The sequence below is a fragment of the Cololabis saira genome, chromosome 6 (assembly GCF_033807715.1).
Source record: "Cololabis saira isolate AMF1-May2022 chromosome 6, fColSai1.1, whole genome shotgun sequence".
In the NCBI taxonomy this organism is placed as follows: domain Eukaryota; kingdom Metazoa; phylum Chordata; class Actinopteri; order Beloniformes; family Belonidae; genus Cololabis; species Cololabis saira.
In genome coordinates this window covers 3,575,010-3,690,299 of record NC_084592.1, presented here as the reverse complement: position 1 = coordinate 3,690,299, position 115,290 = coordinate 3,575,010, and the positions used below count along the sequence as shown (strand labels likewise).

At 43.3% G+C, this 115,290-nt stretch overlaps 3 protein-coding genes across 3 annotated transcripts; 2 read left to right on the top strand and 1 right to left on the bottom strand.

Moving 5' to 3' along the window:
* Positions 1–41,929: 41,929 nt before the first annotated feature.
* On the bottom strand, positions 41,930–45,598 carry LOC133446279 (uncharacterized protein K02A2.6-like). The gene has a single exon (XM_061724288.1). It carries the CDS (start codon positions 45,596–45,598, stop codon positions 41,930–41,932), a length of 3,669 nt encoding a protein of 1,222 aa, XP_061580272.1.
* Positions 45,599–53,503: 7,905 nt separating this feature from the next.
* On the top strand, positions 53,504–87,056 carry LOC133446320 (CD209 antigen-like protein C). Its single transcript, XM_061724332.1, has 7 exons — positions 53,504–53,560; positions 53,650–53,751; positions 54,035–54,127; positions 61,957–62,112; positions 66,924–67,066; positions 67,378–67,481; positions 86,253–87,056. Exons 1-7 carry the CDS (start codon positions 53,518–53,520, stop codon positions 86,386–86,388), a joined length of 777 nt encoding a protein of 258 aa, XP_061580316.1. The 5' UTR covers positions 53,504–53,517; the 3' UTR covers positions 86,389–87,056.
* A 10,644-nt stretch (positions 87,057–97,700) lies between these two features.
* LOC133446319 (C-type lectin domain family 4 member F-like) lies at positions 97,701–114,688 on the top strand. The gene is made up of 9 exons (XM_061724331.1): positions 97,701–97,828; positions 97,918–98,019; positions 98,307–98,399; positions 102,081–102,182; positions 102,470–102,562; positions 106,214–106,351; positions 110,174–110,316; positions 110,629–110,731; positions 114,186–114,688. Exons 1-8 carry the CDS (start codon positions 97,765–97,767, stop codon positions 110,728–110,730), a joined length of 837 nt encoding a protein of 278 aa, XP_061580315.1. The 5' UTR covers positions 97,701–97,764; the 3' UTR covers position 110,731; positions 114,186–114,688.
* The last annotated feature ends 602 nt before the right edge of the window (positions 114,689–115,290 follow it).

Genomic DNA, 115,290 nt, shown 5'->3' with positions numbered 1-115,290 from the left:
AGAGGGCTGTGGTTGGTTTGCTTAGTAGCAACGCATTTCCGGTTCCGGTTCCGGTTCGTGAAGCAGTAGTGAACTTTCAGCGCTCTTTTTTTCGTGTGTGTGTGATATTTTTTTTGGGGTTGTTTTGGTTTTTTGCACAATAGTTGTCCTTATCTCTTTGATTCACTGTGACCGGAAAAAGCGGAAGCTAAACAAAGTATCAACTAGTGCTCTGGGGGGGAACTGCACCACGGAGAAATGGAGTGACGGAGAAGTCTGAAGGATTCACAACGGCGTAGGCTCTGCGTTGGTTTAACGCAGAACCATAAATCAGGCTTACTGCGGTGCACCTTATATCATTACGGTAATTTCTGTTACTGTAGTCAGGGGGATTTCAGGTACTGTAGTCGCTCCTGCCGAAGTAACGGCGCTAAAAACGGCAGTAACGGCGGTTTCACAAAGGCACGAACAGCAAAGACACCGACTCGCGTAATCGCGACTGTAACAGACGGAGCCAGGACCATTGGATGCTGCTCTCGCCCAGCTGTTCCATTCCCACACAGAAGAAGAAGATTTCGAGGGATTCGGGGATGGGGAATGAACTGGAAAAGTTCCCATCCACGTTTGTTTTGGGAGTGAACAAAGTTTTCAGAAAGCTGGTTTTTATTTTGTTAATAAAGTTTGACTGAAGGTACTTCTTGTTTTTTCCCGATTCCCTGTAGCGCAGCTCCCTCAGGTAGATAGGTAACTCAACCCCAGACACTATAGTACGGTATCTTACCGTATATTCCGTGCACCTTTTAATGCAGTGCTCCTTATATATGTAGAGTTTTAAAATAGGCCATTTATTGAAGGTGCGCCTATGGTGCAGATGATACGGTAAGTAAAATAAAATAACACAGTGTGTGTGTGTGTGTGTGTGTGTGTGTGTGTGTGTGTGTGTGTGTGTGTGTGTGTGTGTGTGTGTGTGTGTGTGTGTGTGTGTGTGTGTGTGTGTGTGTGTGTGTGTGTGTGTGTGTGATGCTGAAATATGAAATAAAATCTAAAAAAGCATTGTTGGATCTTAATCTTCCAAAAACCAAAAGTGTTAAAATGTTGGTATTGCCAGGATTACCTTTTCGTGACCCTCTTGCCAATTCAAGTTATTTGTACTTCCTAAAGGATTTAAATAAACACAGAGCAATGTCCTCATCATGTTGAACTAGGGGGCAGGGGCGATTTTAGCATCAGGCTCAGCCTCCCCAAAGTTCATGGACCACAGAACCCCCTAGGGGGGTCCGGTCATGCCCCCCCGGAAGAAAAATGTGTAGATTTTAAGTAAAAATTGATCAATCTGGTGCACTTTGAGGTCAAAATGAAGAGACTAGATCTATGAAGACCTATACACATCAATATCTTCTTTACTGTTCTGTGGTTTTACAGCGATGAAAAAATAATTGTTTCCCTATATATATTCTGCATACAGGTTATGGTAGAATTTTGCTTGCATAAATAATACCAAAATCACTTCAGGGGAGACTCAAGTAAAGTTACATTTTGCTTTGTAGGCAAAACAAAAGTAAAATTAAACCAAATCAAATGGAACTTCCTAACTTATTGGCTGGAATAATATTCCGACAAGATAATAATATACTGTAAGCTAAAGCAGGAGTTTGCAGTCAACTAGTTGAAATTAATATGTGGCAGTATTTGTGGGGGTCAAAATCTATTTAGGGTGTACCTACTACCACAAATAGATCAGTGTATTGGAAACACTGACTATTCAATTGTGTGACTAGAAAGACACCAATAAATCTGAGAAAATGTACTTTAAGACTTAATTGTCTTGGAAACGAACATTTGAAAATCACATTGTATTATTTAGTTAGGCTACTTAAGGCCATTTCATCACACATTCATGCAAATTGTCTCTTGTTTGTGAATCAGCTTATATAGCAATCAATCATACACATTTTCTACAAATCTGACTGGTTAGAAGTTGGTAGGCTTCAAAATAGGGAAAGAAAGAAAGAAAGAAAGAAAGAAAGAAAGAAAGAAAGAAAGAAAGAAAGAAAGAAAGAAAGAAAGAAAGAAAGAAAGAAAGAAAGAAAGAAAGAAAGAAAGAAAGAAAGAAAGAAAGAAAGAAAGAAAGGAAAGCGTGCCAAGCTATAGCATATCGTCATCATCACATCAGACAGGCTGTGTAAAGCAGCCACTTGCGATTCTGAAGGGCTTAATTTCATTCAGAAAACAAGAGACCCGTTTGAAAATATGTTCTTCACTTATGCCCATATTGTTTCTCAAAAGACATCGCATCCATTTAGACCCGCTTTACTGCGAGCTAGCATGATGGCTGGCTGGCTGGCTGGGTGTGTCATGGTAGCCTTGCCTATAGTCACCTGTCTGGCAGGCACAGTGACAAGTTATTTTGTTTAGCTACTACAACGGTATGCGCTAATTTGCATATCAATATGCGCTAATTGAGTAACTAACGACTCTGACTGCTCAATGCTCACCTCACAGTTTCATCATGAGTGGGGACTGGGGAGAACGATTGTTGACTGTGAAGGGCTACTTCGTTGCTGCAGTGTGTGTGTGTGTGTGACTTGGGTTGCCCCCCGTCCCGTAAAATACGGAATTGTCCTTTATTGGAGAAAAAAATGTTGCGTCCCGTATTGAACTAATACGGGACGCGATTTGTCCCGTATTTTCATTAACGCCCCATACACACGTCTGTCACACACACACATCAACACTAAATTGATCAATAATAACAAAATAAAACACAGGAAACATTAAAGGTGACCTATTATGGCATTTAATGTATATTTTAAACAGGCCTTGAATGTTTAAAAACAATCTAAAGCTTGTTTTTTCTACATAAATCATAAATCCAGCCTGTGGGCCCTGTCACTAGTTTTACCGCTTCTAACCTCTTTTTCTGCGCCTCATTTTTAGGGAAGGGGGGGGTATGATAATGAGGCTCTGTGCTGATTGGCTCCCTGAATGACGGGTAGCAGGGGAGGAGCATAAACCTCGCTCTGCCAGAGCAGCCCGAGCCTGTAAATTATCACAACACTGAATTTTCACAAATGGAAACTTTATTGTTAAAAAAATAAAATATGAGTTTTATATGAATAACATTTATGCACTATTTAAGCCGGATCTGCCCGGCGGATGCTGAACGCTGGCCCGGAGCCACGCCGGGCGCCCGGGAGCAGCGCTGCTGAATCAGCGCGCATCACCGCGGCTTTAACGGGGGAATCTAACCGGTTCCGACCGGCCGGGACCGCAGGAACCGGCCTGGACTGGTAGCAGGGACTCCCGGGGACCGACCAGCGGGATTTCAGCCGGATCTGCCCGGCGAATGCTGCGCGACGGGCGCCGCAACCCACGGCGGGCGCACAGATCTGCTCCGGAGCGCATCCGCTCCGCATCGCCCGTTACCGGTGATCAAACCAACAGATTTGCCTGAAAATCTCGGATGGTGAAGATGGTCCAGCCTGGGACGGACCCCCTAGGACCCAGCTCCCAAACCACCCGGGAACCTGGATGATTTAACCTGGATCCGCGGATCCGCGGCGCCGCATCCGACTGGCTGAAGGAAGGACCGCTCCAGCAGCGGAGAGAGCTGGTTGTGGGCGTGGTTTCAGCAGCGGAGGCTGAACCTATGGAAATGAGCGCCTATGGTGACGTCACACTAGGCGCAGATTCAGAATGGCTCAAAAAAGGGTCACGTGACACTGGGGGATTCTGTAAGGCGGGGGGAACAGACCCTGCAGAAATTCATGGTATTTTGTCTCCCCTGTGCTGGCAGGGTGAGGGGAGACCACTTTATATATGTTAAAACAAGAAAAAACGTGTTTTTCATAATAGGTCCCCTTTAAGGCCAGCAAAATCTTTGTCGCGGGACAACAGGACCTGCTGCGTCTGTGCCCAGATCTTTATATGTTAATATTATATATGTGTGTGTGCCAGACAGCGGGGAGGACTCGGGCTTCACTTCCAGGTAGGAGTTGGGAATTGGGAATTAAAAGTTCCGTATTGAACCAATACGGACATATATTATGCCAGGCCCGGTTCTACGAGGGTGCATAAGCAAGCATTGCACCCTCAGTTTGTGTTTGCGTGCTCAGTTGAAAAGACGAAAAGAAAACTGACAATGCGCCCGCGTTAAGCCTGATTTATGGTTCTGCGTTAAATCGACGGCCGTAGCCTACGGCGATAGATACGCAGCGACGCGCACCGTACGTTCGCGTCCCCACGTATCCTACCCCGTAAACTCTGCGTTGGTGCAACGCGGAACCATAAATCAGCCAGTGTCCGTCACTCATCTGCGTCCAGCAGTTACCTGCACCAGCAAGACGCTGCTCTCTCATTATGGCTCACAGTTTGAAAACCCCAAATAAAAAATAAATTACAGAATATTTTATGAAATCAATAAACAATTCCATCATCAAAATTATAACAAATAAAGGTTCAAAATATCATGCTTTGCATGTAATAAGACTAGGTAATATATTAGTTTCACCTTTTAAGTTGAATTATTGAAATAGATTAACTTTAACACCATATTCTAGTTGAATTATTGAAATAGATTAACTTTTACACCATATTCTAGTTGAATTATTGAAATAAGTTAACTTTTACACCATATTCTTCACCTGAAGCAATATTCTGCACCTTGGCTGATGTGGACATACATAGCATAGGAGGCTATTTCAGCTGCTATATGGTTGGCTGTCTGTACAGTCATGCAAGTTCAATGCTATTGAAGAACAAGTTTTTTCATATAAAATAAACACATTTTTATGCAGTTTAGAAGTTTTGGGGCTTTTTTTTGGCTCCTGCGCTGCTGAAATTGGGGCGTCCTTTATTTCTATTTCTGAAAGGTGGCAACCCTATGGTGGACACATCTACATTTTTTCAATATTCTGATATAGTTACACATATAAGAACAGTTTTACACATATAATATATGACAGCAAATGAATAACTGATCTGTATTATAATACATTTAAATGCAGTATTACAAAGTGCTTAATACACTTAATACACAGATCTAAAGTCAATAAACAATCAACAAATCAACAAACAGCAGGAGAAACAAAAATAAATTCCACAGTCAAATTCCCTTCAAAGAAGTACGCATACGTGTACTGTTTGAATTATCTAAATGAAACTCACAGGATTTAATGACGTCAGCATCAACCGTGTTTGTGGTGAGTTTGAAGCTGATTGGACAAAGTATGGCAGAAATATGCCCAACGGTTGTGATTTAATTTTTTCTAAAAAATAGAGTGATAAAGTTCTTATTAGACCCTTTTTGTGTTCATGCAATGAATAGTCTTACAATAATATGCCTGCACTGCAATTGTCTGACCTATAGAGGGCGATGTTACACTGTGTACTGCAAGGGAATTAGACATTGCATTGTGGGTAGAATGAGATGACTGAGAAGGAATGAAGATGAATAAAGTTCTGTTCTGTACCTTACTACTGTGTGGTAAATGCCTGATACACCCACACAACAACCCTATGTTGCTATGTATGAAAATACTGCCTTTGTGAAAGGGATCTGATCCTTGAATCTCCCAGCATGGAATCATCATCAAACACACGGGCAGGGCTTCAAGGGGGACTGGGGGGGGGGGGGGGGGGGGGGGGGGGGGCGGTACTGTGGCACCACTTGGTTCATATTAGGTGTTGTGAGATTTTCACACTCACAGTTAAGATTAAAACAAAAATTGCAAGTGAATCTCCAAATGTATTTTGAGTAAAATCGTTTTCATTCATTGTCATGAATTTCACTGACTCACGCTGGTTAATTCAACCATTTATTAACTTCCAGACGAGCACATAAAAAATGGCTTCATTAGCTGCCGTGACTTAGCTTTCTAACACAGTATATATATTACACTTGGGGCGTAGTATTGGGGCGGCAGAGCTCAGGTGGTAGAGCGGGTCATCCAATGATCGGAAGGTCGGCGGTTCGAATCCTGCTCTGTCGCAGTTTGCTGTCGTAGTGTCCTTGGGCAAGACACCTTACCCACCTTGCCCCGTGTGAATGTGCTTGAATGTGTATGAATGTTGGTGGTGGTCGGAGGGGCCGTTAGGCGCGATATGGCAGCCACGCTTCCGTCAGTCTGCCCCAGGGCAGCTGTGGCTACAATGTAGCTACCACCACTGGAGAGAATGTGTATGGATGAATAATGATTTCTGTAAAGCGCTCTGGGTGCCTAGAAGGGCGCTATATAAATCCAAGTCATTATTATCATTATTACACAGAAACCCCTGCTTCATAACACAAAGCATAGACTGTAGTGACATCTAGTGGTAGATATAAAATACAGCTACAACTAAATCACATCACATCTCCCTCTTTTATTGAATTCTCCCAGGGGCCCATAATAAACAAATATGTCTATGTAGCTTAAAGCATCAAGTAAACTGAAGTAGTAAACAAACAAAGTAAAGTGAACTTCTAGTTATTAACTGCTGATCGTAGCGATGTCTTAAAACAAACATATATCAGAAACTGTTTCTTATTTTCCTTTTTTCCTTTTCTTTTTTTTTCTCTAACAACCCATCTGAACTCTGGTTGTCCTTTATGTAACTGTTACATCCTCCCCCCCCTGCTGGTCATAAGTGATAACAATCTGTGTGTTTCTTTCCCCACAGGTGAACTCAGTCAGGCTGATTGGGGGAGGCTTTAAAATGAGGAGGTTGGAGCCTGGTTCACTCTCTCTTCCACCATCCGTCAGCAGCAGCAACCTGTGTTGTTTGTTATAATTTCTACTTTAATTCTGATGGGTCCAGTTGTCATGTTTTTTCCGGTTTTGTTTCTGATCCGGTTTAGTTGGTTGTTTACTTGGTTAGGGTAGAGGGAAGAGCCCAGATCTGACGGCCCTTTGTGGGTTGGTCTGTGTCTCTTTCCCTTCCTTTGTTTCTTTTGCTGGCTCATCATCATTTGTTAGGAATGGTTGTTTTGTGGTTTGGAGTTCATTTTTGTTTGTTTATGAATAAACTCATTTTTTTATAACGCAACTACTTGACTTTTGGTAGTTATGTTCGACCTCTTTATTGAGCCTGTTAGGGGCCGTAACATAATTTGGGGGCTCGTCCAAACTTTCTGAAGACTTTTAAAGTTTTCAGTGTGGTTTATGTGGCATCCAGATTTGGTGGCTTGTGGCAGTAGGCCTGTGTTAAGCTGGATGTCTTAGGTAACTTGTGCTTTTGGGCGTTTGTACTGTGTGTTGCCTTTTGTGTGTTGGTAACTTTGTGTACACAGTTTTGTTGGTTTTTCGAAATGCTTGTGATTTGACTGCAACTTGTGATTTGGTGTGCAGTAATTTGTAAGTCAGTAGTTTGCTGTTTAAGGCTGGTTGCAGTAGTGTGTGTGGTTGTAGTTTTGCTCTCTTGAAGATGGAGTTTGAGTTGGAACAGTTTGTTGAATCTCCTACCTTAGAGGTGTTCCATCAGTGTACTAAGGATAGTCTGCTGTTAATTGCTGACCACTATGAGGTACCTGCTTCAAAACAATCTAGGAAACAAACTATCAAGGCGGAGTTATACACTGCCTTGATTGATAAAGGTGTTTTGCCGCAGTTACAGAAGGCTCCAAAGTCTCCTGAACGGTTTGGTCAGACTGATGAGGCAGTAAGACTTAAAGAACTGGATGTTGAGTTACAGCGTTTGGCTTTGAAAGAAAAGGAAATGATGTATGATATTGAAATGAAAAGGATTGAACAGCAGACGACAATTCGCATGCGTGAAATAGAGCTTGGTGTTTCTTCTCAGGGTTCTGCAAGGTCCACAGATTTTGATGTGAGTAAAAACATCTGCTTAGTCCCTCCTTTTGATGAAAAGGATGTTGACCAGTATTTCATCTTGTTTGAGCGGGTGGCTTCTGCACTGAAGTGGCCGAAAAATGTGTGGACGTTGTTGTTGCAGTGTGTCCTCAGTGGTAAAGCACAGAGTTTACGCATCACTCCCGACGGAAGACAGTAGGGATTTTGACGAAGTAAAAGCTGCTGTGCTTAGAGCGTACGAGCTGGTGCCAGAAGCGTACCGTCAAAAGTTTCGAAGGTTAAAAAAGCAGGATCTTCAAACTTATGTTGAATTTGCTGGGGAGAAGGAGGCTCTTTTTGATCGCTGGTGTACATCTAACGGGGTTGACAATTTTGAGCAACTTAAACAGTTGACATTAATGGAGGATTTTAAAAACTGTCTCCCAGAGAGAGTGTCAACTTACTTGAGTGAACACAAAGTGAGTGATGTTTTTAAAGCTGCTGTGTTGGTCGACGAGTATGTCCTTTCTCACAAGGCTGTTTTTGTGGATCGTCCTTTCAGTTATACTAATGGGCATTTTGACACCTTAAATGATAATGGGAGGGATGTTCCTTTGGCTGACTGGTCAGCGCGCCCGACCTTCGGCGGTGAGATCCCGGTTCGATTCCCTTCAAGATCTTCCCGTTTTGCTACAAATGATGAAGGCAGGGATAATGCTAAAAGTTTGGCTGGTGTGTCTCAGGGTGGCAGTTCAGATTCATTAGATGCTGATAAGGATTTGAAGGACAAGGATAATGTGATGTGTTTCTACTGTAAGAAAATGGGACATATTGTGGCAGGCTGTTTTGTTTTGAAAAGGCGAAATACAATATCGGTAGCTTTGGTAAATAAACTCGATAAAATCATAGACGAAACTGTGGTGGCTAAAAGGTCCAGTGAGCTGGCAGATTTTGCACCATTTGTCATGGCTGGGGTTGTTTCCTTGCCTGGTAACAGTTTTGGAGTTTCTGTGACGATGCTACGGGACACGGCTGCCTCCCGGTCTTTTATTCTGGAGGGAGTTTTGCCATTGAGTGATGACTCTGCTGTGGGTTCTGATGTTCCAGTGTTGGGGTTTGGCATGCAGGGCATAGACGTGCCTTTGCATAGGATCTGGGTTGAGTCAGATCTTTTTTCAGGGGAAGTGGTTGTGGGGGTGTGTTCTAGTTTCCCGATTAAGGGGGTTTCTTTTTTAATGGGGAACGATTTGGCTGGTGGAAAGGTTCTGGTTACACCTGAAGTGACGCCGATCCCGGTTAGGCAGTCTCCAGATGAGCTGGCTCAGAAGTTTCCCAAGGTTTTCACATCTTGTGCTCTTACTCGCTCTATGTATAAAGATGAGGAGGAAGATGTGGACTTAAGTGACAGTTTTCTTTGTGATCCTGGTGAGGCTCACTTGTGTGCTCCGGAGTCTGCGTTTGAGCAGACTAAAAGTCTGCTGTTGAATGCACCTGTCCTGGTGGCGCCCCAGTTTGATCAGCCTTTTAAGTTAGCGGTAGATGCGAGTGACACTGGGGTGGGCGCTGTTCTTTTGCAGGAGGGTGCTGATGGAGTAGAGCACCCAGTGTCTTATCTTTCAAAGATGCTTGATCGCCATCAGAAATGGTATTCGACCATTGAAAAAGAAGCATTGGCGCTTGTGATGGCGTTAGAACATTTTGAGGTTTATGTGGGCTCAACCAGTGTTCCTGTGGTGGTATATACGGATCATAATCCCCTCGTCTTTCTGCACAGAATGCGGAATAAAAATAGGCGTTTGATGAGCTGGAGTTTGAGACTGCAGGCCTTTAATGTGGAGGTCAAACATGTCCGTGGCAGGGATAATGTTTTGGCTGACGCATTGTCGCGTCTGTGACAATTTGTTTCCTGAACAATGTATTCTGAATGTTTTGGTAATTTTGTTAATTTTTTTTTGTTGTTTCTTTCAGAATGCATTGTTCAGTAACTTAGGGTGGGGGTGTTACATCCTCCCCCCCCTGCTGGTCATAAGTGATAACAATCTGTGTTTCTTTCCCCACAGGTGAACCCAGTCAGGCTGATTGGGGGAGGCTTTAAAATGAGGAGGTTGGAGCCTGGTTCACTCTCTCTTCCACCATCCGTCAGCAGCAGCAGCCTGTGTTGTTTGTTATAATTTCTACTTTAATTCTGATGGGTCCAGTTGTCATGTTTTTTCCGGTTTTGTTTCTGATCCGGTTTAGTTGGTTGTTTACTTGGTTAGGGTAGAGGGAAGAGCCCAGATCTGACGGCCCTTTGTGGGTTGGTCTGTGTCTCTTTCCCTTCCTTTGTTTCTTTTGCTGGCTCATCATTTGTTAGGAATGGTGGTTTTGTGGTTTGGAGTTCATTTTTGTTTGTTTATGAATAAACTCATTTTTTTTATAACGCAACTACTTGACTTTTGGTAGTTATGTTCGACCTCTTTATTGAGCCTGTTAGGGGCCGTAACAGTAACCAATGAAATATCCTTAACACGTCATATAAATACGACATGTAAAATCAACACAAAAGTCCTACTTTGGAACATAGTCCATGAACCTGACAGGAGTTTTAACTGTTCTCCCTGCCAATGTCCTCTTCGGAGTAGAACTCAGGCTGCGGGGTAATGTAGGCAGTACTCGAGTTGTAAAAAAACAATCAGGGGGGATGGTGGATTTTATCATATGTGGACAGATAATTTGTGCTGATTACAAATAATATAATATATTACAAATAATAGCAGTGACCAAAACACCTGCAGAAATACTGCAGGAATGACATAGCAGCAGTTAAATGCAGCCTTCTGTAAGCTTTAAATATCCACTGGGCTTACATCAAATACATCAAAACACAACAATAAAAAACACTTTTCTGAACTTATCAATATGACTCTGTCCTTCACAGGATAAGTAACATGGATCACTGCAAAAACTCACAATCTTAACAAGAATATTTGTCTTATTTCTAGTTAAAATTTCTCAATTTAGTAAAAAATAAATCTCATTACACTTAAAACAAGACTCATCACTGGAAAAAACAACAATTTTCACCAGTTTCAAGTAGATTTTCACTTGAAATAAGTAGAAAAATCTGCCAGTGGAACAAGATTTTTTTTGCTTATAATAAGAAGATGAATCCCACTGGCAGATTTTCCTACTTATTTCAAGTGAAAATTGACTTGAAACAGGTGAAAATTGTCAAATAAGTTATTTTTCTGGTGTTATTTTTCTGGTGATGACTCTAAATGTTGAAATAGCAGTAAAACCACATTCATTGATGAAATGACATAAGGGATGGAAAGGAGGGATGGCAGTTTTACAGGGGGGATGATTTGGACCGTTTTTATTTAGGGGGGATTCCATCCCCCCTCATTCCCCCTCAACTCGAGTACTGAATGTAGGGGATGTAGGAACTGGAGTGACATGGGCACCCGGAGGAGTAGGAGGGGAGCCCGTGTCACAGTGAGAGTCAAAGCTTCGGTCACCAGTCTCTTCTGGTACATCTTGCACCGATGACCCTGAAACTTCCTGGATATTTCTCCTGTTCCTGCGGGCAACCGTGCCCTGCTCAGTCTGCACGTAACAGGATCTGGGCTCCGGTGCTTTGGCAATGACTTTTGCAGGAGCTTTCCAGCTTTTCTCTCCATCCAGTTTGATGTTGACACTCGGACCTGGCTGTAGTGCAGATAAAGGTCGCGCCGAGTGCCGTCTGTTATAGAAGAATCGATATGCACTTTTGGTCTGCTGGTCCTTAAACCTGGCTTTCTCATAGTCAACAGGGCTGGGGTGCAGTTGTTTTGGTAAAATGGGGACTGTTGTCCGGATCTGTCGATTTATCATCAGTTGTGCAGGACTCAGACCTGTTGCAGTGTTTGGATGTTGCATCTAACACTACTGCTTTATAGAAACTGAAAAGCTGTCATTCTTGAAGCATTCCTCCAATTTCAGATCTTAGTTAATGTCAGCCCTTATTTACTTGTTACACACAATTTATTATGACATAATTTATTCACCGGATCTTCCTTCTTTTTTTCTAATTTAATTATTCCTGCTTTTGTAGTACAAATGACCAGATCACATGAATAATAATAAATAATCATCATATCCAATAACCAGAAATCCAAGGAGATAATTCAGAACCCCCCCCCCCCCATACAGTACAATCATAAATAAATAAATCATAAACAATACATTCCTCTATTGCTTAACCCCTTTGTAGTTTGTGTTTTCCCACGATAAAAGACCATTTAAAGTACTGGGAAAGCTGAAGTGAAAATGTCTCTGCCATGTTTTTTTTTTTTTTTTCTTAATGACCATTGATAAACTATTTTAGAAGAGATGAGGAAATGCAATTTCTGCCGCTGTGGTAATAATATTCTAGAATTTTGGCTCCCTCACCACTTCATGACTTCACTCCACTTCACTTTTTTTTTTTTAACTTTTTATTTAGTATTTTCAGCTTATACAGCAAACAGACAAACAACAACAAAAAAAAAAACAGACAAAAACATGGGGGCTCCTATATAGATGATGTTATGTCATGACAATGTCCAATCAGCTCAAGTGACCTGTTTAACTGAAAGCGTCCTCTATTCCTCCAATAAATGCATCCCATTTCGCCCATTTCCTGTGGACCTCAAACAGAAAGTAATCTTCTCCATAGCATATATTTCTTTAACTCTGTCCATCCATTGATTAAGACCTGGGGTCTCAGGTTTATACCAGTTCTTGGTGATTGTCTTTTTACAGGCCATTAGCAATATTTTGCACAGATACCAGTCTTCCTTCCTAATCACATCATCTGCCAAATCACAGAAATACAAAACTTTAACATCATTAGGAACCTTATATCCCAAAATCTTTCCCACAGCGATACATATATTTTCCCAGAAAATGTGGATTTTTGGACATAACCAGAAGATATGAGAGTGATCAGCGTTCAAGTTTCCACACTGCCTCCAGCACTGTTCCTGTGATTGAGAAAATTTGCTCTTAATATTTGGTGTGACAAAGTAGCGGATCAAATTTTTCCAACCAAATATTCTCCACTTCTTTGAACTTGTGGATGAATGCTGTGCACTCCACATTGAGCGCCAGTCCTCCTGCGACATTTCTATATTTAGTTCTTTCTCCCATTTTACTTTAATATATCCTGTGTCGTACCCGTTCTGTTTCTGAAGGCCCTGATATATTCTGGAAATAATTTTTTTACTCTTAATTTTATAGGCTTCAGTCAGAACATCTATCACTACATTACCTTCCTTAGTCAATGATGATTTTATTCTTCTGTCATAGTAGTCTCTTATTTGTAGGTATCTGAAAAATTCCTTATTTTCAAGTCCAAATTCCTTTTGTAATTCCCCAAAACTTTTAAAGGATCCACCGTGAGTTAGTGTACATATTGCGGTAATACCCATGTCCCACCATCGTCGGAAACCAACGTCACTGATTCCTGGCTTAAATTTGGGATCCAGAGCAGGCCAAATTAATAATTTGATGTCCCCCTCCATATTATATTCTTTCACCATCCTACTCCAAATATCCATTGTTTGTTTAATAATTTCGTTATTGCTTTGTCGAGAGATTTTATTTCCTATGTCTCCTAATGATGTTTGAATTTGGAAAGTATCTATCTTGGCCTCTATATCTTTCCATCTTGCCTGGTATAGTGGGCAGCATGTACAAACCAGGAACCTCCCTTGGGCTGCATAGAAGTATTGTTTCAGGTTGGGTAGGGACAATCCGCCCTCCTCCCTTTGCAATTGAAGTGTCTTATACCTGACCCTTGGTTTCTGTCCGGCCCAGATAAAACTAGATATAAGTTTGTCCCATTGTCTGAATTGTATCTCTGGAATCATTTGTGGGATGGATTGAAAAAGGTACAGCAATCTTGGTAATACGTTCATTTTTATTATCTCAATCCGTGTCTCAAAATCCATGTTGAAAGCTGAACACCGCCTGATATCTGTCTTTATATTGTCATTAATCTGATTATAATTTATTTCGAATTTTTTATTGAGGTTTTTTTGCCAGTATCACACCCAGATATTTGATCACTTTAGCATTCCATTTGATTTTGTATTTCTCTTTAATTGCTCGGCTTGGGGAATAATTTAGTTTGAGAATTTGTGTTTTTGCTATGTTTAATTTATAGCCTGAGTACTTACCAAAGTCCTCCAATATCGACATCAGTTTAGGAAAGGTTCTGTCTGGGTCTTGGAGAGTCACAATAACATCGTCTGCAAAAAGTCCTATAATATGTTCTTGTCCTCCTATTTGGATTCCTTTTAAATTGTCGCTCTGCCTGATCATTTGTGCCAATGGTTCAATAAATATTGCAAACAAGGTCGGGCTAAGGCAACATCCTTGCCGAGTCCCTCGTTGTAGAACAAATCTATCAGTTAGATGTCCATTAATTTTGATCCTCGCTGTAGGTTCTTGGTAAAGGCTTTGAATACAATGTATTGACTGTTTTTGGATCCCTAATCTCCCCATCACCTGGTATAAAAATCCCCAGTGTACACAGTCAAAAGCCTTCTCCGCATCAAGGCTCACTAATACTGCTCTCAGTCCCTGCTTTTGAATCTGGTCTATTATGTGAAGGGTACGCCTGACATTATCCTGAGTCTGTCTACCCACTATAAAACCAGATTGATCCTCATCAATCAAGTCAGACATAAAATTTTCAAATCTTTTAGAAATTATCGAAAGTAAAGATCTTGTAATCCACATTCAGGATTGAGATAGGTGTGTAGGATTCGCAGTATTCTTTGTTTTTCCCTTCTTTTGGTATAACGGAAATTATAGCCTCTTTCCAGGAGGGGGGCAGTTTTCCTTCAGTCAGAGTTTGATTAAAAGAACTCAGGAGTAGTGGAGATAATTCTTCCTTAAATACCTTATACCACTCGCTGGGAAATCCATCACTACCTGGTGTTTTGTTTGACTTTAATCTGCTAATTGCAGCATCTAGTTCCTTCATAGTGATGTTGGTAATTAACTTCTTGTTTTGCTCCTCTCCAATAGATGGTAAGTCCAATAAATCCAGAAAATCTTTCATTTCATTCTCTTCTTTTGTTACAGGTTGAGAATATACATTTTCATAATAGTCTTTAAATACCTTTTCTATTTCTTCAGGTTCAAACAATAGTTGTTTCGTTGTGGGGTCCCTAATTTTATTTATGGTATTAGAGGCTTGCTGCACCTTAAGCCGTCTTGCCAGATATTTAGTTGCTTTGGGTCCTGCTTCATAGTAGGTTTGTTTAATGAATTTCAGTTTTTTTTCAACCTCATTACTTAGAATAACATCTATCTGTCGTCTCATACTAATTATTTGTTGTAAAACTATTTACTATCATCTTTGTTGTCTTTATGCTGTTGTTCTAATATTTTTAATTGATTAGTCAACTTTTTATAATTTTCCTCTCTAATCTTTTTTTGGTAAACTGCCCTTGCTATTAACCTCCCTCTCATTACAGCTTTAACTGTGTCCCACAGTATAGTAAGATCCACTGGGCTGTCTTTGTTTTCTTCTATGCAGTTTTTAATATCTTTCTTAATTTCTTTTTGAAGTTCCTGGTTGTTCAGCATGCCCACATTTAGTCTCCATAGTGTATTTTTACTTCTCCTATTTAGGTGGATATTAAGGTAAATTATACTGTGATCAGACAAATCAGTTATCCCTATCTTGCATTCTTCTATTCGATATCTGTCTACTGTGTTCATAAAAAAATAATCTATTCTGGAATACACGGAGTGTGGAGCAGAATAATGTGTGTAGTCCCTGTCTAGCGGGTGGAGTTCCCTCCAAACATCAAACAGTCCTAGTTCAGTTAGAGAGGTATTGACAAGCTTTGATAGATGCGTCTTATTTCTCTTATTGTTAGTTGTGTCCAATTTAGCATTCAGAATCATGTTGAAATCCCCTGCACATATTAACATTCCTTCATTTTCCAAGGCTATGATTTCAAATACCAATTTAAGAAACTTTCTATCAGAATTGGGTGGCACATATACATTGACCAAAGTAACTATATTATTGTCCATCTTCCCTTTTACAAGTACATATCTCCCTTCTTTGTCTCTTATTTCTTTAATGACTTCAAAATTAATAGAGTTAGAAATCAATATGGCAACTCCTCTCCTTGGACCCTTCTTAAATGAACTGAAAAAGGCATTTTTAAATCCAAATTTCCTCAATTTATCGTGTTCCTGTTGAGATAAGTGTGTTTCTTGTAAATATATCACTTGGACTTTTTCTTTTCTCAGTTTTGCCATTACTTTTCCCCTTTTAATTGGGTTATTTAAGCCATTAACCTTTAAGGACGCTATTCTCACATTGTTACCCTGCATTACTGTCAACAACAAAGACATAAAAAAACGTCGGTAGCTCCCCTAACACTGCCAGAACAGCGGCATAAAACAAACAAAATGAAATGAACAGATGCGCTTCCAAAATGCGGAGGATCCCCTCGTCCTCCGGTAATCCTCTAGGTAGTGTAAACTCTAGTGTGTTAGAGTCAGTAGTCATAGTCATAGCCATTTTACCCCCCCCCCCCCATCCCCGGTCATCCCGTTGCTGCTTCCACCTGCCTACGTGGATGTCTGCTGTTGCTGCTTCCGCCTGCCTGCACCCCCCCCCCCCTCTGGTCATCCCGCTGCTGCTTCCACCTGCCTGCTGTGTGCTGCTGACGTCCCTGACTCCCCCAGTCTGGCCTTCGGCAGGAGGGTCCACCCTTATGAGCCTGGTCCTGCTCAAGGTTTCTTCCCTCCTAAAGGGGAGTTTTTCTTGCCACTGTTTGGCTTAAGGTTTTTCTCCCACTATGGGAGTTTTTACCTGCCATTGTTTATATAATAATTGCTCGGGGGTTTATGTTTATGTTTATGTTTATGTTTATGTTTATGTGTATGTTTATGTTCATGTTCTGGATCTCTGTAAAGCGTCTAGAGACAACATCTGTTGTATTAGACGCTATACAAATAAAATTGAATTGAAAAAATTTAATTAATCCGATCCTGTTGGTGGATCTAGGGAATGCCCTCTTATATAGAGAGGGGCCTAACTTAGTAATGACATTAAGTCCTACAGTAAGGGTTTGTGTCATACTAAATGAGTCCAACATTAACACTGAGAAAAAAAGAAAAAAAAATGTTACTCGGCCCCGATAGTCATTCCCTTTTTACTTTGGGGTAATATGTTAATCATATTTAGATGACCAAAAACAGGCTAAATCAAAACATTCCTACCGAATCTGCGTTGTGTGTTTTCTGTCTTTAATTAGAGGTTCTTTGAAACTCTTGGAGCTTTTCCTTAGCTCGTGTCGCAGCTACTGCGCTGCTCCCGCTCCGCGGGGCTCCCTCCCTGCGCTGCCACTCCATCGCTGTGCGGAGCCGCGTCTGCGGTCCGTCTGCAGGACCCGTCATCGGCGGCGGTGTCTTCTCCGCGAGTCTGCGCTTCTCCAATTCTTCCCGCACCTCCCTGGCATTATTGTAGGTTCGGGTTCCCGTCTCCCAGTGGATCCTCATCCTCGTGAACGGCGTCTGAAATTGGATCCCGTTTTCCTTCAAGATTCTTTTAGCAGCGTTGTATTCCTTTCTTTTCTGAACAACCTCGGTCGCGTAGTCGTGATCAAACGATAATATTCTGCTTCCGAGTTTTATTTTATTTTTCCACGCTTCCCTCAAAACTCTCTCTTTGGTGGTGTATTCCAGAAAGTTCACGATGACGGGTCTCGGCTGGGCTCCGTCTGCAGGCTTCTGCGCGAGTGACCGATGCGCTCTCTGAATTTGGAGGTTAAAATTGGAGCTCTGAAAACTCGTGTGAGAGAAATTGGAGCAGCCTCTCATCGTACTTGTTTCTGTTTTTAATGTGAATCCAGAGCCTTAGCCCTGTTCCCCCTTGAAATGTATTTTATCTGTCTGTGTCATTTCTATGCCTTGTAATTGTTGTTTTGTTGTGTGACTTGTGTCTGCAATTGTAACTTCTTTTATGCTGCTGTCTTGGCCAGGCTTCCCTTGGAAAAGAGGTCATTGTGTCTCAACGGGACAGACCTGGTTAAATAAAGGCAAAATAAAAAAAAAATAAATAAAAAAAAATCCTCCGGGAGCTGAAGTTCACGTTTGAACAGGTCTTGTAAAAATTTAGGCATCGAATCACCCTCTTCTCCCTCTGTAACTCCGTAGATACGGAGATTGTTTCTTCTCGATCTGGATTCCAAATCGGTAAGCTTGTCCTGGAGAGTTTTTTGTTCTGTTAACGAGATAACGAGAGCATCATTTGCTTCCTGAGCCCAGTGCTCCAGCTTTTCAATCCGTGATTCTGCCTCGTTGAGTCTGCCGCTCTGTAACTGCTGTTCAGTGGCGACTTTAGTGAGTTGTTGGTTTATATCCCGTTTAAAGGCTTCCAAGTCTTGTCTCATGTCTTTCCTCAATGTTTCTCCAAATTCACGGAAGGTAGCTTTCATTTCTGTTTTTAAGCCCCGTATCTCCTCGCTAACAGTTCCCAGACCAGCGCATCTCTCCGCCCCGCATCCAGCCATGCGCGCAGCCTCGTGGTCCCCATCCTCCTCCTCACGGTTAGCTAGCGATTTCTCCATTTCGTCTTTCGCCGTGTTTTCGGTCTGAGTGACTCGAGTTTTCCTTCCCATTCAATTCAATTCAATTCAATTCAATTCAATTTTATTTATATAGCGTCTAATACAACAGAGTTGTCTCTAGACGCTTTCCAGAGACCCATACCCAGAACATGACCCCCGAGCAGTTATTACATAAACAATGGCAGGTAAAAACTCCCCTAGTGGGAGAAAAACCTTAAGCCAAACAGTGGCAAGGAAAAACTCCCCTTTAGGAGGGAAGAAACCTTGAGCAGGACCAGGCTCGTAAGGGGGGACCCTCCTGCCGAGGGCCAGACTGGTGGGTCAGGGACGGCAACAGCACAGCAGGCAAGTGGAAGCAGCAACGGGATGACCGGGGGTGGGGACCGCAGGCCAGCATGCAGCTCCCGAAGCTCCGGCCCAATCATCAAGTCCCAGGTTGGGGTGCAGGGTCGGGGAAAGGTTGAAAAGGGGCAGGGCCAGGGAGAGGAGTCTTGAGGGACGAACCTTCTCCCCCGCCCAAAAGGGGCCGTTACCCTCCCCCCCTCACTCCCACACTGCAGGTTCCGGTGTCCGGCAAAGGATGCTGCAACATGGACAAAAGAGAGAAAAGGGAGGAGAAGGGGGGGCCAGCACAAGAAACTACAGGAGCGACTCTGACACACTAAAGTTTACACATTAAAGTTTTACATTCCAAGTTTTCCCCCTTTACATTACAGTCAGTGTGATTTCCAGCTCTATTTATTCGAGTTTTCGAGGGTCTTTACTCTTGACTATCGAGAGCTCCGATGCCACACAGCCTACCGCTCCATGTCCAAACCGGAAGCCGTCTCCACTTCACTTTTATGACGTGAGACTACAACAGTTTCATAATTTAATTCTGCCACAGCAGTGGTGATGCTCAGACCATTTTAGAACAAATCTGCAGCGAAACAATCAATGGAGGACCTTTATGTCAACATGGAAAATGAACAACCTGTCTTTTCTTCAACAATTCATACAGGTGCGGATGAACTGAGCAAAAGTAGTTCATTACTTGTCATTATTATGGTTGTTGAATTTGTTCTTTTTGCTGGTCTTTTCTTCATTCAGGTTCAAACTGCTCAAAAAGGACCATCACTTCAGGTGTTATTGCTGGTCTGGTGCTGTCAAGTTTCTTACTGCTGGTTGGACTCATCACCCTCGGTGTCTTCTGTAAGTTTAATGTTCATGTATTTAGTTACCACTAAACTGAATATGGGAAGAATAAAAGTTCTCCCCATGAATTATTTTCTGAATCAAATGTGTGAACAGATTTGAGGCACGTCATTTGAAAGAGAAATTTAACAGTTCAAACTGACATGATTGTTGTTGTTTTTTAATCATTCTCAGTTTAATTTTTTTTATACTTACTTTTCATTAAAAAATACAGTAAGGTACTTTTAAGAACTTTCAATTGAAGGAGATAGTGCTCAGTGAAACTAACTTGTATTTTTCAGACCATGACTCAAAAAGTGACGTCTCGAAACTCTCCAACATCAAAGACCTGCTGAACACCAACCTCACTGAAATGGCCAATGAACGGATCAAGTGTGAGTGTTTGCCCAAAATCCTGGAATCCATAAGAAAAAAGAAAAATGTATAATTAGAAACAAGGAATTATGAGAGTGACTAAAAACCACATTATTACATTGTATATTACATGGTGTTGCACTTTATGAAGGTGCTGAAAGATTTACAAAGTTAAATATCATCCAATGAAATCCAAATTATATTTAATTTCATTGCATAATCTCATGCATTAACTTTCATACAAGTCACAATCCATTTCTTTCCAACCAAGTAAAAATGTATGGATGATCAAAACTGACATAATAAAAAAAGCATATATATATATATATATATATATATATATATATATATATATATATATATATATATATATATATATATATATATATAAATAAAGATATAAAATAAATAAAGATATAAAGAGATATATATATATATATATATATATATATATATATATATACATATATATATATATACATATATATATATATATATATGTTGTTTTTCCTTGTACATACATTTGTTGTTTTTACATTCCCTCGTCTCCTCTTTTTACTTTACTTTTTACCCTTATCATTATGCAAGTGGGGAGGGCGGCCCTCCTTGGTCCAGCTCCTGTTACCCCTCAGATTCATTGAAGTCTAGTATAATGTTGCTATCATGCCTTTTTTTGTTCACACAAACAGCCCTTACTGAAGACTGAATATTGCCAGTTCCTCTTGTAAACATAGGGTGCTTTCACACCTGTGGCCCGTTTGTTTTGTTCCGTTTCAGGGGCTGAATCGATACAGTTGTTCCGTTTCTCGTTTGTGGAGTTTGTGTTTACAAGGCAAACGTCTGTACCGTTTCAAAGCTGATAACAAATGCCATGCGCGAACCAGCTGCTCTCTGATTGGTCAAATGAACGCGGAAGGAGTTTCCTCTTCCGCACCCCGGGAAAAACAACACGGCCCTTTCAGCGCAGCGGAGACCGCAGCCGTTGGCCTTGGCTGATTTATGGTTCCGCGTTACACCAACGCAGAGCCTACGGCGTAAAGTACGGCGTAGGCACTGCGTCGATTTAACGCGGATCCATAAATCAGGCTTATGCGCTCGGCGCAGAGCGGAGCCCGGCAGCGGACGAGAGGCCCCTGCCGCAGCCGGGTTTGCGCTGCTGTTCAATTCGGGCAGCGCAAACCCTGCCCGAATTGAACATTGTTTAATTTCAAACAATGTTTAATTTGTGCTGTGCTGGGACGACATCTCGGCATGTCCAATAGGAGAGAAGGTGGTGGAGGCTGCACCGACTCCTCTCCTTGCGCCGCGGTCGCACATACACAATGAATGGAGTTTTATCGGTTGCTGTGTGGATTATGTTCTCACTACAAATTAAAAAAATGAACCGTTTCAGGTCTCGATTGGAATCGGGCTGAGACCACCTCTCCTAGGTGATCTCGGAACGCTTGTGTTGTACCGTTTCAGAGCGCGACTGCTGTGTTCACATGTACCAAAACGTTCCGATCTTGAGGGGGAAACGTTCCCTGTATCGGAACAACTGCTTGAAACGGTACAGGTGTGAAACCACCCATAGATTCCCTCCCTTTCTTCTTCTGTAGCCCTTTTCCACTTCTCCTTTCCACTTCTCCTTTCTTTAACCAACTTCTGTATTTCTCTGTGCTGTATAGGCTGATTGTATCTGCTCCCATTCTTCATTCATGTATGCCAAACTTCCCTACACCATATGAATAAATCTCCCATCTTTCTCATCTTTCTTTGCTTTCTTTTGCTTTCCCTCTAAAACCTGATTTAAGGTTCTGCGTTAAACCAACGCAGAGCCTACGACGGTGCCGTGACGCCGTCATGAACCCTTCGGACTTCTCCGTCACTCTATTTCGCCGCGGTGCAGTACTTCCCCAGACCTTAGTCTAACTTCCGGCTTTTCCGGTCACAGTGAATCAAAGAGATAAGGACAACTATTGTGCAAAAAAACAAAACAACCCCAAAACAAAAAAAACGAAATGCGTTGCTACCAAGCAAACCAATCACAGCCCTCTCGGTCTGCGTTGGGTCTGCGTCACCTCGACGCATAGTTACATTTTTTGGGAGGTGCACGTCAGAGTACGGCGTAGGCTACGCAGAGACTCCCGCGTAGCCACGTACCCTACGGCGTAGGCTCTGCGTTGATTTAACGCAGAACCATAATTAGGGCCCGAGCACTGACAGTGCGAAGGCCCTATTTTATCTGTAGGAATTTTTTTTTTTACGAAATGAGGGCCTTTTTGCCCCCCTAAATGTGCTCCAAAAGTCACCAAATTTTGCACGCAAGCCAGGCCTGGTTTGCATTAATGGGCTTGGCCTAACGGCTCAACAGCGCCCCCTAGAAAACCTCAGTAGTTGATGTCTTTCAAGGAGCCAGAATGCCAGATTGCACACTGGCTGGAGAAGCTGGCGTCGTATGTCTTCAAAGTACAGAGCCGGAGCACATCATGCTAGTTGATGCCATGTTCCAGCACCCCTGTGGTCCCGACGGCTGCTGATACTGTGACAAAAGGGAAGGCCTGTGAGCCAGAGTTCTGTGTTGAGGAAAACAAGGTCCCAGACATCACAGAGAGGGCATCTGCAGACGAGCGCGAGTTGTCAACTAACATCTGTTTGGAGTTAGCCCTCTACAGGGACAGGCTAGCTCCATACAGAGGTGATGAACCACAGCAGCACCTGGACCCTCACCGAATTACCTAGGAAACATGATAGCCTCACCCCCAGACTGTTTCCCCTATTGATTCCCCACAATTTCCGCCCTTTCCTTACTGCTTTTGACACTGTAGATCATGGCATCTTACTGCACAAGTTAGAGCATGTTGTTGGGATTAAAGGGGCAGCTCTACGTTGGTTTAAATCATATCTATCTGACAGATTCCAGTTTATTCATGTACATGAAGTTTCTTCAGAACAGTCAAGGGTCTGTTATGGTGTTCCACAGGGTTCAGTGCTAGGGCCAATCTTGTTCAGTTTATACATGCAGCCATTGGGAAGTATAATTTACAATCAAGGCATACACTTTCATTGTTATGCTGATGATACGCAGCTCTATTTGTCTATGAAGCCGGATGAAACAGAACCGTTAGTTAAACTCCAGGCATGTCTTAGGGACATCAAGGACTGGCTGTCCAAAATTTTTGCTTCTAAATTCAGATAAAACAGAGGTTATCATTCTTGGTCCAGAGCATTTTAGGAAGGGATTAGATGGTGTTGTAATGGCTTCCAGTGCAATTGTGAGAAGCCCTGATGTTGTTTTCGATCAGGTTTTGTGGTTAAAACCATATATTAATCAGGATTGTAAAATAGCATTTTTCCATCTCCGTAATATCAAAAAGATTAGGAAAATCCTCTCGCAGAGTGATGCAGAAAAACAAGTTCATGCGTTTGTATCTTCTAGACTAGATTACTGTAATGTGTTACTAGCAGGATGTCCAAGTAATTTGCTGAATAGGCTCCAGCTGATCCAAAATGCAGCAGCGCGAGTGCTGACAGGAATCAGCAGGAGAGACCACATCTCTCCAGTGTTAGCGTCGCTTCATTGGCTCCCATTAAAATTCAGAATCCAATTCAAAATGTTATTACTTGCATATAAAGCCCAAAACGGCTTAGCTCCGCAAGACCTGATAGTGCCTTATGTTCCTGGCAGAGCTCTCTGTTCTCAGAGTGCAGGTTTACTCGTAGTTCCTATAGTATCCAAATGTAGATTTGGAGGGCGGGCGTTCTGCTATCAGGCACAGTTACTGTTGGAGCCAATATGGGTGTTTTTGGTTTCTTTTGGTTGTAAGTTAATTTTGGGTGTTATTTATTTACCAAGCCACAAGGGGGCAGCAAAACCCTTGTTAATGGGTCACGTCATGCAATTAGGTGATAAATAGACACAGGTGTGTGGGCGCAGCGTGTTTGGAACCACATGGAGAATAATGTTTCTTACCGCACGCAGCATGCAGCACGTATGTTAAACACTTTATTAAATATTATATAAACTGCAACAAAAACAACATCCCACAACAATAAAGAGAGAGAGAGAGAAGATCGGCGAAGCAACAACAAACAAACAAGGTGCGTGTAAAGAAGTATTCATCTAGGTTCCATTCACCACCGTGGCTAATTGGGTCACAACAGTTACTATGGAACCAACTTCCAATCTGGGTGAAGGAGGCTGACACCACCTCCACCTTTAAACCTAAACTTAAAACCTTTCTGTTTAGTAAAGCCTATAGTTAGTGTTTAGTAAACCTCTAGCTGGTGTTGGTAAATCTCTAGGTAGTGTAAACTCTAGTGTGTTAGAGTCAGTAGTCATAGTTGCAGCTATAGAACAAGACTATAATAGTTAGTCTCAAACAGCTTCGTGGCAGATATTCTGCTATAGGCCTATGCTGCAGGGGGGGGCATCGACATGATCCACCGGGCAGTGCCAATCACCCCTCCTTTTATCCTCTTCTTCTCTTCCTTTCCCATTTATTAATTATAAGTATCTCATAACCATCAATGTTCTCCATTGTTCTTGTAGTTTCTTGTGCTGGTCTGCCCCCCCACCCCTTTTTCTCTTTTGGGTATGTTTGCAGGAGCTGCATGCTGACCTGCAGTCCCACCCACTGCATCCCACTGCTGCTTCCACCTGTCTGTGTAGATGCCTGGTAGATGCCTGCTGGCCTGCTGGAATCCTGACTTGCAGCCCCTCCTTTTTACAACTTCTGTTGTAATAGACGCTATATAAATACAATTTAATTGAATTTAATTGAATTTACTAACTCTACTCTTTAGCAGCTTGTCCCAAGACTGCAGGTGTACCCCCCTGTGTTCACTCCAAGGTGGCCTCAGACATGGTGTGTGTGTGTGTGTGTGTGTGTGTGTGTGTGTGTGTGTGTGTGTGTGTGTGTGTGTGTGTGTGTGTGTGTGTGTGTGTGTGTGTGTGTGTGTGTGTGTGTGTGTGTGTGTGACAAAATACATTTGTTTCAGCTGGTACAGGTGGTAGAAGAGATCTTTTCTCTGGCCTGTGCAAAACCAGTACTTCTCTTTCTGGTCGAGCTGTTGGCAGCAGTGGCACACTGGTGTTGGTGGTTTCTCTGAGAGGTCTGTAACTCCTCCAACATGGCAGCAGCAGCTGTCTTCAGATGAATCCTGATGCTCGCTGGCAGATAAATGCTGCATTGGCCATTTCCAAAGCCTCTTCTGCGGTGAAATGCCGCTTCATTTTTGCCCCATCTCTATCTTCTTCTCTCCTCACCAATGAAACTACCCCTTATTTGGTTGTTAAGTTTTTCTTTTAACATACTCATTTTCACTCTCTCTCTCTCTCTATCTCTCTTTCTTTCACACATTCACGGACGCACTATTTAAAAAATACTAAAGCAATCAAATCAGTTTGTTACTATTCTTTAACACATCCAAGCCCCTAATCGCCACATACAAAAAAGGTAAATACATGAATAAAACATAAAAGAGTAAAAACAAAACATTTATTTCATGAATCTAATTACAAAGAATAGTCATGACAAAATTGCAAGGCTCAAGCTGTAACATGGTCAAAATGGTCAGTAATTGAAAAAACAAAAATGAATATATTTTCTGAGTGTTGCCAACGAGGCGAAGCTCAGAGGAAAATTGATATTTGCTTCTTATCAGAACTTTGGCTGCAACATCTTACAAACAAAGAATTTCAGTCGTCCAATCTTGAAGTAACAAATGCATGAATTAGTATTTATGCAGTAATCCAATATTAGGGGTGTGCAAACAAGGGTACCTCACGATTGGATTCGATTTCGATTATTGGAGCTTCGATTCTTCGATTCTTCGATTATAACGATTGTCGATTCGATTCGATTATTGGTGCCACGATTCTTCGATTATTGTGATTTTTAATGCTTTTTTCCATACAAGATTGATTTTGTCTTCATCTGTGGCTACATTTGTAAATAAATAGCCAATCAATTAACTCAGTTCCTCTAACAACACTCATTAAGTAAATAACAAGGTTTTTTGAACATTTGACATGTATTTTTCAAAGACACAAAATAATTTATTTTATGACTATGTAAACATTTGCTCTTTGACTTACTTAACTTTGACCAGGGAAAGCTGCACTTGCATGAGAGCCCCCTCTATTGGCGGAAAACACTGAAAACGGTCAAGCCCTGGATTTAATGAGTTCATTAATTCAAGTAAACAAGATATGTACTTCCATCAAATGTATTTAGTGTAAACATATCTTCCATATTTCAAGTGAACAATAAGAAATTCAGCAGCTTATTCAGTCTGGAATCTGGATAGGATAACTTCGCATCGCGATGCATCGACACATCGATGAATTGCACCCACCTCTATCCAATATACAATTTTTCTTAGTTTTACAATGTTACAAAAGTGAAAAAAGGCAAAAGTAGAAAAAGTAACATAAGAAGTTGCATAAAGCAAAAACTTGCTGTTCTCACACAGCAGCTACTGCTGTTCCTTTAAAGGTATTGTGACATGAAAAACAAATTTTTCTTGATTTTTTGTGTTTTGTTGGGTGTCTTGACATCAATTACACCCAAAAAACAACGAACTTTTAACATTCAGTGTATTGTGTGCTTTTTTCCGCATAACTATGCAAAAACGGCGCACCTGGTTTGGTGGCGGAATGTGACGTCACGCCCCGCTAAATCACCGCCTCCCCCCCACCCAGCTCCCTGCCTTCTCTCCTCTCCAGCGCACCATAAAGGCTGATTTATGGTTCCGCGTTACACCGACGCAGAGCCTACGGCGTAGGGTTACGCGGCGACGCGCACCGTACGCTGAACCCTACGGCGTAGGCTCTGCGTCGATTTAACGCGGAACCATAAATCAGGCTTAACACGGAGCTGTTTAGAGCCTCTTTTGTTCTCATCACCGGGAGGAAAACTGCTAAGAAGACCCGCGGCCACTGACTGGACTGAAGATAAGGGGACACTGCTGCTTGCATGCCTTTATTTTTATGATTGTTTGCTGTGGTTCGCCCTGCTGCTTTTCCGTGCATGCTTCGCCTGTCGCTCCCGGCTTAACTCTCCGACGCCGCTGTGAGCGTATGGTTGGGTTGGAGGAGGTTGGGAGGAGGAGCGGCGCAATGATTGACAGGAAAGGGGGAAAAGGAAGCGTTTTTCACGGCGCAAAAAAACACTGTCATAAAAAGCCAGGAATGGAGTACTAGAGTGAAGTTTTTCTTGTTACACTCTTTTAGACACATTTGAGGGATGTTGGCCAAGACTTTTAATAGTGTTAAAAGCATGTTAAAAATGATGTCACAATACCTTTAATACCAATACGATGTTTAAAACTGTAAAAAGAATGTTGTGATCAACTGTATCAAATGCAGCACTGAGATCTAACAAGACAAGAATTGGTACATTTTAATTTTTCTTTTTACATACCAAACATGACTCACTAGAAGCTTATAGTTCAGTTATTAGAACTGGACAGTGCGTCATCCTGTCACAGTACCTGGTATGATACTCAGGAGAAGTTAGGATCAGAAACCATTTTAGCTTAATCCCTCATTGGAGAGGTCACCACAGTGGATCATAGTCCGCACTTAAGAGAAGTTATGCTATGCACCAGGGTGGAAAGATCTAAAGATATATAAAAGCATGTCACATTACTCAGAGTTGCATTTTTGGTTGTTTCTGGAGTAAACACACACATTCAGATATAAAAGGTAAAAACAATAGCAAACAGGTTGTTGTTATTGGTGGTAAACATTGAATGGTCAAAACATCTCTTATTTTTTTCAGACTTAAATGATTTCTCAAAACTCAAAGACAATCTGACATTGCGTCTCCAAGCCAGTAAAGAGAAGCTTTCCTCCCTGACTGAAGAGAGGGACCTGCTGAAATCCAACCTCACTGAAATGACCAAAGAGCTGACCAAGTGTAAGTGTTTGCATAAACTGACTCTTTGAATCTGCTTTTAACATTTACTTTCCTGGACACAATGATTTCTTTGGCATACAAAGTGATTCACTGCAGTTATGAGATGATAACTTTATTATTAACCTACAAGATCCACAAGGTGCAACTTTACTGATTTCAACAGCCTTTGATTTGTAATATTGAAACAATTCAAAACATATGTCAGTGGAAACACAATATTTCAAGCTTTTTTGTTGCATTTGATCTGCTTTTTTTGGTTCAACAGATGTTTTAGTTTTTTTTATTTACATTACGTGTTCAGGACAGTAGATGATCCTGCCACAGTGCATAAAACACAAGACAAGTGTTGTGCCACACGTAGGGGGCGCTGTTCCAGTTATCAAGAGTTGTTAATAATTGTATTCAACAATTATTAATAATTAATAAAGTACACTATATATCAAATTGAATTATCAAAATGAATTAATCCTATCGGGGCACCACCTGGATTTCCAGGAAAAATTATAACTTACTTATAACAGCAGGAATCAGTCTCAAAATAGGGATTATTCCACCAGAATAACAGTAAGGGCTATTATTTCTGGTGAATAATGTTGAAGGCCATTACAAAGTTCGGCACTAGCTCTGTCAAACAGCCAATGTGACGAGATATGTGTAAAGAACACAAACAACTTCTCATTAAAATCAATCAGAATTGACTCACATCCAGGTGTCAAGCAGATGGTAAAAGCGACACCCCGAATAAATCCTGATGGCAACTACATTAAAAACATAAAACACTAACTATCAAGAAAAACAACAACAATAAAACGTTGCATGGAGCATGGAGGAAAAGGAATCGAAAACAATACACGTGATACAAAACTCCCGATCATCTGTGTTCCAAAACAACGTGGCTGCACGTAGCCGACAAGATATTTAAAGATGGCGGCGCCCTCGTCACCACGTGCAATCAGACGGGATGACAAACATGGCATTTAAACCGTGAATAACTGGCGAAAATGGCGTAACAGAATAAACAAACAACAATAATGGCGGTAGTTGCCGGCGTTACACAGTAATATGCGTGCAGTAACTTCATTAAACACAAATTTAGCTCTGAACCGCTCTAGATTAAACTGATCGCCCAAAACACCTCACGCCTTCTGGTCTCCGGATCTGGGGCTGCGGGCTCTGTCGGGGTTGATCAGTCCGAGGCGGCCTCGTTTCTCTCTCTGCTTCCAACTCTAGAAAGAAAGGGGACAGTTGCTGCAGCGGCGCCTCATGCCGGTTCACTGGTGCCTGACCACGGAGCCTCTACACGCTGCCTCGCTGCGCACAGGGCCGGTTCCGTCCGTCGGAATCGCGGCTCGTCCGTCTGTGTCGCCGGGCTGCGGGGGGGCTTCAAGGGTCCAAAGCTGGAGCTCCTAAGGCGGATTCTGGTCCACGCTGGCGATCGTCCCTGGAACACAGTTATCACATGCACGGTTCCTGGTGTAGGAGAGTGCTGGAAGAAAAAGAGGGGGTTTAAAGGCAGAGAGAGTCAAGAGCGCAGCGCTCTGGTATCGGATCTTATGCCCGGCCCGTTAATCCAGGTCCCGAATGGCTCAAAGCGGCCATTTTAAGAGGCATTTTAAAGCTGATTTCAGGCCGGGGTTGTGCCGGCTTTAAAGTCTAATTCACATATTCACCAAAATGTTCATAAACATTCATAAGAGTTCACATGATCACATGACGTAACACAAGAATGGACACAGTGATAACTCAAAACATGACACTGTCATGACACTAGTTTGGAGAGACAATAAGTATCATGAACACATCCCAAATTACTCAAAATCACTATATTGTTTTTTCTTTCTGGTGAAAACAATAGCAGGTAGCCCATTGTTGGTGGAGATAAGCATTATATGGGCACCTTAAAGCATCACACAGTATCTGATCTGCAATTTATTTTTTTCCCTTTTATTCCAGACAAAGCATGTCCTGCAGGATGGAGGACGTTCAGGAGTTCCTGTTACTTCCTCTCTACAGACCGTCAAACCTGGGATAAAGCCAGACAGGACTGCCGAGTCAAAGGAGCAGATCTGGTGGTGATCAATGACTCTGAGGAGCAGGTTTAGTTTTTTTTTTTCTTCTTTTTGTTTCTAATTTTTCACAGTTGGTTTGTGTTTGAAGTTTCAGTAACTTGTAATATATGCAAAATACAGTATATCTTATGTATTTTAATATTCAAAATTTTATCTAAGCTTACTTCAGTTATTGTATCATTTGATACAAATTTTGAGCTTCCCTGTAAATATTGGACTATAATTACTCAGGCAATTGAGTCACAATGTTTTGTGTCAAGAGTTAATGTAATTAGTGAGCTTTTTCTATGAACTTCTAAAACTGGTGAACTAATGTTTTTCTTCATGTTGACATTTAACAGAGCTTTCTCTCTACATTCGGCAATAAAGACAGTTGGATTGGCTTAAATGACAAGGGAGTGGAAGGGACCTGGAAGTGGGTTGATGGGAGTCCTCTGATTCTAGCGTAAGTGCTCACTTTGGTTCAGTTCTGACACTAACTCTTTAAATGCTGGTCTGTTGTGCTCTCTCTGTATGTGTTTTGGGAGAAATCTCAATTAGGTTCTAGGAGTGGTCGGCTGTACCAAAATGAATCACACACACACACCTTGCCTTTGCTATAAGATATGAATACATTTATTAGCAAAAAGCAAGCGTTTAAATAGAAGACATCCACAAAACTACCAGTTTGCTAGGATAATTTGTCAAGTTATCCCCCGCAAATAGCAGAACACACAAAATTACTCGTTTGCTAGGATAAAGTGTCAAGTTATCCCCGCAAATGGCAGAGCAATATTCCTCACACACAACTACAAAGGGTTTTTTAAGGCCTATCTTACCTCGACACAGGACTGGAGAGCCGGGGACAGTCCGGATAGAGTAAGCCAAGGAAAAAACCGCGCCGGGCGTCCTGCACTGACCCACGGCAGACTCTCATTCGAACTTCCGGCTACCGCGTCTTTATACCTTTCCCTCAGCACCTTGCAGAGGGGGGGGGGGGGGCCTATTCGCCCCCCCCCGTCCGCAAGCTCTCAAAATAAGTTTCGGCTCACACGGGACCGAAATCCCGTGCGAACCAGGCTCTTTCTCACAGAAAAACAAGCATTTGCTATGATGAGCAGCAGGTGCGTGGCTGACTAAAAACTAAAGCTGTGTTTTGGGAATCCAGGGCATTTTCAGGACACAAAATGTATTTTTTCTCCCTTCAGTATGCAACCTTTTCTGACCCCCCTCTGACCACCTCAGTGTCTGCTGTCTACATCTGCTTATATAGTCGTCCCTGCAGTGCACCAGTTAGCCATTCAATTTAATTTTATTTGTATAGCGGGGGGGGGGCGAAGGCAGGTGGAAGCAGCAGCGGGATGACCAGGGGGGGACCGCAGGCCAGCACGCAGCTCCTGAAGCTCCGGCCCGCAAACATACACAAAAGAGCACAAGAAACTACAGGAACGATGGACAAAAAGGATGGCTAAATACTTATAATAAATAAAAATGGAAAAGGAGAAGAGAAGGAAGGGAAGAGGAGAAGATAAGAAGGGTGAGAGGCACCGCCCAGTGGATCATGTCGCTGCCCCCCGGCTGCATATCTACCACGAAGCTATGTTTGAAACTAACTAGTCTTGTTCTATAGCTGCAGCTATGACTACTGACTCTAACACACTAGAGTTTACACTACCTAGAGATTTACCAACACCAGCTAGAAGTTTACTAAACACTAACTATAGGCTTTACTAAACAGAAATGTTTTCAGTTTGGTTTTAAAGGTGGAGGTGGTGTCAGCCTCCTTAATCCAGATTGGAAGTTGGTTCCATAGTAATGATGCCTGGTAGCAGAACCCCCGCCCTCCAAATCTACATTTGGATACTCTAGGAATTACGAGTAAACCTGCACTCTGAGAACGGAGAGCTCTGCCAGGAACATAAGGCACTATCAGGTCTTGCAAATAATGTGGAGTTAAGCCTTTTTGGGCTTTATACGCAAGTAATACAATTTTAAATTGGATTCTGAATTTTACGGGTAGCCAATGGAGCGACGCTAACACTGGAGAGACGTGGTCTCTCCTGCTGATTCCTGTCAGCACTCACGCTGCTGTATTTTGGATCAGCTGGAGCCTATTCAGAAAATTAGTTGGACATCCTGCTAATAACACATTACAGTAATCTAGTCTAGAAGATACAAATGCATGAACTAGTTTTTCTGCATCACTCTGTGAGAGGATTTTCCTAATCTTTGCGATATTACACAGATGGAAAAATGCTATTTTACAAACTTGATTAACATATGGTTTAAAGACAAATCCTGATCGAAAACAACACCAAGGTTTCTCACAGTTGCACTGGAAGCCATCGCAACACCATTTAGTCCCTTCCTAAGATGCTCTGGACCAAGAATGATAACCTCTGTTTTATCTGAATTTAGAAGCAAAACATTTCCGGACATCCAGTCCTTGATGTCCCTAAGACATGCCTGAAGTTTAACTAACGGTTCTGTTTCATCCGGCTTCATAGACAAGTAGAGCTGCGTATCATCAGCATAATAATGAAAGTGTATGCCGTGATTCTGGATTATACTTCCCAATGGCTGCATGTATAAACTGAACAAGATTGGCCCTAGCACTGAACCCTGCGGAACACCATAACAGACCCTCGACTGTATGATATTATAGCAGTATTTTTAATAACCTTAATGAGGAACATATGACTGGAAAAAAATGTCTTTTATTTAAAAGACACAAAATACAAAACAATGCTGTGCGTTTGCCCTATTGTTACAGTTTGTAATGCTGTTTAAGTTTTAAAGAGGAAGCCAGGCCAACCATTTCCACAAACTGAACTAAAAGTAAATGTCAGGTTTGCATTATGCATCTTCAGTTTCATACAAGTACAAATATTTTGCCACAAACTGAATAGTTTCTCTCATGTATGACTTGAATTTTTTCTTTTCCAGAAATGTAATAACTAACATTAAATAAATAAATAAAAGTAAATAAATAAACTATGAAAAGTCCCAAACTCAAAATGCAACATGACTGTTATTGATCTTGTGCCAGAGCTCAGAGCTTCACCTGCTCCAGCCTGAGGCCGTAAGGTGAACCCCGTTATCGTTTCATCCTCCCACCTTTGGGGACGACACAATCTTTACATCATAAAAAAGATTGATTCATGCTCAGCTTATAAGTAAAAGTTCAGAGCTCAAAACCCCCCAAGAGTCCCGTGATCAGGACTGCAAAACGGTAATAGTTTCTTCCGAGCGTAGTAAGATTTTGGTCCGCGGGTCGAGGCGCGGTCGTCACGTGATCCCGCTGCACCAATAGGATGTTACTAGTAAACACAATATATTAATATTAATAACCCAATATCGCGCTACAGTATGTCACCTCCACGACACATATCGTGACGTTTTTATATCGCAAAATTTCGTGGCACGATATATTGTTACACCCCTACCATACGTACATGTACATACGTATATGATTCGGTACCTTGAGATCAACCTTTTGCAGGGATAACTTTACAGATAACAGTTGTTCCCTGTATGACCATAACTGTCTCTCTCCTCACTGCAGTTTTCTACTACTCTTCTTTGCAATATTGGTTTTATTGGTTTGGGGGCTTTGACTTGGATTTGACTTTGACTTGACTCATACGGGATGAGGCCTGAACTTGGACTTGACCAATCCAAAACATTGATTCTTTCAGTTTTCAGCCACCCCAATGTAGCTTTGCTGGTGACAGCCACAAAATCATCAAGTTATGGGGTATTTATGCTAGAATTGTCCGTATTTGTCAAACGTGGAGTATAAAACTGACAGCTTAAAAAGTACCAAATAACTCCACTTTGGTTTCATTTCTCCAGAAGTCTTCTGGTCTGCTCTGAAGCAGTTTTGTGAACTTGTTGTACATAATAGGCTGTGTCCTGGCAACCCTTTCAAACTGTACTTGCCCAAATCCTTAATTACTGCTGTCATGGACTTGAACATTTAATGTGCTTGGTGAGTCCTGTACGCTCTGAGATGTCATGTTTATTTTTTCATATTCAAATGAGAATGGCACAGTGTGACTAGGGATGTCTACATAAACTTGTGCCAAATATTCCTTTAATCTATAAACAGTATGATTATTCTTTTATTTCCAGGATTTGGAGTGTTGGTGAACCTAATGGGGATGATGGGGGGGAAGAAGACTGTGCTCATATCAGAAATGATGGGATGGAATGGAATGATCTTTCATGTACAGACTCTCTATATTGGTTCTGTGAAAATCATCTGTGATCATTACTGGCCAGCAATGTCTATAGCCATCTTTTTTTCAGCTTCTAAAACTACTTTTAATCATTTTTAAATCATTTTAAAACTGCTTACTGCTTAAAACACAAATATGAAGCTGTTCTTTCACCTCTATTTTCAGATCAGTGTCCAAACTGCATTTTCTTGACCAAACATCTATACAGGCATTTTATACCATTTTATTTCATTCCGTGTCCCTCACTTTGCTTCACTAACTAATGCAAAAAGTGTTTTTTCTTTTTACATTTCCTCATTTTTCTTCACATGTTCTTCAATAAAAATAGTAACTTTGATCAACTATATTCCATTTTTGAAATCATTTTAAACCTTTTGTTAGTGTGTCCGAAACTACTGTCTACCATGTTGTTCTGAGGTAATTGATCATTTAACACATCGGCGGATGTAATTAGTAAAATGATCAACACCATTTTGTCTTATAGGAGTTGGGTCAACTACTGCAAATACATCAAATCCCTGCCTTATATTTCTCAATTTTCATCATATTGTGTTTGTAATTAGGTTGGTTCATGCTTAATGTGTCCACACTGTCATTTATTAATATTTTTTAAATAATCAGAAGTTAAAAATATATTTAATAAACAGAATACAGTCACCTTCATCCCTGAATGGCTTTGCTAGCTGAAGAGCCACCATGTGCTTGTGAAAAAGCCAAAATTAGCCATAAATGTCCACCATGTCATAGTCCACCCCGTCATCAATGTTTCCATGATGTGGGGGACCATGACATGGTGGACACATCTTCATTTCTTCAATATTCTGATATAGTTACACATATTAGAACAGTTTTACACATAATGAATGAATAGCAAATGAATAACTGATCTGTATTATAATACATTTAAATGCAGTATTACAAAGTTCTTAATACACTTAATACACAGATCTAAAGTCAATAAACAATTTAAAACAGCAGGAGAAACAAAAATAAATTCCACAGTCAAATTCCCTTCAAAGAAGTACGCATACGTGTACTGTTTGAATTATCTAAATGAAACTCACAGGATTTAATGACGTCAGCATCAACAGTGTTTGTGGTGAGTTTGAAGCTGATTGGACAAAGTATGGCAGAAATATGCCCAACGGTTGTGATTTCATTTTTTCTAAAATATAGAGTGATAAAGTTCTTATTAGACCCTTGTTGTGTTCATGCAATGAATAGTCTTACAATAATATGCCTGCACTGCAATATATCCCAGCATGGAATCATCATCAAACACACGGGCGGGGCTTCAAGGAGGACTGGGGGGGGTGGGCAGTACTGTGGCACCACTTGGTTCATATTAGGTGTGAGATTTTCACACTCACAGTTAAAGAGCATATTGCAGGTTAGAATTTTTTCAAAAATTATACCTGACCTTATGTGAAAATGACTATGTGAGAAGTTAATGTAGGATTTAATATGTTTTACAAAACATAAGGGCACTTATTCAGAGGAAAAAGTGGCTGATTTTAGCCAAGCTCCTACAAACGCTTTTTTTTTCGAACACCGCGTCATATGACGTCACACCAGGGAGACGTCTCCACAGCTCTGCCCCATCTGACTGCCCAGACCCCGTACACACGTAGCCGGGTATCTGCTTAACCGAAGATATATTCCTACGTTTGGACCTGTCATCCACATGAAAACGCAAATAAACGAATGTTTAAAAAAAACTCCGGGCAAAGTGAAGATTTTTGAAAACTCAGTTTATGTAGATGCGTGTAGACAGAGACAGAGAGCAGTTCTGCGTTTTTGAACGTCACATTATGCTCCAAAACAACAACAAATCTGCTCTGAGTCTGACGTCTAACGTGCGACCTTTGTTTACTACAGAACTACAGATGATCCACCATCTGTCCTTCAAGCTATTTATTAAATAAATGGTCTCTGCTCTTGACCACCGTTTACTGCGTTACACCGACGCAGAGCCTACGCCGTAGGGTGCGCGGCGACGCGGTTTAACACGGCAGCTCCGCGGCGGACACGGGGAAACTCCAGCTCGTTACCCAAGAAGGAGACGCGGATCCCGGGGAAGCGGCGCCGCAGAGGCGGCCCGGAGGCCGGATGACCAGATGATCTACAGGTTTGGAATGCTCGCAATGTGGTCGAAAATGCATATCTTCGGTTCTGTGTGGAAGGTTTTTTACCTGGCTATTTCGGATGCATTTAATCAGAAAAAAGAGAAGATAATAAGCCAGTTTTCTGTTTAGAAAGTACAAACGTAGACAGATTACAAGTACTCACCCGTTTTTAAAAGGAGTTATTTTCGGAGTTTTTCTTTCAGGAGCGCAGGGCGGGGGCTGCAGTGAATAAAGGCGGATTTATGGTTCCGCGTAAAATCGACGGCGTAGCCTACGGTGTAGGTTACGCGGTGCACGCAGCGTTCTGTGCGTCGCCGCGTAACCTACGCCGTAGGGTCTGCGTTGGTGTAACGTGGACCCATAAATCAGCCTTTTAAAAAGCGAGTTTCAGCTGTCAATCAAAAGAACGTGGGGGGCCTAACGGGTACGTAATTATAAGGCTGCGGCCCGTCATATTGGTGTTAATACACATTCACAACCTCTTCAGTGTCACAACTAACATTAAGATCCATTATTTTTCCTATTGTTGAATTCACCGCGCTCCCTCCCGACACGTCACTTCCGGTTCAGCTTTTTCAGATGCGGAAGTAAAATACTCTCACAAAAACAACTCTGGAGGTCACTGTAGTATATATTTATGCGTATTTCAATGAAAATTCAGTTCCAATTATTTTCCTACACATTGATTCACAGGGGTCTCCAACCTGCAATATGCTCTTTAAGATTAAAACAAAAATTGCAAGTGAATCTCCAAATGTATTTTGAGTAAAATCGTTGGTCATTGTCATGAATTTCACTGACTCACGCTGGTTAATTCAACCATTTATTAACTTCCAGACGAGCACATAAAAAATGGATTCATTAGTATGGAGGATTTTTTGTGCCAAAATACATCATTAATTAATTAAAATGGGAATGAAATATATCATTAATTCATTAAATGTGTCATTAATTAATTAAAATACAATTCATTTGAAGTAAAAGTATGTATTTATTATTTCAGCATTTAATTAATTAATGACACATTTAATTAATGATTTTGTGTTGCTGAATCATGAAATGTAAATGTAAAACTGTCAGTTTCACTCATCAAACTCAGTGGGCGGATTCCAAACACCTCATTGGTTCCCCTGCACATCAAGTCAAGATGGGAAAGTGCAGAAATAACTCCAACAACTTCGAGCAGTTCCTCTGCTTTACATGCTACATGCTCTGGGTCAGCAGGTCCTGCTTCCACATACTCTGCAAGGTCGAAGATATCGCTCACCAACTCTCTACAAAGTTCACGAAAATCCTCCAAACTCACAGCTGTCATGTTTAGAAAATCCAAAGCAGTGGATTCCACTAGATTTGCGTTAGCTCCGCCCACTGAGTTTGACGAGTGAAACTGACAGTTTTACATTTACATTTCATGATTCAGCAACACGAAATCATTAATTAAATGTGTCATTAATTAATTAAATGCTGAAACAATAAATATATGAAAAAATGAATTGTATTTTAATTAATTAATGACATATTTCATTATAATTTTAATTAATTAATGACACATTTAATTAATTAATGATATATTTCATTCCCAATTTAATTAATTAATGATGTATTTATTTATTTAATTTTGGCACAAAAAATCCTCCATACATTAGCTGCCGTGACTTAGTTTTCTAACGCAGTATATATATTACCCAGAAACCCCTGCTTCATAACACAAAGCATAGACTGTAGTGACATCTAGTGGTAGATATAAAATACAGCTACAACTAAATCACATCACATCTCCCTCTTTTATTGAATTCTCCCAGGGGCCTATAATAAACAAATATTTATATGTAGCTTAAAGCATCAAGTAAACTGAAGTAGTAAACAAACAAAGTAAAGTGAACTTCTAGTTATTAACTGCTGATCGTAGCGATGTCTTAAAGGTGACCTATTATGGCATTTAATGTATATTTTAAACAGGCCTTGAATGTCTTAAAAACAATCTAAAGCTTGTTTTTTCTACATAAATCATAAATCCAGCCTGTGGGCCCTGTCACTAGTTTTACCGCTTCTAACCTCTTTTTCTGCGCCTCATTTTTAGGGAAGGGGGGGGTATGATAATGAGGCTCTGTGCTGATTGGCTCCCTGAATGACGTGTAGCAGGGGAGGAGAATAAACCTCCTCCGCCAGAGCAGCCCGAGCCTGTAAATAAATCACAACACTGAATTTTCACAAATGGAAACTTTATTGTTAAAAAAATAAAATATGAGTTGTATATAAATAACATTTATGCACTATTTCAGCCGGATCTGCCCGGCGGATGCTGAACGCTGGCCCCGGAGCCACGCCGGGCGCCCGGCTGGAGCAGCGCGCATCACTGCGGCTTTAACCGGGGAATCTGACCGGTTCCGACCGGCCGGGACCGCAGGAACCGGCCTGGACTGGTAGCAGGGACTCCCGGGGACCGACCAGCGGAATTTCAGCCAGATCTGCCCGGCGGATGCTGCGCGACGGGCGCTGCAACCCCACGGCAGGCGCACAGATCCGCTCCGGAGCGCATCCTGTGTCAACGCCCGTTATCGGTGATCAAACCGACACATTTGCCTGAAAATCTCGGAGGGTGAAGCTGATCCAGCCTGGGACAGACCCCCGAGGACCCAGCTCCCAGACCACCCGGGAACCTGGATGATTTAACCTGGATCCGCTCCGCCGCGGCGCCGCGTCCGACTGGCTGAAGGAAGCACCGCTCCAGCTGGTGTAGAGAGCTGGTTGTGGGCGTGGTTTCAGCAGCAGAGGCTGAACCTATGGAAATCTGCTCCCGTCGTTACGTAACGACGGGAGCAGATTTTAATCGGCTCAAAAAAAACCACGTGACACTGGGGGACTCTGTCCGGCGGGGGTCAGACACCTTGCAGAAATTCATGGTATTTTGTCTCCCCTGTGAGGGGAGACCACTTTATATATGTTAAAACAAGAAAAAACTTGTTTTTCATAATAGGTCCCCTTTAAAACAAACATATCAGAAACTGTTTCTTATTTTCCTTTTTTCCTTTTCTTTTTTTTTTCTCTAACAACCCATCTGAACTCTGGTTGTCCTTTATGTAACCAATGAAATATCCTTAACACGTCATATAAATACGACATGTAAAATCAACACAAAAGTCCTACTTTGGAACATAGTCCTTGAACCTGACAGGAGTTGTAACTGTTCTCCCTGCCAATGTCCTCTTCGGAGTAGAACCCAGGCTGCGGGGTAATGTAGGGGATGTAGGAACTGGAGTGACATGGGCACCAGGAGGAGTAGGAGGGGAGCCCGCGTCACAGTGAGAGTCAAAGCTTCGGTCACCAGTCTCTTCTGGGGCATCTTGCACCGATGACTCTGGCACTTCCTGGATATGTCTCCTGTTCCTGCGGGCAACCGTGCCCTGCTCAGTCTGCACGTAATAGGATCTGGGCCAGGTTTTCCAGCTTTTCTCTCCATCCAGTTTGATGTAGACACTCAGACCTGGCTGTAGTGCAGATAAAGGTCGCGCCGAGTGCCGTCTGTTATAGAAGAATCGATATGCACTTTTGGTCTGCTGGTCCTTAAACCTGACTTTCTCATAGTCAACAGGGCTGGGCAGCAGTTGTTTTGGTAAAATGGGGACTGTTGTCTGGATCTGTCGATTTATCATCAGTTGTGCAGGACTCAGACCTGTTGCAGTGTTTGGGGTGGCTCGATAGCTCATCAAAGCCAGATGAGGATCCGGCTGCCTCAGGATCCGTTTAGCTGTGGCCACACCCCTCTCAGCTGCCCCATTTGCTTGTGGGTAATGAGGACTGGATGTTGTATGTCCAAAGTTCAATTCAATTCAATTTTATTTATATAGCATCTAACACAACATGTTGTCTCTAGACGCTTTCCAGAGATCCAGAACATGAACATGAACATAAACCCCCGAGCAATTATTACATAAACAATGGCAGGTAAAAACTCACATAGTGGGAGAAAAACCTTAAAGGTATTGTGACATCATTTTTAACATGCTTTTAACACTATTAAAAGTCTTGGCCAACATCCCTCAAATGTGTCTAAAAGAGTGTAACAAGAAAAACTTCACTCTAGTACTCTATTCCTGGCTTTTTATTACAGTGTTTTTTTGCCCCGTGAAAAACGCTTCCTTTTTCCCCTTTCCTGTCAATCATTGCCCCGCTCCTCCTCCAAACCTCCTCCAACCAACCGCTACATCTGCCGGCGTCTCCGCACACACGCGCGCACACGAATCACAAACACCGACACACAGCCCAGACAGGGCGACTACAGCCCGGTGATGAAGTCCAACCGGGACCAGAGGACCGGGACCGCAGCTCCCCGCCAGCAATACGCTCACAGCGGCGTCGGGGGAGCGACAGGCGAAGCATGCACGGAAAAGCAGCAGGGCGAAGCAGACAGTCCACAGCAAACAATCATAAAAATAAAGGCATGCAAGCAGCAGTGTCTCCTTATCTTAAGTCCAGTCAGTGGCCGCGGGTCTTCTTAGCAGTTTTCCTCCGGTGATGAGAACAGAAGAGGCTCTAAACCGCTCCGTGTTAAGCCTGATTTATGGTTCCGCGTTAAATCGACGCAGAGCCTACGCCGTAGGGTTCAGCGTACGGTGCGCGTCGCCGCGTAACCCTACGCCGTAGGCTCTGCGTCGGTGTAACGCGGAACCATAAATCAGCCTTTATGGTGTGCTGGAGAGGAGAGGAGGCAGGGATCTGGGTGGAGGGGGCGGTGATTTAGCGGGCCCTGACGTCACGGCCCGCCACCAAACCAGGTGCGCCGTTTTTGCACAGTTATGCGGAAAATCCCAGAAAGCACACAATACACTGAATGTTAAAAGTTCGTTGTTTTTTGGGTGTAATTGATGTCAAGACACCCAACAAAACACAAAAAATCAAGAAAAATGTGTTTTTCATGTCACAATACCTTTAAGCCCTTGTTTTTGGAAAAAGTTGTATGCTTCACTGAATTGTCTGAATTCCGCTGAGGTGAACTGGGTGCCATTGTCAGTCATTAGCTCTAATGGGATCCCCCACCTGACAAACATACTTTTCAGGCGAGAAATAACTTGTTGGCTGTTCATGGTAGGCAGGTGTGCAATCTCAATGTCACGTGAATAATAATCCACTACTACCAGGTATTGTTTACCGTTTTGTTCACAAATGTCTGCTTCAATTTTCTGCCACGGTCCATGAGGCAGTGGCGTCATAAGTGGTTCTTTCCTTTGAGTGGGTTTGTTCCTCAGACAGAACTCACAGGTTTTTACCATGTCATTGATGTCTTGTCCAATCCCTGGCCACCAAACAGACTTGCAGGCCCGCCCACGACACTTCGTCAGGCCCTGATGACCCTCATGTATCTGTGAGAGTACATTCTCCCGCTGTGGAAGGGGGATGACAATCCTGTCGTCATACAGAAGGAGTCCCTCAACTTCCGACATGAAACATCCAAGGAAAGATGACAAAGACCAAGGCAGGTTAATTCTTTATCTCAAATCAGGGAGAGCAAACATTCCAAACAGCAGTCCCAAAATGGCTGCTCACAGGGCCGGGTTCAGACAAAGGTCAACACCTATATAGGAAGAGAGAGAGGGAGTGCTGCCTCTAGTGGGCAGGTGAGGTTATGACATGAACACAAGACACAGAATATCACACCCTCCCATCCTTGATGAAGACAGTCTGAAACAGTGCCCTGTAGGAATCAAGTCCCTCAAGGCACATAGCGGTCTGGGGGACGAGACTCCCGGCCAGACCTCCTGAGCACTGGTGGGGCTGGTGGAGTGGCCGCTGGTGGGTCAGGTGGGGAGCACTCCACATTGGTACTTTGCTCATACCCAGAGGGATCGGTAGTTATGTCCATGGGTGGGGATGAAGAAGGACATGGAACTTGGGGAAACTCCATAGGAGCATCGGCGCGTGATAGGGTAGGTGATGGGGGAGGTGAACGATGGCGTACGTGGTCAACATGTCTTCTTACCCGCTGACCACTACCCAGCAGCACTGTGCATGACACTGGACCCGTCACCGACTCCACCATGCCAGGAATCCAGCTGGGCCCCGCACTGAAGTTCTTGGTGTAAACGGGAGCCCCCTCCTGGAGACTCCGGGCTCTGGCATGCTGATCATGCTGTTCCTTCTGCTTCCACTGCTTGTGTTGCACTCGAGACTGGAGGTCTGGGTGCAGAAGGTCCAGTGTAGACCTCAGCTTCCCATTCATCATCAGCTCTGCAGGAGATTTGCCCGTAGTAGACTGGGGGGTGATCCTGTAACTGAACAGAGCACGTGACAGCTTTGTCTCCACTGAACCGCCTGAGCTCTTCTTCAGGAGGGATTTTAGTGTTTGGACCGCCCTCTTGGCCAGGCCGTTAGAGGCCGGGTGCCAGGGGGCAGTGGTGACATGCTGGATACCATTCCGGACCATAAACTCCTGAAAGTCTCTACTTGTGTAGCAAGTCGCATTATCAGAGACCACCATCTCAGGCAGTCCAAATCTGCTGAAACAGTCTCTTAGACATTCAATGGTGGCAGCCGTGGTTGATGAGTGGAGAGGATAGGCCTCTATCCACTTAGAGTGAGCATCAATAATTACCAGGAACATACGTCCCATAAATGGACCCGCATAATCTATGTGTATCCGTCTCCATCGCTTGGCTGGCCACTCCCACGGATGCAGGGGAGCGTGAGTCGGCATTTTTCGGTTTACCTGACAGATGTTACAGCCCCTCACCAGCCCCTCGACATCCGCATCCAGCTGTGGCCACCAGACGTAGCTCCGTGCCAGGCCCTTCATTCTGGTGATACCGGGGTATGACTGGTGCAATTGCTGCAACACGGCTGGACGGCCCCTTGTAGGGATGACAACTCGGGCCCCCCAGAGGACACACCCCCCTTGGATACTGAGTTCATCTCGTCTCTGGTAATAGGGAGCAAAACAGGGATTAATTACCCCACTAGGCCAGCCCCGCCCGTCATACTCCCACACCCGGGCTAGAACAAGGTCCCGACTGGTCCACCTCTCCACTTGTCTGTCAGTCACTAGGGGGGTATCAAGGTGCTCTATCATCATCACCGTACCCCCATCCTCTGGATCCGCCCCCTCCTCCTCCCCGGAGGAAACAGGCAGACGGCTGAAAGCATCAGCATTTCCATGGTCCTTGCCTGCTTTGTAAACCATCACATAGTTATAGGCCCCCAACGTCACCGCCCACCTCTGGACACGGGGCGAAACCATTTGAGGCACCATTCTAGCCTCACTAAATAGACTGAGGAGGGGCTTATGGTCCGTAACTATGGTGAAATTACGGCCATACACATAGTTGTGGAACTTCTTCACTCCAAACATCACAGCCAGACCCTCCTTATCCAGCTGTGAATAGTTCCGTTCTGCAGCAGTCAATGTACGAGATACAAACCCCACAGGTCGCTCTGACCCATCTGGCATTCGGTGGGACAACACCGCCCCCACCCCGTAGGGCAAGGCATCGCACGCCAGGACCACCTCCTTCTTCGTGTCATAGTGCACCAGGACCTGGGAAGACTGAAGAAGAGTTTTAGACATCTCAAAAGCTTCCTGCTGGGTTGGGCCCCAACTCCACCGAACATCTTTCCTGAGTAGGGAGTGGAGAGGAGAAAGAAGGGAAGACAGATTAGGGAGGAAACGATGGTAATAATTCAGCAGTCCTAGATAGCTTTTCAGCTCTGAAACAGTCTTAGGTGTGGGGGCATCTTTTATGGCGGCCATTTTCTCTGTTACTGGGCGGAGCCCATTCCTGTCAATCATGTGCCCCAGATACATTACTTCATCCTGGAGGAAGGAGCATTTCTGTCGCTTTAGGCGCAGCCCATGGTCTTCAATCCTCTGTAGCACCTCCTCCAGGGTTTTCAGATGCTCTGTCTCTGTTGGACCACTCAGAAGAATATCATCCAAAAACACACTGCAGTGAGGGATTCCCCGGAGGATCCCCTCCATAATCCTCTGAAAAATAGCAGGACTAGATGATACACCAAAAGGCAACCGCTTATAGGTATATAGGCCTCTATGGGTGTTTATCGTGACATACTGCTGGGAGCTCTCATCTAACACCACCTGTAAATAAGCGTGGCTCATGTCAAGCTTAGGAAACTGTTCTCCTCCAGAGAGCTTGGCGAATATATCTTCCACTCTAGGAATGGGGTATTGCTCTACACTGGAGGCCTGATTAACAGTCACTTTATAGTCCCCACATATTCGGACCCCCCCACAAGGCTTGAGTATGGGCACTATAGGTGCAGCCCATTCTGAGTGAGTCACCGGTTCAATAATCTTATCTTCAAGAAGCCTATCCAATTCAGCTTCCACTAAGGGTCTGACAGCATAGGGGACTGACCTTGGTTTGAAGAACTTCGGCTTAGCCTCCGCATCCACATGGATAGTCGCTTTGATGCCCTTCAGAGTTCCAAGCTCGTCTTTGAACACTGCATCATGCTTCATCAGTACTTCCTCTAACCTGGTGGTGCCAGGTTTCGGGGGGTTGTTGGGTGCAGACTCCACCTGATGAAGGGAGTGGACCTCCATGGCTAATGCTTGGAGCCAACTCCGCCCTAGGAGATTGGGACCGGAGCCAGCCACCACGATAACTGGTAGCTCTCGAGAAACATTCTGGTGAGTTACAGTGACCCGGGCCATGCCTTTAACCTGAAGCCGCTCACCGGTGTAAGTCTTCAGCTTTATGGGGCAGGTGTCTAACTTGGGCATAATAGCTAGATTTCTCAGCTTAACATACTGCTTTTGACTGACAATGGTAACACTACAGCCCGTATCAACCTCAAAATGGACTTCTGTTCCATTGATAAACACTGACTGTAGGATAGGGGGCACCTTCTGATTGTTCTGTCCTACCATACATAAAGCATGCATGGAGGACATATCCTGCTCTGATTCAGAGCTACTACTACCCCCATCTCGCAATAGATGTGCTCTACGGGACCTCCCCCCCACTGCCTTGCCCTGGGGACCTGACTGACCTGGGGTGGGCTTTCCTTTGGATCTACAGGCCCGAATTAGATGCCCTTTTTTTCCACAGCCATGGCATGTCTCGGCTGCAAAACGACAGTCGGAGGGTGAGTGCCGCCCCTTGCACCTGAAGCATTGGGGCCCCGGAGCTGGTGAGACGTGAGCTCGCTGCTCCGAAACCTGGTAGACCGCTTCCCCAGGCTTGGCTCGGCCTGCTGCTCCAGCTTCCTCCCTCCACAGGGCCTGGATGTCCCGCACGTCCTTATCAGCCGTCTCTATGGACTGGGCGATCTCCCAGGCCTTTTTGAAGTCCAGCTCCCGGTGGTACAGCAGTTTCCTCTGAATACTGTCATCATTCACACCACAGACCAGCCGATCTCTCAACATCTGTAGTAAAGTGTCTCCATAATTACAGTCCCGTGCAAGCTTCCTGAGATCAGCCACATATTCTGCAATGGACTCCCCTGGACGGCGTGTCCGGGTATTAAACTTGAACCTTTGCACAATTTCACTGGGCTTAGGGTTGAAATGTTCCTTTAAGGTAGTGACCAAAAATGCAAAGTTTTTTTCTCCAGGTGTAGCCGGGCTCACCAAGCTCTTCAATAGACTGTATGTTGCCGGGCCACAACAACTGAGTAAAACGGCTTTCCTCTTACCAGCATCAGTGATCTCATTAGCTGTGAAGAAAAACTCCAAGACTTCACAATACTCTTCCCATGTTTGAGATTGGCTGTCAAATGGCCCGACGGTGCCTATAGTGGCCATACTCGCTTCTCTCCCGCTCCAAAGTTTATCCTCGTCGCCAATGAAACATCCAAGGAAAGATGACAAAGACCAAGGCAGGTTAATTCTTTATCTCAAATCAGGGAGAGCAAACATTCCAAACAGCAGTCCCAAAATGGCTGCTCACAGGGCCGGGTTCAGACAAAGGTCAACACCTATATAGGAAGAGAGAGAGAGAGTGCTGCCTCTAGTGGGCAGGTGAGGTTATGACATGAACACAAGACACAGAATATCACACGACAGATAAGCTCTGGTGACATGGAATTTGTGCAGAACGTGTGGTATTTGTGATAGTTCTGCGGGCCAGCCTGTGTGGGTGTAGCAAGTAACTATCTGAAGGTCAGCATCCTGGCTAGTAGCCTCTCTAATAATGTCCAATCTGTCACCTGTTATAGGTCTTGTTGTTATCACCGCCTGCACATATGCTTTTACATTGTGCTCCGTCTCTGACACAACACAGTCCTTACTAACTTCTGTAGGGTGGGCCATGACATTTATTTTATCCCATTCCTCTTAATAAAGGGGTGATCAAGAAACCACTAAGACACACTTAAAGCTTTTCTGCCTTTTTTCTCCCTATAGTCATTCATTTTGCAATTTTTTTAATCCTATAGAATCTTTTGATTCAGTTTCTGTGCACAGTCAGCACTATTGCTGAGGCTCTTCTCATCGGCTCCAAATCCAGCCTCACCAAGTCACAACTCTTTCCCGCTCTTCCCCCCATCATCGACCGCTTCACAGTACCCTTTTCCCCCCACGTCAAGAGCCTCGGCGTCATTCTGGACAGTACACTCTCATTTGCACCTCACATTCACAACATCACCCGGACTGCATTTTTCCACCTCCGCAACATCTCCAGACTCCGTCCAGCACCGTCCCAATCCAGCACCGAAATCCTGGTCCACTCATTCATCACATCCCGTATCGATTACTGCAACGCCCTCCTCACTGGCCTCCCAACCAAACTCACCAACAAACTGCAACTCATTCAGAACTCGGCCGCCCGGATCATCACCCGCACCAAGTCATCTGATCACATCACCCCCGTTCTTATCCAACTCCACTGGCTCCCAGTCCAATACCGCATCATCTACAAAAACCTCCTCCTCACCTACAAACCCCTCCACAACCTAGCTCCCACCTACCTCTGTGACCTATTGCAAGAATACATTCCCTCCTGCACCCTCCGCTCAACCTCTGCTGGACTTCTTAACATTCTCACTCCACACCTTAGCAGCATGGGTGCCCGAGCTTTCAGCTGCTCGGCACCCAGACTCTGGAACTCCCTCCCCCCACACATAAAACAAATACACTCCATCACCACATTCAAAACTCAACTCAAAACTCACCTGTTCAAACTTTCCCCAGTCACTCTGACCGGACATTGTGCAATACATCTCACCAGTTTGTTTATTTAGTGTTTTATTTACTTTTTATTTTTTATGCTGTCTATTGCTGCTTTTACGGATTTTTTATTGTATTTTAAACTTATAAAATGTATTTTTAACTGTATTTCTTGTTTTAATCCTGTAAGGTGAAAATGAATTATTATTATTAATATTGTAGCTGAGGTTGTGTCTGTGTGTGGAACACCTGTGTCATCTCAGCTGCAGTAATCTACGGGAGGGATAACAAGCTATTCATAAAATTAAACATTTGTTTGTTGTCTATTATGACTTGAAAGAAAGTCAGGTCATCCAAAAAGTAGTACAAATAGTTTCCCTCTTTTTATTTATTTAGCTAGTTTATTTATTTGCTCTTCATCCCTTATGTGATATGTTCTTTAAACAATCATATATAATACTTATAATGGCTATTACTACTTACTATATAAATAAATAATTATTCATTCAACTTTGAAAAAGTCAATATCCTAAACAATCAATCAAACCACAATAGTTTACTAATTTATGCTCTGACATCTTCTGCTAGAAGCTCAAACATGATGGATGATCACATTGTGCCCACCAGGGGTCACAACGCCGCCGTGTATTTAATAGCTGTTCCGGTTTTGGAGGCTCTCTCGGGTCTGCCTGCTTTGATGAAAGCAATGCTCATATCTTGTGTTCAAGACCTGTGTGAAGAATAAGTACATAATCAAATAATTGAAAAATAAGTAGTTAAAATAATAAGAAATACCTAGATAACAATAAACTAAACCACATTAATAAAATAAATAAAATTCAGTTATAAGCTAAACTAAAAAAGGAAGGTCAACAGTCTCTAGTAGGCTTTTCCACAGGTGAAGTTTTTAGTAGGCTGTTCCCAGTGGCGGCTGGTGATAAAATTTTTTGGGGGGGCACACTGGCGAGTGGAGATTACAACATAACTAAAAACAGTACTCGAATTGTAAAAAAAGATCAGGGGGGATGGTGGATTTTATCATATGGGGACAGATAATTTGTGCTGATTACAAATAATATAATATATTACAAATAATAGCAGTGACCAAAACACCTGCAGAAATACTGCAGGAATGACATAGCAGCAGTTAAATGCAGCCTTCTGTAAGCTTTAAATATCCACTGGGCTTACATCAAATACATCAAAACACAACAATAAAAAACACTTTTCTGAACTTATCAATATGACTCTGTCCTTCACAGGATAAGTAACATGGATCACTGCAAAAACTCACAATCTTAACAAGAATATTTGTCTTATTTCTAGTTAAAATGTCTCATTTTAGTAAAAAAAATTACACTTAAAACAAGACTCATCACTGGAAAAAAATACAATTTTCACCTGTTTCAAGTAGATTTACAAATGAAATAAGTAGAAAAATCTGCCAGTGGAACAAGATTTTTTTGCTTGTAATGAGAAGATAAATCTTGTCCCACTGGCAGATTTTCCTACTTATTTCAAGTGAAAATTTACTTGAAACAGGTGAAAATTGTCAAATAAGTTATTTTTCTGGTGATGACTCTAAATGTTGAAATAGCAGTAAAACCACATTCATTGATGAAATGACATAAGGGATGGAAAGGAGGGATGGCAGTTTTACAGGGGGGATGATTTGGACTGTTTTTATTTCAGGGGGGGATGCCATCCCCCATCATCCCCCCTCATCCCCCCTCAACTCCAGTACTGACTATAAACTCTACTTGAACATACATTCTGCTCTCCTCTCCTTCAGGCCAGCAAATGTTTCAATGACTTTCTGATTGAAATCTGTCATTTCACAAACAAGTCTGTTTTCCATGGAGAGCATGGCCGGTGCATTCAGCCTCTTCTGGTCCTGGTGTTTCTGAGAAAGGTTTTCACTCTTTTCAAGGTTGAGAAGCCTCTCAGCTTCAGCTGTGCTCATGGGTGATGAGCATCTTTAAAAGAGTGACAGTTTCTGGAAAGACCTCCGCAAGATTGTTCTGTTTTTAGGTCTGGTTGGTCCGGTCCAAGCTCCTTAAGGCTGATTTATGGTTCCGCGTTACACCAACGCAGAGCCTACGGCGTAGGTTCTTCGTCGATTTAACGCAGAACCATAATTTAGGCTTTAATCAGCTTCTTTTCCTCCGGCGAACGCCTCGTGAAATTATTATTTTGTAATGAAACAACTGAATGTAGTTTTTCTGCTGCCATTGTCTCCTGTCTTGTGGTTGTGACTCCGTTTGTAGCAGTGACAGATACAGTCGTGCGTCTACACTGTCAGGGGTGTGACTTTGATTGACAGCTCATGAATCACTAAGATTGGATGAAGAATGACAGAAAACACGCTGATTGTCCACGGGCGCAGAGAGCTGGAGAGTCCTTGAGTAACCAATTAGAGACCAGCAGTCACATGGAAGTCACATGGAAGAAAAGTTTAAGAACATACAATACACACTCATTTGGCCGGCGCCCCTCGCCATTGAAACCTCTGTATTTCAGTCTGCACAAAAAACAACTCTGAATAAACCCAGTATGGGATGGAAAAGCTTGAAAAATTAAGTCAGACACATTTCATGAGTGCACAGATGTGAGGAGGATCTGGCCGGAATAACGTGATCCTTCCACGCGCTAGGTCTGGCCAGAGAAACCCCACCCTGTCTGGTGAAAAGAAGCTGCTCATTCCTCAGGTTAAGGAGGAGACCTGAGCTCAGTGCAGGAACTCCCGGGGTTGGTAGAGGGGGAAATGCCCAGGACTGGCACTGGGTGATAAAAATGGGAAAAAATCAGGGATAAAAAATATTAAAAAAAAAAAAAAAAGAATCCAACAAACAGAAGCCCAAAGAGATCATTCAGAAATTAATGCCTATTAAAGCCTTATATAAAATTACCAGTCAAACAAAAAAAAATGTGTAAATGCGTAGATAGATAAAGCATAAACAATGCATTCCCCCATTGCTAGACAACCTATTTTCATTCTCCCCTAAATAACTTTATGATTACCACTCTTTTATTATAATTTATTTTCTTTAAAAGTGTCTCCACCTTCACAGATCTAGAAAATCCTTTACTATTCTTGCTTGAATCTGAAAAAAACACTGTTAACACAGAAATCCTCAAACGGTGCCTCACTCTCACTCTCTAAGGATTTCTGTGCAGAGTAAGCAATTCACTCAAAGTCACTTCTGAATGTATTTCCCCTTAATAATAAGGTTATGAATTCTTAAGAAAGCTGAAGTGAAAATGCATGTTTTTTTAATAGTTTAAGAAGAAATGAGGAAATGGAATTTAAGATGTAGACATTTTTGTATGGTGTTTCTATCTGAGACTTCTGGCTTCTTAATTCTTCAGAAGTATAAGATGAAACTGCAGCAACGGTATCATTTACAGTACATGGATTTGTTGCACCCGGCGGCAAATTGGGACTCAGCCATTATGTGTCATATAAGTTTTATGGTAGGTTAGACTTTAGATTTTTTTAAGCCACATTTTAATGTTCAGTAATTGGCATTATTAAAATTAAACAAATTAATATTGGTCGCTATTTTAACAAGAAACACATGCGTTCTACTGGCGATGCACTGTATTTTCCATATGTACAGACTTCTTTTGTATAAAAAAAAAATCCAATCTTACCAATGCCTTTCCTGAGCTTTCCTAGGCCTTCCTCCTCCCTCATGCAGAACTAAGATTTGTTGCAGCTCCTCAACTGGCCGATAGAGGGTGCCTGCAGAAACAAATCAATCTCCATTCAGTCCCTTGTTAAAGTGTCAAACTTTAGAGCAGAAATAGCCATATTTACAGCCTGATTAAAAAAAAAACAACCTCATTCCCAGTGTTGTGATCGAACTGATCACCCCGGGTTTGTTGATTGAGCTGGAAAAGTTAAAGAAAGACACAAGACTGGCATATAATTAAAACAAAACCTCTGCAGAGGGAGATCCAGCCTGAACAGGCTCTGCAGCCGTCCTGCTAGATCTGGCCGCTCTGTGTGTGAGGCTGGTTTATTACTTTTAGAGAAGGGGGGGGAGGGGGGTGGTGGCCCAAATTTTAGTGCTGGGGCCCACCTTATCTCGTGCCTGGTACAGAATGGTCAGAAGTCAGAAGAATGCACCTTAGTTTCAACACACAGACATATTTAATTAATCAGCACATGCAGTTTACATATTCAGTGTGGTTTTGAATTATTTTATCCAACACCAGCCCCATCAGTTGGTTTCAAAGATTAAAAGAGAGGGCCTCCATCTCACACACATCACACCACTCACAATGGAACCAGAGGTTTAGCGACGCATAATTTTCAGCACACACCTAATTTAATAATTCCTCTCCTTTTCTATGCTCCATTGTGTGAATTTAAATGCTTTATTTATTTTGTTATTTAGGGCCCGAGCACTTACAGTGCGAAGGCCCTATTGTATCTGTAGGAATTTTTCTTTTTCTTTTTCTTTTTCTTTTTCTTCTGACGAAAGGAGGGCCTTTTTTCCCCCTAAACGTGCCCAAAAAGTCACCAAATTTTGCATGCAAGTCAGGCCTGGCGAAAAATTTGATATTTAATGGTTTGCATTAATGGGCGTGGCAAAATGGCTCAACAGCGCCCCCTAGAAAACTTTGTGCCTCAAGCCCCACAATACGGTTTGACGTACATGCACGGAAATCGGTACACACCTGTATCATGGCACAACTTAAAGAAAAGTCTCTTGGAGCCATGGCCGAAAACGAACAGGAAGTCGGCTATTTTGAATTAGTTGTGTCATTTTGACGAAATTTATGCCATTCTTTCGGCAGTTAATACGTCCCGAACCGTAACGTGCACCCAGGTGTGTTATACATCAAAATGTGCATATCCATCCTCCGACACCACGCATTACTTTTCTCTTTCAAAAGTGTTACCTGTCCTGAGCGGCCCGTCTGCCTCCCAGGCTTGGCCTTTGCGTCTGCGGGGCCTTGTCCTGATTGGTATGTAAATGGTGTGGAAGAATAGGAGATGTCACTTTTCGGTGTACTGGGCTTGCGGGCTGCACCGTCTCCTCCTGTCTTAAAGAGTTCCCAGTACATATAAAATATGTAACAGAGTGGAGAGATAGTCTCGATACGATAGAGAACGTTTGGTTACTTTGTAACCTTGGTTCTCTGAGTGAGAGACTATCTCTCCAGCTCTTCAGGCCGCTCGGAGACATGTTTCGATCAAACTATCACTGTTTACACGCCAGCACAGGTGCTTTATAGGTAAACCTGAGGGCATGGCCGGGCAAGCCGGTGTGTCTTAAAGAAATATCCACGTACCTTGACAGCAGGGGGATCAATCCCCGTACATATGGAATATGTAACGGAGTGGAGAGATAGTCTCTCACTCAGAGAACCAAGGTTACAAAGTAACCAAACGTTCACAGTTCATAGTGCTTTTCATTCAAACCTTGTTATTTTTCCAGCCTCATGTGTTAATTTTTCTTGATATTGCTTAGGATGGCTACATCTATCACTACTGCTTTATAGAAACTGAAAAGCTGTAATTCTTGAAGGGTTCCTCCAATTTCAGATCTTAGTTAATGTCAGCTCTTATACACACAATTTTATTATGACACATCATTTCTTCACCGGATCTTCCTTCTTTTTTTCTAATTTAATTTAATTTAATTTCTTTCTGCTTTTGTACTACAAATGACCAGATCACATGAATTATAATAAATAATCTTCATCATATCCAATAACCATAAATCCAAGGAGATAATTCAGAACCCCCCCCATACAGTACAATCATAATTAAATAAATCATAAACAATACATTCCTCTATTGATAAACCATAGAGAACCTTTTATCATTCCCCCTAAATAACTGTATTGTTACCACATTGATTTTTTTGTAGTTTGTGTTTTCCCACGATAAAAGACCAAGTACTGGGAAAGCTGAAGTGAAAATGTTTTTTTTTTGTTTTGTTTTTTTTAATGACCATTGATAAACTATTTTAGAAGAGATGAGGAAATGCAATTTCTGCCGCTGTGGTAATCATATTTGAGAATTTTGGCTTCACTCCACTTCACTTTTATGACACGAGACTACAACAGTTTCGTAATTTAATTGTACCACAGCAGTGGTGATGCTCAGACCATTTTAGAACAAATCTGCTGCGAAACAGTCAATGGAGGACATTTATGTCAACATGGAAAATGAAAAACCTATCTTTTCTTCAACAATTCATACAGGTGCGGATGAACTGAGCAAAAGTAGTTTATTACTTGTCATTATTATGGATGTTTAATTTGTTCTTTTCGCTGGTCTTTTCTTCATTCAGGTTCAAACTGCTCAAAAAGGACCATCACTTCAGGTGTTATTGCTGGTCTGGTGCTGTCAAGTTTCTTACTGCTGGTTGGACTCATCACCCTCGGCGTTTTCTGTAAGTTTAATGTTCATGTATTTAGTTACCACTAAACTGAATATTGGAAGAATAAAAGTTCTCCCCATGAATTCTTTTATGAATCAAAAGTGTGAACAGATTTGAGGCACGTCATATGAAAGAGAAATTTAACAGTTCAAACTGACATGATTGTTGTTGTTTTTTAATCATTCTCAGTTTCATTTTGTTATACTTACTTTTCATTAAAAAATACAGTAAGGTACTTTTAAAAACTTTCAATTGAAAGAGATAGTGCTCAGTGAAACTAACTTGTATTTTTCAGACCGTGACTCAAAAAGTGACTTCTCAAAACTCTCCAACATCAAAGACCTGCTGAACACCAACCTCACTGAAATGGCCAATGAACGGATCAAGTGTGAGTGTTTGCCCAAAATCCTGGAATCCATAAGAAAATAGAAAAATGTATAATTAGAAACAAGGAATTATGACAGTGACTAAAAACCACATTATTTCATAGTATATTACATGGTGTTGCACTTTATGAAGGTGCTGAAAAATTTACAAAGTTAAATATCATCCAATGAAATCCAAATTATATTTAATTTCATTGCATAATCCCATGCATTAATTTTAATACAAGTCACAATCCATTTCTTTCCAACCAAGTAAAAATGATCAAAACTGACATAATAAAAATATCATATATATATATATATATATATATATATATATATATATATATATATATATATATATATATATATATATATATATATATATATGTTGTTTTTCCTTGTACATACATTTGTTGTTTTTACATTCCCTCGTCTCCTCTTTTTACTTTACTTTTTACCGTATGCTCTGCTTCATTATGCAAGTGGGGAGGGCGGCCCTCCTTGGTCCAGCTCCTGTTACCCCTCACATTCATTGAAGTCTAGTATAATGTTGCTATCATGCCTTTTTTTGTTCACACAAACAGCCCTTACTGAAGACTGAATATTACCAGTTCCTCTCGTAAACATAGATTCCCTCCCTCTCTTCTTCTGTAGCCTTTTTCCACTTCTCCTTTCCACTGCTCTTTTCTTTCTCCTTTCTTTAACCAACTTCTGTATTTCTCTGTGCTGTCTAGGCTGACCTGATTGTATCTGCTCCCCTTCTTCATTCATGTATGCCAAACTTCCATACACCATATGAATAAATCTCCCATCTTTCTCATCTTTCTTTGCTTTCTTTTGCTTTCCCTCTAAAACCTGATTTAAGGTTCCGCGTTAAACCAACGCAGAGCCTACGACGTTGCCGTGACGCGGTCATGAACCCTTCGGACTTCTCCGTCACTCCATTTTGCCGCGGTGCAGTACCCCCCCAGACCTTAGTCTAACTTCCAGTTTTTCCGGTCACAGTGAATCAAAGAGATAAGGACAACTATTGTGCAAAAAAACAAAACAAGCCCAAAACAAAAAAAACGAAATGCGTTGCTACAAAATAAACCAATCACAGCCCTCTCGGTCTGCGTTGGGTCTGCGTCGCCTCCACGCATAGTTACATTTTTTGGGAGGTGCACGTCAGGCTACGGCGTAGGCTACGCAGAGACTCCTGCCTTTTTTCCCCCTAAACGTGCCCCAAAAGTCCCCTAAACGTCCCCCCAAAATTTTGCACGCAAGCCAGGCCTGGTTTTATTAATGAATTAATGTTCGTGTCAACAGCGCCCCCTAGAAAACTTTGTGCCTCAAGCCCCACAATACGGTTTGATGTACATACACGAAAATCGGTACACACCTGTATCATGTCGCAACTTAAAGAAAAGTCTCTTGGCGCCATGGCCGAAACCGAACAGGAAGTCGGCCATTTTGAATTAATCGTGTAATTTTGGCGCAATTTATGCCATTTCTTCGGCCGTTTCTTCGCCCGAACCGTAACGTGCACCTAGGTGTGTTATACATCAAAATGTGCGTCTCCATCCTGCAACGATGCGCATTACTTTTCTCAGTCAAAAGCGTTACCGTGGCGACGATAGACGCCAAAAAGCGCGCCCCCCCTTCATCTGATTGGTCCATATTTCATAGTTCCTACTTTCTGCCATAACTTTTGAATGGTTTGACATAAAGACTCGTTGGTGGTGTCATCGGACTCGGTTTTAAGTCCTTGAACATAATTGGCGAAAATTATCCCTGCCCCTTCTTCTGATTGGTCAATATTTGATAGCCCCTATTTTCTACCATAACTTTTGAATGGTTTGACATAGAGAGTCGTGGGTGGTGTCATCTGACTCGGTTTTGAGTACTTGACCTTCATTGGCATGAATTAGCCCCACCCCTTCTTCTGATTGGTCGATATATGATAGTTCCTAATTTCTGCCATAACTTTTGAATGGTTTGATATAGAGAGTCGTGGGTGGTGTCATCCTCTAAATGTCCAGGCCTGAAGAATCTACATGCAAGTCATACAAGCGCTTACACTGCAGCACGCCTGAACGTACACACAAGGGTGCGAGGGCCCGTTCATCGCTGCTTGCAGCTTTAATTTAGCCTTAAGCCTGCTTAAAATGATCAACAAGTCTTTGCTAACTGTTTCTCATTCTTTACTATAATTTGAAGTAGGCCATCTTACTCTAGCTTTTTGATCCATTTTTCTCTCTCTGACCAGCGTGCTGCCCTCACCTTCATTCTTTCTTGCGTCCTCCTCCTCAGTGACAGTAATACTGTCTATCTGTCACTAGACTTCATCAAACTGAATCTACTGACTTCTTAAGAACTACTGCTCAATGTGGCCACTCTTTCTTGCTAAACACTTCTTCTTTCCCTGATGCATTCTAAGGCCTTTGATTGATGATACTTTCTACCAGCCACAAGGACAAGCCTGACGTATCTTATTCTCTATGATACTACCTTTAACCTCTGCTACATCTCTCTCCTTATGTTGAACCCTATTCTGTCTAATTCCAACCCTGGATAATAAGGCCATTTCCTTATCCTTCACTTAATTACATTTCTAGATTTCTAGATTTAGATTTGTTATCATGTCATCCTTGTGTGAGTCATGTTCTACCCTTGCTCTCGCTGACTCTTGGGGTTTTACTCCTATTAGACTTGCATCGTATTTCTGGTTGTAGCAAAGCTGCTGGGCCTCACTATCACCACCGTGGGTTGCTAGCCGATGCTAGCACCTTTGGGGTCTTTCCAACCTGCCAGCTGTCTACTTGTGTGGACTGCCTTTCACTGTTCATACTGACCACTCAGCATTTCAGTAGTTGATGTCTTTCAAGGAGCCAGAATGGCAGATTGCACTCTGGCTGGAGAAGCTGGCGTCGTATGTCTTCAAAGTACAGAGCCGGAGCACATCATGCTAGTTGATGCCATGTTCCAGCACCTCTGTGGTCCCGACGGCTGCTGATACTGTTACAAAAGGGAAGGCCTGTGAGCCAGAGCTCTGTGTTGAGGAAAATCGAGGTCCCAGACATCACAGAGAGGGCATCTGCAGACCTGCGCGAGTTGTCAACTCACATCTGTTTGGAGCTAGCCCTCTACAGGGACAGGCTAGCTTCATACAGAGGTGATGCACAACCACAGCAGCACCCTGGACCCTCACCATATTCCCTAGGAATCATGATAGCCTCACCCACAGACTGCTTCCCCTATTGATTCCCCACAATTTTCCCACTTTCCTTATTGCTTTTGACACTGTAGATCATTGCATCTTCCTGCACAGGTTAGAGCATGTTGTTGGGATTAAACGGACAGCTCTACGTTGGTTTAAATCATATCTATCTGACAGGTTCCAGTTTTTTCATGTACTGGGGCCTCATCTATAAAGCTTGCTTGCGCAGAAAAAGCGCCTGAAAGTTGCGGAAGCCACCTTCTACGCAAAGCCTCGGATCTAAAAAGAAAAAACTAACCGAAAAATCTGCTTATCTTTACGGCAACTCGGACCCTCCCGTAAGAATTTACTTAAGACACGGGGAACTGGCAACGCAGGCTGTGAGGTGGTGAAATGAAGCCAGATTCATGTCATACTCTTAATAATGTCATCACACATCACAACATATGTCAGACTTAAAATAATAAAATAAAATAGCGCTGATCGTGTTCCTCTGTGTGTGAAGCTCAGTCAGTCAGGACTGTCAGAGCTGCAGCCTCTTCTTCACCCGCTTTAGGACAGAAATGAGGGGCTGCGTTTAGGGAGCCCCACGGAGCCCCTAAAGGGACTCAGATTTTTTTTCATATATATGAGTGTTACGCGCGCGTGAAACCTTTACGTGCAGGTGTATGGTGCCTAAATTAGGGTCCCACGTTAAAACGACGCAGAGCCTACGGCGTAGGGTACGCGGCGACGCGCACCTACGCCGTAGGCTCTGCGTCGATTTAACGCAGAACCATAAACCCGCCCTGAGCAGCTCTGAGGGGAGACGGGAGAGGAGGAGGGGGAGCGGGGGGTGAAGCGGGGCTGCGGGGCCGTTCTCGTATCGCTTTTATACAGTGTCTTGATAATTTGCAATTTAAGGCTGAACCTACCGTTAGTTTTTAAACTGTAAAAAGTAAGGGGAAAAAAAACATGATTTTGAAAAGACGGGGGGACGTGTGTCCCCCTGTTGCGCCGGGGAACTCACGGCGTTTAGCGCAGCAACGGCGTGCTGCCACTCACTCGCTTTATTTTATTATAGCCTACTATTTATATAGTTATTCTAACTTTTACTGTGACCACCAAATAATGTGGTTTTCCTGTGCTCCACATCATCTACAACATCTCTGTCTCCGTGAAAGTCAGTGTCACGGTGGCTGCTACTTCTAATTCATTCTGACAAACAGGCTGCAGGAAGCCACTGTGCATGCTCAGTAGGCTCATCCATATGCATTTATGGGCGTGTAGAGGGCGGGATTGGAGGCGGATTCAGCTGCGCAGGTCTGTGATTCATAAAGGAACGTTGCGTGCAAATCTGCGTGCACATGGTTTTATTGATCCGGATTTTTTTTTGCGCTCGGCATTTTCGGCTTTTGAGCGTACGTGCACTTTTAGTATGACTCCATTTTAAATGAGGCCCCTGTACATGAAGTTTCTTCAGAACAGTCAAGGGTCTGTTATGGTGTTCCACAGGGTTCAGTGCTAGGGCCAATCTTGTTTAGTTTATACATGCAGCCATTGGGAAGTATAATTTACAATCACGGCATACACTTTCATTGCTATGCTGATGATACGCAGCTCTATTTGTCTATGAAGCCGGATGAAACAGAACCGTTAGTTAAACTTCAGGCATGTCTTAGGGACATCAAGGACTGGTTGTCCAAAATTTTTGCTTCTAAATTCAGATAAAACAGAGGTTATCATTCTTGGTCCAGAGCATCTTAGGAAGGGAGTACATGGTGTTGCAATGGCTTCCAGTGCAACTGTGAGAAGCCTTGATGTTGTTTTTCGATCAGGATTTGTGGTTAAAACCATATATTAATCAGGATTGTAAAATAGCATTTTTCCATCTCCGTAATATTGCAAAGATTAGGAAAATCCTCTCGCAGAGTGATGCAGAAAAACTAGTTCATGCGTTTGTATCTTCTAGACTAGATTACTGTAATGTGTTATTAGCAGGATGTCCAAGTAATTTGCTGAATAGGCTCCAGCTGATCCAAAATACAGCAGCGCGAGTGCTGACAGGAATCAGCAGGAGAGACCACGTCTCTCCAGTGTAAGCGTCGCTTCATTGGCTCCCATTAAAATTCAGAATCCAATTCAAAATCTTATTACTTGCATATAAAGCCCAAAACGGCTTAGCTCCACAATATTTGCAAGACCTGATACTGCCTTATGTTCCTGGCAGAGCTCTCCGCTCTCAGAGTGCAGGTTTACTCGTAGTTCCTAGAGTATCCAAATGTAGATTTGGAGGGTGGGCGTTCTGCTATCAGGAACCAGTACTATGGAACCAACTTCCAATCTGGGTTAAGGAGGCTGACACCACCTCCACCTTCAAAACTAAACTTAAAACCTTTCTGTTTAGTAAAGCCTATAGTTAGTGTTTAGTAAACCTCTAATTAGTGTTAGCAAACCTCTAGTTAGTGTTAGTAAACCTATAGTTAGTGTTTAGTAAACCTGTAGCTGGTGTTGGTAAATCTCTAGGTAGTGTAAACTCTAGTGTGTTAGAGTCAGTAGTCATAGCTGCAGCTATAGAACAAGACTATAATAGTTAGTCTCAAACAGCTTTGTGGTAGATATGCTGCTATAGGCCTATGCTGCAGGGGGGTACTGACATGATCCACTGGGCGGTGCCAATCACCCCTCCTTTTCTCCTCTTCTTCTATTCCTTTCCCATTTATTAATTACAAGTATCTCATAACCATCATTGTTCTCCATTGTTCTTGTAGTTTCTTGTGCTGGTGTGTGTGTGTGTGTGTGTGTGTGTGTGTGTGTGTGTGTGTGTGTGTGTGTGTGTGTGTGTGTGTGTGTGTGTGTGTGTGTGTGTGTGTGTGTGTGTGTGTGTGTGTGTGTGTGTGTGTGTGTGTGTGTGTGTGTGTGTGTGTGTGCCCCGTCTGTGTCCCAGCTGTCTCGTCGTGTCTCGTTATCCCCTGAGTATATCTGGTCTTGTCATTCCCTTGTTCCCTGTCGGTCCGTACTGTGCTTCCCTCCATGTGCTCCCTGTTCCAGTTAGTCTTGATCCTGCCAAGCAGCGCTTTTAGTTTTGCCTTTGTGGAATAAATCCTAGTTTTTTGTTGCAAACTCCTGCCTCCCGCTCTCTCTCTCCTGCATCTGGGTCCTCACCACACCAGCCTGACGTGTGTGTGTGTGTGTGTGTGTGTGTGTGTGTGTGTGTGTGTGTCTGTGTGTGTGTGTGTGTGTGTGTGTGTGTGTGTGTGTGTGTGTGTGTGTGTGTGTAAATTGTATTTGTTTCAGCTGGTGCAGGCGGTAGAAGAGATATTTTCTTTGGCCTTTGCAAAACCAGTACTTCTCTTTCTGGTCGAGCTGGTGGCAGCAGTGGCACACTGGTGTTGGTGGTTTCTCTGAGAGGTCTGTAACTCCTCCAACATGGCAGCAGCAGCTGTCTTCAGATGAATCCTGAAGCTCGCTGGCAGATAAATGCTGCATTGGCCATTTCCAAAGCTTTTTCTGCGGCGAAATGCCGCTTCATTTTTGCCCCAGCTCTATCTTCTTCTCTCCCCACCAATGAAACTACCGCTTATTTGGTTGTTAAGTTTTTCTTTTAACATACTCATTCTCACTCTCTCTCTCTCTCTCTATCTCTCTTTCTTTCACACACACTCACGCACCTACTATTTAAAAAAGACTAAAGCAATCAAATCAGTTTGTTGCTAATCTTTAACATATCCAAGCCCCTAATCGCCACATACAAAAAAGGTAAATACATGAATAAAACATAAAAGAGTAAAAACAAAACATTGATTTCATGAATCTAATTACAAAGAATAGTCATGACAAAATTTCAAGGCACAAGCTGTAACATAGTCAAAATGGTCAGCAATTGAAAAAACAAAAATGTAAAAAAATGAACATATTTTCTGAGTGTTGCCAACGAGGCGAAACTCAGAAGAAAATTGATATTTGCTTCTAATCAGAACTTTGGCTGCAACATCTTCCAAACAAAGAATTTCAGTCGTCCAATCTTGAAGTAACAAATGCATGAATTAGTATTTATGCAGTAATCCAATATACAATTTTTCTTAGTTTTACAATGTTACAAAAGTGAAAAAAGGCAAAAGACAAAAAAGTTGCATAAGAAGTTGCATAAAGCAAAAACTTGCTGTTCTCACACAGCGGCTACTGCTGTTCCTTTAATACCAAATATGATGTTTAAAACTGTAAAAACAATGTTGTGATTAACTGTATCAAATGCAGCACTGAGATCTAACAAGACAAGAATTGGTACATTTTAATTTTTCTTTTTACGTACCAAACATGACTCACTAGAAGCTTATAGTTCAGTTATTAGAACTGGACAGTGCGTCATCCTGTCACAGTACCTGGTATGATACTCAGGAGAAGTTAGGATCAGAAACCATTTTAGCTTAATCCCTCTTGGAGAGGTCACCACAGTGGATCATAGTCCGCACTTAAGAGAAGTTAGGCTATGCACCAGGGTGGAAAGATCTAAAGGTATATAAAAGCATGTCACATTACTCAGAGTTGCATTTTTGGTTGTTTCTGGAGTTAACACACACATTCAGATATACAAGGTAAAAACAATAGCAAACAGGTTGTTGTTATTGGTGGTAAACATTGAATGGTCAAAACATCTCTTGTTTTTTTCAGACTATGATTTATTAAATGATTTCTCAAAACTCTCCGACATCAAAGACAATCTGACATTGCGTCTCCAAGCCAGTAAAGAGAAGCTTTCCTCCCTGACTGAAGAGAGGGACCTGCTGAAATCCAACCTCACTGAAATGACCAAAGAGCTGACCAAGTGTAAGTGTTTGCATAAACTGACTCTTTGAATCTGCTTTTAACATTTACTTTCCTGGACACAATGATTTCTTTGGCATACAAAGTGATTCACTGCAGTTATGAGATGATAACTTTATCATTAAGCTACACGATCCACAAGGTGCAACTTTACTGATTTCAACAGCCTTTGATTTGTAATATTGAAACAATTCAAAACATATGTCAGTGGAAACACAATATTTCAAGGTTTTTTGTTGCATTTGATCTGCTTTTTTTGGTTCAACAGATGTTTTAGTTTTTTTGATTTACATTAAGTGTTCAGGACAGTAGATGATCCTGCCAAAGTGCAAGACAAGTGTTGTGCCACACGTAGGGGGCGCTGTTCCAGTTATCAAGAGTTATTAATAATTTTATTCAACAATTATTAATAATTAATAAAGTAGACTGTAGGCTATATCAAATTGAATTATCAAAATGAATTAATCCTATCAGGGCACCACCTGGATTTCCAGGAAAAATGATAACTTTAACAGCAGGAATCAGTCTCAAAATAGGGATTATTCCACCAGAATAACAGTAAGGGCAGAGCCGTCTGGGAGATTTGCGAGGCCCTGTGCGAAATTTTTGGGTTTTTCGGGTCGGATCGGGTGTCTATATGCGCAATTTTAACTCTCCAATTAGCAAAATACTGGATACCTTCCCCTGCCTCATCATCATTTGACTTGCCTCGACGCGGGGCCCCACGGCTACTTGAGACCCGGTCAGATCGGTGATTTTTCTAACAAATTTATCAAACGAGCCTTTCAGAGAGTTAATTAATTTTTTTAATTTTATTTATTTATATAGCGTCTAATACAACAGAGTTGTCTCTAGACGCTTTCCAGAGACCCATACCCAGAACATGACCCCCGAGCAGTTATTACATAAACAATGGCAGGTAAAAACTCCCCTAGTGGGAGAAAAACCTTAAGCCAAACAGTGGCAAGGAAAAACTCCCCTTTAGGAGGGAAGAAACCTTGAGCAGGGCCAGGCTCATAAGGGGGGACCCTCCTGCCGAGGGCCAGACTGGTGGGTCAGGGACGGCAACAGCACAGCAGGCAGGTGGAAGCAGCAACGGGATGACCAGGGGTGGGGACCGCAGGCCAGCACGCAGCTCCCGAATCTCCGGCCCAATCAGCAAGTCCCAGGTTGGGGTGCAGGGTCGGGGAAGGGTTGAAGGGAAAGGGTCAGGGAAAGACTTGTGCTCCGTAATGCAAGCTACAAGCCACCCACGACCACCTTCAGGTTCCGGTGTCCGGCAAAGGATGCTGCAACATGGACAAAAGAGAGAAAGGGGAGGAGAAGGGGGGGCCAGCACAAGAAACTACAGGAGCGACTCTGACACACTAAAGTTTACACTACCTAGAGATTTACCAACACCAGCTAGAGGTTTACTAAACACTAACTATAGGCTTTACTAAACAGAAATGTTTTAAGTTTAGTTTTAAAGGTGGAGGTGGTGTCAGCCTCCTTAACCCAGATTGGAAGTTGGTTCCATAGTAGTGGTGCCTGATAGCAGAACGCCCGCCCTCCAAATCTACATTTAGATACTCTAGGAACTACGAGTAAACCTGCACTCTGAGAACGGAGAGCTCTGACAGGAACATAAGGCACTATCAGGTCTTGCAAATAATGCGGAGCTAAGCCGTTTTGGGCTTTATACGCAAGTAATAAAATTTTAAATTGGATTCTGAATTTTACGGGTAACCAATGGAGCGACGCTAACACTGGAGAGACTTGGTCTCTCCTGCTAATTCCTGTCAGTACTCGTGCTGCTGCATTTTGGATCAGCTGGAGCCTATTCAGCAAATTACTTGGACATCCTGCTAATAACACATTACAGTAATCCAGTCTAGAAGATACAAACGCATGAACTAGTTTTTCTGCATCACTCTGCGAGAGGATTTTCCTAATCTTTGCAATATTACGGAGATGGAAAAAGGCTATTTTACAAACCTGATTGACATATGGTTTAAACGACAAATCCTGATCGAAAATAACACCAAGGTTTCTCACAGTTGCACTGGAAGCCATCGCAACACCATCTAATCCCTTCCTAAGATGCTCTGGACCAAGAATGATAACCTCTGTTTTATCTGAATTTAGAAGCAAGACATTTCTGGACATCCAGTCCTTGATGTCCCTAAGACATGCCTGAAGTTTAACTAACGGTTCTGTTTCATCCGGCTTCATAGACAAGTAGAGCTGCGTATCATCAGCATAACAATGAAAGTGTATGCCGTGATTCTGGATTATACTTCCCAACGGCTGCATGTATAAACTAAACAAGATTGGCCCTAGCACTGAACCCTGCGGAACACCATAACAGACCCTTGACTGTTCTGAAGAAACCTCATGTACATGAACAAACTGGAACCTGTCAGATAGATATGATTTAAACCAACATAGAGCTGTCCCTTTAATCCCAACAACATGCTCTAACCTGTGCAGTAAAATGCCATGATCTATAGTGTCAAAAGCAGCACTGAGGTCCAGTAGAACCAGTATGGACACTAATCCCTTATCTGAGGCCATAAGGAGGTCATTCGTGACTCGAACCAGTGCTGTCTCTGTGCTATGATGCATTCTGAACCCTGACTGAAAGACTTCAAACAGATCATTTCTATACAAATAGTCACATAACTGGCTTGAAACTGCCTTTTCCAGAATTTTAGACACAAATGGAAGGTTGGAAATTGGTCTATAATTAGCTAAGGTGTCTGGGTCAAGAGAAGGTTTTTTAAGTAAAGGTTTAATTACTGCGACTTTGAAAACCTGTGGTACATGTCCTAAACTTAGGGATAGGTTAATTTGGTCCAGTATTGTCGTACCAATAAGAGAAAAAATATGTTTGAATAGTCGAGTCGGGATGGGGTCTAACATACATGTGGTTGACTTAGCTCTATTGACGAGTGAGGTCAGCTCAGGGAGGTCTATAGGATCAAAACAGTCTAAAGTCAAGTGGGAGAGGGATTAAACTCTTCCATTTTCTTTAGTTTTTTTCTTTTTTCATCCCCTGATGGAAATTTCTTGAATCTGTCTCGTTCTCTCGACATTGTGTGACAGTTTGTTCCAACTCCACCCGTCTGGATCAGAGCAGCTTGTGTCTGCGCTTGGTCTGACGCAGTTATATTGAACAACAGACAGGCGCATCATTACACATATATTTATTGATATGCACAGACTAGTACACATTTAGGTCTGTAATGGAACGTGACTGTTGATATTTATAAGGGAAAAAAGGAAAAAAAAAAAAAAATCTTTTTTTTTTTTTTTTTTCAAAAACGGCCCATAGCGCGAGGCCCCGTGTGGTTGCACGGTTCGCACACCCCTTGCGGCGTCCCTGAGTAAGGGCTATTATTTCTGTTGAATAATGTTGAAGGCCATTTCAAAGTTCGCTACTAGCTCTGTCAAACAGCCAATGTGACGAGATATGTGTAAACAACACAAACAACTTCTCATTAAAATCAATCAGAATTTATTCACATCCAGGTGTCAAGCAGATGGTAAAAGCGACACCCCGAATAAATCCTGATGGCACCTACATTAAAAACATAAAACACTAACTATCAAGAAAAACAACAACAATAAAACGTTGCATGGAGCATGGAGGAAAAGGATTCGAAAACAATAAACACGTGATACAAAACCGATCATCTGCGTTCCAAAACAACGTGGCTGCACGTAGCCGACAAGATATTTAAAGATGGCGGCGCCCTCGTCACCACGTGCAATCAGACGGGATGACACACGGCATTTAAACCGTGAATAACTGGCGAAAATGGCGTAACAGAATAAACAAACAACAATAATGCCGGTAGTTTCCGGCGCTACACAGTAATATGCGTGCAGTAACTTCATTAAACACAAATTTAGCTCTTAACCGCTCTAGATTAAACTGATCACCAGAAACACATAAACCTCACGCCTTCTGGTCTCCGGATCTGGGGCTGCACGCTCTGTCGGGGTTGATCAGTCCGAGGGGGCCTCGTTTCTCTCTCTGCTTCCAACTCTAGAAAAAAAGGGGACAGTTGCTGCAGCGGCGCCTCATGCCGGCTCACTGGTGCCTGACCACGGAGCCTTTACACGCTGCCTCGCTGCGCACAGGGCCGGTTCCGTCCGTCGGAATCGCGGCTCGTCCGTCTGTGTCGCCGCGCTGCGGGGGGGCTTCAAGGGTCCAAAGCTGGAGCTCCTAAGGCGGATTCTGGATCGTCCCTGGAACGGCACGGTTCCTGGTGTAGGAGAGTGCTGGAAGAAAAAGAGGGAGTTTAAAGGCAGAGAGAGTCAAGAGCGCAGCGCTCTGGTATCGGATCTTATGCCCGTTAATCCAGGTCCCGATTGGCTCCCTCCACGCCCCAGCTCTCAGGAAAAATGGGGAGACATGATCCAGAAGAGCTGGTCGACAGAGGTCTTTCCTGGTCGCTGGGCTGGGAAAGAGAGAGTGAGAGCTGGGACAGTGGTTTTTGAGTTCCGTGGGCTGTGGGGGGGGGGCGTCAGCGCCTGGCCAGGTATTGGACGTGCGCCCTTCAGGCGCCGCCCCCAAGGCACGTTGGTCTTTTTTAGTTCTTCACAAAGCGGACACTGTCATGACACTAGTTTGGAGAGACAATAAGTATCATGAACACATCCCAAATTACTAAAAATCACTATATTGTTTTTTCTTTCTGGAGAAAACACACATATTCAAAACAATAGCAGGTAGCCCATTGTTGGTGGAGATAAGCATTATATGGGCACCTTAAAGCATCACACAGTATCTGATCTGCAATTTATTTTTTTCCCTTTTATTCCAGACAAAGCATGTCCTGCAGGATGGAGGAAGTTTAGGAGTTCCTGTTACTTCCTCTCTACAGACCGTCAAACCTGGGATAAAGCCAGACAGGACTGCCGAGTCAAAGGAGCAGATCTGGTGGTGATCAATGACTCTGAGGAGCAGGTTTAGTTTTTTTTCTTCTTTTTGTTTCTAATTTTTCACAGTTGGTTTGTGTTTGAAGTTTCAGTAACTTGTAATATATGCAAAATACAGTATATCTTATGTATTTTAATATTCAAAATTTTATCTAAGCTTACTTCAGTTATTGTATCATTTGATACAAATTTTGAGCTTCCCTGTAAATATTGGACTATAATTACTCAGGCAATTGAGTCACAATGTTTTGTGTCAAGAGTTAATGTAATTAGTTAACTTTTTCTATGAACTTCTAAAACTGATGAACTAATGTTTTTCTTCATGTTGACATTTAACAGAGCTTTCTCTCTACATTCGGCAATAAAGAAAGTTGGATTGGCTTAAATGACAAGGGAGTGGAAGGGACCTGGAAGTGGGTTGATGGGAGTCCTCTGATTCTAGCGTAAGTGCTCACTTTAGTTCAGTTCTGACAGTAACTCTTTAAATGCTGGTCTGTTGTGCTCTCTCTGTATGCAACCTTTTCTGACCCCCCTCTGACCACCTAAGTGTCTGCTGTCTACATCTGCTTATATAGTCGTCCCTGTAGTGCACCAGTTAGCCATTCAATTCAATTTTATTTGTATAGCGGGGGGGCCGCAGGCTGGTGGAAGCAGCAGTGGGATCACTAGGGCGGGGGAGCAGGCAGGTGGAAGCAGCAGCGGGATGACCAGGGGGGGGGGGGACACCGCAGGCCAGCACGCAGCTCCTGAAGCTCCGGCCTGCAAACATACACAAAAGAGAAAAAAGGGGGCCAGCACAATAAACTACAGGAACGATGGACAAAAATGATGGCTATGAAATACTTATAATAAATAAAAATGGAAAAGGAGAAGAGAAGGAAAGGAAGAGGAGAAGATAAGAAGGGTGAGAGGCACCGCCCAGCGGATCATGTCGCTGCCCCCCGGCAGCATATCTACCACGAAGCTATGTTTGAGACTAACTATTATAGTCTTGTTCTATAGCTGCAGCTATGACTACAGACTCTAACACACTAGAGTTTACACTAACTAGAGATTTACTAACACCAACTACAAGTTTACTAAACACTAACTATAGGCTTTACTAAACAGAAATGTTTTCAGTTTGGTTTTAAAGGTGGAGGTGGTGTCAGCCTCCTTAACCCAGATTGGAAGTTGGTTCCATAGTAATGATGCCTGGTAGCAGAACGCCCGCCCTCCAAATCTACATTTGGATACTCTAGGAATTACGAGTAAACCTGCACTCCGAGAACGGAGAGCTCTGCCAGGAACATAAGGCACTATCAGGTCTTGCAAATAATGCGGAGTTAAGCCGTTTTGGGCTTTATACGCAAGTAATACAATTTTAAATTGGATTCTGAATTTTACGGGTAGCCAAATAGACAAATAGAGCTGCGTATCATCAGCATAACAATGAAAGTGTATGCCGTGATTCTGGATTATACTTACCAATGGCTGCATGTATAAACTGAACAAGATTGGCCCTAGCACTGAACCCTGCGGAACACCATAACAGACCCTTGACTGTTCTGAAGAAACTTCATGTACATGAACAAACTGGAACCTGTCAGATAGATATGATTTAAACCAACGTAGAGCTGTCCCTTTAATCCCTAAATGCTCTAACCCCGTGATTCCCAACCCCCGGTCCCCGGACCGGTACCGGTCCGTAGAGCCGTTACTACCGGGCCGTGGAATGGCTTGTGTTCCGATCATAATTAGGGCTGCAATGATTCGCCGACGTTGTCGACAAAAAAGCGATAATCAAAATTGTCACCAGACGTTTTTTTCCCAATGGAGTGAGGCATCTCACTTCACTTCACCTCATACAATCTCTGCCGAGAGCAGCGCTGCACGACAGGGTCTCAGCAGCTTTTCTTTTTTTTGCGTGTCAGCGCAGTTGCGGGTAACAAAACTTGGCACTGAGGGTTCTAGGATTTTTCTGAAACAGGGGCCATTATGGGGCCAAATGTAACCTTCACGGGCCAACAGTATTAAGCCCCTTTCACATAGAGGGCGCAAAGCGGGACCGCCACCGGCTTTCCCATTCATTGTGTATGTGCTGCCGCAGCGCAAGAGTGGACCGCTCTGCTGGCGAGCTTGGCGGCGCGCGAGAGGCCACCTGCCACGGGCGTTTCACCTGCCTGCGCCTGAATTGAACATTTTTTAATTTCATCGCGCTGTGAGGGCATCTCGGCGCGACCAATAGGAGAGAAGGTGGTTGTCATCCTGCTGAGGACCCACTCCCCAACAGGCTGTCAAACTGCTCCCTGTTCAATCTGAAGTAGACCTAGTCATCATGGAGCTGTAGCTCCAACGAGCCTGGATTCCCCCAAATCCTGTCTTCTCATGAGGATTTCATGGACCCTCCTTGCTGCTGCTGCTCGTCTCCTCCTCAGAAGAACTAAAGCCAGCATCCCCCCTGAAATAAAAACGGTCCAAATCATCCCCCCCCTGAAATAAAAACGGTCCAAATCATCCCCCCCTGAAATAAAAACGGTCAGAATCATCCCCCCCCTGAAATAAAAACGGTCCAAATCATCCCCCCCTGAAATAAAAACGGTCAGAATCATCCCCCCCCGAAATAAAAACGGTCCAAATCATCCCCCCCTGAAATAAAAACGGTCAGAATCATCCCCCCCCGAAATAAAAACGGTCCAAATCATCCCCCCTGAAATAAAAACGGTCAGAATCATCCCCCTGAAATAAAAACGGTCCAAATCATCCCCCCTGAAATAAAAACGGTCAGAATCATCCCCCTGAAATAAAAACGGTCCAAATCATCCCCCCCTGAATTAAAAACGGTCCAAATCATCCCCCCCTGAAATAAAAACGGTCAGAATCATCCCCCCCCTGAAATAAAAACGGTCCAAATCATCCCCCCCCGAAATAAAAACGGTCCAAATCATCCCCCCCTGAATTAAAAACGGTCCAAATCATCCCCCCCTGAAATAAAAACGGTCAGAATCATCCCCCGTGAAATAAAAAAAGTCAAAATCATCCCCCTGTAAAACCTCCATCCCTCCTTTCCATCCCTTATGTCATTTCATCAATGAATGTGGTTTTACTGCTATTTCAACATTTGGAGTCATCACCAGAAAAATAACACCAGAAAAATAACTCATTTGACAATTTTCACCTGTTTCAAGTCAATTTTCACTTGAAATAAGTAGGAAAATCTGCCAGTGGAACAAGATTTATCTTCTCATTACAAGCAAAAAAATCTCAGATTTTTGTACTTATTTCAAATGAAAATCTTTGAAAAAAAATTGTTGTTTTTTATTTACTTTTTGTATGAACAGCAGCAAAGTTGAATAAAATATCTATTTTTCATTGAAGTACCCATCTTTCTCGTGTTTATTATCATTTGCCACATAATTAAAGCAACCTCATACTAAATTTAAGAAAACAATTTTTGCATTTTTTTTGTCATATAATTTCATCCAAAACTTGTATAAATCGAAATGTGTTTCTTTGAGTGGCAGCCCTGTCATGGCTTGGCGGACAAAAAGTTCTGGTACCCGACCAGACTGAACAGCGCCATGCACAGGTGCTGTATGCAGGTTAGGTTCAGTCAGCTGCAGAGATGAGCGGACCTCAGCAAACCTCCATGAGCCGTTTCTTTACTGGTTGTTCGAGTAAAAGAAATGGTGATGAACAAGTAGAAAATCCTACCAAAAAGAAAAGCAAAAGCTTTAATCGCAAGTACGACATTATGTATATAAAATACGGATTGTTGCAACGGGCGATTTGGAGGCGCCAAACCCACTATGTATTTTATGTGGAGAAACGCTCGCCAACGAAGCAATGAAGCCATCCAAGCTCCAAAGACACTTAAGTACAAAACATCCTTCTCTCAAAGACAAACCAGTGGATTTTTTCGAAAGGAAAAAACGTGAGTTACATTTGCAGAAGCAAGTTTTAAAGGCCACAACATCAGCTAACGTCGCTGATGATAGCCTGCATTTTAAAATGCATAGTTTTTTTCTAAAATGTTTATTAAAATTGACATAAATTGTCAACCGGTCCCTGAGCTTTTTGTTTATACTTCTGCTGGTCCTTGGCTCAAAAAAGGTTGGGAACCCCTGCTCTAACCTGTGCAGTAAAATGCTGATCTACAGTGTCAAAAGCAGCACTGAGGTCCAGTAGAACCAGTATGGACACCACCATTGTGTCTGTGTCTCTGTTTTCTCTGTTCTTTATTCTCTCTGTCTGTTTTCTCTTTCCCTGCTCTGTCCAGCTGGTCTTCAGCAGGAGGTTCCCCCCTTATGATCCAAATCCTGGTCCAGGTTTCTTCCCCCCCCTTATGATCCAGGTCCATGTCCAGGTTTCTTCCCTCCTAAAGGGGAGTTTTTCTTGCCCCTGTTTTTGCTTAAGGTTTTTCTCCCACTAGGGGAGTTTTTGCCTGCCATTGTTGATGTAATAATTGCTCTGGGGTTTATGTTCTGGTCTCTAGAAAGATCCTAGAGACAAGTTGTGTTGTATTAGACCCTATATAAATAAAATTGAATTAAATTAAATTAAATTAAATTAAATTAAATTAAATTAAATTAAATTAAATTGAATTAAAAATATGTGAGCAAATGAATAAGTAAAACTTGGTAATGAGCATAAAGGTAGTGGATAGGGGTGTAACGATACACTAATCTCACGATATGGTACGATACATGATATTGAGGGCACAATAACGATACGATATTATAGCAGTTTTTTAATAACCTTAATGAGGAACATATGACTGGAAAAAAAATTATTTCATTTAAAAGACACAAAATACAAAACATTGCTGTGCGTTTGCCCTATTGTTACAGTTTGTAATGCTTTATAACTGTTTAGGTTTTAAAGAGAAAGCCAGGCCAACCATTTTCCACAAACTGAACTAAAAGTAAATGTCAGGTTTGCATTATGCATCTTCAGTTTCATACAAGTACAAATATTTTGCCACAAACTGAATAGTTTCTCTCATGTATGACTTGAATTTTTTCTTTTCCAGAAATGTAACAACTAAAATTAAATAAATAAATAAAAGTAAATACATAAACTATGAAAAGTCCCAAACTCAAAATGCAACATGACTGTTATTTATCTTCTGCCAGAGCTCAGAGCTTCACCTGCTCCAGCCTGAGGCCGTAAGGTGAACCGCGTTATCGTTTCATCCTCCCACCTTTGGGGACCACACAATCTTTACATCATAAAAAAGATTGATTCATGCTCAGCTTATAAGTAAAAGTTCAGAGCTCAAAACCCCCCAAGAGTCCCGTGATCAGGACCGCAAAACGGTACTAGTTTCTTCTGAGCGGAGTCAGATTTTGGTCTGTTGTGGAATTTATCAAAAACCAGTTCAGAAGTCCGCTCGTGGTATAGAGAGGTTTTAATCAGTTAAGCCGGCGGTCGACATGACCAGCACAGATCGAGTCTGTATTTGGTGTGTCGACCCAGATGGGTTCAGTCAAAGGGTTTTTATACAAAAGTTACAGGAATAAACCAGCCCTAGTGAGAGCCAGTCAGATGTGTGAATCCTTTAGCTTTGGGACCACCCCTGAGGGATCAGGAAGTCCGTATGGTCTTTGTCTCTGTGGGGGCTGGAAGTCTCGGCACTCCCCTGGGACTCGAGTGACGTTGTAACCAGATTCTATTACAAGGAGTTTAACAAAAAATGCAGGAATACACGAATCAGGCAAGAGACAAAAAGTAATTTACAGTTGGATGTGACTCGGGCCAAATGTCATTATCAGACATTTGCCATGACTGTCACAGACCTCCAAATCACCACATGGGGTGCTCTCTTGATTCAAATCTGTTTGAACCAACTTCCGAGGTGTGATCTTCTACATGGGGGTAGGAAGTTTGAAGCTAACACAAAGGTGTTGGGTCCTAGTTCAAAGCCCTGCAGGAGGTAGAACTGGGGCAACCTCCCCCTGCAGGGGGCCAAGCTGCTTCATCAATTCACAATTTTTTTTTTTTTTTTGTTGAATTACAGTGGAGTAGTGATACATATTTTGCAAGTGAACCTTAAACATGTGATCAGAATAGTGATGCGCGGGTCGGGGTTTTTCCAACCCGCGGGTCCCGCATTAATGAGAAAATATGACCCGCCCCATCCCGCACCGCACCACCATATCTATTTACACAACCCGCACCCGCCGGTATTAAAACACGATTACACGTTAAATGTGCCATTGAATAAGGCGTCTATTCCGTCTCACTCTCACAAAGGTGAAAACACGCTTTACAGTGCTGGAAACTGCAACAAATTCAAATCTTAAGCCTGGTAAATAAACAATAAATAAATCCAAAAATAAAAATAAAATTAGGTTTTTGTGGCTATTTGCAATAAACTGAATAACGGAGCATAGGCTATTAACCACATCAATCTAACCAAGGCATTGTCATTCAATGTGCACTGTGCAAAAAAAGAATTGCATCAACTGTGCCGGGGTTTAGTCTGTTTCGCCTGGACTCGAGCACCCGGCCGGCTGAGCTGAAGGTGCGCTCGCTCGATGCACTTGTTGCAGGGATGCAGAGAATCAGAGCAGAGCAGCGCGCATATTCGTTGCAAGTTGCTTGGCGACCGAGAAAAAAAAGGTTTTTCCGGTCTGGCGCCGTTTTCCAATTCATTGTGTATGTGCTGTCGCTGCGCAAGGGCGCAGGGCTTTGCGCCGAGTCTGTGCCCATCCCGGCGGCGTGCGCTTTGGCGTAAAGCTTTCCAATGAATGGGAAAGCCGGCGGCGGGTGCCGCTGTGCGCCCTCTATGTGAAAGCGATTTGCTGTTAAATCAACCATTGTAATAGACTAAGCTGTCATAAGATGTAGCCTATTATTTAATAAATCTTATAACAGCGTTGTCCCAGCTGTTCTTGCGACGTGAGTCCCCCAGCCGCAGGCGGCATCAGCTCGACTCGCCAAAAACTCGCGACTTCAAAAAAATGATTTAACTTATTTTACCACACAAAACATGATCTAAAATTACTTTTTAAACTGAATAAAATAATACTATAACGAAAAAACCGTTTTAGGTAACGAATTAACTTAAACAGCGGTCACACAACTTTTTTGACTCTTTCAAACAGGTATCAAAACAACTCAGTTTCTACCCAAACAACATTATAAAACAATATGCAGAATAATCAACAATAATCGCCCTTTTGAAATGCAACAACAATAAACAATAATGATATTATTGGAACGGCTGCAACAAGCATATTGTTTATTATTATTAGGGCTATATTTTTATGAATAGCCTACTAACCGTGGTCTGCTCAGGCTCCCCCGCTGCCGCTGTTTGCGCTTTCGTGACGTCGGGTCGCAGGTTACGTGCTTGCAAGGGATTGGCCCGCCTCACCCGCCCCGCCCATGAAGTGAAAATTTCTTGACCCAACCCAACCCGCCCCGCGGGCAACCCGCGGGACCCGCGGGTTATGGGTCGACCCGCGCATCACTAGATCAGAAGTCAAATAACAACAAGCCAACAAAACAAATTCAAATATCAAGTAACCAACGTGTCCTAACTGTTCTTTAAAGCAATCAAAAAACTAGTTGCGACAGTTGTAGGTAACGTTTTAGCAATGTCTTTCAAGTGATGCGTTATTTCTTGGACTGTGGCATTGTGGGTATAAATGTACAACATTCAGTTTTAATGACAGCACAAGTTCCCCTTGAGAAGCTAGTAAGTAGTCCAATGTAGCACGATTCCGCAAGGCCATCATCCCTAGAGCAGCCATCTCCCGTGAGAGCATTGGCATGCCCCCTGTTGCGGTCCTTGCCGAATCCTCAATGGAATCGGGCAGTGGTTTTTGGCTTGTTTTAGGCTTAACAAGCGGTTCTTCAGAAGGAGAGTATGTGGAGTCACAGTTTGATGTTCCTAGGTGGATAGTTCCTTTGCCTTCAACACACCACTTTAATGTCTTTGGGATCATGGTGAGGGTGAGAGGAATCGGTGTGCTGCAGGAATAACAGCTAGTGTGAATTTTATCACAATACATTTGTCTCATTTGGGGGGTTTGTGACATTTGCAATGCCCATAAGAGGAATTGAGGTTCAAAATGTAACAGGTGTCACATGAAGTAATGGGCAGAGTCATTAATGGGAGTCCTTCTTTTGTGCTGTGTGGAATAAACCCACACACATAACAGTTATCAGGGTGTGGGCTATTTTCAGCAACCATTTTTGCCAGTTGGAGGTATGTGTTTGTTGAGGGTTGTGTTTCATATATTTTAGGAGTTATTTTCTCCTGGTAAACGGTTAGGTCTCGTTTGTGGTGTTTGCAAGGGTGTCTGTTTTGTTCCTGCGACAGATGTGAGTGTTTTGGCATGTACAATGCATCTGCTTCTGGGCCTCTGTGGCCTGCGCTGCTCCCCTGCTCCTCTGCCAGTCGTCGAAGTCTGGGGTGTTGAAGTTCATCTACTTCTGGGCTGTCCGAGCCTGCGTGGTTTCTTTCACTGGCTCCGACGGTGGTGAGGACGAAGACCCCCAGGAAGAAGATGGTACCAGCTGGTTTCCGGTGCATGGCGGAGGAGTTGTTTTCTTGCAGTGGGATGCGTGGATCCAGATTAGACGCCCCTCACACTTGACAGCGGTGTTGGTGGTGAGCAGGACGTGTTGAGGTTTAGACCAGCGAGGTTTCAGGGCGTTTTTCCGTCGGAACTCCCTGACACAGACCCAGTCGCCGGGTTGGAGGTTATGGCACGGTTTGTCACTAGGAGGAGACTGGACAGCTTTTACTTGTCTGTGGATTGACTGGACAGCAAAAGTTAGAGCAGAACAGAATGATATCATGGATTCATCCATGGCATGGAAGTCCATCTTCTTCATATATACAGAACTGAATTGCTTTGTATGGTCATAGGTCTACCCATAATCCTTTCATGAGGCGTGAGTTTTGTGCTTCCTAATGGGTGTTAACAGGTGTCAACATTGTCCATTTAAGTCCAGTTTAAAATTCTCTGCACATACAAAAACATTTTCATACATGAACATTTTCATACAAGAATAATTTCATATCCCTCACATAATGTCTATTTGCAGAGCTTCAAAAAAAAGTCACGGTGGGGGGAAGTGTTGATAATGTTTGCAATATTTTTATAGGATGCAAATCTTGGAGCTTATCAGTCTTTCAACACTATCTGACACATTCCCCCTTTTGCTCATCTGTGATTGCCAACTGTGATCAGCTATTCACGTGTACAAGGATGTGGGTGCAACAACGCGGCCGTCGTTGCTGACCCATAATTATTTACATTTTTACAACCATGGGAATGCTACAATCCGTTTTTTTCTTCACCTCAGTAGTCTTCTTGTAGGAGGGCTACATCATTAGGAAAAACCAGGTCGTTAGCGGGTATAGAAGGGCAAAGTTTTACATAGACAGGTAAGCCAAATTTGGCAGTTTCTTTTGCTGCATGGTCAGCTGAAGCATTGCCTAGTGAAAACAGGGTTGGACTGGGTGTGGGCTTCACATTTAACAAAGCAATAGATGAAGGTAGTTGACAGGCTTGTAACAGTTCACCAATCAATTAACCACATTTATCTCCGAGGATGAGATAAATCCTCGGTTCGCCCACAATATATAAAATCTATAAAATACAATATACACAACCAAAAGCATATCTGGAATCTGTATAGATTGTAACAGTTTTACCTTTTGATCAGTATATATAGTTTCATCTACTTGGATGGAGCTGGAGGAGGAGGGCGCTTTCAACAATTAAGAATTATCACAAATTGTATAACCTGCGTATGGTATTCCATTTTTATAAGCAGAGCCGTCAGTGAGGGAAACAGGAAAGGTCAGGACGAGTGTTAAAGACAGAGGTGTCAAAAGTATTCACATTCATTACTCAGGTAGAAGTATAGATATTAGAGTTCAAAAATACTCCTGTAGAAGTTGAAGTATCAACTCAAAATTCTTTTTTTTTTTTTTTTCAAGTAAAAGTATAAAGTACTGGTTTCAAAAGTACTTAAAGTATAAAAGTAAAAGTAATATAAGCGGGGAAAAACCATTAAGGCTAAAAGCCATTGAAAATGAATGCATCTTAGTATAATGCAAATATATTAAAGAACCATATATGTGCATTATTGAGCATTAACATGTGTTTCAGAGAGCAGACACGTACAAACCAAATGTGTTTATACTTCTCATCCAACCACAACCAAATTCACTCTATCCAGATGGCACAATTTAACTGGATAGTTTTTTTAAAGGCCGAAATGAAATAGAGTAAGGCTGTTTTTAAAACGTAAGGAGTAAAAAGTAAAGATAATTGCGTGAAAATGTAAGGAGTAAAAGTAAAAACCATCTGAAAAATAATTACTCCAGTGAAGCATACACAACCAAAAGTTCTACTTAAGTAAGGTAATGAGGTATTTGTACTTCGTTACTTGACACCTCTAGTTAGAGATTAGTTATACATGCTTTCAGAAAAGGCTTATAGACACTATAGTTGGCTCACAGTCAGATTTCCATGCGCTTACATGATGAAGTTACCATAGGCAGGATAAGATTAGGCTCACCAGCAGTTCTCATTTTCTTTGTTTGAGACGTGTGACGTGGGGCCTTTGTTGAATTAGTGTGAATGAATTAATTGGCTGGTTCCTCTGCGCCTCCTCTTTGCGCTCAACCTGTTGTAGGAAACACTTTGGGGAAGCATTAGTATTTTCATACATTTCAGATTTTTTTTTTTTTTTGTGTGTTATCCAGTCCTACCCTTTGTTGAGGGCAATTAGAAAAATATATATTTTGCATGTACCCTGGAGGAAATCCATCAATCTGATCTTGTGACAGACCACAATTCTCTTTTGCTGTCAACATTATTTTAGCATAAAGCTCCCTGGGATTATCAATTTTCCCTTTGAACTGTTAAGGCAATAAATACTGTGAAAAAAGGTCTGAGCTTGCTCTGGTGTGATTTTGGCAACAGCTGTGGGATTAAAAGGGAATTCTACAAGCATCAAGTACTTTGCGCATCAAGTACTTTACTTTTCAAATCATGTGGCAAAGTTAGTTTAACAGCTGTTTCCTCTAGCCATTTTTGTTTATTAATTTAAAATCTCTTACTATTATTTGGCTCCAAATTTTGTAGGCAACAGATCTTGGATTTTTGTAAAATCCAGTCGTCATCAGAAGTGTCATCGTCATTTGATTCTTTAATCAGTTTCACCGGATAAAGGTTTTGATTTTATCATTTAACTGGTTCTCTAATTTCATTTTCGTCTGCGTTGTGTTTTTAAATCCTTGTAGTAGAGCCATCAGCTTTTTATTTAGATCAGTAAGCGAAGCTATTTGGGATTCTGCATTACGGCGTCTACTTTCATCCCTCCAAAAATCTGAGGGAGTTTGAAGTGCTTTTTAGTTATTTTAACAATTTAATACTAACTAAGTAACAAACAAAACTAACAAATAAAACTATCGGTACCGTGATTACCATACATGTATTTAAAGAACTGAAAAACTTCCCAAAAACTTTCCAACTATCGGTCTACCTGAGCATATAACTCATTCCTGTTGATGCAAAGAAGAGCGAGTCGATTCTTGCAGAAATGAAATATACCCCATTTGGGAGAGCGTGTCATCCCCACTTATAAAATAAAAAAAGCAGTTCCTCTACATACAGTATGTCTATTTCTCACAAATATATCAGTGTTCCAACACTTACGGACCCCACGTCCTGCATATGCATAAGAATAGTCCCCCTGGACTATCTTTTTATTGGTACCAGACCAACCATGGCGCTCTTGGCCATTTCTCTCTTTAATGTTACCCGAGATATTAAACCTTTTTTTAGAAGAGCGAGTCAGATTCTTAAGGCAGGAGAAGCAGAACATTCTCACAACACAATCAAATTCAAGTGTTATGAAATTGCCAGCATTCCTGAAAACATCTCTACAATAACGTTCCCAATAACACAAAATAATAAAAAATAACCTTCACAACCACACAGCGGACTTACCTAAATTTCAGGATAACGTCAACTTTCTCTGGCACTCCAGTTCACAGACTTTCGACAACAGCCCAGAAACAATAATTTGGGATTTTGAAAAAATTGACCCCTTACCTCTGATTTAATTTAGATAGAAGTCGCTGGTTGTGTCGTTGGTCTGGAAAAAGGAGTTCCCATCGAAAGTCTATTGTTATCCGGGTCACGGGCACCAAATTGTTGTGGAATTTATCAAAAACCAGTTCAGAAGTCCGCTCGTGGTATAGAGAGGTTTTAATCAGTTAAGCCGGCGGACGACATGACCAGCACAGATCGAGTCTGTATTTGGTGTGTCGACCCAGATGGGTTCAGTCAAAGGGTTTTTATACAAAAGTTACAGGAATAAACCAGCCCTAGTGAGAGCCAGTCAGATGTGTGAATCCTTTAGCTTTGGGACCACCCCTGAGGGATCAGGAAGTCCGTATGGTCTTTGTCTCTGTGGGGGCTGGAAGTCTCGGCACTCCCCTGGGACTCGAGTGACGTTGTAACCAGATTCTATTACAAGGAGTTTAACAAAAAATGCAGGAATACACGAATCAGGCAAGAGACAAAAAGTAATTTACAGTTGGATGTGACTCGGGCCAAATGTCATTATCAGACATTTGCCATGACTGTCACAGACCTCCAAATCACCACATGGGGTGCTCTCTTGATTCAAATCTGTTTGAACCAACTTCCGAGGTGTGATCTTCTACATGGGGGTAGGAAGTTTGAGGCTAACACAAAGGTGTTGGGTCCTAGTTCAAAGCCCTGCAGGAGGTAAACTGGGGCAACCTCCCCCTGCAGGGGGCCAAGCTGCTTCATCAGGTCTGTGGGTCGAGGCGCGGTCGTCACGTGATCCCGCTGCACCAATAGGATGTTACTAGTAAACAACACAATATATTCATATTAATAACCCAATCGTGCTATAGTTTGTCACCTCCACGACACGTATCGTGACGTTTTTGTATCGCAAAATTTCGTGGCACGATATATTGTTACACCCCTACCATACATTCATGTACATACATATATGATTCGGTACTGTACCTTGAGATCAACCTTTTGCAGGGATAACTTTACAGATAACAGTTGTTCCCTGTATGACCATAACAGTCTCTCCCCTCACTGAGTTTTCTCTCTCTCTTCTTTGCAATATTGGTTCTATTTCGTCCCTACTGACCGCCAGGCGGTGCTGTAAGCACTGGATATCTTCCCTCGCGCATGCGCATGTCGAGTACAATACCAACAATGTCACGTCACCCGTGACCCCTGCATGACCCCCGGAAGGGGTATATCTTCCGGCATCAGCATGGGATCGACTCGTTATTCTTCTCGCATCGCGCGTCTGAAGTACAGGACGGAAATAGGAGCTTGTGAAGCTTCTTCCTTTCCTCCCTAAAACCGCCGGCCCCGGTGCAGCTTCGTGCCGTCAGGTAGGAGTAACGATTTTTTTCGTCCTCCGAGAGGCTGTGGCCGGCGCGGTATTGATGGTGTCGGGTTGCGGCGGCGTCTCCCCGCCCCGCCCCGCCCCCCAGCCCAGCTGACAGAAGGTGAGCTGTCAGCTGCGCCTGACACCTGAACAATCTGTGCAGGGAGACAGCGTTTCGCTTCCTCTCCCACTTTATTAATGTGACAACATTATTTTTTCCTTGCAGATTATTTTTTTCTTTTGAAAAAAAAAAAAAAAGAAGACAGAAAAGGATTATTTTTTTCTTTTGAAAAAAACAACACAAACACCTTTTTTGGTCTTTCTTACAGCCGTGGTGAAGGCAGCGTGTCCGCTCCCTCTCCCACCGGCACATTCTGTGGTGACGGCAGCGTTTCGCTCCGTCTCCCACTATTGATGCTACAGCATTATTTTTTCCTTGCAGATTATTTTTTCTTTAAAAAAAAAAAAAAAAAGATATAAGAAAGGAAAAGAACAGCGCCTTTTTGGCCTGTTTTGCGGCCGTGGTGACGGCGGCGTTTCCGCTCCCTCTCCCACCGGCTCGTTCATGGTGACGGCAGCATTCGCTCCCTCTCCCGCTTATTGATGTGACATTATTATTTTTCCTTGCAGTTATAAGGAAAGAAACAAGAGAGGATTGTTCTCTTCTTTTTGAGTAAAGACGCCTATTTTTGCCTTTTCTCATAGCCGTGGTGACGGCAGCGTGGCCCTCCCCTCTCCCGCCGGCATATTGGCGGTGACGGCAGCGTGCTCGCTGTGGTGACGGCAGCGTTTCCGCTCCCCTCTCCCACTGACACATCCGTATTGGCGGTAGCGTGGCCCTCCCCTCTCCCGCCGGCACATTGGCGGTGACGGCAGCGTGCTCGCTGTGGTGACGGCAGCGTTTCCACTCCCCTCTTCCACTGACACCTACGTGGTGACGGCGGCGCATCCGCTCCCCTCTCCCACTGACACCTACGTGGTGACGGCAGCGTGACCGCTCCCCTCTCCCATCGACACATTCGTGTGGACGGCAGCGTGACCGCTCCCACCGACACATTCGTGTAGATGGCAGCGTGTCCGCTTGTCTCTCCTACCAGCACATCCGTGGTGACGGCAGCGTGTCCGCTCCCTCTCCCACCGGCACATCCGTGGCGACGGCAGCGTGTCCGCTCCCTCTCCCACCGGTTGCTGTGATGGAGCGTTCATGCCCAGGGTGCATGGCCGCCCTGGATCCTGGATGACCAGGACCTCTGCGTGTCGTGCCTGGGCCCTGAGCAGCCGGGGCCGTCGGCCAGCCTCCCCTCATCCCAGCCGGGGTCTTCTCTGAAGCGATCGGCAAAGAGAGTGGGGGTGCCCCCAAACGACGGCGGATGACGAGCCAGCTCTCCTCTAAGGTAGATCGCTTGGCCGCCGACATGGAGCAGATGAAGGCGCTCCTCCTCAATCTGCAGCCTAGTACTGGCCAGGTGGAACCTGCCATGCCAGAAGTTTGCTCTGGGGTCGCCACCGCCGCTGCCAGAGGACGCCATCTCCATTGCAGCCTCGGCGAGCCGCTCCGTGTCATCAGGGGACCCGGCCTCACAGCGCTCAGGGTTCTCCTCGCACTCATCTGCCCAGGGCTCTCGGGAGGGGACGGCTTGTTCCTCCGTGGAGAGCGTTATCCGCACTGCCCTGGCGCACTTGTAACTGGATACACCGCGTGCGGAGGTGGCCTCTAGCGTCTTCCACAGGCGCAATCCTTCTCCGGTGGAATTCACCATTCCGCCTTCGTCGGATTTTGAGGGAGCTGCACTCATGCTGGTGACCGCGCTCTGACGGCGATGGAGGACGCGGCAGTGGCTGGTCTCCACCACATGCCCCCCATCGAGCCCTCCATTGCAGCACTGATAGTGGCTCCTGATGAGGCTCTGAAGCCAGATCCCAAGTGCCCCTCTACCCAGTGTAGGGTTACTGATGGGCATATTTGTAAGGCTTATAACACAGCGGCCCGCATTGGCCGGCTTGGGAACACCCTTTCCCATCTTCTGCTGGCTCTCTCAACCTCCCTGCAGGATGCACAGGTGGAGGATTCCACACGGGACATGTGTACATATCCCTACATGCTTTTGCCTCCCAGACGTGGGGGCTGGGGCGGCTGATGTCCACACTGGTGCACACGCGCCGTCATGTCTGGCTGGCGCAGTCACCCCTGACGGAGACTGCTCGTAGGGTTCTTCGTCAGGCACCTGCGGAACCGGGGGAGCTGTTTGGGGCGACCGCCCTGGAAGCTCTGAACGCACCGCCCTGGCTGGTGTGACCAGGCAGCGGCTGGTGTACCTGCACAGGAGTGCGGCCGCTTCCAGTACACCGGGAGGCCCTTCACCGGCCCCCGGGCGTCGCCCCCGTCCGCCGTGGGCGCGGCTTTCAGCGGTCTGTGAGTCAGCCTGCTGGTGACTTTCGCCCCCCCTGTGCGCGGACCGTCCCAGCAGCGTCGGGGCATTGGTCCCGACCGTCGCCCCCCCCCGGGACGTCCAGAGCCCGGGGGAGACGGCGCTACGGCCACGGGGCCGGTCGTCGGCTACTTTTCCGGCAGCAGCTCGGTTACTGGGCTGCCTGCTCATCGGGGCCCGGGTGGTTTCCACCCTACCCCAGGGGTACGTATTGCAGTTCCGACACCGGCCTCCTACCTCCGGCCGGGTTGAGATGACCATCGTCAGAGACCCGGCAAACATTCTGGCTCGGGCTCAGGTGTTGCCCGCCCTACTGGCCAAGAGCGCCATCATGCCGGTGGACCCCCCGCCGCGGCCTGGGGGTTCTACTTGAGCTACTTTCTCGTCAGCAAGAGAGACGACGGACGTCGTCCCAACTTGGACCTGAGGGACCTCGACGAATACATGAAGGTCCTGCCCTTCCGGAGGCTTGACCACAGCAGATGCTCTGCGTTGGTCAGGAGGAAGTGGTTTGCAACTGTGGACCTACAGGGCGCTTGTTTCACGTGCACGTTTCAACGTCACCGGTAGTTCCGGGGGTTCGCCTACCGGGGCCACCATTGTCGGTTCAGGGTGCTCCTGTGCGGGCTCTCCCTGTCACCGAGGATTTTTTCACCAGGTGCGTGATGGCAACCCTTGCCCCTCTTATACCTTTGGGCCTGCTGTCGCTACGCCCCCTGCAATGTGGCTGGACAGCCTCGCCTGGATGCCAAGAGGCACGGGCGCAGGCTGGTCAGGGTTTCGCGGGTGTGTCCATACCCTTGCACCCTGGAAAGGCGGGACATTCCGGCTGAGGGGTGTGCCCTTAGGCGCTGTCCCCTCCCTGCCGGGAGGCTGTCATCAGTAGTCCTCCCGGGTCCGCACGCGCCACATCAACGTGCTGGAGCTTGGCTCTGCACTTCACACTCTAACATTTTTTAACATTTTTTTTTGCAACTCCTGTGGGGGAGGCATGTGCCGGTTCGGTCGGACAGTGTGTCCACTGTCCCTTGATCGGCCACCAGAGGGGGCACCGACTCTGCACAGCTGCTGCAGGTGTCCCGGGGCCTCCTAGCGTGGACAGCTCCTCGCCTGCCCGGCCTTCGGGCGATGTTCCTGCCTGGAGACAGGAACCGGGTGACGGACTTCCTCTCCCGGCGCAAGCCGCCTTTGCAGAGGGTCCTCCAGAGGGCTCACGGGCTCCTCTTGGTGGCCCCCTTCCGACCGGGGAAACATAGTTTCCACTGCTGCGGAGGCTCTGCTGCGACACAACATGACGCCCCTCAGAGGGGCCGTCTTTCCCAGCCGGGGATTCAAGCTTTGCACCCCGACCCCGTCGTTTCAGCTCTGGGTCTGGCCGCTGCGGCGCCCGACCCATTGTTGTCAAGCTGTCCTGAACACGTCAGGGCTGGCATCTCGAATGCCCATGTGCCTCCCACCCCCCTCTGGTATGAGTGCGAGTGGGGGAGATTCTCTGCCTAGCGTGCAGACGGGGCAGAGGACCCTGTTCTTTGCCCCGTGGCAACGATCCTGGGGTTCCTTTCGGTCCCTCCTGGATGTTGGCCGTGCTCAGTCCACTTTAAGGGTGTATGTGGCGGTCATTTCGTCGCAACATGCCCTGGTTGAGAATGCCACCGTGGGGTGCCACCGGCTGGTTTCTCTTTCTCAGGGGGGCTCTGAGGTTGCGCCCCCCCCCCCCCCCCCCGAGGAGCCCGAAGGCCCCAGTTTTCGATTCCATTCGATTTTATTTATATAGCGTCTAATACAACAGATGTTGTCTCAAGACGCTTTCCAGAGAACCAGAACATAAACATAAATATAAACCCCCGAGCAGTGTGGGACCTGCCCATGGTGCTAGGTGCCCTCTCTTCTCCACCCTTTGGGCCCTTGGCCCGGGTGGGCCTGAAGTGGCTCTCTATAGAGATAGCTTTTCTCCTCGCTATGACATCGGCGAGTCGATGAGTTACATGCCCTGTCAGTCAGCTCAGGGGCTACGTTGTGGCCGAACGTGGCGTTCCTGCCCTAGGTCCTGCAGAGAGTGGGCCGAGCCCTTTGTGCCCCGTACGGGCCCTCGCTGCTTATGCTACCGCGCCTGTGCGACGGTCGGAGCAGCTTGTTCTCTGCCATGGTGGCCCCAACAGGGGGCGTGCTGTTTCTGGACAGCGCCGTCCCACTGGGTGGTGGACACCGTCGAGCATGCCTACAGGGCCAGTGGCCGCCCCTTACCAGTGGGGGTGAGGTGCCACTCGACCAGAAGCGTTGCAGCTTCTTGGCTGCCCTGCAGGGGGTGCCTCTGGAGGACATCTGCACAGCGGCTTTGTGGACGTCGCCAGACACGTTCTCCGGATTTTACCGGATCAATGTCGCCACTCCACAACCATTGGGCGTGGTTCTACTCCCGGGTCCTTCTGCCCCTGGTCAGTGAGGTAAGTGACCGGGATCCTACGTGACATTGTTGGTATTCGTCATCCAGTGCTTACAGCACCGCCTGGCGGTCAGTAGGGACGAAATAGAACGAAAGTTACGCCTGTAACTACGGCTCTATGAGTCCCGGATGACCGCCAGGCCTGCCGGTCACTCCGAATCCTCGTGCTCTCGCGAGAAGATTCTAGGAGTCGATCCCATGGTGACGCCGGAAGATATACCCCTTCCGGGGGTCATGCAGGGGTCACGGGTGACGTGACATTGTTGGTATTGTACTCGACATGCGCATGCGCGAGGGAAGATATCCAGTGCTTACAGCACCGCCTGGCGGTCATCCGGGACTCATAGAACCGTAGTTACAGGCGTAACTTTCGTTTTATTGGTTTGGGGGCTTTGACTTAGTCACAGCTCTCTGAGCTGAGCTCATACGGGGTGAGGCCTGAATTTGGACTTGACCAATCCAAAACATTGATTCTTTCAGTTTTCAGTCACCCCAATGTAGCTTTGCTGGTGACAGCCACAAAAACATCACCACTTCACTGCAGTGTTTGAGAGAAGTAATGGGGTGTTTATGCTAGAATTGTGCGTATTTGTCAAACAAGGAGTAAAAAACTGATAAGTTTTAAAAGTACTAAATAACTCCACTTTGGTTTCATTTCTCCAGAAGTCTTCTGGTCTGCTCTGAAGCAGTTTTGTGAACTTGTTATACATAATAGACTGTGTCCTGGCAACCCTTTCACACTGTACCTGCCCAAACTCCTTAATTGTTGCTGTCATGGACTTGAACATTTAATGTGCTTGGTGAGTCCTGTACGCTCTGAGATGTCATGTTTATTTTTTCATTTTCAAATGAGAATGGGACAGTGTGACTTGGGAGCTGGGATGTCTACATAAACTTGTGCCTTTCATTTATAAACAGTATGATTATTCTTTTATTTCCAGGAATTGGGGTGCTGGTGAACCTAATGGGGCTAATGTCCGGGAAGAAGACTGTGCTCATATCAGAAATGATGACCGCAAATGGAATGATCTTTCATGTACAGCCTCTCTATATTGGTTCTGTGAAAAAGTACATTAGATACTGTGTTTCATTGAAAATGTTATTTAGTTGAGCCATAATCAAGCTGTGAAGACCCCATCACGTTACAAAAGGCTTTCAGAATAATTGGGATCATTACTGGCCAGCAATGTCAATAGCCATCTTTTTTCAGCTTCTAAAACTACTTTTAATAATTTTTAAATCATTTTAAAAACCACTGCTTAAAACAAAAAATGAAGCTGTTCTTTCACCTCTATTTTCAGATCAGTGTCCAAACTGCATTTACACACACATTTTATACCATTTTATTTCATTCCGTGTACCTAATTTTGACGTGTCCTCATGCTGCTCCACTAACTTCAGTGAATGCAAAAAGTTGTTAAAGGACACAACATTAACATACTTTTTAAATGTCCTCATTTTTCTTCACATGTTCTTCAATAAAACTCGTAAGTTTGATCGACTATATTCCATTTTTAAAATAATTCTAAACCTTTTGTCAGTGTCTCCGAAACTGCTGTCTACCATGTTGTTATGAGGTAAATGACCATTTAACATATAGACGGATGTAATTAGTAAAATGATCAACACCATTTTGTCTTATAGGAGTTGGGTCAACTACTGCAAATACATAAAATTCCTGCCTTATATTTCCAATTTTCATCATATTGTGTTTGTAATTAGGTTGGTTCATGCTTAATTTGTCCACACTGTCATTTATTAATATTTTTTAAATAATCAGAAGTTAAAAATATATTTAATAAACAGAATACAGTCACCTTCATCCCTGAATGGCTTTGCTAGCTGAAGAGCCACCATGTGCTTGTGAAAAAGCTAAAATTAGTCATAAATGTCCACCTTGTCATAGTCCACCCCGTCATCAATGTTTCCATGATGTGGGGGACCATGACATGGTGGACACATCTTCATTTCTTCAATATTCTGATATATTTACACATATTAGAACAGTTCTACACATATAATATATGACAGCAAATGAATAACTGATCTGTATTATAATACATTTAAATGCAGTATTACGAAGTGCTTAATACACTTAATACACAGATCTAAAGTAAATAAACAATTTAAAACAGCAGGAGAAACAAAAATAAACGTGTACTGTTTGAATTATCTAAATGAAACTCACAGGATTTTATGATGTCAGCATCAACAGTGTTTGTGGTGAGTTTGAAGCTGATTGGACAAAGTATGGCAGAAATATGCCCAATGGTTGTGATTTCATTTTTTCTAAAATATAGAGTGATAAAGTTCTTATTAGACCCTTTTTGTGTTCATGCAATGAATAGTCTTACAATAATATGCCTGCACTGCAATTGCCTGAACTATAGAGGGCGATGTTACACTGTGTACTGCAAGGGAATTAGACATTGCATTGTGGGTAGAATGAGATGACTGAGAAGGAATGAAGATTAATAAAGTCCTGTTCTGTACCTTACTACTGTGTGGTAAATGCCTGATACACCCACAAAACAACCGTATGTTGCTATGTATGAAAATACTTCCTTTGTGAAAGGGATCTGATCCTTGAATCTCCCAGCATGGAATCGTCATGAAACATATGAATTTTGGTTCAGATTAGACAACTCATAGGCAAGTTAGAACTCATGGCGAAGGATCCCCTCCTTGAACCTCCACCTTACTGTTATGGAAGGGTTTGTGTGCCCGAGTGATCTTAGGAGCCATGTTGTCGGGGGCATTACGCCCCTGGTAGGGTCTCCCATGGCAAACAGGTCCTAGGTGACGGGCCAGAATAAGAGCGGTTCCAAAGCTTAGGAAGACATCGAGGACCGTTACGTCGCCCGGATCGGCGTCACCGGGGTCCCTCCCTGGAGCCAGGCCTGGGGTTGGGGCTCGATGGCGAGCGCCTGGTGGCCGGGTCTTTGCCCGTGGGACCCGGCCGGGCTCAGTCCGAAATGGCAACGTGGGCCCGCCTTCCCGTAGGCCCACCACCCGCAGGAAGGTCCATGAAGGCTGGTTCCATGTGGGCTGGGTAGCAGTCGTGGCGAGGTGACTCGACGACCCAATCCCTGGACCAAACCCTCTCAGTGGGGACATGGAATGTCACCTCGCTGGGGGGGAAGGAGCCGGAGCTTGTGTGTGAGGTTGAGAGATACCGGCTAGAGATAGTCGGGCTCACCTCCACACATAGCTTGGGCTCTGGAACCCAGCTCTTTGAAAGGGGCTGGACCCTCCACTACTCTGGAGCTGCCCAGGGTGAGAGGCGACGGGCTGGTGTGGGCTTGGTTATAGCCCCCCAGCTCAGTCGCCATGTGTTGGAATTCACCCCGGTGAACGAGAGGGTCGCTTCCCTGCGCCTTCGGGTCGGGAAAAGGTCTCTCACTGTTGTTTGTGCCTATGGGCCGAACAGCAGTGCGGAGTACCCGGCCTTCTTGGGGTCCCTGGGAGGAGTACTGGATAGTACTCCAACTGGGGACTCCATTGTTCTACTGGGGGACTTAGACGCTCACGTGGGCAATGACAGTGATACCTGGAGATGCGTGATAGGAGGAACGGCCTCCCCGATCTTAACCTGAGCGGTGTTTTGTTGTTTCTTCTGTGCTAGTCACGGTTGGTCCATAACGTACACCATATTCAAACATAAGGGTGTCCATCAGTGCACGTGGCACCAGGACACCCTAGGCCGGAGGTCAATGATCGACTTTGTTGTCGTTTCATCTGACCTTCGGCCACATGTCTTGGACACTCGGGTGAAGAGAGGGGCTGAACTGTCAACTGATCACCACCTGGTGGTGATTTGGATGCGCTGGCGAAGGAGGAAGGTGGACAGAACGGGCAGACCCAAACGGATTGTGAGGGAGGATGAGGCAGTGTGACACCGTGGCTGACCTGAAATGCCAGCTTCCTACCCCCTGCAGAGGGGACACCTTGGAACTGGCTTCAACCAAGACTTGAACCACGGGAATGCCATATGATGAAGTTCCTGACTGTCCTTAATACCAACTCATTTGGCCACAGACTTGAATAACGAGAACACCCATATGGGGTAGTTTCCAACTGAATGATATTCATGCCGAATGCCCGAGGACAGCATTTGGCCACACATCACACCTGACTGTAAATACCCTTTAAAGGGGACCTATTATGAAAAACGTGTTTTTTCTTGTTTTACCATATATAAAGTGGTCTCCCCTCACCCTGCCAACACAGGGAAGATGAAATCCCATGAAAATCTGCAAGGTCTGTACACCCCGCCCTGCTGAATCTTCCAGTGTCATGTTGTTTCTACGGGCCGTTTAGATTCTGCTCCTATGGTGACGTCACCATAGAGGTTTGGCCTCCGCTGCTGAAACCACGCCCACAACTCTCTCCGCCGACTGGAGCTCTGCCATTGTTTAGAAGCGGTGACTGTTTCCACAGCGAGGGACAGTAAAAATGAAGTTTTGCATCGACATTTACCCTCATAAAAGGATCAGTTCCCACAGCACGGACCCGGAAACTGCACACGAGTCAGCGGTAAGTGACGTTATTTTTTTATGTCATTTATATTTGTCTATGGGTATGATCTTTGCATGCAAAAGTATTTAGCTTAGCTCCGGAGCACCGGAGGCCCCTCACCGGTCCGGTCCGTGAGCAGCTGCCGGAGCTGCTCACGGACGGACCGGTGAGGAGCCCCGGGCCCCGGCGGCTCCAGTGTTACCACCGGAGCTCTAATAGTAATACATTTTTTTCTGTCTATTGTTTCAGATCTTCCAAACACCTGAAGCTGTTCAGACACCTTCGGAAGAAATGCACAGTCCTTCCTTGAGCCAGCAATAGTGCATGTTATTTATATACAACTTATGTTATTTCTTAACAATAAAGTTGTCATTTGTGAAAATTCAGTGTTGTGATTTCTTTACAGTTAACATGATTAATTTGTTTTGAGGAATTGTAGTAAAGAACTATGGTGTACCTGTTTAGAATTCAATTAAATCTTCCTGTGTGAAGACGAGGTGACTAAAGGCTGATTTATGGTTCCGCGTTCCACCAACGCAGAGCCTACGTCGTAGGGTACGCGTTGATTTAACGCAGAACCGTAAATCAGGCTTTAAGATCCGTTTACAGCGTGTAACTGAATGAGAGCGTCCGACTATCGCGTCGAGCTGCGTGACATCTCTGTCCACACTGAAACCGTTAAACTCGCGGCCAGTTAGGACAATCCAATACAAAAAAATAAAGCAATGGAATTTATTTTGTGGCAGAAGCTTCTCGCATGGGACACGCTTTGTGTATGCAGCCGGCTGCTCTGGCTAGAGCGAGGGTTTGTTCCCTCCCCTGCTACACGTCATTCAAGCAGCCAATCAGCACAGAGCCTCATTATCATAGTCTCCCCGCCTCTCAGGATCACTCACAGAAAAAGGGGTTAGAAGCAGTAAAACTAGAGACATGGCCCAGAGGCTGAATTTCTGTTTTATGTAGAAAAAACAAGCTTTAGATTGTTTTTAAGACATTCAAGGCCTGTTTAAAATATACATTAAATGCCATAATAGGTCCCCTTTAATTGCTTTTTGTCTTTCACCTTTGGCTTGTTTATTCCTGTCTTTTGTGCTTTGAACTTACTGTATAAAAAGTCATGATTCCAACCACTCTGGGTCGGCACCCCAACTCAGACCTGGGGCCTCATTAAAAATGGACTGCGTAGGAGTCATACTAAAAGTGCACGTACACCCAAAAGCTAAATAAAATAAAAAAGCCAATAAAACCATGTGCATGCAATCTTGCACGCAATGTTTGCTTTATGAATCACAGTCCAGCTGGAAAGCTGCGCAGCTGAATCCGCCTCATATCCCGCCCTCTACACGCCCACTTTTTACCATAAATGCATATGGATGAGCCTACTGAGCATGCGCAGTGGCTTCCTGCAGCCTGTTCGGCGTCAGAATGAATGAGAGGGTGTCCAGCCACTGTGCCACTGAATTTCACTGAGATCTGAGATCGAGATGTTGAGGATGAGGTGGAGGACAGGAAAACAACATTATTTTGTGGTCACAGTAAAAGTAGAAAAATAAATAGTATAAAATACAGCGAGTGAGTGGCAGCACGCCGTTGCTGCGCGGAACACCGTGAGTGCCCCGGCGCAACAGGGGGACACACGTCCCCCGTCTTTTCAAAATCATGTTTTTGTCCCCCCCACTTTTTACAGTTTAAAAACTAACGGTAGGATCAGCCATTAATTGCAAATCATCGACACACCCTGTGCGAGCCGAAGATGATACGAGAATGGCCCGGCAGCCCCGCTCCACCCCCCGCTCCCCCTCCTCCTCTCCCGTCTCTCCTCAGAGCTCCTCAGGGCTGATTTGTGGTTCCGCATCACCAACGCAGAGCCTACGGCGTAGGTGCGCGTTGCCGCGTACCCTACGCCGTAGGCTCTGCGTCGTTTTAACGCGGGACCCTAATTTAGGCTTACACCCGCACCTAAAGGTTTCACGCGCGCGTAAAACTCATATATATAAAAAAATCTGTGTCCCTTCAGGGAAGAAATGAGGGGCTCCGTGGAGCCCCTCATTCCCCTCTTCCGCAACTTTCAGGCGCTTTTTCTTCGCAAGCAAGCTTTATAGATGAGGCCCCTGATCTGTGTCGGTCTGCTCACCGCCGGCTTACAGAATAAAACTCACTACACCACAGCGGACTTCTGAACTGGTTTTAATAATATTCTTCAACAATTTGGTGCTGTGACCCGGATGACAATAGACCTTCGATGGAAACTCCTTTTTCCAGACCAACGACACGCCAGTGACTTCTAAATTATTCAGAGGTAAGGGGTCCTTTTACAAAATCCCAAATTATTGTTGCTGGGTTGTTGTCGAAAGTCTGTGAATTGGAGTGCCAGAGAACGGTTGACGTCATCCTAAAATTTAGGTAAGTTCGCTGTGTGTGGTTGTGAGCAGGGGTTATTGAGAAGGTTATTGTAGAGATGTTTAGGAATGCTTGCAGTTTCATAACACTTGAATTTGATTGTGTTGTGAGAATGTTTTGCTTCTCCTGCCTTAGAATTTGACTCGCTCTTCTAAAAAGGTTTAATATCTCGGGTAACATTAAAGAGAGAATGGCCAGAGTGCCATGTTGGTCTGAGTACCAAGAGAATAGTCCAGTGAGGGACTTATAGCATATGCAGGACTTGAGGTCCATAAGAAGTGTTTGGAACACTGATAAATTTGTGGGAAATAGACATATATGTAGAGGAACTGGTTTTAATAAGTGGGGATGATTTGCTCTCCCAAATACTTGGAGATATATTTCATTTTAGTAAGGATCTGACCTGCTCTCCTTACATCAACAGGAATGATTTGTATGCTCGAAGTAGACTGATGATCGGAAGAATTAGCAAGTGATTTGGGGGTAAAAGTGTAATTGAAGGTTTTTTGGGAGGGATCTTACAGAAAGAAAAATGGGAAGTTTTTTCAGTAGAGAGTCGGAGGAAGAGTTGACTGGTCCTATTAAGTACATGTACGATAATTACGGTACCGATAGTTTTATTTGTTACTTAGTTAGTATTAAATATGGTTAAAATAACTAAAGCACTTCAACTCCCTCAGACTCACAGACTTGCTTACAGACCAAAATAAAAAGCTAATGGCTCAATTAGAAGAACTTAAAAACACAACGCAGACAAAAATGAAATTAGAGAACCAGTTAAAGGAGCCGTTTGTAAGAAATGTCCAAAACTGGTACTGCAGTCACTTTCAAAATATTGTTGAGCGGCGTGTACCCTCCCCCTCCTCCCCCCGACCAGAGGTTGCCAGGTAGGCTGCAGAATGCAGCAGGAACGTAGGCTGCCATGGCTGCGATAATTAGAGCCGAGCTGGCAACCCGGATGCCGAAACAATACTGACTTGGTGATTGGGAGATAGGTGGAGGGTGGAGCTTCAGGCCAAAACAAAAAATGACAACATAAACATCAGTTGAGGGCTGCAACTCCTCTTTTTAAACTGGAATATCCTGGCTTGAGTGCTGTTGTCAGTGACATAAGTATTTGAAATGAACATGATTTTTAAATGTCTGTTGACATATCGGGGTCATTTTATGATTCGTTTTATTATTGCTCTTACATACAGCTCCTTTAAATGATCAAATCAAAAATCTTTATCCGGTAAAACACATTAAAGAATCTAGTGACGATGACACTTCTGATGACGACTGGATTTGACAACATCCAAGATCTGAGGAGAATAGCCAAGAGAATAGTGAAGAGGGGTGGGTTATAAAAAGAGGTAGAAAATCAAAGAAAACACAATCAGTAAAATTAGCTCCACTGATCACAATGGGAAAAGATGTAGTCTACAAACCTTGGAGCCAAAGAGAACTAAATGCAATAGTAGGGGATTTTCCCAAGGATGTCAGAAAGAATAAACAAAAATGGCTAGAGGAATGGGAGTCAGTTTTCACAATATACACACCTCACATGCCTGACATGATACAGCTGTTAAAACTAACTTTGCCACCTGATTTGAAAAGCAAAGTACTTGATGCGTGTAGAATTCCCTGTAATCCCACAGCTGTTGCCAAAATCACACCAGAGCAAGCTCAGACCTTTTACAGTATTATTGCCTTAGCAGTTCAAAGGGAAGTAGTACAACAGGTTGACTTTACTCCTCTCACAAAACTTAAACAAGGAAAAAATTATAATCCCAGGGAGCTTAATGCTAAAATAATGTTGACAGCAAAAAAAAATTGTGGTCTGTCACAAGATCAGATTGATGGACTTCCTCCAGGTTACATGCAAAATATATATTTGCTAATTGCCTTCAACAAAGGTTAGGGCTGGATAACACAGAACAAAAATAATCCAAAATGTATGAAACACTAATGCTTGCCCAAGTGTCTCACTACACAGGTTGAGCGCAGAGAGGAGGACGCAGGGACAGAGGAACCAACCATTTAATCATTCACACCACAACAAAGGCCACACGTCACACTTCTCAAACAAAGACAATGGGAACTGCTCCTATTGTGGTGAGCCAAATCAGAGCATCCCAACCTACGTAATCTTACCCTGCCTATGGTAATTCCATCATGTAAGCACATGGAAATCCAACAAACATGTGTTTACTTGTCTCTGAGCCTACTATAGTGTCTATAAGCCTTTTATGAAAGCATGTCCAACTAATCCTTAACCCTGCTCGTCCTGACTTTTCTGAAACTCCTCTCCCTAACTCTGATCTTGTTTTCTTCACTGACGGCTCTGCTTATAGTGAAAATGGAATACCATACGCAGGTTATGCAATTTGTGATAATTCTTAATTGTTGAAAGCACCGCCCTGCCCTACTCCAGCTCTACCCAAGTAGCTGAATTGTATGCACTGATGAGAGCCTGTCAAATAGCAAAAGGTAAAACTGTTACAATCTATACAGATTCCAGATATGCTTTTGGTTGTGTACACAATTTTGTATATGTAGATTGTGGGCGAACCAATGATTTATCACATCCTCGGGGACACCCCTTAAACGTGGTAAATTGATTGGTGAACTGTTAGAAGCATGTCAACTACCTTCATCTATTGCTGTTGTTAAATGTGAAGCCCACACCAAATCCAAAGATCCTGTTTCACAGAAGCTGCCAAATTCGGCTTACCTGTCCATGTAAAGCTCTGCCCTTCTATACCTGCTAACGACCTGGCTTCTCCTAATGATGTAGCCCTCTTACAAGAGACTGCTGATGTGAAGGAGCACAGATTGTAGCTTTCCCATGGTTGTAAAAATGTAAATAATTTGTGGGTCAGCAACGACGGCCGCGTTGTGACACCCACATCATTGTACCTGTGACTAGCACGCATGTCACATAGTTTGTCACATGTGAGCAAAGGGGGGATGTGTCAGATAGTGTTGAAAGACTGGTATGCTCCAAGATTTTCATCCTATGCAAAAAATATTGCGAACATTGTCAACGGGGACCTTTTGAAGCTCTGCAAATAGACTTTATTCATATGCCAAAATGTGAGGGATATGAAAATGTTCTTGTATGTGTAGATATAAAAAAAAAACTGGACTTAAATGGACAATGTTGTTGCCTTTGGTCCTAATGTCAATGAGGTCAACACCCATTAGGAAGCAAAAACTCACACCTCATGAAATGGTTACGGGTAGACCTATGACGATACCAAGCAATTCAGTTCTATGTATGAAGAAGATGGACCTCCATGCCATGGATGAATCCATGATATCATTTTGCTCTGCTCTAACCTCTGCCGTTTAGTCAATCCAGAGAAAAGTAAAAGATGTCCAGTCTCCTCCTAGTGGCAAACCATGCCATAACCTCCAACCCGGGGTCTGGGTCTGTGTCAGAGAGTTCTGACAGAAAAACACCCTGAAACCTCGCTGGTCCAAACCTCAACACGTCCTGCTCACCACCAACACTGCAGTCAAGTGTGAGGGGCGTCGAACCTGGATCCACGCATCCAACTGTAAGAAAACAACTCCTCCGCCATGCACCAGAAACCAGCCAATTCCCTCTTCTTCCTGTGGATCCTCGTCCTCACCACCGTCGGAGTCATTGAAAGGAGCAACGCAGGCTACGAAAGCCCAGAAGCAGACCCACTCCAACACTCCAAGGCATCCACAACAGAGCAGAGGAGCAGAGGAGCAGAGGACCAGCGCAGGCCGCAGAGGCCCAGAAGCAGACGCATTGTACACACCAAGACACTCACATCTGTCACAGGAACAAGACAGAGAAACCTACAAATACCACAAACGAGACCTATCTATTACTTCATGTGACACCTGTTACATTTTGAACTTCAATTCCTCTTATGAACACTGCACCTGTCACAAACCCCCACAAGCGAGACAATTATACTGTGATAAACTTAACCATTCACCTAGGAACATCAAAATGTGTGCCAAAACATTACATACCTTTGTCACCACTGGTTTGTTTGACTGGTTTAAAGAACAGTTAGGATTTGTTTTGCTTGGTTTTGGATTCCTAACTGTTATTTGGATTCTGATAACATGTCCTGACTTACTGATATGTTAATACCAACTCATTTGGCCACAGACTAGAATAACGAGAACACCCTATGGGGTAGTTTCCAACTGAATGATATTCATGCCGAATGCCCGAGGACGGCATTTGGCCACAGATCTCATCTGATTGTAAATACCCTTTAATTGCTTTTGGTCTTTCACCTTTGGCTTGTTTATTCCTGCCTTTTTTTTGCTTTGAACTTACTGTATAAAATTCATGATTCCAACCACTCTGGGTCGGCACACAAACTCAGACCTGATCTGTGTCAGTCTGCTCACCGCCGGCTTACTGAATAAAACTCACTACACCACAGCGGACTTCTGAACTGGTTTTGATAATATTCTTCAACAAGGGTCTGTTGGGAACGTCTGGTTGAGCCCTCTGTCAGGGACTTCTTCACCTCTCACCTCCGAGAGAACTTCTCTCAGATCCCAGGGGAGGCGGGGGACATCGAGTCTGAGTGGACCATGTTCTCTGCCTCCATTGTCGACGCGGCGGCTCGAAGTTGTGGACGCAAAGTCTCCGGTGCCTGTCGTGGCGGCAATCCTAGAACCCGGTGGTGGACACCAGAAGTAAAGGATGCCATCAGACTGAAGAAGGAGTCCTACCGGGCTATGTTAGCCTGTGGGACTCCTTACGCAGTAGATAGGTGACTGCACGTTTTCTGTTCAGCACTGTAGCCAGGCTGACAAAGAGTCACAACTCTGTGGAGCCGTGCATTCCTGCAGCTCTCAGTAGTGAAGACTTTATGAGCTTCTTTAACAGTAAAATCACGAGAATTAGAGAAGAAATCAACCAGCCGGTTGTGGGCGTTTCTTCAACTTTAGCGACTTCCCTAGGCTCTGACTTAACTCTAGACTGTTTTGATCCTATAGACCTCCCTGAGCTGACTTCACTCGTTAATAGAGCTAAGTCAACCACATGTATGTTAGACCCCATCCCGACTCCACTATTCAAAAATGTTTTTTCTCTTATTGGTGCGACAATACTGGACCAAATCAACCTATTCCTAAACTTAGGATATGTACCACAGGTTTTCAAAGTTGCAGTAATTAAACCTTTACTTAAAAAAACCTTCTCTTGACCAAGACACTTTAGCTAATTATAGACCAATTTCCAACCTTCCATTTGTATCTAAAATTCTGGAAAAGGCAGTTTCAAGCCAGTTATGTGACTATTTGTATAGAATAGAATCATAAATAATACATTCCTCTATTGTTAAACCATAGAGAATAATAACCACTGACACTGACAATTTTAGAAGATATGAGGAAACGCAATTTCTGCCACTGTGGTAATCATATTTGAGAATTTTGGCTCCCTCACCACTTTAGATATATGAGGTGAAACTGCAGCAGTTTCATAATTGTGCCACAGCAGTGGTGATTATCAGACCATTTTAGAGCAAATCTGCAGCGAAACAGTCAATGGAGGACATTTATGTCAATGTGGAAAATGAAAAGCCTATCTTTTCTTCAACAATTCATACAGGTGAGTATGAACTAAGCAAAAGTAGTTTATTACTTGTCATTATTATGGTTGTTGAATTTGTTCCTTTTGCTGGTCTTTTCTTCATTCAGGTTCAAACCGCTCAAAAAGGACCATCACTTCAGGTGTTATTGCTGGTCTGGTGCTGTCAAGTTTCTTACTGCTGGTTGGACTCATCACCCTCGGTGTCTTCTGTAAGTTTAATGTTGATGTATTTAGTTACCACTAAACTGAATATGGGAAGAATAAAAGTTCTCCCCATGAATTCTTTTCTGAATCAAATGTGTCAACAGATTTGAGGCACATCATTTGAAAGAGAAATTTAAAGTTCAAACTGACATGGTGTTTTTTTTAATCATTCTCAGTTTCATTTTGTTATACTTATTTTTCATTAACATGTATTAAAAAGTACAGCAAGGTACTGTTAAAAACTTTAAATTGAAGGAGATAGTGCTCACTGAAACTAACTTGTATTTTTCAGACCGTGACTCAAAAAGTGACGTCTCGAAACTCTCCAACATCAAAGACCTGCTGAACACCAACCTCACTGAAATGGCCAATGAACGGATCAAGTGTGAGTGTTTGCCCAAAATCCTGGAATCCATAAGAAAAAAGAAAAATGTATAATTAGAAACAAGGAATTATGAGAGTGACTAAAAACCACATTATTACATAGTATATTACATAGTGTTGCACTTTATGTGTACATAGAAGGTGCTGAAAGATTTACAAAGTTAAATATCATCCAATTTAATCCAAATTATTTTTAATTTCATTGTAGTTCATGCATAATCCCATTCATTAATTTTAATCCAAGTCACAATCCATTTTTTTACAACCAAGTAAAAATTTATGGAGGATAAAAACTGATATTATAAAAAAAGCATATATATATATATATATATATATATATATATATATATATATATATATATATATATATAGTTTTTCCTTTTCCTTGTACATACATTTGTCGTTTTTACATTCCCTCGTCTCCTCTTTTTACTTAACCGTATGCATTTCTGCTTCATTATTCAAGTGGCCCTCCTTGGTCCAGCTCCTGTTCTATTGGTCAATAAACAGGCCAAAATGACACACTAGGATAAGCATGCATACCCCTCACATTCATTGAAGTCTAGTATAATGTTGCTCTCGTGCCTTTTTTTGTTCGTGCAATCAGCCTTTACTGAAGACTGAATATTACCAGTTCCTCTTGTAAAACCTAAATTCCCACCCTCTCTTCTTCTGTAGCTTTGTTCCACTTCTCCTTTTCACTGCACTGTCTCCTTTCTTTAACCAATTTCTATATTTCTCTGTGTTGTCTAGACCGACCTGAGTGTATCTTCTTCCCTTTTTCGTTCATGTATGCCAAACTTCCACACACCATATGAATAAATCTCCCATCTTTTTAATCTTTCTTTGCTTTCTTTTGCTTTCCCTCTAACCCTGCTTAAGATGATCAACAAGTCTTTGCTAACTGTTTCCCATTCTTTACTATAATTTTGCAGTAGGCCATCTCACTCTAGATTTTTGATCCATGTTTCTCTCTCTGACCAGCGTGCTGCCCTCACCTTCATTCCTTCTTGCGTCCTCCTCCTCAGTGGCCAAGGTTACATAATGTTTTTTAATTCGGAATTAATTATTTCGATTTAAACTATTTTCCTTCGAGTTTACATGGAAATAGTAATTCCCAATTGAGGTTTACATGGAAACATGTTTGATGGTCTTTCTCCAATTCCTCTCCAGGTCTGGGGGTTGGGAAGGTTCTGATTGGATAGGGGGGACCGGAAGTTAAACTACCGAAAGAAAAACTAACTTAGCCGCTACAACTTTGAAAAGCTCACAATTTTGATGTTTCCTGCCATCAGTTCTTTTAATTATTTCCAGGTCCTCCAAGCTATTTATTAAATAAATGGTCTCTGCTCTTGACCAGCGTTTACTGCTGCTGCATCTTGAAACTTTGTTTGGAAAACCAGCCCAGTGGAATATAAGCGTCATGGAGACAGACGGGCGAGGGAACGAGCAGAAAGAAAGACCGGAATTCATTTAAAGAGGAATGAGTGAATACATGATCACGGAATTATTCTATTCGGATTTAAAATCAGAATAAACCAGCCACTTACTTCGGAATTAAGTTTAATTCGGAATGGCCTTTTTCATTCAAAATTAGGTGTTTACATGGTCATTTTTACTCATTCGGATTTAATTTTAATTCTGAATTAAAGAGGAATTAAACTTCCCATGTAAATGCACTGAATGTGGCCACTCTTTTTTGCTAAACACTTCTTCTTTCCCTGATGCATTCTAAGGCCTTTGATTGATGATACTTTCTACCAGCCACAAGGACAAGCCTGAAGTATCTTATTCTCTATGATACTACCTTTAACCTCTGCTACTTCTCTCACCTTATTCTGAACCCTATTCTGTCTAATTCCAACCCTAGAGGATAAGGCCATTTCCTTATCCTTCACTTAATAACATTTCTGAAGCATTGTAATATCCGTTATTAGATTTGTTATCATGTCATCCATCTGTGAGTCATCTTCCACCCCTGCTCTCGCTGACTCTTGGGGTTTTACTCCTATTAGACTTGCATCGTATTTCTGGTTGTAGCAAAGCTGCTGGGCCTCAACATCACCACCGTGGGTTGCTAGCCGATGCTAGCACCTTTGGGGTCTTTCCAACCTGCCAGCTGTCTACTTGTGTGGACTGCCTTTCACTGTTCATACTGACCACTCAGCACTTCAGTAGTTGATGTCTTTCAAGGAGCTAGAATGGCAGATTGCACACTGGCTGGAGAAGCTGGCGTCGTATGTCTGCAAAGTACAGAGCCGGAGCACGGCTCAGACATGGAGCGTGTGTGTGTGTGTGAAATGCTGCTTCATTTTTGCCCCATCTCCATCTTCTTCTTTCCTCACAAATGAAACTACCGCTTATTTGGGTGTTAAAAGTTTTTCTTTTGACATACTAATTATTTCTCTCTCTCTCTCTCTCTCTCTCTCTCTCTCTCTCTCTCTCTCTCTCTCTCTCTCTCTCTCTCTCTCTCTCTCTCTCTCTTTCACACAGACGCACGCACGCACTATGTAAAAAAGACTAAAGCAATCAAATCAGTTTGTTGCTAATCTTTAACATATCCAAGCCCCTAATCGCCTCATACAAAAAAGGTAAATACATGAATAAAACATAAAAGAGAAAAAACAAAACATGGATTTCATGAATCTAATTACAAAGAATAGTTATGACAATATTTCAAGGCACAAGCTGTAACATACGCAAAATGTGTTGCCAACGAGGCGAAGGAAAATTGATCTTTGCTTCTAATTAGAACTTTGGCTGCAACATCTTACAAACAAAGAATTTCCGTTGTCCAATCTTGAAGTAACAAATGCATGAATTAGTATTTATGCAGTAATCCAATATACAATTTTTCTTAGTTTTACAATGTTACAAAAGTGAAAAAAGGCAAAAGACGAAAAAGTTGCATAGGAATTTGCATGAAGCAAAAACTCACTGTTCTCACACAGCGGCTACTGCTGTTCCTTTAATACCAATATGATGTTTAAAACTGTGAAAAGAATGTGGTGATCAACTGTATCAAATGCCGCACTGAAATCTAACAAGACAAGAATTGGTACATTTTAATTTTTCTTTTTACATACCAAACATGACTCACTAGAAGCTTATAGTTCAGTTATTAGAACTGGACTGTGCGTCATCCTGTCACAGTACCTGGTACTGTATGATACTCAGGAGAAGTTAGGATCAGAAACCATTTTAGCTTAATCCCTCTTGGAGAGGTCACCACAGTGGATCATAGTCCGCACTTAACACTTAAGAGAAGTTAGGCTATACACCAGGGTGGAAAGATCTAAAGGTATATAAAAGCATGCCACATTACTCCAGAAACAACCAAAACTCTGACACTGACAATTTTAGAAGATATGAGGAAACGCAATTTCTGCCACTGTGGTAATCATATTTGAGAATTTTGGCTCCCTCACCACTTTAGATATATGAGGTGAAACTGCAGCAGTTTCATAATTGTGCCACAGCAGTGGTGATTATCAGACCATTTTAGAGCAAATCTGCAGCGAAACAGTCAATGGAGGACATTTATGTCAATGTGGAAAATGAAAAGCCTATCTTTTCTTCAACAATTCATACAGGTGAGTATGAACTAAGCAAAAGTAGTTTATTACTTGTCATTATTATGGTTGTTGAATTTGTTCCTTTTGCTGGTCTTTTCTTCATTCAGGTTCAAACCGCTCAAAAAGGACCATCACTTCAGGTGTTATTGCTGGTCTGGTGCTGTCAAGTTTCTTACTGCTGGTTGGACTCATCACCCTCGGTGTCTTCTGTAAGTTTAATGTTGATGTATTTAGTTACCACTAAACTGAATATGGGAAGAATAAAAGTTCTCCCCATGAATTCTTTTCTGAATCAAATGTGTCAACAGATTTGAGGCACATCATTTGAAAGAGAAATTTAAAGTTCAAACTGACATGGTGTTTTTTTTAATCATTCTCAGTTTCATTTTGTTATACTTATTTTTCATTAACATGTATTAAAAAGTACAGCAAGGTACTGTTAAAAACTTTAAATTGAAGGAGATAGTGCTCACTGAAACTAACTTGTATTTTTCAGACCGTGACTCAAAAAGTGACGTCTCGAAACTCTCCAACATCAAAGACCTGCTGAACACCAACCTCACTGAAATGGCCAATGAACGGATCAAGTGTGAGTGTTTGCCCAAAATCCTGGAATCCATAAGAAAAAAGAAAAATGTATAATTAGAAACAAGGAATTATGAGAGTGACTAAAAACCACATTATTACATAGTATATTACATAGTGTTGCACTTTATGTGTACATAGAAGGTGCTGAAAGATTTACAAAGTTAAATATCATCCAATTTAATCCAAATTATTTTTAATTTCATTGTAGTTCATGCATAATCCCATTCATTAATTTTAATCCAAGTCACAATCCATTTTTTTACAACCAAGTAAAAATTTATGGAGGATAAAAACTGATATTATAAAAAAAGCATATATATATATATATATATATATATATATATATATATATATATATATATATATATATATATATAGTTTTTCCTTTTCCTTGTACATACATTTGTCGTTTTTACATTCCCTCGTCTCCTCTTTTTACTTAACCGTATGCATTTCTGCTTCATTATTCAAGTGGCCCTCCTTGGTCCAGCTCCTGTTCTATTGGTCAATAAACAGGCCAAAATGACACACTAGGATAAGCATGCATACCCCTCACATTCATTGAAGTCTAGTATAATGTTGCTCTCGTGCCTTTTTTTGTTCGTGCAATCAGCCTTTACTGAAGACTGAATATTACCAGTTCCTCTTGTAAAACCTAAATTCCCACCCTCTCTTCTTCTGTAGCTTTGTTCCACTTCTCCTTTTCACTGCACTGTCTCCTTTCTTTAACCAATTTCTATATTTCTCTGTGTTGTCTAGACCGACCTGAGTGTATCTTCTTCCCTTTTTCGTTCATGTATGCCAAACTTCCACACACCATATGAATAAATCTCCCATCTTTTTAATCTTTCTTTGCTTTCTTTTGCTTTCCCTCTAACCCTGCTTAAGATGATCAACAAGTCTTTGCTAACTGTTTCCCATTCTTTACTATAATTTTGCAGTAGGCCATCTCACTCTAGATTTTTGATCCATGTTTCTCTCTCTGACCAGCGTGCTGCCCTCACCTTCATTTCTTCTTGCGTCCTCCTCCTCAGTGGCCAAGGTTACATAATGTTTTTGAATTCTGAATTAATTATTTCGATTTAAACTATTTTCCTTCGAGTTTACATGGAAATAGTAATTCCCAATTGAGGTTTACATGGAAAACACGTTTGATGGTCTTTCTCCAATTCCTCTCCAGGTCTGGGGGTTGGGAAGGTTCTGATTGGATAGGGGGGGGACCGGAAGTTAAACTACCGGAAGAAAAACTAACTTAGCTGCTACAACTTTGAAAAGCTCCCAATTTTGATGTTTCCTGCCATCTGTTCTTTTAATTATTTCCAGGTCCTCCAAGCTATTTATTAAATAAATGGTCTCTGCTCTTAACCAGCGTTTACTGCGTGCTGCCATCATGAAACTTTGTTTGGAAAACCAGCCCAGCAGGAATATAAGGTCATGGAGACAGACGGACGAGGGAACGAGCAGAAAGAAAGACCGGAATTCATTTAAAGGAATGAGTACATGATCACGGAATTATTCTATTCGGATTTAAAATCTGAATAAACCAGCCACTTACTTCGGAATTAATTTTAATTCGGAATGGCAATTTTTACTCATTCGGATTTAATTTTAATTCTGAATTAAAGACTTCCCATGTAAACGCACTAAATGTGGCCACTCTTCTTTGCTAAACACTTCTTCTTTCCCTGGTGCATTCTAAGGCCTTTGATTGATGATACTTTCTACCAGCCACAAGGACAAGCCTGAAGTATCTTATTCTCTATGATACTACCTTTAACCTCTGCTACATCTCTCACCTTATCCTGAACACTATTCTGTATAATTCCAACCCTGGAGGATAAGGCCATTTCCTTATCCTTCACTTAATAACATTTCTGAAGCATTGTAATATCCGTTATTAGATTTGTTATCATGTCATCCATCTGTGAGTCATCTTCCACCCCTGCTCTCGCTGACTCTTGGGGTTTTACTCCTATTGGACTTGCATCGTATTTCTGGTTGTAGCAAAGCTGCTGGGCCTCAACATCACCACCGTGGGTTGCTAGCCGATGCTAGCACCTTTGGGGTCTTTCCAACATGCCAGCTGTCTAGTTGTGTGGACTGCCTTTCACTGTTCATACTGACCACTCAGCACTTCAGTAGTTGATGTCTTTCAAGGAGCCAGAATGGCAGATTGCACACTGGCTGGAGAAGCTGGCGTCGTATGTCTTCAAAGTACAGAGCCGGAGCACGGCTCAGACATGGAGTGTGTGTGTGTGTGTGTGTGTGTGTGTGTGTGTGTGTGTGTGTGTGTGTGTGTGTGTGTGTGACAAAAATTTGTTTCAGCTGGTGCAGGTGGTAGAAGAGATCTTTTCTTTGGCCTTGGCCTTTGGTCGAGCTGGTGGCAGCAGTGGCACACTGGTGTTGGTGGTTTCTCTGAGAGGTCTGTAACTCCTCCACCATGGCAGCAGCAGCTGTCTTCAGATGAATCCTGAAGCTCGCTGGCAGATAAATGCTGCATTGGCCATTTCCAAAGCCTCTTCTGCGGTGAAATGCTGCTTCATTTTTGCCCCAGCTCCATCTTCTTCTCTCCTCACCAATGAAACTACCGCTTATTTGGGTGTTAAAACTTTTTCTTTTGACATACTAATTATTTCTCTCTCTCTCTCTCTCTCTCTCTCTCTCTCTCTCTCTCTCTCTCTTTCACACACAGGCACGCACGCACGCACTATGTAAAAAAGACTAAAGCAATCAAATCAGTTTGTTGCTAATCTTTAACATATCCAAGCCCCTAATCGCCTCATACAAAAAAGGTAAATACATGAATAAAACATGAAAGAGAAAAAACAAAACATGGATTTCATGAATCTAATTACAAAGAATAGTTATGACAATATTTCAAGGCACAAGCTGTAACATACGCAAAATGTGTGGCCAACGAGGCGAAGGAAAATTGATCTTTGCTTCTAATTAGAACTTTGGCTGCAACATCTTACAAACAAAGAATTTCCGTTGTCCAATCTTGAAGTAACAAATGCATGAATTAGTATTTATGCAGTAATCCAATATACCATTTTTCTTAGTTTTACAATGTTACAAAAGTGAAAAAAGGCAAAAGACGAAAAAGTTGCATAGGAAGTTGCATGAAGCAAAAACTCACTGTTCTCACACAGCGGCTACTGCTGTTCCTTTAATACCAATATGATGTTTAAAACTGTGAAAAGAATGTGGTGATCAACTGTATCAAATGCAGCACTGAAATCTAACAAGACAAGAATTGGTAGTACATTTTAATTTTTCTTTTTATATACCAAACATGACTCACTAGAAGCTTATAGTTCAGTTATTAGAACTGGACAGTGCGCCATCCTGTCACAGTACCTGGTATGATACTCAGGAGAAGTTAGGATCAGAAACCATTTTAGCTTAATCCCTCTTGGAGAGGTCACCAGAGTGGATCATAGTCCGCACTTAAGAGAAGTTAGGCTATGCACCAGGGTGGAAAGATCTAAAGGTATATAAAAGCATGCCACATTACTCCAGAAACAACCAAAAATGCAACTCTGAGTAAACACACACATTCAGATATAAAAGGTAAAAACAATAGCAAACAGGTTGTTGTTGTTATTGGTGGTAAACATTGAATTGTCAAAACATCTCTTATTTTTTTCAGACTTAAATGATTTCTCAAAACTCAAAGACAATCTGACATTGCGTCTCCAAGCCAGTAAAGAGAAGCTTTCCTCCCTGACTGAAGAGAGGGACCTGCTGAAATCCAGCCTCACTGAAATGACCAAAGAGCTGAACAAGTGTAAGTGTTTGCATAAACTGAGTCTTTGAATCTGCTTTTAACATTCACTTTCCTGGACACAATGATTTCTGTGGCATACAAAGTGATTCACTGCAGTTATGAGATGATAACTTTATTATTAAGCTACAAAATCCACAAGGTGCAACTTTACTGATTTCAACAGCCTTTGATTTGTAATATTGAAACAATTCAAAATATACGTCAGTGGAAACCGTCCGTCAGACTGAAGAAGGAGTCCTACCGGGCTATGTTAGCCTGTGGGACTCCTGACGCAGTAGCTGGGTACCGGCAGGCCAATCGAGCCGCGGCTCGGGCGGTCCTGGAGGCAAAAACCCGGGTCTGGGAGGAGTTCAGGGAGGCCATGGAGGAAGACTTTCGGTCGGCCTCGAGGAAATTTTGGCAGACCGTTCGGCGCCTCAGAAGGGGGAAGCGGTACTCTGCTGACACCCTTTACGGTGCGGGTGGGGAGCTGTTGACCTCGACTGGGGACATCGTCGGACGGTGGAAGGAATACTTCGAGGATCTCCTCAACCCGACTGACATGCCTTCCACTGAGGAAGCAGAGAGTGGGGACTCAGGGAGGTGCTCATCCATCACCCAAGCCGAGGTCACTGAGGTAGTTCATAAGCTCCTCAGTGGCACCGGGGGTGGATGAGATTCGCCCTGAGTACCTCAAGTCTCTGGATGTCGTAGGGCTGTCTTGGTTGACACGCCCCTCGACATGGCATGGAGGAAGGGGACAGTACCGCTGGAGTGGCAAACCGGGGTGGTGGTCCCTCTGTTTAAAAAGGGGGACCGGAGAGTGTGTTCCAACTATAGGGGGATCACACTTCTCAGCCTCCGAAAGTCTACGCCAGGGTACTGGAGAGGAGAATACAGCCGATAGTTGAACCTCGGATTCAGGAGGAACAATGCGGTTTTCGTCCCGGTCGTGGAACACTGGACCAGCTCTACACCCTCCGCAGGGTGCTCGAGGGTTCATGGGAATTTGCCCAACGAGTCTACATGTGCTTTGTGGATCTGGAGAAGGCATTTGACCGCGTCCCTCGTGCCATTCTGTGGGGGGTCAGTGAGTATGGAGTCCGGGGCCCTCTATTAAGGGCTGTCCGGTCTCTGTATGATCGGAGCAGGAGTCTGGTTCACATTGCCGACAGTAGGTCAGACTTGTTCCCGGTGCATGTTGGGCTCCGGCAGGGCTGCCCTTTGTCACCGGTACTGTTCATAATTTATATGGACAGGATTTCTATGAGCAGTCAGGGGCCGGAGGGGATCCAGTTTGGGAACCACAGGATTTTGTCTCTGCTTTTTGCAGATGACGTTGTCCTGTTGGCTTCATCGGACCGGGACCTTCAGCATGTGCTGGGGCGGTTTGAGGCTGGGTGCGACGCGGCAGGGATGAGAATCAGCACCTCCAAAACCGAGGCCATGGTTCTCCACCGGGAAAGGGTGGCGTGCCTTCTCCGGGTGGGTAGAAAAGTCCTGCCTTAGGTGGAGGAGTTCAAGTATCTCGGGATCACGAGTGAGGGAACGATGGAGCAGGAGATTGACAGACGGATCGGTGCAGCATCCGCAGTTATGCGGCCGATGTAACGGACCGTCGTGGTGAAGAAGGAGCTGAGTCGAAAGGCGAAGCTCTCGATTTACCGGTCAATCTATGCACCTACCCTCACCTATGGTCATGAACTTTGGGTAGTGACCGAAAGGACAAGATCGCGGATACAAGCGGCCGAGATGAGTTTCCTCCGCAGGGTGGCTGGACGCTCCCTTAGAGATGAGTTTCCTCCGCAGGGCAGCTGGATGCTCCCTTAGAGATGAGTTTCCTCCGCAGGGTGGCTGGACGCTCCCTTAGAGATGAGTTTCCTCCGCAGGGTGGCTGGACGTTCCCTTAGAGATAGGGTGAGGAGTTCAGTCACCCGGGAGGAGCTCGGAGTCGAGCCGCTACTCCTTCACATTGAGAGGAGTCAGCTGAGGTGGCTTGGGCATCTGTAGCGGATGCCTCCTGGACGCCTCCCTAGGGAGGAGTTCCAGGCATGCCTGGAGAGACTATGTCTCTCGGCTGGCCTGGGAACACCTCGGACTCCCCTCGGAAGAGCTGGAGGAAGTGTCTGGGGTGAAGGAAGTCTGGGCATCACTTTTGACACTGCTGCCCCCGCGACCCGGAAACGGATAAGCGGCGGACGATGGTTGGATGGATGGATGTCAATGGAAACACAATATTTCAAGCTTTTTTGTTGCATTTGATCTTTTTTTGGTTCAACAGATGTTTTTTTTTTTTTTTTAATTTACATTAAGTCTTCAGGACAGTAGATGATCCTGCCACAGTGCACAAAACACAAGACAAGAATAGACACAGTGATAACACAAAACATGACACTGTCATGACACTAGTTTGGGTGTGTTTGTTAAAAGACGGGCAGCTGCATTTTGTACCAGCTGAAGACGGCTAAAAGAAGATTGGGCGATGCCAACATAAAGTGCATTACAATAGTCCAATCTGGAGCTGACTAAACTGTGGATAGCTCTCTCCTTATCGTGACGGCTTAAAAATGTTTAGGCTTCAGTGGCAGATAGATCTGTAGATCACCTGCATAACAATGAAATGACAAGTTATGTCTGGCTATAATAAACCCAAGTGGCAACATATATAATGAAAAAAGAAGTGAATAGAACCTTGCGGGACGCTGCATGAGAGGGAGGCACTGGAGGAGCAGGAATCACCAAGCATAACAGAGAAGGTTCTATCTGACAAATATGAAGTAAACCAATTGAGTACAGTGCCGTGAAGGCCAACATACTGTTTCAGGCATAACAGGAGGACTGTGTGGTCGTGTGGTGTATCAAAGGCTGCTGTGAGATCTAGCAGCACTAAGACAATCAGAATCAGAATCAGAATCAGAAAAGGGTTTATTGCCAAGTTTGTTAACACACACAAGGAATTTGTTGTGGTGATTGGTGCAATACAATACAAATATAAAAGCAAATATATAAGAGATAAAATAAAATGTATAAACAGAAATGGAAACAGAAACAGAAAACAGGGCACTTGACATCAACAGACAGGGCAATATCATTGTGCACCTTTAACAAGGCAGACTCAGTGCTGTGACGAGACCTGAACCCAGACCGAAACTTTTCAAAAACAGAATTGTTCTCCAGAAATGATCGTAACTGGGTAAAAACTACTTTCTCTAAAACCATATACAGAAAGGGGATATGAGAGACTGGTCTAAAATTTGATAAAACTGAGGAGTCAAGATGCGTTTTCTTTAAAAGGGGCCTAACCAAGGCATGATGTCAGCAAAGGGAGGAGAGAGAAACCAGTTCAAAGTGGTCCAATACAGCGGAATGAGCCGGGGCAGCAGATAAATCTGTACCCGAATAATTGTTGGTAGCCTGCCTGACAGAGTTTACTTTATCAATAAAAAAGCTGAGAAACTTCTCACAAGTAGCAGTTGAAACATCAGTCACAGGAGAGGTAGGTGGGGTTATAACAGGGTTGATTGTATTAAATAACACCCTGGGACAGTGGCTACTTCTGGAGATGATATCAGAGAGAAACGGAGATTTTGCCACCCTCACAGCCCTCTGATACTCAGAAAGACAGTCCCTTACAATCTCCAGAGACACATGTAGTTTGTCCTTTTTCCATTTTCGTTCCGCTTGCCTGCACAGCTGCCTAACGACCCGTTGCTGACTGGTGAAGGGGCTAGAATTTCAAAAATAACGGGTAGCCAATTGTTGGTGGAGATAAGCATTATGTGGGCACCTTAAAGCATCACACAGTATCTGATATGCAATTTCTTTTTTTCACTTTTATTCCAGACACAGCATGTCCTGCAGGATGGAGGAGGTTCCGGTGTTCCTGTTACCTCCTCTCTACAGACCGTCGAACCTGGGATGAAGCCAGACAGGACTGCCGAGTCAAAGGGGCAGATCTGGTGGTGATCAATGACTCTGAGGAGCAGGTTTAGTTTTTTTTTCTTCTTTTTGTTTCCAATTTTTCACAGTTGGTTTGTGTTCGAAGTTTCAGTAACTTGTAATATATTCAAAATACAGTATATCTTATGCATTTTAATATTCAAAATGTTATCTAAGCTTACTTCAGTTATTGTATCATTTGATACAAATTTTGAGCTTCCCTGTAAATATTGGACTATAATTACTCAGGCAATTGAGTCACAATGTTTTGTGTTAAGAGTTAATGTAATTAGTTAACTTTTTCTATGAACTTCTAAAACTGGTGAACTAATGTTTTTCTTCATGTTGACATTTAACAGAGGTTTCTCTCTACATTTGGTCATGAAGAAAGTTGGATTGGCTTAAATGACAAGGGAGTGGAAGGGACCTGGAAGTGGTTGATGGGAGTCCTCTGGTTCTAGCGTAAGTGCTCACTTTAGACAGTTCTGACTAACTCTTTAAATGCTGGTCTGTTGTGCTCTCTCTGTATACAACCTTTTCTTACCCCCACCCCCCCACCCGACCACCCCAGTGACTACGTTTACATGCAGTCAATAACCCTTTTCTAACTGGAATATTAGCAATAACCCAGTTGCGCACGGCCATGTAAACACCAATAACCCCTTTGAATAACCGGAATTTGCTCATATTTGGGTTTTTAAAAACCCGAATATGAGCCCTGGATTACTCCTTTTCTAACCAGAATATTTGGTCATATATACGCAATGGATTTCCCCATCAAAAGGAACAGGAATCTGTTTTCTGCGCATGTTCTTTTCGCAAGGAATCTTGGTCTTTTGAGTCCAGGAAGCGACATACGGAAATCCTCCCGCCAGTTGGCGTCGGTGAACTCCATCATTACTCCCCGTTCCCACCAGTCCTGACAGCACCTTCATCCAGAGTCCGGGCTGCTCTGGTGGAAACGGTAGCAGGATATGGACGTCACAGCTCCGGCTCCATTTCCATTTCTTCACGTTCTCGCCTTCCATTAATGAAGAAGGCGACGAGGAATAGTGTTAAGTCCTGGTGGGTCAGTACCAGCACCAAAGCGCAAAAGAAGGTGACTTCTACTGGGCTGTTGATTATCCTCCGTGCTGCTGTTATTGTTGTTGTTTTGGATTTGGATACAGGAAGAAGAAGCAGAAATGACCGGAATTGCGTCATGACATCGCTGGTTTGATCCAGATATCCCAAATGATTAATCACCATGTAAACAGGGATAACCCTGTTTGCTCACGCATGTAAACAGATTATTCCCAATGTTTCAGTAACCGGAATATTGACCTTAACCCCAATTTTGACTGCATGTAAACATAGTCAGTGTCTGCTGTCTACATCTGTTTATATAGTCATCCCTCTAGTGCACTAGTTAGGGCCCGAGAAGCGAAGGCCCTATTGTATCTGTAGGAATTTTTTCTTTGCTTTTATTTTTCCAACGAAATTAGGGCTTTTTTTCCCCCTAAACGTGCCCCAAAAGTCACTAAATTTTGCACGCAAGCCAGGCCTGGCGAAACATTTGATATTTAATGGTTTGCATTAATGGGCGTGGCCTAATGGCTCAACAGCGCCCCCTAGAAAACTTTGTGCCTCAAACCCCACAATGCAGTTTGACGTACATGCATGAAAATCGGTACACACCTGTATCATGACGTAACTTAAAGGAGCATTTTATTTATGCCATTTCTTCGGCCGTTAATGCGGCCCGAACCGTAACGTTCACCCAGGTGAGTTATACATCAAAATGTGCGTCTCCATCCTGCGACAACGCGCATTACTTTTCTCAGTCAAAATCCTACTCTCTTCCATAACTTTTGAATGGTGTGACAAAGCATAAAGAGTCATGGGTGGTGTCATCGGACTTAGTTTTGAGTCCTTGACCTTTACTGGTGAAAATTGCATGTGCGAGGGCCCGTTCATCGCTGCTTGCAGCTTTAATTAGCCATTGTGTCTGTGTCTCTACTATCTCTGTTCTTCATTCTCTCTGTCTGTTTTCTCTTTTCCTGCTCTGTCCAGCTGGTCTTCAGCAGGAGGTTCCCCCTTATGATCCAGGTCCTGGTCCAGGTTTCTACCCCCTTATGATCCAGGTCCTGGTCCAGGTTTCTACCCCCTTATGATCCAGGTCCTGGTCCAGGTTTCTACCCCCTTATGATCCAGGTCCTGGTCCAGGTTTCTACCCCCTTATGATCCAGGTCCTGGTCCAGGTTTCTCCCACTAGGGGAGATTTTTCTCCCACTAGGGGAGTTTTTACCTGCCATTGTTTATGTAATAATTGCTCGGGGGTTTATGTTCATGTTCTGGTCTCTGGAAAGATCCTAGAGACAATTTCTGTTGTAATAGATGTTATATAAATAAAATTGAATTGAATTGAATTGAATTGAATTGAATTGAATTTAAATTAATTGAAATGAAATGAAAATACGTGAGCAAATGAATAAGTAAAACTTGGTAATGAGCATAAAGGTAATGGACTCCCTTGTCATTCATTTAATGTCTTTGGCAACTAGTGTGATGAATATGAGAATCAGCATTAGCTTTCAGTTAAATACTAATGTAGTCAAGCTGTAAAATTAAAGGTCAACAAAAGAAGATAAAAAGAAGGGAAGCAGTGACAATGGAGTTGAGGTGAATTTGCAATTTCACTAGAGTTGTTGGTTTTTTTGTGGGGGGTCTTTGTACTTCAGAAATCTGACCTCAACATACAACAAACACAACTTTTTTCACTGTATCATTATTGTTTTAATAAGAAATAATACCCATACGTCAATGTACACACGTACATGATTCGGTAACTTGAGATCCACCTTTTCCAGGGATAAGTTTACACATAAAAGTCCTTCCCTGTATGACCATAACTGTCTCTCTCCTCACTGCAGTTCTCTACTACTCTTCTTTGCAATATTGGTTTTATTGATTTGGGGGCTTTGACTTGGCTTTGACTTTGACTTGACTCATATGGGATGAGGCCTGAACTTGGACTTGACCAATCCAAAACATTGTGTCACAGTTTCACAGTGTAGGATAGGTTTTTTTTTACTGTTTAACTCACTCCCCTGTTTTTCCAGATCCTGCCACCCTAATCAGCCAGAGATCCACTCATTCCCTTCACCTGTGCTTCCCCACCCAGCTCCACACCTGGTTTCCCTCATCAGCAGTTCCCCTCATATACCGGCCCATTTCCACCTTCTAGTTTGCCAGATTGTCATGTGTTTTTGCCCCACTTTCCAGCCTGCATATCCTGTTCTGTTTCTGCCTGCCTGTCTTTGAGCCTGCCTGATTCTTGGTTTATGGATTTTTGCCTGTCCGTTTTTGGTTTTGTTTGCCTGATCTGCCTGACTACCCGGTTTGACCCCTGCCTGCCTTTTGACAAAGATTAAAGCCTCTTGGACTCTGATCCTGCCTGGTGTTGTGCATTTGGGTTCTCTCTCCTGTCTGAGCCGTGACACATTGTTTCTTTTAGTTTTCAGTCACCCCAATGTGGCTTTGCTGGTGACAGCCACAAAATCATCACCACTTCACTGCAGTGTTTGAGAGAAGTTATGGGGTGTTTATCCTAGAATTGTCCATATTTGTCAAACATGGAGTAAATAACTGCCAGATTAAGAAGTACCAAATAACTCCACTTTGGTTTCATTTCTCCAGAATTCTTCTGGTCTGCTCTGAAGCAGTTTTTTGAACTTGTTATACATAATAGGCTGTGTCCTGGCAACCCTTTCAAATTGTACCTGTCCAAACTCCTGTACGCTCTGAGATGTCATGTTTATTTTTTCATATTCAAATGAGAATGGAACAGTGTGACTTGGGAGCTGGGATGTCTACATAAACTTGTGCCAAATATTAATTTCATTTATAAACAGTATGATTATTCTTTTATTTCCAGAATTTGGAGTGCTGGTGAACCTAATGGGGGTGATAGGATGGAAGAAGACTGTGCTCATATCAGAGATGATGACCGCAAATGGAATGATCTTTCATGTACAGCCTCTTTATATTGGTTCTGTGAAAAAGTATATTAGTTACTGTGTTTCATTGAAAATGTTATTTAGTTGAGCCATAATCAAGCTGTGAATATCATGGGATAATTACTGGCCAGCATTGACTATAGCCATATGTTTTAGTTTCTAAAACTACTTTTAATGTTTAAATAATTTTAAAAATCATTGCTAAAAACAAAAACATGAAGCTGTTCTTTCACCTCTATTTTCAGATCAGTGTCCAAACTGCATTTTCTTGACCAAACATCTAAACACACATTTTATACCATCTTATTTCATTCCGTGTAACTGATTTTGACGTGTCCCTCATGCTGCTCCACTAACTTTAGTGAATGCAAAAAGTGGTTAAAGGACACAACATTAACATACTTTTTAATTTCCTCATTTTTCTTCACATGTTCTTCAATAAAACTAATAACTTTGATAAACTATATTCCATTTTTGTAATCATTTTAAACGTTTTGTCAGTGAAACTGCTGTTTACCATGTTGTTATGAGGTAATTGACTATTTAACACATCGGCGGATGTAATTAGTAAAATGATCAACACCATTTTGTCTTATAGACCCTTTTTCAGCCTACGTCACATAATGTTGCGCGCGCATCTTGGCAACAGAAGTGGCGTTGTTCTCCAGCAGTTCTGACTAAAACAACTGGTTAGCAAGCATTTAACAAACTGTTCCCAGCATCAACATGTCTGGTTGTTGCGTATACGGTTGTACGAATCGCTATTCCACCGGCGGACTAAAGTTTTATAGGATTCCGACAGGATCACGACCATTTCAGAGCAACCGGTGCTCCTGCGGCGGCTCGTACCTTCAGGGACAGCGGGACATCGAAGTCTCTGGCCCGCAGGAACTTGAGGAGGAAGCAGTCGGAGAAGCCGGCGGGGTCCTAGGACCCGGAGGTGGTTCCCGGGGACCCCTCCTGCCCCGGGGACCCCGCACACCCGCTCTCCAGGCTCCAGGCTCTCCAGGGCCGGCCGGGGCC

Coding starts and splice junctions, on each gene's coding strand:
- LOC133446279 (XM_061724288.1), bottom strand. CDS start 45,598: ATGTTGAGAGATCGGCTGGTCTGTGGTGTGAATGATGACAGTATTCAG.
- LOC133446320 (XM_061724332.1), top strand. CDS start 53,518: ATGGAAAATGAAAAACCTATCTTTTCTTCAACAATTCATACAG. Junction 54,128..61,956: donor GGCCAATGAACGGATCAAGT/GTGAGTGTTTGC, acceptor TGTTTTTTTCAG/ACTATGATTTATTAAATGAT. Junction 67,482..86,252: donor GGGAGTCCTCTGATTCTAGC/GTAAGTGCTCAC, acceptor TTTTATTTCCAG/GAATTGGGGTGCTGGTGAAC.
- LOC133446319 (XM_061724331.1), top strand. CDS start 97,765: ATGGAGGACATTTATGTCAATGTGGAAAATGAAAAGCCTATCTTTTCT. Junction 102,563..106,213: donor GGCCAATGAACGGATCAAGT/GTGAGTGTTTGC, acceptor TATTTTTTTCAG/ACTTAAATGATTTCTCAAAA. Junction 106,352..110,173: donor GACCAAAGAGCTGAACAAGT/GTAAGTGTTTGC, acceptor CTTTTATTCCAG/ACACAGCATGTCCTGCAGGA.